At 38.0% G+C, this 144,179-nt stretch overlaps 5 protein-coding genes and 1 pseudogene across 6 annotated transcripts; 4 read left to right on the forward strand and 2 right to left on the reverse strand.

Annotated features, from left to right (window-relative positions):
- The first annotated feature begins 8,488 nt into the window (after positions 1 to 8,488).
- LOC121294118 (caspase recruitment domain-containing protein 11-like) lies at positions 8,489 to 38,039 on the forward strand. Of its 2 annotated transcripts, XM_041217697.1 has the most exons (24): positions 8,489 to 8,858; positions 22,795 to 23,022; positions 23,700 to 23,837; positions 24,076 to 24,401; positions 24,511 to 24,690; positions 25,096 to 25,248; positions 25,952 to 26,077; positions 26,517 to 26,714; positions 26,986 to 27,171; positions 27,290 to 27,341; positions 27,558 to 27,685; positions 27,970 to 28,070; positions 28,603 to 28,649; positions 29,527 to 29,662; positions 30,955 to 31,156; positions 31,363 to 31,489; positions 31,788 to 32,028; positions 32,983 to 33,079; positions 33,299 to 33,394; positions 34,095 to 34,209; positions 34,576 to 34,761; positions 35,400 to 35,524; positions 36,286 to 36,401; positions 36,814 to 38,039. In XM_041217697.1, the coding sequence occupies exons 2-24, from the start codon at positions 22,821 to 22,823 to the stop codon at positions 37,016 to 37,018; spliced, it is 3,483 nt and encodes a 1,160-aa protein (XP_041073631.1). In that variant the 5' UTR covers positions 8,489 to 8,858; positions 22,795 to 22,820; the 3' UTR covers positions 37,019 to 38,039. The 2 variants fall into 2 exon arrangements, with proteins under 2 accessions (XP_041073631.1, XP_041073632.1); XM_041217698.1 differs by lacking the exon at positions 36,814 to 38,039 and having other exon boundaries at positions 36,242 to 36,396.
- A 6,070-nt stretch (positions 38,040 to 44,109) lies between these two features.
- On the forward strand, positions 44,110 to 74,297 carry LOC121331272 (guanine nucleotide-binding protein subunit alpha-12-like). Its single transcript, XM_041278550.1, has 4 exons — positions 44,110 to 44,604; positions 53,960 to 54,175; positions 71,099 to 71,149; positions 72,303 to 74,297. The coding sequence occupies exons 1-4, from the start codon at positions 44,287 to 44,289 to the stop codon at positions 72,870 to 72,872; spliced, it is 1,155 nt and encodes a 384-aa protein (XP_041134484.1). The 5' UTR covers positions 44,110 to 44,286; the 3' UTR covers positions 72,873 to 74,297.
- A 9,091-nt stretch (positions 74,298 to 83,388) lies between these two features.
- LOC121331142 (probable cytosolic oligopeptidase A) lies at positions 83,389 to 98,027 on the forward strand. Its single transcript, XM_041278352.1, has 19 exons — positions 83,389 to 84,322; positions 88,453 to 88,515; positions 88,786 to 88,961; positions 89,109 to 89,245; positions 89,440 to 89,508; positions 90,018 to 90,175; positions 90,584 to 90,709; positions 91,065 to 91,241; positions 91,897 to 92,021; positions 92,205 to 92,322; positions 92,439 to 92,491; positions 93,153 to 93,293; positions 93,671 to 93,754; positions 93,892 to 94,010; positions 96,092 to 96,296; positions 96,476 to 96,551; positions 96,677 to 96,743; positions 97,029 to 97,192; positions 97,557 to 98,027. Exons 1-19 carry the CDS (start codon positions 84,222 to 84,224, stop codon positions 97,672 to 97,674), a joined length of 2,277 nt encoding a protein of 758 aa, XP_041134286.1. The 5' UTR covers positions 83,389 to 84,221; the 3' UTR covers positions 97,675 to 98,027.
- Positions 98,028 to 101,495: 3,468 nt separating this feature from the next.
- Positions 101,496 to 108,998, forward strand: LOC121331039 (eukaryotic translation initiation factor 3 subunit B). Its single transcript, XM_041278150.1, has 19 exons — positions 101,496 to 101,759; positions 102,662 to 102,854; positions 103,104 to 103,223; positions 103,356 to 103,413; positions 103,763 to 103,891; positions 104,113 to 104,270; positions 104,470 to 104,601; positions 104,705 to 104,771; positions 104,933 to 104,979; positions 105,103 to 105,313; positions 105,549 to 105,621; positions 105,728 to 105,850; positions 105,996 to 106,074; positions 106,351 to 106,489; positions 106,696 to 106,821; positions 106,923 to 107,000; positions 107,142 to 107,250; positions 107,602 to 107,720; positions 108,518 to 108,998. The coding sequence occupies exons 1-18, from the start codon at positions 101,657 to 101,659 to the stop codon at positions 107,703 to 107,705; spliced, it is 2,049 nt and encodes a 682-aa protein (XP_041134084.1). The 5' UTR covers positions 101,496 to 101,656; the 3' UTR covers positions 107,706 to 107,720; positions 108,518 to 108,998.
- A 10,664-nt stretch (positions 108,999 to 119,662) lies between these two features.
- LOC121331143 (QRFP-like peptide receptor) lies at positions 119,663 to 121,015 on the reverse strand. The gene has a single exon (XM_041278355.1). It carries the CDS (start codon positions 121,013 to 121,015, stop codon positions 119,663 to 119,665), a length of 1,353 nt encoding a protein of 450 aa, XP_041134289.1.
- Positions 121,016 to 126,838: 5,823 nt separating this feature from the next.
- On the reverse strand, positions 126,839 to 131,858 carry LOC121331144 (annotated as a pseudogene).
- Positions 131,859 to 144,179: the final 12,321 nt, after the last annotated feature.

The following is a 144,179-nucleotide window of genomic DNA, read 5'->3' on the forward strand; positions in this document are numbered from 1 at the left end:
AAACATCTCCAAAGTCCATCCCTACCTTTCCCTCCCAGATGCAGAGATACTCTGTCATGCATTTGTCTCCTCTCAGCTCAACTATTGGAACTATGTATATGGTGGTCTCCGCACCATAAACCGACTGCAGCTAGTTCATCATGCCGCTGTCAGGATCCTTACCAGATGCAAAAAACATGCTCACATCACCTCACGTCTTGTCCAGCTACACTGGCTACCTGTAAAGTTGAGGATTACCTTCAAAACTCTCCTGCTCACCTACAATGCCCTTCATCACATAGGTCCCGAGTACTTCCTCAACCTGCTGACCGGCTATGTCCCTGCTTCAAGCTGAGGTCCTCTGACTTTGGCCTTCTTGTTATCCCCAAGCAAAAGTGCATCACACTTGGAGAACACTCATTTAGCTTCATGGCTCCGGCTCTTTGGAACTCTCTCCCAGCTTTGGTGCGTGATGCTCCCACCGTCACTTGCTTTAAATCAGCTCTCAAGACCCATCTGTTCTCTCTTGCTTTCTAAGCTTGATAGCTGCTATTAGCTGCTGTGTTGTTGCTACTATTTCAGATATTATGCTATTTTTATGTATTATGCATTTTTCACTGTATTTAATGTATTATGCATTCTTTTTTTTTTACTGTATATCATGTATTATGCATTTCTCTGTATTTAAAGTATTATGGATTTTCTTGTTGCTACTGCATTATGTAAAGAGCTTTGTGTTGGTGGTCCACAATGAAAGGCGCTATATAAAATAAAGAATAAAGGCTCGCTGTCTAATGATGTGTTTGCATCATTAGCGTACAGTATGGGGGTCTATCTGATGTTCAACAACTGAAAGAAACCTGGGATAAAGGGCTAAAGACTCCAAGCAGCTAAGCACTGTCATTCATTGTAACCAAACCTAGTAAGAAATGCCCATTGCTATTTACTATTGACACAGATGTTTTTTTGATCGACTTGTATTAAACAGAGCAGGAGACAATGCTTATGATCCATCAAACCCTCCAAAGCGTTTCAGTGCACTGCTGCAAACACATTGATGATGAGTTTGGGATCTGTCTAACCTGAATGAAAAAATTCAATGCATTGCCTCTGAACTGACAGCAGTACCTACTTAGAATAGTTCTGACCTTCCACACCCCAGCAACCCTGGTTCAGCTCCCAGCCCTGCCAGTCAGGGAAGCGTCAGAACTCACTTTCGGAATTTTCAGATCACCCTTCTGGGGCGAGGTCATTTTTGTTTATGATGGACTGAGAAATTTGAAAAAAAAAATGTACCTGCATACACATCTGAGAAAAGAAAAGGTACCCATCTGTCTTAATTTCATTTTAATCAATTCCACTTCACTTTTAAGCTTGGAAGTTCTGGCTGTCAACTTTACCCTGATCCCCAACCACAAATGAAAACATACACACGGGTGTTGAGTGGAATTAAACAATATTTTCAGAGGCGACACTGAACAGCAGATAAAACCAACCCCCTGCTGGGTTAAACAGATCTTTGTGACAGATGTTCAAAAAGGACATGAATTTAGATATCCTCAAATGTATGTAAACGTACAGAATAACACTGTGCCCTTTTAATTAAAAAATGAAATTACATACCGAAATCTAAAAGAAAAATTTAGCATATCATTCTGAATTCTCGTGTATTCATGTTATCTGCTCTTATCTATAGGCTGGCTCATTCATAGGCTGGCTGTTCAAATTAGTGTGGGACTGTCATTTACAAAAAAAAAAAAAAAAAGAAAAGAAAACCCATACATTATACCAAATACCTTAATTCCATTCAGGCAGAAAATCAGACCTTTACTCCCTGAATACAATGCAGTATTTATTTTTGCATGGTCTTGATATATCCAAACATGACGGGAGTAACCTGCCATAGAATACACTGGCCAGTCCATGGTAGAATGGAGCTGGGTTGGTAATACACTGGAATTACATTGCAATAACACAAACCCATGCTTAAATACAATCCTCTTACAAAGAGGTTCATTTTGTAATTCAGTGTGGTGGTAGTTGCAGTGTACAGTAACTACACAATCATCAGTGCTATTACCGTGCTATTACAATTACATATACACAAACCAATGTTAGCAAGATTTCTTTTAATTATTATTTATTTGTAGAATACTGTTCATAACAACAAAGAAACAATTATTTGTTTTGCTTATATGAAAAAAAAATGTGTTAATTTAACAAAGTAGTAAATGCTTTGTGAATAAGGCCCAGGTGTTATATCCTTTAGTGTATGCTTTACTTAATAGTTACATGTACAACTGAAATACTGCAATATTAATGAAAATGACAGTTAGTAAACAAAAGCAATCACCAGAATATTGGAGAAAATTAAAGCAATTTAATGTGCATTTTAGCTATAGTAGACTTGTTTAAGTTAATGAGAAATTCATCATTTAGTTGGAATCCAAAATTAGAAAAATAATTTAAAACTTAAAAAACAAACCAACGTGCCTGATCAGTGATGTTAGGATCAATATTTAATGTATCTTCAGCATAATAATAAGTATAAAACTGAGATTACTGTACTGCTTGTTTCAATTCACTAGCTAAAATCAATTTCTCTGTGTGATTTAATAAATTCATGCATTTCCTCTGCTTTGCTTTGCACGCCAGAGCATTTGTTTAAGAGCCAAATGTATTGAGAGTTTCACTTACAAAACTAGCCTAGCCTTCAAAATTCATTAAACTGACTTTCTCCAATCAGTAATACACTTCGATTCATCTCGAGCACAATGTTCTGGGAACAATTTTAATTTAATCCTAATTGTAATAACCTTTAAACTTCACTAACAGATTGCAAATTTGCAATTTATTTCCCCAGAGGGATGAAAATGAAAAATTATGAAAAATGATTCTCTATATAACTATTCAAAGTGTGGATATTTCTAGACAATAGTGAAGCAATATACTGTGATAATAATGCAACAATGTGCAATAAAGAATAGACTATACAGTAGGCAAGCATGATGCAAAGATAATAGATCATGAGGAATACATATAAGCATTAGGGAAGCATGGCAAACTGTAAAAGCAAACATGGGAAAAAAAGGTATAAGGAATATATACTGAATTGAAATATATATATATATATATATATATATATATATATATATATATATATATATATATATATATATATATATATATATATATATACAGTGCCTTGCAAAAGTATTCAGACCCCTGACCAATTCTCTCATATTACCGAATTACAAATGGTACATTGAAATTTCGTTCTGTTTGATTGAAATATCTTGCTTGCCTAAGTATTCAACCCCTGTGCTGTGGAAGCTCCCAGTTTGCACTGATGAAAGAAATTGCCCTAACGAGGACACAATTACCTTACCATTGGCCTCCACCTGTGAACCATTACAGTTGCTGTCACATTTTCTGGATAAAACCCCCACTGTTGAAGGATCATTGGTAAGGTTTTGAATCTGAAGGAAAATGAAGACCAAAGAACATTCTACAGAAGTTAGAGATAAAGTAATACAAATGCATAGATTAGGGAAAGGGTACAAAATACTATCCAAGTGTTTGGATATCCCAGTGAGCACAGTTGGATCAATAATCAGGAAGTGGAAGCTGCATCACACCACCCATGCACTGTTAAGAAAAGGCCGTCCCTCAAAACTCAGCGCTCAAACAAGAAGGAGACTTGTGAGAGAAGCCACAGAGAGGCCAACAATCACTTTGAAGGAGCTACAGAGTTCAGTGGCTGGGAGTAGAGTAATGGTGCACCAGTCAACCATATCAAGAGCTCTGCATAACACTGGCCTGTATGGGAGGGTGTGATGAGTCAAAGGGTTTTCGGTCTGTGATTCAGCCTCCCGACAGTAGATGGCATCAAACCAACTCGGGACTTCCCTTACCAAGATCTCGTGACCATGGCAAAAGTCATCTTTTGAGGGGCGGCACCTTGGTGAGGGGCGGAAGTACGAGTATGTAAATTCCAGCCACTGGAGTCAAGTGAAGGATAAGGACACTTGTCAGTTGAGGATTGGTGTTCCACTGACTACAGAGGCGGGACATTACATACTAAAGGGAACGTACTACTGTGTTCGGGGTTGGTCCGAAAGTAAAATAGGAGGAGTAACGGGTGGAGGGAGAGATTGGTTTGGTGCAGCGGGATTTTTAAAACAAAAAACACTAACATTTCTTTTGTCTTTTTTTGTTTATGTATGGGTCGCCACGAAGACAATTAAAGACGAGTCATCACGGTTTGTTTTGGATTTCACCCCTGCACTCCTTCCCTCACACCATTTTGTTTTCTTTTGTTATTTAATCATTTTGTTGTGTATAGAGAATAAAAATAAATTATTTTATTTCTGTACACATAAATTACTGTCTGGACATTCCATTTAATACACTCTCGCCTCACAGAGGGTGACAAGAAAGAAGGCGTTACTCAAAAAGTACCATCTGAAAGCACGTCTGGAGTTTGCCAGAAACTGAAGGAAGAATGGATGGAGCAAAATACAGGAAAATACTGCAAGAGAATCTGCTTCAGTCCGCTAAAAAACTGAAGCTTGGGAGGAAATGATCCCAAGCACAAGGCCAAAGCAACATTGGAATGGCTCAAGAACAAAAAGGTGAATGTCCTACAGTGGCCCAGTCAAAGTCCTGATCTCAATCCCATTGAGAATCTGTGGCACTATTTGAAAATTGCGGTCCACAAGCAACCTGGAGCAAATCTGCCAAGAAGAATGGGCCAAAATCACTCCGACACTGTGTGCAAAGCTGGTACATACTTACCCCAAAAGACTTAAAGCTGTTATTGCAGTGAAAGGTGGCTCTACCAAATATTAATGTGTGGGGGTTGAATACTTATGCAAGCAAGATATTTCAGTTTTTTATTTTTCTTAAAAATATTTCCCAACATAAAACCAATGTCACCTTACAATAATTGATTTTGAGTTTAAGTGTTTAAAAAAAAAAAATCAAACAGAATGAAATTTCAGTGTACCATTTGTAATTTGGTAATATGAGAGAATTGGTCAGGGGTCTGAATACTTTTGCAAGGCACTGTATATATAATATATATATATATATATATATATATATATATATATATATATCACAACTATCCTTTGATAGGATAGGATCACGACACTAAAAATGTAAGGAAGTGCTGTCGATTTTTACATTGGTTATGTGTTACAGCCACGTAACCAATATTTACTGGTTTCAAACTCTAATGGAAAGACTAAATTACCTGCGTTTTAGCCCATCGCAATTTCATATAGGAAATTTACTGTGAGACTTTTTAAAATTCAATGTTACGACGTGGGTTAATATAATATATTTCGTAACACCCCCAAACCCCCCACCCCCCCCCCCCCCCCCCCCACACACACATACACACACACGCACACACACGCACACACATATCTCGTTAAAGAATTCTGCAACATCAAGCCAGTTTGCTGTACTATCTTTCCTTTTTGTAATTCCAAGACATTCACAGACTGATTGGTGCAATGCATTCCAGAATGATGCTTTTAGCTCTTTTGCGCAACACTCACTTTTATCAATGGTCAACAGTAATGTTTGCTGGAGAAGTGACAGTCTTAGTTTAGAGAGACCGAAAACCTTGCAACGCAGCTTAAGATAATTTTGCAGAACTTAACATGCAACGCACACCGTGTCTACAATCTGGGTTTCCATTGTTGCCATTCATTTTCAAATTAGCCTCCAAGATTGTTTATGCATGGTTTTACAGCACTGTTATCCTCCCACCTCCATACTCTTTCTCGACTCCAATTTATTAGCTGCTGAATGCTGCTAGCATTCTATTCATGAAATTCTTGCACAGGTTTTTGCATTTTAAAGTGAGCCGTGGTAGTGAGCCTTGCCTGTTTGTTCTGGAGGTTGTGTGTTTTTGTTTGTACCTGCACGGGTGTGCTTTAAATCACAGAATACACAACAACAACAGCAGTGAATGGTTTGAATAGGGCTTGAACAGCTTTATTGTCTATTGCTTCACTGTAGGATTTTTAGAATCCATGAAAGTGAAAAACAATTATATATTTTTGTAACCATTGCCATAGTATTATTATGTTACATGCACAATTTCACCACCGGGTGGCACTCTATGCAAGCAACTCTAAATTGGTTGTTCCCTGCTCTGTGTCATCTGAAATTAATCTTGAGATCATGTGGGCATTGTCATTAATTCTGTAATGTTTATTATGTGCATTTTATTAAATCTGAATACATTCCTCTGAATTATTTTTGAATGCTTTTAAAACGGTACATTTTGGAAGAAGTTTCATGAATATTAAATAATGATATCTGTGCACTGCCAGATAGGCAGTAATGTCAAAATAATAATAATAATAATAATAATAATAATAATAATAATAATAATAATAATAATAATAATAATAATAATAATTTGCATTTTTAAAACAAACTATAAACTATTCTAGACTAATCACAAGCCCCTAAATGAAATGTCTGATTTTTAAAAAAAAAATTATTTCAGGGTTGGTAACTTCACTGGGTGTGTTTGTACTATCTGAAAAAAAATAATTGTGCTAATGACATTGGTAATTGGATTTGAAAAGCTAGGCCTGCATGTATGGAGTGTTTTGAAAGAAAAACAAACCAGGGATTTGCACAGCTCCCCATCCTGTCAGTGGCAAACACGTTTTAACAATAAAGCTTTTTGCTCTGTGTTGGTGGGCGGACAATGCAAATAAAGTAAACAATTTTCATTTAATGGAAAAGGCTGGCCTGTAATAAAACCCTATGTTAATATTTAACTGCCAGGCATAACAGTATGCATCATATTATTCCAGATGCATTTTAACGGCCTTTTGATGATGCACTTTTTTTTTCCTATTTGTATTTTCCATTACCACTGTAATTGTTCATCACTTCTCATTCTTTGCCATCGTAGGTTTTTTTTTCTCTCTCTTGTTTTAATGCATGGGTCAACAAAACAAGTGATTTTATAAAAAAATGTTTTGGTCTTTTTTTTTCATTAAAGGTAAAGGTTACAACTACAGTCATAATTTGAGACTCTGAGCTTGGGGGTGGGGGTCCCCCACTTAGGGGTTTGTGAATTCATACAAACAATAAGTTCTAAAAGAGATGTCTACACAGACACACACACACACACACACACACACACACACACACACACACATACATACATATATATATATATATATATATATATATATATATATATATATATATATATATATATATATATATATATATACGCTATATATTCGAGTTTGAATCAAAACTTAGTAATTCTTTCAATTACGGATGTAAAATGGAAAAAAAAAAAGAGTTTAAACTCAAAATATCATGGCTCAAATCACTTTTAAAACACCACCTCTTCTTGTCTTACCATGTGCAGATTTCCGGCAAGCACATGTTCAAAGTGTGGCAAGCTGATGGTTGAAATTGAAGTCTCCTTGTAGAGAATTCTAGATCTACACAGAAGAATATGAATTGCATTCACTTTTCTATTCTTCTGCTCTTTGTTGACCCTGTTGAAATTCCAATAACTTCTGGTGATCTGGTCACCAGCTAAAAGTTTGAATTACTGCCCGCTAAGGTCCAGGGCTCCCAGCAGAGATGTAAAATGCAAGGCTTGCAGCGTACAGTTGACTTTAGAACTTTACAGTAAATGTAGTTTAATGGACATAAGCTTATAGTTCACCACAATACATGTGTACAATAATCTTGCAGTTTTGCTATGTGTTTCCATGGTTATGCATTGACTGAAGTTTACCATGGCTTACAAAATTTTCACTGTCCTTTATTACACGTTACCATGCTTTCACTCAGCTTTATTACACTTTGCCATGCTTTCACTGTGCTTAATTACACTTTGCTATGCTTTCACTGTGCTTTATTACACTGCTATGCTTTTACTATGGAAAACTTGTATAAGGGACATTTTATCTTGGGCCATCTCTTCAACAAACACCACCTCTCCTGATCCAGCACAACCAGCTGGGCGAACAATATATTCGGTGCTCGTTATTGTTATTGCAGATCATAACCACCTGTTTCTATTGTCCTCTGCTCAACCGTGCTGGATGTACAAAACTGCCAGGTTAGACAAATAAAATCAGATATTTTTTGTACAGCATACTGTATATAACATGGCCGTGTTACTCAAGATACAATCGGGACGTAACAGGTTAACGTAGCTGGTACCAATCTACACACCAGGAAGTTATACAGAATATGAATTATTAAACACAAATTCGAAAGGATTCAACCCATAATTCATAAGATTATAATTTGCTGTTAACTTGCTGGAGTGCTGTACCGAACAAAATGTCACCACAACAGCAAAACCGGGGCGATTTAACAATGTTAGTACTCATCCAACCGAGACAGAAAGTGAAGGCTGAAGTACCAGGGCGTTTGTGGTAACCCTATTGGGGACACGTTAGCAGAAACCAACGTAAGCAAATGAACACCCGCAAAACGTGCTCTCTCTAGAATCAGGTCAGTTTGTATCAATGCAAATTGAATGCTGATTTAATAAATGACAGTAGAAGTGACGGTATATGGTCCACAGCGCTCTGTGTGGAGAATATGCCAAATGAGAAAGATATTTTTTTTTTCCTCTGGGTGAGCAACCTATATCTCAATTTTTCTCCACCCAATGTATACGCGCTATGAGTGAGTTTGTCGCTGCGTCAAATGTCACCTAACACAGTACTTACCCGTGACTATAAACCTACCTATTAACATCAGCAGCATAACAACAACTTATATACTTTTTTTTTTTTTTTTAACAACCAATGGACTCGTTTGTGAACTGAATATCTAAACTTGGACAAAGTTACATCTCTCAACAGGTAAAAACAAACATTATTTGCTTGTTTGCTGCTTGTGTAGAAGCCACAGCAGCTTTTACTTTACTTGCACAACTAATGAATGCTTGGGCTTCTTTCAGTTTGCCTGTAATGCGCAACATACTTATTTCATTTCGGGGCTACACTAGGGCGCACTCGGTATCTCTTCGGAGACTTCTTTAACTTGTGGAAAGTTTTTAAAATGGCACCTATGTTGCAAACAAAAGAAAATGTCACAATACTATACCGTGTTATCTAACTTTACTAACTGTTCTAGTTTGTACATTAATGTATGCTATACGTTTTGTAGTTCCAGTATATTATTGTGCAATATACATCATACATGTTTATATTTACTAATGTATTTGACCATATGGTAATACTGTATAGCGATATAGTGATAGATAATGTGTTGCAATATACAGTATAAGTTAATCAATTGCACTATATATATATGCATAATAAAAGTTTTTCAGATTACAATTCGGTTTGGAGCTAAAAGTTTATTATTATTATTATTATTATTATTATTATTATTATTATTATTATTTTATTATTTAAACTTGCTTAATATAGTACATGTACTCAATGGTTCTTCATGTGACTAAGTTCAGATACTAATCAGATACTACATTTATGAAACTAATTGCATATACAACTGTCAATGAAACTACTACTTGCTTTCAAATACAGAACAAAGTCAAGACTGCATTAGGCTGATTATATACAGTACAGTGTGTATAAAGCTTGTAACATGACTGGCCTTCAGAGGTCAAAACTTGATTTCTGAGCAGTATGTATAAGGATCCATAGCAACCACACAGACCTACAAAAAAAAAAAAAAAAACATAACTTATCATTGTAGAAAAGTAAAAGACATTCAAAGTTCCATTTCTGCTGGCGGTTTTAAACTTATTAACTCGCACATTAAGAATATACAGTGCTTTTCTGCATATTGTCTATCTATCTTGTTATACTGTTTATATATATATATGTTTTGCTATTGTGGTTTCTGCTTGGATTAATAGATATTAGGAATTAACTTCTGAAGTAGTTATAAAGTCTGGTAAATAGTTTTTCCCAAATAGCTGTATTTCCAGATCCTCCCCTTTAACATGTTGTAACCGAAGCAATATAATTTAAAACGGAAAGGAATCTTAAACTGTGTACATTTCATGATGAAATTTCCTTCCTATTCCACTGTTTTCAATTGACGCAGTTTTTCAGTACAGTCAATGATCTTGAGAAAGCATCTTCTGTCAATCTGAATTAGATAACTACGCATTTTACGAAGGCTTATTTCTAGGCTGGAGTTTATTTTTTTGACTCAGCAACATAGAGACATGGATCAAGCTGTAATAAGATTTCAGATTCATATTCCATTTCTGATCAAATGAAATGTTGTCACTTCATTACTTTCAAAAGGAATACTATTTAACATTCCTTAATATAAGCACAAGCGGTAGCCTTTGTAAAATGCTCAGAAACATTTTCAGATTGTCAGAAGACGCTTTCTCATTAACATTGATTGGAAATGTCATCGTACAATGGACATACTTATAAAATACCTTCTATAGCTGTCACACTTATGCAACAGATAGCATTAACCTTAAATAGTATACTATTTAAGAGTATTCCATCGTCTCTTTTTATTCTTAAATTTAGCAGGATAAAATATACTACTTCTATAATACACAAAAATAAAAACAAGGGATCACCCAAGTAAATAGAGATTTATCCTGGCTCTGAGGCAGCTTACTGAGATATTTTGAAAGAAAGGTCAAATGAAATGAGGATTCTGTGTTTGATTGTTTAAAGCTATTAGTCTCTCATACAGGACTCAACTATCAATACAAGTACATTTATAAAGAAATCAAATGGGCTCATGGAGACCTGAAACTACTGTATTAAACTATTGCTAAAATCAGAAATACAAAATGCTCCAAAACTTTTAAAATATTTGAAACAAGAGTTTTTAAATATGAGTTTCACAAATGTGAACATTTCTTAGAGGGTACCTGTGGTGAAAGTGAATACAGACTTATTTCACTAGAAAATATGTTTCCAATTACTTTTGTCACATTTGACAGCACCTCCTATTGTTGTGATGGGCTATTCTGATGCACAAAGTGTTCAAACCAGGACAAGCTTCAGCCCACTGCATTGTATGCAAACATGGAAAGGTGAAGTGACATGATAGCGTTGATTTCTGCAATTGTCACCCACAGCTACACACGAAGTTGCTTGCACGCAGATATACAAATATCATGGATGAAGAGAATAATTTCAGCACAATACAGTGGTACCCATATGAACTGTTCATGTTAGATATCTAGCAAGTCAGTGGATAAACCCACCCCCAATTCTCTGTGATTGGTTGCAAATATGAATGTTGACTCCTCATTAATTGTCTATATTTGCATGCGCTGTACAGCCATGTTTTAAAGCTACTGATCGTTCAACCTTCCCTTTCGTCGTATCAAGTGCCATTGTACTGTAAAAAGTTATATATTGTACTAACACTGCACAAAAATACAACAAAATACAGTATTCTGTTATCGGTGCTGTGATGCTTGGGGAAAAAACGGGACAAAATGAGCGACCTAAGAAAAGTTCTGGGCACAATGGGACCAGTGTTCCAAAAGTGTGACTGTCCTGCCCATAACGGGACATCTGGTCCCTGTAGCCATGGTCGTTTCGAACCCTTTCTGTTTAACTGCTGTGGTGGTGTGAACTGAGCGGTGTCGCTGTAGTTTACAAGGATAGTAAAAGATTTCGAAGAGCACAGAGGCTATGCTAGCAGCAGGACTTGGGAATTAATGCATGCACACAACGATGGATGAAATGTGTTTTATTTTGTGACAAAGCAACATGTAAGAGAGCCTAAATAAATAATGATTAGTATTAAGTTAACTGAGGAATGTGAGCTGGCTACAGCCTTGATCGGATATATACAGTATATATATATATATATATATATATATATATATATATATATATATATATATATATATATAATATTATATATTCAGACGCCTTTATCCAGACGACTTTAGCAATTAGCTTTCATTTATTAATATTTCAATAGTTATATAAATATTTATAAGTAATATATAAAGTTTTATAAAGTATTTCTCTCTCTCTCTCTCTCTCTCTCTCTCTCTCTCTATATATATATATATATATATATATATATATATATATATATATATATATATGCAATGCATGTATTAATTCCACTTTAAATCCCAAAACATTTAATTCCAAGGCAAGGCCAGATGGATTTAAAGAGCTGAGGAGCGACTTTAATTTCTGCACTGCTTCAAAACCTTGAATTACCTTAAAGAGCTGCATCATTGCCTTACCTACAATTCTTGATACACCCTTGGAACTGACAAACTTACCGGGTTGGTAATACATACAAACTTATTGTATTGTATTGTATAGGTTACTATATGTCATCTTAAGCCTGATTCGCACTGGACAAAAAATGACCACATAAACAGGTGGTTTCGGAAATTGTACCCACATTGGTGTAATTTAGTCCTGTGCGAACCGTTCATTTGTTTTTATCCCCGATAATTTTGTCAAAGTTGCTCCGATTTTTCAAAATCAGGCTACTCAACCATGTCAGTGTTATGTTACAGTTTGTGCAGCATTTCTGGGGTATTTGCCTCAAAGCAACACCAGACTTTACAATAAAACATAATATAATATTAATATTGGTACAATCTCTCCCGAGATTCTACAGTTTAGTAAAACACAACGATTGGGCATAACCAAATTGGGGATCGGGGAAAACTACTAAACATAATTGGTGACTATTAAAAAGTGTATGCTTTGAACAGTGCATTGAAGATATGAATGGAAATACATATCGCTCAAGGGATGTAATGGCATGCACAAAAGGGTCTTCCCTGGCCACAAAATCGCAATTCATTTTGAATTTACTGACTCTGAGGCCACCTGATTTTGAGTCCCATGTGCATCGTGCTTTTGCCTTTAACCATTAAATGATGGATCTGCTGAGCATGCATTGGGCAGCACTGTAACAAAGGGGGTAATGACTAAGGATTGGATTCTTGTTCCCAAGGCTAGCATGCTGTGCTACAAGATGCCAGGCCCCATCTCAATGGAAAGTTCATTGCAGCTGGTTTGTCATGTGTTATACATGGAGTGCGTCCACTCAGATGCTGCTTGGTCTGTTTTATGTTAGCCGGGCTGAATAATCATTACTAAGCATTTACTGGTAAGTAATGTTTACAAAAAAAGTAAAGTTTTAAAGGTTCACGGAAACTGCCTGTCTTTAAAATGAAAAGGGAAGTGAAGGAGCACCCTCCCCCCTTCCTCTGTTAAAAATAGCAACTGCAGCTGTAAAGCACGCCCACCACTCTAAGAGGTGAGGTGATACAAGGCAACAGTCAGTTTTTCCCAGGTAATTTCTGGAAACCCACTCGCAGAAAAACACCTCTTTGTCGAGATCAAAGCCCGAAAGCGTTACAGGGAACAAGGGAACAAGGTGCATCACACAGCTTGCATGTGTTTGCTTCTTTAGGCTTTGCAATGAATTCCACTCCACAACGCACAAATCCCTTTTACAAGATGCACTGCAAGGGTTGAAAAGCCTGCAGGTTCCTTATAGAAAAACATGTTTTGCTTTTGTGAAAAGAAAAAAAGAATTTCCTGAATGAAAATAATACACTGAGGAAATGATTCAGACAACTCTGATAATGAAAATTGCAGTTGTCAGATAAATTAAGGGCCACATGTTACAAATAGCAATTGCGGCACATTCACTGATAGCAAGAGGAAATTAAATTTAAATATTTAAATTGTAATTTAAAGCATTACCACTGGTTTATTTCATTAAATGCATGCTGCAATATGTATTTATAAGAAGTCTATTGTACAAGAAACTTGAGCTTTACATTAGCATCTGTGGATTGTAATACCATTGCCAGTTAAAGTTCTGTGACTGCTGTAATGTTGCAGTATTAGTTTTGCCTGTCCAGGACGAAACCATAATTCTCTCAGGTTGACTATTTGTTCTTTGCGATGACCTTAAAATGAAAAAAAAAAACTCCCTAAGGAATATCACAGGTGTTGTTGATAACACATTTACCCATGTAGAGTGTACGGTCTCATGTGCGGTTCCAGTAAGACGCTTTGCATATATGCAGACTGAATCAATACTAACAGACTGTCCTATCCAAAATAGTGGTGTGTTAAGACTATTTTTAGTGGATAAAGACATTATTTTCCCCTGTTCCGTACAGTACTAACATAAGATGCAACAAAACAAGCAGTAACAAAAGCCTATTTGTTAACATGAAAATGATGCAATGTTAGTTTACCATTGATATGCCCTTGTGGGTTTTGATTGCTGATCCACTAACTTAAAACAAACGTTTCTTTGTGTAATTTTGTGCTATAAAGACATCTATATGGGAATGTTGTTGTTTTTTTCTCCAATTTAAGTTGATACTTTGGAACATTTGAATCCAGTGCAGTGGATGGATTTAGTTTATGAAACCAAAAAAAAAAAAAAAAAAAGAATCTTTGAGTTTTTTGCAAATATATAACTTCTATATAGGTTTTTTTCCTGGGAACGTTTTGAAATAAGATGATAAATAAATAAATAAATAAATAAAAAACACCTCTATACCCTAATGAAAGCACTAGTCTAAATGTGTGTCTATATTTGAAGTACTGAGCAGTCCAATCTGATCTGTTGAGAAGAGATGTTCAAAAGATATCACACCTGACTTGTGTGAAAAGGCTTGCATAACAAAGAAATATTGAATGGGTTTTAAATTTGAAATTGCAATGACATTTTGCACAATCATTTAAAAAAATGTCATTGCTGCTGGCCTACTGTGATGCAAGTATATTGGAAAAGGCTACGGCATTTCAGTTATACTTAACACAAGGTCATGTAGTTTTATAAACACTGAATGACACATTTAGTTCATTTTAATATTCCCTCTCCACAATTTGTTGAATTCCAGCTTATAAATTAAAAAAACATGCAAAAATAAATGTATAGTTGAAGACACAAGCCTCCATATACCTGTCTCAATGTTAACCATCTTTGCCAAGCATCCAGGCATGCAGATGTATCAGTTAGCATAGTGATAATGTGGTAAAAGATAGGCAAGCATGGTACAGCACAGAAAGTTATGTCAATAATATTAAAAATAATGGCAAACCAATGTAAGCTCCGGTAGATTCAATTTACTGTGCAAATTATGGTGAACTTTCGTTGGGGTTCTTCCTGTTTCTAAGTGCATATGGGGAGGGGCATTGTCTGAGATAAAATGAATCATTATTTTGACAGAATGTGCTTTCAATCGAAGCATGAAGCTGGGCAGCAGTGTGAAAAACTGGAGGCAGGCAACACATAGTCCAGATACGGTCTATATCTACGTACAGTACACTATATAGTCAAACCTATTAATTTGCTAATATATCAGTATTTTTAAAAGCACAGCTTAAAAAAACTGTTGACCGCCAATGTAAGTATCCCTCCCAAGTCATGCAAACAGTTTTTGGTGACATAGATAGGATGCATTTGGAACAACAAATGCCAAAAACAATAGATTTTAACACACTAATAAAAGTTGTTTGTATTGTCTTGTGCAGGATTATAGTGTCGTGAAAAGAGAGGACGCTGTGTGGCTTAATGTAAACATTTATTTTGCTACAAAAACAAGGTTCGTTCCTCTAAGGTAGACACAGTGGTGTCGGTAGCTGCCTGACTCGATTCGTTTTGGTGAGTTTGTGGTTTTTCTATAATCAGAGCAGGGTGACATCACGTGGCTGTTACTTCCTGACAATTGTTCTGCTTTGACTAGTGTTTGTATCAGCAGGTGAACATTACAGCAGCGAGGAGAGACTGAAACCTCCAGTCAACACACAGCCAGACTGGTTAAACAGTTCAGCTCTTGGGCGTAACGCTACTGTGCCAAGAAAAAGTTTGTGAACCCCTTAGGATTTTCACATATTTCACATATTTCAAACCTAAAATGTTATTAGATCTTAATCTAGGTCCTAATAATAGATAGCGATAAGCTGATTAAACAAATGACACAAAAACATGATACTTTTTTAACATTTATTTATCTGCAACATTCAATATCCATGTGTGAAAAAGTAGGTGAACCTTTAGATTTAGTAACTGGTGGCACCCCCTTGAGCAGCAATGACTTCAACTAAGTGTTTCCTGTAACTGTTGGTCAGTCTCTCACATTGGTTTTGAGGAACTGCTACAACTCAGTGACATCTGAGGGCTTCCTTGCATGGACAGTTGCTTCAGTTTCTTACTCTGGGGTTCTTTGTGACTTCCTTGATGATTTTCCGATTTGTTCTTAAGAGACTTTGGTAGACCGACCGCTCCTGGGCGGGGTGACTGTGTTCTTGAACTTTCTTCATTTGTAGACTATCTGCCTGACAATAGATCGGAGGAGACCCAAATCCTTAGAAATGGTTTTGCAACCCTTTCTAGACTGTTAAGCATCAATAACTGTTTTTCTGAATTCCTCAGAGATTTTTTTTTGATTGCTAAACACCTGTATGGTGAAGACCAAACTCACAAAGTTTCTGATCTTTATATAGGGTGGGGCCTTCCAAACTCACCCCTGAAGATCTACCTAATAATTGAAACACCTGATTCTAATTATCCCCTTAATTGAGCTGATAAAACCAGGGGTTCCCTTACTTTTTTACATACCCAGAATCTTAATTACTCATTGTTTGTCTAATTCATGCATTATTTTGTTTTAAAAGAAATGGAATTGGTTAATATAAACCCTATTGGATATTTAAGAAAAGATTCAAGAAGGCTATCATGGTAAAACTATGGACTTACCGTCATTATCATTGGGGTTCGCAAACTTTCTCGGCACTGTATATCACTTTTGTAGGTCTAAAACTATTGAATTAGTAATAGTAGTATTGTCTGACTTGCAAAGTTACTTAGTGCTCAAAGAGAGTTAAAAATGCCTGAATTTAGCTGCAGCGTTTACAGTTTAGTGTTCTGCTTGCTTCATACCACTCACGTTTTCAGTGTTTTGTATAATTCTCCATTGCTGTTTCTAGATTATATTATTTATCTAGAACAGGGGTGTCAGACTCAGTTCTTGGAGGGCCGCAGTATCTTCTGGCTTTTGTTCCACCCCGAGTTCTCAATTTCTTAATTGGTCTAATTATTTGATTAACTAGGACACATTTCACACTTCTCTTCAGACCTCAAAATGTTTCATAGTTAGTGTACCTTGAATCAAGTGCGTTTTTTAAACCATCAACTGAAAAGACCTTGAAAAATATGAAATATGTCAAATTGGACAAGATCAATTATGTCAATTGAGGGCTTAAGTTGGAATGAAAACCAGAAGACCCTGCAGCCCTTGAGGATTGGCGTTTGACATCCCTGATCTAGAAGGTGAATCTTTGGACTGAAGTGGCTTTATCAATGGACAGGAAAGGGTGTGCAGCTGTACTTCCTGTCCCCTCTGCAACTGTGACTGCTGCGAGTTGCAGAGGGGACAGATATTGCAGCTGCACAGCCCTTGAGTACATTTTTAAAACCACCTCTCTTTTCAGAAGCAGACCCAGTGGTTGAAACACTCAGTAAGCCAGGTAAATAATTCTGAAAGCAGAGCCCATACCAGAGTATTAACAGCTGAAAAATTAAACGTCAAGAAAACGTAGGTTCTAAAAATCTTTAACAATGAATGAACACAATTTGGCATAAACAGCTAGGAAATCATCAATTTGATTGGAGTTCACATTGTATTTCTATCCAAGACTGTTATATGTTTATTAAACCTGAGCATGTTTAAACTCCAGAATTAGCCTTTGAATTTATAGAATGTAAATGAATGTATCAGAGTAGTTGGGGTGGGGTGATTATAAATCAAACAGACTTGGAAGCAAAATGGGAAGAATCTTGTTCTCTGGAATTCTCTATGATAATCCAATATGCACTATAATACACAGTTCAGTTATAGTAAAAAAAAAAAAACTGGATTTGCTTTGCAAAGCACAACAGTTTTTTAAAGGGTGCGACAGGGTAGCGTCATGCCCCAAGCTGTTACCGGCAGGAAGAGAGACTCAGAAACAAGCAGTTACAGGTTAAGCCCTATTGCACGCGTTTATTCAACAATAGAACAGCAGACTAGACACATAAAAACACATTAACAAATAAACAGGCGCAGCGGGCAAAATACAACATGTGCAAAAAACTTAGACATTAACAGCATCGCAACACGCCTTCACCTTCAACTTCATCTTCACCAACACTGACATTTAACAAAACCTGTGATTACCTCTTTTCTACACCATCCATGAATAAATAATGTTTTCTGGCAGAGAGGAATTTAACCGTCTCCCTGACAATCCAATATTCCCCCCACACACTGTACCGGCAGGATTTAGGACTTCACCCACTATATGAAATGATATGAAGGTAGGAGCACATCTACTGTTCTAGACCCCATCAATTAAGTGTTTTTTACAGTAGCTATGCAATTGGCTCATCAAATGGAATAATAGCTATTCATAAGTACAGAGATTTCCGATTGTAGCGCCTCAATGTACAATAGACACCTCACTATTATTTAATAAACATAATTGCAAGGCAACAAAGAATTTGTATGAATAAGGTTTTTTTTTTTTTTGGATAAAGCTGAATATCTCAGTTGCATGTATTGCAGATGGTGGTAGGTTCATAGTTTCCACAACTGTGGACACCTCCCCCCCAGATTTCAGTTTGCTTGCAGTCAGGCTTGCTGTTGCTAGTGCTGGCCTAGCTTTACAGATAGGTGGATTTCAGTCTCCTCTGCTGCAAACCTGGCACCTTTAATTGCAATGCATTGCAGAAATACTGTTATCGTCTTTTACAAATTACAATAGAGTAACGTTACAAGACCTCTTAATAGTTTATATCCGTAGTTAGTAAGGCTGAGATAGACATTTGTGAAAAAAAAAAATGAGGACGTTCAAAGCCTTATTAGTCACTAATTTCAAAATAAGTGTAGAGAATCTTTTAGATTCAGTCAGGGCCAGGACGGCAGATTGTCTCTTATGATACTGCAAGTTTCAGACTCTCTCCAGGCATCCCTCAGGAGGGTGTGTGGTCCAGTGGTTAAGGAAATGGGCTTGTAACCAGAAGAAATCCCTAGTTCAAATCCCAGCCCAACCATCAACTCATTATGTGACCCTGAGCAAGTTGCTTAATATTCTTGTCTTTTAGATGAGATGTTGTTGTAAGTGACTCTGCAGCTAATGCATAGTCTTGTATCTTATAAAGTGCTTTGTGATGGTGGTCCACTTTGAAAGGCACTATATGAAGATTATTATTATTATCTGTAAGGTGATGTTTTTAGAGATGTCCGATGTAATTAAAGATTTAACTTTAAAAATGTGTATAGTTTTCAGACTCCTTCAAAATTGCTCATGAGAGGTGTCTGCGTATTATACACGTACTTTTACGTTTGCAAATGTTTTGTCATACAGTTTGTTTGGTCATTCAGTACAAAAGAAAAGCTTAATAAATCAGGTTCACAGGTTTGCCACAATTAAAAATAACTGCTTATGCATTTCAGTTTGTTAATTGATAGCTATCCTGGCGGTTTAAAGTAGTTTCTAGATATCTGAAAACATTGTTTTTGTGGAGCCTTATCCTGACTTCCAGGGTTATCTAGATAAAGAGAGGGAGATGTGATACCTTTTATTGGACTAACTGAACAATAATTAATCACAAGTTGGCCTTCTGGTCTTCAACCTGCAAAGCTGCTTCTGTTTGCAAATGTCTCTTCCACTCATTTAACTGCTCTGATCGTCACACAAACAAGTAGTACTATATAGTATATATATATATATATATATATATATATATATATATATATATATATATATATATATATATCTATATACTTGCTCAATTTCTTAAAGATCTTTTTTAAAATGTCTAGTGAAAATATTAATTTAATGAATAAATCCGTCACGCTTAAAATATATTTACGTTTAATTAAAAATATGAATAAATTAGTCCAGCTTCAAAAGGAGCACTTGTTTAGCATTGCAAGCAATGCAATCACTGATTAATATTGGGTATTTGTTGATGCGGTTTGTCATCTTGTGTTGTTTTTCCTCCAGGTTTGTTATTAGGACAATTGCAACAAGTTTTATTGACAATCATGCAAGATGATTTTGACAAAATAAGATCAAATCTATCGTGCTAAACTGGGAATACATTTGAGTCATGGGCTGATTGTCAAAATAGTTCTAAATAACAAATACCAAGAAGTGTATTTACAGTTATCCTAATAGTGCATACATTTATTTATTGTATTTTAGTTTTCAATTACTTTGTGACAGCAAATTTTAGCAACATTTTTATTAACTTGCTAAGTTCAGAGACAGTTAACATTCATATAGCTGGGCAGAAACCCTTCTTGATTTTGCAGGATGTGCTCACTAGCTGTGCTAAGCTTTTGCTTTGCAGGGGATTCTTACAAGGACATTACAAGGTCGCTATTTAAGCCCATATAAAGTAAAAGCAACATTTGTAAATTGACATCCTTTACCATGAAACCAACTGTACCCTCTCAATGTCAGAAGCCAATTTAACCCCTCAACCAGAATTCTCATGCAAACTAGCTGCCAGTAATCATGTACAGATGTTATATTAGGAACCAATGTAATATTGCATTTGGTTATCTGTGTTTGCAAAGTAAAAAAACACACAATGCTTCGATTGTACTGGAAAAGGCAAAGCTGCATGATCCATATATTTGAATTGTGACAAGAACTGCCTTTCATAGCACTGTGCTTTCTCTGTTTTTGCTTTGAGGTTGTATTCCTTGCATAAAGAATATTTAAAGGGTTTTTAGTTTTAGATTAGTCCATTTATGTTTGTGTCACAGGTTGGAGATAGGTTAGCTGAGAGAAGCAGAAAATAAAAACCACAAAACCATGTTGGAATAATGCGTTTATTATTCCAGCTTTCATTATGGGGTCAATCAAACACAGAAGCTATTACACTGACATTATGAAACTGCTGTCTTATGAGTGCCTATAAATGCCATACGATACACTTTTTATAATGTCAGTTCACTTGGCTGACAGTGGTCTCTGCAGTGATGAAAAAGCACATTCTTTTTAAAGAGAAATGTCAGTGAGATAGGAATGGTATGTGAACACTGAAGATGTTAAGCTGCATTGATAAAGTTGTCTTTGCTGGACTGCCCTTGGGTTAACTCAGCTGTCAGTTTCTTTCTGAGAGGCATCCAGGAGATCTGATTGGGTGTTTCTGATTGCTCATATAACTGTGTTACCTGGCCATATCTAGTGTCCCTCAGACCTCATTTTGTTCCAATCATGTCCTAAATCACTTGGTTGACCTTTATAAAAGATGTCCATAGTAAAAGCATAGCAAAGTGTAATAAAGCAGCATTAAAGCATAGGTAAGCATTGTAAAGCCCAGAGCAGTATGGTAAAGCATATTAAAAAAGCATAGCAAAACATGGCAAACTTTAGTAAATGCACAGTATAAAAATAAGGAAAAAAAAACTGGAAAATTACTTTGCTGAAGTACTGTGGTAAACTTTTATAAGGGTTGGCTGATCAATTAACTAATTTACCTGACTGGAAAAAATATCTGAACTGGAGTGAATCTCGTGGGCAAGATCTGGAGTCTTTCATATAAAAGTGAAAGAAAAGTTTGATAATGAGAAGAGTTCATCAAGGCGCATCCCTTCCCAGCATGCCACCTACCCCGACGAAGGGGATATGTATGTTCTTTTTCATGTTTGTCAAGCCAAGGCACTTTCAGTACTAGAAGCAGCCTTACAAGATGGCAACGATAATGCAAAATAAAATAATAACAAATAAAAGCTAAGATCAGACAGACATGAGGCATCCATTTTAAATGACTATACCGTGCCAACCACACTCTCCCCCGCACAGGCATTCATCGCCATTACAAAGAACAGGTATGCATGTACCACAAAAAATAATGACACCAGATTCTCACACAGCTAGTTGGATTGACACGCAGAGAGGTGTGGGAAATAATTGTCAGAGGCCCTGTCAACAAAGGACAGAAATCTTTTTTTAAGATCTACTGTAATCTGACAGTGCCTGTGTGCGCACATGCTTGTGGTTTACCTTTTAGAGATGTGTGGGGGTGTTGGAAGCTCTGGTGCTTCCTGTTTAGGTTGTAAAGGGCCCTATGCAATATTTAAAAAATAAAATTTAAAGTGCTGCATCAGTGTTTATGTTACAGTGCTGTTTGCTTTGCCTTCTTGTAAAAAAAAAAAAAAAAAGTATTTTCGAAAAGGAGATTATGGGTGCTTCCAGGCTCTCTGTCATTTGCTTTAATGCATGTGTCTAGTAACAGCATTTTCATCAACAATAGGGCAACATCATTGACAGATGAAATTACATTAGAAATAGTGTTTGTCATATTGTGCCCTATGAGTTATTAAAACATATTTTTCTGTTAAACTAATCAATATATTTTGAATGTTCTGAGTGGCTTTGTAAAACTGGACTGTAACAGTAGTACACTAGTTTGCTGTTTGTAGTATATAACCAGAATAACAAAATTAAGTTTGACATAATTTAACTTGAAACCATGTGTACCCCCAATGTGACAAGCCACCCCGCAACCCGATTTTATAAAAACTGTTATATTAGTAACATAGATCAATTGAAATATTCAGGTTGCTGGTGAGTTGCGTTAAACCAGCTTGGTATCCTATCTCCCTTCCCTTCCACCAGACCAGACTTCCTGGCCTTGTTTTTCAGTGCCCCCCCCCCCATAAAAGCACACGACTCAAACTTTGCTCATGTCAGCAGAACACGTCGGTGGAATGACATGTTACGTTCTAGGCATGCTTTTAACCTACGCCTTTACGTGTGTTTATATTCCCAGGAGGTTGGGAACTGCCAGAGCGCGAGATGGAGAACGAGTGCTCAGAGCTGGCGAAGGATGACGAGGAGTCGATGTGGGAGAACGTGGAGAGCAAACGGCATTTCCTGAGCCGAAGCATCAGCCCCAACAAGCTGACTCCGTACCTGCGGCAGTGCAAGGTGATCGATGAGCAGGACGAGGACGAGGTGCTCAACTCACACATGCTGGAGTCCAAAGTCAGCAGGACAGGTAATGCATTGGCAAACACTTGGATGATATGCACACCAGCAACAGCGCTTCACAGAGTTACTGTACACAGGCTCAATATAACATATATGAAATACTTCTGCTATTACATATTATGAGTAATCATTTTTAATTAAGATGCTAATTTAATACAGAGAGAGGGGTTTCACTACCGCAGAGATCAGAGGCTAGTTTTCAACTTGGAAGTTTTTATCAGTGACTGTGCTGCACTGATATTGGTATGCAATAGTAAACTGTATTATGGTATTATTTGTTTGGCACATTTTTTTTTTGGGGGGGGGGGGGGGGGGGGGGGGGGGGTATCTTGAGATAATGAGCCAATACCATTAACACTTTTCAATGCGAAAATATCAGGAATTATAAATTCATGTAATAGACTGTTTTGAAGGTCAGAAAATCATTACTGATGTCTAATTCAAACCAAAATCAGTTCATCTTCAGGATGTCAATCTGGGTTTTAAAATGTTCCAGGGACCAAGCTATACTTGTTAATTATTAATATTCTTCGTTAGACTTCAGAATAAGCACGCTTCAGTAAATGACATGAGCTTTTACGCAGTATTTACTTGTCTCTGCACATACATCTTTGTCTATTCTTTCTCCAGTCTCCAGTTGTTCTTTTTGAATAAAACGCTCAAAACCGTTGTTCTTTCCTCAAGGCCGGCTGTTGGATATCTTGCACACAAAGGGGCAGCGTGGCTATGTGGTTTTCTTGGAAAGCCTGGAGTTTTACTACCCTGAGCTCTACAAACTGGTAACGGGAAAGGAGCCCACTCGCAGATTCTCTTCAATTGTGGGTAAGAAAATAAATATCTTAATATACTAATAGCCTATATACAGTACAATCAAAAACAGATTTGTCCAAGTTCTTTTTTTTTTTTTTTTAAGCTTTTACGTAACACAACGCTTTTACGTTTTGTAGCACATTTCTAAAGCTCTTGTAAAATGTAATAAACACTGCGCTTAGCTTAGTTCAGAATGAAGAGATATTAAAGTAGGCTGCCTGACCCTGAGTGAGTGCGTGTCTGTGTTTAGTGGAGGAAGGTCATGAAGGCCTGACGCAGTTCCTGATGAACGAGGTGATCAAGCTGCAGAAGCAGACCAAGGCGAAGGACGTGCAGCGCGTCAAGCTTCTGAGCAAGCAACGCACCTTGTGGGACGAGCACAAGAAGCTACGGCTCATCAACCAGGAGCTCTTCACCTTCCAGGAGCGCTACAACAAGATGAAGGAGGAGAGGAACAACTACAATGACGAGCTCATGAAGGTCAAGGATGACAACTACAACCTGGCCATGCGCTACGCCCAGCTCAGCGAGGAGAAGAACATGGCAGTCATGAGGAGCAGGGATCTACAGCTGGAGGTAAGAGAGGAGAGCCACACAGAGCCGTGCTCAGCCACTCTTTACATTGACATTCTCGCCATGTAACAATGATCGTTGAAAGGGTCCTTTCTGTGATTTTTCATTGTAGATCGACCAGTTAAAGCACAGGCTGAACAAGATGGAAGAGGAGTGCAAGCTGGAGAGGAAACAGTCCCTGAAACTGAAGAACGACATCGAGAACCGTCCCCGAAAAGAGCAAGTGCTGGAGCTACAGAGGGAGAACGAGGGGCTGAAGCTGAAAATCCAGGAGCTGCAGTCCATCATACAGGTGCCTTACCAGCGACAATGCCAGCGAGTGTAGTAATGTTACCACTTGATGCAGAGTTTATAGAATGTTCTGTTATTCCAAAATCAGTTTGACAGCGTGTCCCTTCTACAATCCCCTTCAGAGGGAGGCCAATTTGTTCTAAACAATGCTAGACTGTGAAAACTGAGAGCAGTAGACCCTAATCCTGACCGTAAACCACACAGAGCTTGGCAAAACTGTAATGCTAAAAGCATAATCATTAATAATAATGTCTTCTAAACGCATCTTAAGCACATTTAATAACCTATTCTGGTTCTTATGATATGGCAAAGTCAAGCCTGCCTGCCTGTCTGTCTGTCTGTCTGGTACACATGTCTAGATTAAACCCTTCACACTTATTTCTCCCCTCCTTTGTCTGCACTGCAGCCCGGGAAGCACATTGTGCCCGACTCAGACAAAGCCATCTTTGATATCCTGGAACACGATCGTCAGGAGGCCCTGGACGATCGCCAGGACCTGGTGAACAGGCTGTATAATCTACACGAGGAGGTGCATCAAGCAGAGGAGCTCAGGGACAAGGTATATAGCCAGAGCAGTCAGCTTGCGGCAGTTAGGCACCCACTAGCAGGGTTATCATCCTGTGAGCAATAACATAAGAAGACATTAGCAGTGTCACATAGGGATGACTGCACTGTGGTGGTTAAACATCCTGAGCTTTTTCTCACTGTGTGAAGAAGTTGTTGCTGCTGGGGTCAACCCTGCAAAACGATAAGTTTCCGCTCACTTCTGCAGGAACGGTCACTAACATGCTGTGCACAATGGCTTCAACTTATTTTTGCTGGGCTTCTAGTCGCCTGTCTGGTAACAGTCTCGTTGATGAGGCAGAACTATACAGATCTGTGGGAAGTCTGTATTAAATGGCTTGCAAGCTACAGTGCTATACAGTCTTTTTGGTCACAAAAGACATTTATGGATTACATATCTTTCTTCACATAAAGGTATAATAATAAGATTAAGATCAATGGCTTGTTGGTTTGTTTTGTCAGGCATATAACATAATATACATAACTGTATATCGGGCAGAGCTGGGGTCACTGAAGTGCATGGATATAATATGAGAAAATGGGATCTCCAGGCCAGGGAACTGCCTGTGTAAAAGCGTTGTACAGTGTCCATAGGAAACATTCTCATTGCAACTCTAGTAGTCTCTACATTGTACAGAACTAACAACAAAAACTCAAGTGGATTTTATGTTTACAAAACAAAATGTTATTGTCCACAGTACTTGGAGGAGAAGGAAGATCTGGAGCTGAAATGCTCGACGCTGGTGAAAGACTGTGATATGTACAAAAACCGCATGAACACCATGATGATCCAGCTAGAGGAGGTGGAGCGGGAGCGTGACCAGGTAAAGAGTTCAGTTGTGTGTGTACAAAAGTGTATCAGGGTTGTTTAGATATTTTAATCACGTAATGCTAAAGCTGAATAAAGTATACTGTAGGTGTTTTTTTTAAAGAAATTAACTCTACCATGAAACTAAAACCATTAACTACGACTCTGTTTTGCGCAAGCTGTACCAGTCATAAATCAAAGGATTTGTTATTGGAGCAAAAACAATTCTATTTCAGTAGGAAAGTAGGAAAATGTGATGGGGGTGTTCAATTAAAAACTACTCAACCACTTATAACCTATGTTATCCCTGCTCTATGTCGACATTCAATTCATGAAACTGTTTTCAGAGCTAGATAAACGTTACAAAGAGAGCTTGATGAAGTCCCACAGAACAGGGAAATGACAAGGGTGGCTGCAGTTAGATTGAATCCACCATGCTACTGCTGCCTCTGCAGGCGTTCCGTTCCCGTGACGACGCCCAGACCCAGTTCTCACAGTGCCTCATCGACAAGGACAAATACCGCAAGCAGATCCGCGAGCTGGAGGAGAGGAGCGACGAGCTCCACATTGAGATTGTCAGGAAGGAGGCCAAGATCGTCAACTTAGAATCCAAAATGCGGCGCCTGTCCAAGGATGCTAACTGTCTGGACCAGGTATGACATACCTAAGATCTAAGGAAGCGCATTGAAAAGTGCTTGGGAACTTTAAAGTGTTCTCATAGAGACACATCCTCAAAGCTGTGTACTCCAGATCATCATTAGCAAAATGAAAAGCCCCTAAATGAAACATCCGAGATGTTTTTTTTTTTTTTTTTCTGGTTTGGTAACTTTGTTTTGGGTGCGTTATTCTTTTCTGAAAACGAAGGTTAAAATCAATTCAAATAAATGAAAAGATGAAAAGATGATCTCTTTTTCTGTTTCATAGAGTTTGCCCAGAAACATCCCCTTAACAATCATCTCCCAGACCTTCGGTCAGTCATGCCAAAAGACTATCGGTCAAGACATGGTTGAGCCAGACTCTGATGATGATTCACCTTTAGACAATGAGTTCTTCCAACCTCCACCACTCTCTCCTAGACTGAAACGCAAACCTAATTTAAAGGGAATTATGGTAAGGCTTCCAAACACTTGCATGGTGTTTTTAATTAACGTGAGACTTTATATGAGACTGAATATTCAAATACCTTTTGATCTGTCTTGGTTATGATTTTCTTTTCTTCTATTTTCAGCTTGCAAAAGCGAAATCCCCAATAAACTTAACCAAACCACCAGATTTTCAAGGTAATTTGTGGAATTAACCTACATACACATGCTTAACGTCATTTAAGACAGCGGTGTGGGCTTATTACCTGCATATGTTAAGCGTTTAAAAGTTTTCAGTCTTTCTTTTGTAGATGAAGATAAGATTCAACTGCAATAGCAGTGCACAGTTATTAAAATAAATAAATATGTAAATACTGATGATGACAAGAGACATACTCTTTTGTTCCCTTTAAGCTGCGATAGCTGCAAACGGGGATTTGTCTGATGCAGCCAGCACAGGGACAGACACGACCTCGACTCACACAAGCTCCCTCAATAATTCATCCAACTCCATCAATAGATGTGAAGTGATTAATAAACTGGTAAGCAGATATTGGGACACATTTTCTTAGCTTCTTGTCTGGGCTCAAAAGTGTGCTTCACATTCTTTTCAAAAAGAAAATACACCTGGGTAACAATTTACTAGGGCTGTGGTGACTCAAATGGCCTTTTCAGAAGTATTTGTCACCAATTTATTAATGTGTTGTTTTACAAACAAGAAAAGCTGTCCTTCCTTCACCTATACAATGGGCCATTAACTTCTGCATTGAGCCGATTGGAATCGATGTTTCCCCTCATCCTGGGCACTGACATCTTTTGTACACAGACACTGCGTTGTCGAAATGACAGTATAATCCCAGAGCCCCCGTGCAACGATTCCATAGTCCGCCGTCATAAAGAAAGAGAACACGGTGCCCAATGCAGAAGGTAAGAATTGCACTGCCTGTGCGTCCTGTAGCCTTTCATCAAAACACTGTATGCAATGCTAGTTCTTTGGAACCTACGGTCCTTTTTTTCAAAGCGTCTCCTCCATTCTTTAATTAACTCCTAGGTTTTGAAAAGAGAAAAAAAAATAGCGAAATGAAAAGCAAAACCCATTGAGAGTGCTTAAGATAACTGTATAACTTAGTTGTTTTGGTTTTAGGTTTATAAAAAAAAATAACAGTTTTGTCCTCTCTTTCAAAAAATAGCAGTTCATTACAAATTGGAGTACAGGCTTTGAAAATACAGCCCCACGCATTTCAGTGTTTTAAAGTGCAATGTAATAGGAATGTAAAAGTGCATTTGTTAATTGCAACAGGATTTTAAAACTACAGCATGGGAAGTACAAAAAAACATTTTGATTTCCCCTCGATGAAACTTTATGAAATGAAAAAAAAAAACCCTACTATTCATAGCGTTTGATAAAAAGGTAAAGTGCTCATTATTTTATTTGATATATTTTTTTTCTTTTCTTTAGCAATTTGGATCTTGATTCTGACAGTGGGGATAACATGGAGCTTTATGGTAAATTTTTACATTCATTTTTAAATTAAAGGAATTATATCAAATATCATCACAACAGCTTTGCATTAAAAAAAATAAAATAAAGGTGGAACAGCAGTTCTCAGAGGTTTTGTAGCAGGTAATCCCAATAAAGCTAACGTACATCTACAGCAGTGTGCAAATGTATTGGAACATCCCATTGCTTCTGTTTTGTTGTGCATATGAAATCAAACCTGGAACTGAACATCTTGGAAAAATGCAAAAATAGGCAAATTAGTGACTCTCTAATTGAATTGATGACTTAGGCTACACGTTTCATTTAAAATAGTAAGTTAAAAGGTACACCTAGCCACAGATGGTAAAATACACCAACAATCATTGCAGTAACCAGCCAAGAAGAAGAAAAAACAACAAAAAAACACCTTTTGGTACATTTTAGAGACAATTCATTTTCCCTGTAGATAGTCCCTTTTGACTGAGGCCTCAGTGTTAACCCTATATTTTTCAGAAGGCTTGACGTATTGTTTTAATTTACAGTGGTCAGTTAGAGCCACAGGCACACTCCCCACTCTCACCCAGACACAGAATTCAGCCCCTTTGTCCCATCTAGACAACCTGTTGGGATTCTCTAAAGAAACAGACCTCTTAATTAATCTTTATTTTTATATAGCGCCTTTCATAGTGGACCACCATCACAAAGCGCTTTGAAGAGTCTTTCTACAGTCTTGAACTGAGTCCATGTGCTTGTTATGTGGTTATTTCTAACACCTGTGGTGGAATATGAAAAAAACAAAAACATGGGTACAATATTTTTAGATTCACTTCCAACCTTGATGTACCTATCCTAATCTTTTTAGTCTAGCAAATTGTGACTTAACTTTTTTTTTTGCTATTGTAGATGAAGATCCTGATAGATTCTACTTGGGACCCCCCTCTCTTCACTCCTCTTCTTCCTCCCATCAGTCTGAGGGACTGGACTCCTACGACATGGAGCAACAAGTCAGCAACATTTTCAGGAAGTTTTCACTTGAGAGGTATGATAAACATTGATAGTCTTTGCTTTTTTTTTTTTACATAACCATGGCAAATACAACAACAGCAAAGATTTGGGTTCTATTTCTATTTCACACCCGGAAAGCTTTTTAATAAAATTCAATACAAAATAAGCCAAGGTTATCTTCTCTCTGAACAAAATGACTGCGGGTTAGTTCTGCACTGATCTGGACCTCAATTCCTGAAGTTACGTATTTCAGGAAAACAAACACGCAGGCCCTAGATACCAGATAGCATATCGTTTGTGTTGCAAGAAATGCAACTTCTCGCCATCCTACATGCTCCAATATTCTTGGGTAATTGGCGGATTATTCAAATTCGTGGAACGTAATAAAGCACTGAACATCTGCTGATCGTGGTTTTATGCGGTCTGTTCCACTGTAAATGGATTTCTAACAGACACTAATGTGATGATAGAATGATGGCTTCCTTTCAGGGTGTAATGCGGTTGATTTGTCCAAATTGTTTGACAAGTGGTTTCTTCATAGAGGGTGTTCACATTGAGCTAAACCCAGGAGTAGTTTTAATAACCATTAATAATAAATGACAGGCAGCAGTTGATACCCTTTAACAGATATTATTCCACTGAGTTGCAATTTGCCACAGGGATATATTTTATCTCCCATATCACTTATGTTCCTTGTGAGTGATATTCTCATCATTCGCCTAGGCAGTGCGTTGCAGAATGATTTTTATAGATAGTACAACTGGTTCAATTCCATTAAGCTCATGATTAATAGTGTAACAACTGCCTGTATATTATTTGAGTCTGGGAGTTAATTCAATGACTGGATATTTGTACTGCCACTGCTAGGCTGGTAACATCTGCAAAGAATTTTAAATATCCTGGAATGTGGTTTGCGCCTACATTTGGATTACCATATTGACATCATTATATCCAAGAGAGATCTCAGAGATAGATATGACGCCTGCCTTTAAAGGGAGCAGTAAGAGGTCCGCGCCGCTGTTTCATCCTCTGTTCTTGGTTATACTCCCATGTGTCTACACTGTAAACTCAGCTGCATGATAAGCATTTTCCCATTTTTTCTAAATAGTCAACCGATTGCTGCTATACATTTACAAAGAACTGACCCAAAACTAGTAATAAGAAATCAATATTTAACAACACGTCTGCATTCAATTAGGGTCCGAAGCTGTTTAATAACTAAATTCAAAGGGTGGTTATGAGTGACAGTTGTATTTCAGTAGTATTCTCAGACCTGTATCACAATATGACTCAGCAGATTGGATTTCAATTTTCCTGTTCCTCCAGACCCTTCCGCCCCTCCGTGACCTCCTTAAGCCAAATCAGCAGCACTCTGAGGCCTGTGCAGGACGTCACGCTGCCTGGGGACAGCCTGCTGTCAGAGATCACGCTGGTGGGCGGGAACGACAGTGGGATTTTCATCTCCTCCGTTCAGCAGGGATCCAATGCAGAGATGGCGGGGCTCATAGAGGGACAACACCTCCTGCTGGTGAGAGCGATGCTGCAGTCCAGGCGACGCTCTTTGAACTACTGAACTGCACCGCTGTGTGACAAAATGCATTGGCTTAAAACTGATGCTAATGCTTGTTTGATAAAATTGATGCAAGCAGTGAATCTCCCAGCCTTTTCAGTCTATCCCTTATAAATAAAAAAATACCCCCAGAGTCCTTGACCTGTTTGATGTGTCCCATATAGCTTGAAGGCTGCATAAGGGGAGAGAATCAGAAGGTGCCCTTGGACACCTGCACTAGAGAGGAAGCACACTGGACACTGCAAAGGTGCAATGGGCCTGTTACACTGCACTTCAGACCCAACTGTGATGGTAAAGAGCAAAGCCTACAAATACCCATATATAACACGTGTACAGTACCTCATTGTTAATAGGGGCTTTTTAAATGGTCAAAAGAAAACTCAAACAGATGTGTAGCCGCATTGTGTATGAATTTAAAGCTATTCAAATGCCCTAATGTTTTGACCTCTGGGATGACTTGGCTAATGAGATGTTACGCTACGTGTGGAATGCCCCTTCTTGTTAACAAATTCAATAACAGCGTAAATATATTTCACAATGTTCTGAAGTCAAGCTTAATCTTCTCATTCTACCGTTTTCCCCTCATCAGGTTACAAAAAACTGCGGAAGGAATTAGATGATGGTTCGGTCACATCTGGGGACTCCTTCTACGTGCGCTTGAATTTGAATATCTCGGGGCAAGCGGACAGCTGCTCTCTGAGTGTGAAGTGCGACGAGATCGTGCATGTCCTGGACACCATGTACCAGGGGAAGAACGAGTGGCTGTGCGCCCGGGTCGATACCTGCAACGACAAAGACATGGAAAAGGGAACGCTACCCAGTTACAGCAGGTGCGCTTGGGGAGCTGTCGCTGCGTTTGCAGAGAATGATACAATGAAAAAGATGGTCATGCTTTTAGATCGTATTTCCTTTGTGATTTTTGTTATCGTTATTTATTTATTTATTTTTAACTGTACCATTTTGGTTTTACACTCAAACCTTTGGGTAGAGTTTGTCAAAAAAATACATTTTGATTGAGCAGTGCTATAGAACACGGATATAAGGCAAGTAATAAAGAGACAATGAATGATTTGATAGAATCCACCCCTTTAGAGGGTTTAGGATCACAACAGAGCAGACTCATTTTATTTTGATTATTTGTGAATTTTATGTAAATTTGTATTAAGTTGATTATAATCAGAGCAAGCAAGAATAGGCCGAGCAGGAGATGGAAATAGAGAGTTGTTGCTGACTAATCAAGCAGTAGTCGTTTGCATATCAGATGTGGCAGTGCTGGAAACCAACATGCAGTGAACCCAACAAGGACAAGTTTATCACGCGGGATTGGCATTCTTGAGTACCATATCTCTAGTTTTTGTGTGTGGTCTTGGAAATGTGGTAATTTGGGAAATGTTTAATCAAATCAAGAAGGAAAAGGTGACATTATTTATTAAACTAGAGCACTAAAGGAAAAACTTGAACCAAAGACATGGAACAGCAAACCCAGAAGCCGTGACGCTATTGGGATATTTGGAAACTCTTGGGAGGTGATAGGTTATCACGGTACACAAATGAAAATCTGTTCACTCCATTGAGTATAGTTACCCTTTGTGTAACTATACCATTGAATACCAAACTTAAAGCAAGCCTTGGCATGAACAGAGATGTGAAACTGGAGCCCCTGTCCAAAACTGTAACATTAAATATCCTTCATCCTTGAATATAGCATTGTGGTCTATCTAAAGGTTATGCAATACATTCTATATTCTTTATTGTGAGTTCTGACCCATTTCTGTTGCATTCAGGGCCCAACAGTTGCTTCTTGTGAAAATCCAGAGGTTGATGTACAGAGGCAGCAGAGATGAGACTGACAGTCAGTACAGTACACTCCGAGGACTCAAGGTGGGTGTTTATGACATTGTTTAACAGAGCTTCTTCCTGCCGTGTGACTGAATGGAATGTATAACATTGACATGGGACCAGTGAATACACTAGGCCGACTGGAGCTGGACTAGATATTGAACCTTGGAGCTAATAGAGTGCTGAACTGCAGACCTATTCTTATGAAAAGAAGAACAGTTTTCTGAATTACCTCTCTCTTTTTCTTTTGTTTTGTTCAAGAACACACTGCAGCCCGAGGAGACGCCCCCTCAGCCAGATCCGAAATCCAGCCCTCGTCTCTCCAGAGCTAGCCTGTTTCTTGGACAAATCTTACAGGTAAATGCACCAATGGGATCCATACATCCAGAGCAGAAACTCTTAGCTGCTGTGACCAATAATCTGTAATGCGTACTCAGTGCGTAATAAAACCTAAAATATATATGATGTGTATGTATACAGTCACAGACAAAAGTATTTATGCAGTTTAAAAAAACAGAAAGAAAGTGACTGCTAATAAAACAACAAATTATTACATTACATAAAATGAAAATTAACATGCAAAAACTAATTTCATACTTTGACAAAAGTATGTGGGCAATCAGCAGAAGATTTGACACAAGAACTGAGAGAAGATGGTCAAGCAATTTACGAGCGAACAGTTCAACAATACCTTAAAAGATCAATGTCCATGGGCGAAAACCAAGATGCAAACCTTTGTTAAAAACAATACACAAAAGAAAAAGATTGGAGTTTTCCTTTGAATACTTGAATGATGATTTCTTCAAACAAATTTCAACAGTTTAAAGTTGTGGTGGTAGTCAGTATATATATAGTATATATAATCTATAATATATTATATATATATATATATATATATATATATATATATATATAATTATATCTAGTAGATCTTTATGTCTCAGATTACGCGGGACTCTTTTGTCAATCTGGTTACAGAACACTTGTTGGGCCTCATGTTGCATGTACAAAAAATTCTTTAAACTGAATGGACAGCTAACAGTCTTCCATTTCTTAGTTCATCAGCAGGAATGAAAAGTACAAGAGGATGAACAGCAGTGAGCGTGTGCGCATCGTCAGTGCAGGCACCTCCACACCCACCCGGCACACATTGGAAGCTGTCAGACAAGATGGTAACTGCTGTGTACTTGCTGTAGTTACATTACAGAAGCAGAACTATTACTTGCAATACTGCAGAACTATGTACTGGTCTAGGAATACTGTTTTCAGTGTAGGAAGACAATTTCATTTAGTTATCTGTGGGTTTCTATTTCTGTAAAGTTACTTTACGCCTGAATTAAATAAAATGTGTGCCGTCAGCATAGCTAGTTTACCAAAGCCAGGGTATAATGGCTGTGGCACTGCCGTGATTTGGGGTTATGGAGATGCCATTTCTGGTAAAAACGTAACTTGGGTAATGAAAGGGTAAAACATTTTAATTTAAATGCATGACTCTTCTGTGCATCGCTGTTAATCTGGTGGGTTTTCTTTCACTCCAGTGCTAGATTTAGATCCGGAGAACAACCTGAACAAGAGTCTGAACCTGATTCCCTACAGCCACGTCACAGCCAAACACTGCCAGCGCAAGCGGCCTGTGCTGTTCTGGCCCACCACGCTCGCTAAAACCATCGTCCACAAGCTGCTCAATGCAGGTGGAGCTATGGAGTTCAACATGTGCAAACCAGGTACAGAGGAGAAATGTGCTCCAGCTGTCTTTGATATGAAGGCTACATCATATCTGAGTTTCCATTTTGTGGTCGTTTTTGAATTACGTTCTGCAGTTCAGGGGCTAAGGGCTAGATTCTCAAAGCTCTTCGATAAAAATCATTTGCTCAGCTTTCCGTAAAGGAAACATGTCCAGTAAAGATACCAACATACAAATAAACTACTCATTTCATTTAGGTAAAATGTGTTAAATGATTTGAACAAAACACAGTAGCTTTGAGAATAAGGACCAACATAAAAAAGTAGAAAAGAAGGAATAAGATCAGAATATTATTTATGAAGGAATAAGATCAGAATATTATTTATGAAGGCTGTTTTAAAAACTGGACTCCTGGTTTGGAATCATTTCAACAAAAAGTTGTTGTTTTTTTTAGATGTTTAATCAAAGCATATTTCTATGAAGTTGGAATTTTTAGTGAATTACTAGATAGAATTGTGACCTTCATTTTTTCTTTGAAACTTTGGACACGGATACAATTATGATAATGCACGACATAATACAATGCCCTAACCCAGATTCATAACTAAGCTAGTATTCCCTGCAGATATAGGGGTGGACACATTATTAATAACCTGTTACTCTTTTATTCTCTTTTAGACATTTTGACAAAGGATGAGTTTCTGCAGAAACAAAAGATCGAGCCCATTATTTTCTCCCGGGAGAAGAATGCCAATACTTTCGAATGTATCACAACGGAAAATATTGAGGCCATCGCTGCAAAGGTAAAAACAGCCATTTCCAACTTGGCAGTTTATCATCATTCAGCAGAATTGCACTTGGGAGCTGTAACCCTCAATCACAACACCAGTTTACATTGTTTGTAAGTGTGCTTTTTTGTTGAAATGTGACACAACAGTTAGATAACTAATGAATAAACATATACAGGGGCTATTCAAGCGCTGGCAGATCTAATCACCACCTGCCTTCAAAACACTAAAACCTTCGCTGGCATTTTACATATTTTTATAGAACAGAAATGCATTGAAGAGACTCACAGGTTGGTAGGTTTCTCATATCCTTGGTGCACAAATTCCAATTATCACAGTAGTGGTATTCAGATTTAATTGAATAGACCACATAAAACTCTAAGAGGAAAGTGAGCAATACTGTTTCAATTCTGTGTTGTGAATGAGCACCCCCCCCTCTTTTGAGTCCTGTTTCACTTTCTAGTGACTTTAACTATGAAAACTGTGCAATATGTTGTTTGCCTACCCGTATTTCTTTAACATGATCATTTAAACTAAAAGGGTTTGATTCTCAAAGCTGTTATTTCCTGAAGAAATTACCAGTTACAGTTCTGAAAGGAATACGAAGCTAGACTATTTACAAGCCATCACATTTCTGAAAAAAAAAAAAAACACAACAAAAAACACACATTTATCTAATGCCAATTTGGAGTAATTACTTTGAGAATGTAGCCCAATGTGTGTTTTTTTCAGAAGAGAGGTTTTCCACTGCAGATACTTTTCATTCCCTTTTGCAGAACAAGCATTGCTTGTTGGAAGCTGGATTGAGCTGCACCAAAGATTTGATCAGAAGAGAAATGTATCCTATTATTATCTTCATCAGGGTCTCTGAAAAAAACATCAAGAAATTCAGGTAACATTTGGGGAAACAAAGGCTTTGATGAACTAAGTAATACAGATAATTACACAAGAACACTTTCAATGCATTACGATTCACATAATGAAGCAGCAGTACGAGGACTTTATTGTAAAAAACATTCTCTATCAGTTGAAGCACAAGCCTCTGAACTCACATCAATCTGGAACAACTTTGCATAGCTTGGGGGGGAAAAAAGAGATAAAAGAAGCAATTTTTGAGTTTGATCAAAGATCTTTGAGAGGATCGAAAAAAGGAATAATGAAACATGTAAAAAATAAATAAAAGCTGAGGCATTAATTAAAGGTCACAGTGAATTCACACTGTAGGTTTGATTTGGATACATCCCACACAATCTTAATGCAGATCAAAAATCGAAAAAAACACAGCTGTTTTCCATCTTTCTCAGGAAGTTGCCACTCAAGATGGACTCAGAAGATGAGTTTCTGAAAAGCTGTCGAGCAAAGGAGAAAGAGCTAGAGGCCGTGCCCTGTCTCTATTTCACAGTGGAGGCCGATGCTTGGAGTGGGATTGAGGACCTCTTGAAGGTCATCAAGGAGAAAATCCTAGAAGAGCAGAAGAAGACTGTCTGGATTGAGCAGGACCAGCTCTAGTTACAACTTGGTGCTGCCAACAGGATACATTTAGATGAGGGCTATGCTGACAGGTTCCCTTTAGTGGCAATGCGTTATTTCAAAGTAGGAACCCAGACAGCGTTGTTCACAATTTGATGGGAACCCACCATGGTTCTACAGTTATGATCTGGTGTTGATTTTTAATGTTAATAACATGTTTATCAGCAGCCACAAGAAGCACAGTGCAGAATACTAAAGGGTTTCTTCACACTCTGTGTCTCACTGTCTCACAGGTGAACTAGGTGACATACAAGGATGGTGGGAAGTTTCATGCAGTAGAACCGATGATGACACTGTTAGGTACGCACCTGGTTCTTGTTGGTTGTTGAAGAAATCCATTAAAGGGGAGCAGGTCATGACCATCTCTTGCAATTATGATGACACTGGCTGTGGAAGGCTAAAGATAGCGGAATACATGACTACATTTTATATTTTATTTTGGTGTATTAAAATGACTGCAATCTGGTCAAAACGCAAAATGCCAAGCATTACTCTAGCAAGACAAATAATATTATGGAGAGATGTCTTCAGGAATGTGAAAACATTCCTAAACTGTACTGTTAAAGGAAAGCTGGGCTACTGCATGCAGCACAGCTTGACCTGTCACTGTTAACAACGGGAATGCTGAAGCACCAAGGCAAAAGCATGTCAGATTCTTACTGCCACAATGCAGCTATCCCAGGACTTTTACAAAAACACTCAAGGACTGCACTGTAATCTGTGTCTTCTGTAACTATTGCTGCTTGTAGTGATCCTTAGATTCAGTGTGATGGGTTACTAGAAGTGTTGTTAAGGTACACTCAATAAAGGTTGAAAGATAAAGCTTTTTAGATCACCCTTATTGGTAGCCCTTATAAGTGAGTCTGTGTGGTCCAGTGGTTAAAGATCCGGGCTTTTACCCAGTAAGTCCCTGGTTCAAAGCCGAGCTAACTCATTGTGTGACCCTGAGCAAGTCACTTAACCTCCTTGTGCTCTGTCTTTCAGGTGAGATGTTGTTGTAAGTGACTCTGCAGCCGATGCATAGTTCACACACCCTAGTCTTGTATCTTGTGTTCCACTATGAAAGGCGCTATATAAAAATAAAGATTATTATAAAAGTTGACTACAGTTAAAGCATAGGAAGGTGTAATAAATCATAGGCATTTGTGACGGAAAGATGAGTTCTGGTGATGAATCTTCCTCCCGACCTGTGAGGGCGCTAAAGAACGAGAGGAGAAGTATCTGGAAGGGCTGGCCTGACAGTTCGTTTCCGGGTCAGGGAAGTGGGTCAGCCTGGAAAGAAGCGCGACTCTATTGTAAGACCATATTGATTTGAAAGGTAAACGAGAGGCAGCTGCAAGTAATAAGGCAGCTGCAAACGTTTACCTAGATATCATGCGGGATTACATATAGGGGCCAGGGTAACGCTGATCTTCTCCTTCGTTTGGGTTAAACAGTGGGAGAGAGAAGGATTGAGAGAGGAGCTCTCAGTGGAAAGGATTTATGCACAACCACACAAAGGTTCTTTTTGTCACTAATAGAGACAGTTAACGCACACCTCTGGAGCTGTCGAAAGAAAAGCACTATCCAGAGCACCACTGCACAAACCTGTGTACACCGAGCACCTGAATTAATCCGATATATTTTCAACATATATTCTACAGGCAAAGCAAAACCTATGGGCTCAATATACTGGTTATTCTTAGAAGATGCAAAGAAAGCAAGACATTATTTTAACTGTTTATCCCAAAGTTTGAATTGTTCAGACATATTCAAGAACACTGGTTTGGAAGCCTTGTTTCATGATACTAACAGTGTGTTGTTTGAATGTATCATGCTGATGCTATAAATGTGAGTTTGTGTGTTGTAGAAAGGAAGTGAATGGAGCAGAGTTTAGACGTTCACTTTTATTTATTTTTTATATATAAAGACAGTGGGCTGTTTTTGTTAATAAGTTATGTAACAGTTCAACTAAATTTCAAAATAATTTTTCATTATTGTTCTAAATGCAAGTTCTCCAATGTTTTTTTTTTTTTGTTGTTGTTGTTTTTTTTTTTTTACCTCATTGGTAGAAACCAACTTCTGTGTTATTAAAAGCAGACCAGCATTGTTTTACAGTGTTGTAGAAAGGGGGCTTTTTGATTTTATACCAGGAGAAAAGGCTGGTCCTTTTAGCAAATTCAGCCTACAATTCACAGATTGTACTTTGTTACACGCACTGTAAATTTTTATTATCTTTTGAGTATTTTTATAAACACACACACACATATAAAAAGAATACATTGTATTGCCTTATTTTTCAATTAAGGAGATCTTTTTTATTCCAAATGTCGTGTCCATTGAATATGCTAAGAAATATCAATGAATGCTTCCCATTCTGTGAACATGTGGCATTTTATAGCAGCATAAATGTGTCCAAACATGACAATTCATATATGCTCATATAAGGTTTAACTATGAAAATGGTGGATTACTGTGTAAGGCTATGTTATAAATACAGTACAGACTAATTGGGATGTATGCAATCTAGTAAACTGATTTTCTGAAAAATCAAGCTCTGAAAACACCAAGATTGAAAAATGTACTGCAACATCCTACCCTTTATGGGTTTCCATATAAAAACATGGTGAACCATGCTACCATTGTAAAACCGTAGAACAGCGTGGCAAAGTTACAGTACAAATGAAAACTTTTTTATAAGGGGAGTTTGCCTGTTTTAAAAGGCAATAAACCATTATTGCCATCTCCACCTCACCAAAACAAATGGAAGAATACATAGGAGGGAAACCACTAAGAGATTAACCTTTTAACTCATGCAGTTTAGTGTGTGAGACTGAAAACAAAAGACACTTTTGAAGCACTTTTGTTAAATCAATGTGATTTCTCCTTTCCTGTTTTTTTTTTTTTTTTTTTTTTTTTTTTTTTTTTTTTTTTTTACAACTTTTTGTTGTTAACATGAATGAAATCTGAGTCTTTCCACCCACCAGCCCTCCTACTCTTGCACAAGCAAACTCCTACCCACCCAATGGTAGTCTCAATACCTATAGTGGTATTTGAGGTAGCTGAATTACTGTCATTGTAAAAAAAAACCTGGATCATGTGTGTCATCATCATCAAAACAGCGGAAAAAATCAGTTATCAAAAATAATGAACATGCATGACAAAAATATGAAACGGTGTGCAAAGTGCAAAGTTGCAATAAACAATCTTGAATGCCACTGAGGTGACGTTTCAATTTCATTTGAAACAACAGTTTTAGTAAACACACAAGACAGTAGAAAACAAAGACGAAGCAATACATAAATACTTGAATCCCATTCTGCTTAGAAAGGCAAAATCCTGTAAGTTAATACCCTTAGGTGGTAGTTGTAGATGTCTCTTCTGAAATTGTAGGCTAGGCTAGCCTTTCTTTTAAAAAAAATGTGATAAAGTGGATAATTCAGACCAGTAATCTACAGATTCACGCAGTCCCTTACTGTATTATTATTATTGTTATTATTATTATTATTATTATTTTACATTTAGACGCAGCCACAAACACTCGTGCTTGTTGCACGGAATGATATGACAGCCGAAATATACATTTTACACATTCAAAAGTGGGTCGGCGCTGGAACAATTTTTTAAGTGGGGTGTTCTAAAAGCCATTGAACAAAATTGTAACCCCTGTGTATGATAGAAGCCATGATGCCGCATCCCCAGCACCTCCAGTTTCAGCGCAGCTGAAGTGGGTTTACACATTTAAAAATTAAAACTGTTTTAACTATTAAGAGATTCCTTAAAGTACCGGATCACACCATTCCTTTCAAAAATGTTGAGAGCTCCCCCGGAACCAAACCAAAAGCAACAGCAATGTCTTATCAAATGCTTCGTTCTGCTAAAGAGGAAGCGAGTGCAACAAACAAGACTCAAAGATTCATTGTCGGTGCGACACTTCAGAGTTGAGGGGGTAAACAGAGAGTCTAATAGACGACATATTCTGCAAAAGGAGAACAATTCTAAGCAGAAGCAGCAGGTTTTGCATTTTCTGAACGATTCCTTTTAACTGTTTGAAACTGTTACAGGAACCTTTTCAAGAACAATTGTAACGGCCGTCCTCGCATCTATGCCCACACACGGTTTTAAATGCCGTTTTAACTTTCGGGTCCTTACCATCCAAACTTCATCAAAAACATGTGCCTCTCATACCTATTTATAATAGTGGCAGAATAAACAACAGCCTGTTATTTTGTTTTCACAGAGCAGTGATGAGCGCATCCATTCACAAGGGGGTGTGAATTATACTTTCGCAAGTATATTGTTACTGTTTAATGTTCAGCTGAATACAAATATAAGTGCATCTGGAAAAAAAAAAAAAAAAAAAACCGAAAACACACACACTTTCACTTTACACAAGTCATCTCTGCACATCTGTGTGCATTTTTCATTTTATACATCTTGCCAAAAACTACAGAAATGAGATCCAAAGGCTTTAGCTTCTCTGCTGCATTCAAAGACCAGGTGGGATTGATAAAGTGGTCAGGTCCCAATGGGTTGTAGCAGATGGTTTGTCAATCTGCTTCCCAGCTCACTGCACATAATATCTATAAAGTCTTAGGGAATCAAAGCACCAGCTCAACACTAAATTAAGCCTTTTTAAAAAATAATTTGCAATGTGTATTTGACAGACATCAGGTTGTTTTTATATGGGTAACAGAATGATGGGCATAAAAATAATTATTTTAAACACATTAAGTATCTTATACGCTACAGTGCATTGGTTCACAGCAACACTTCCAACTATATAGTAGATAGGTTTATAATACCCATATACTGTGCAAATAGAGCAATATGGGTCTGAACTTTGTAAATTTAAGCTGTAGTAAGAAGAACCATTTTGAATGCATTTATTCATGTTTAATGGTTTTTGAAAAAGGTTAAAAGTTTACTTTTAGTAATGTTATTTTGGTCATTATTGCGCCGTATTTTAATGCAATGAAATATTTCCCTAATTTGGTAGACAGTAATCATGTTCTGATCATTATTTTCACAAGAAGTTGCTGCAAATATGAAAAGGGATTAAATAGAGATAAACAGATAGCCAACAGGCTCTAGTATATATTTTTTCTCTTTACAAGGCATTTTCTTTAAAAAGATATATATATCTATAATATATCAATATATATATATATATATATATATATATATATATATATATATATATATATAATATATATATAAACTTTATAAAGTTATTTGAAATATAAATAAAAAATAAAAAATATTTGAAATAAAATATAAAATATATAAATATAGTTTATATATATAAACTATTAAGCAAAGTAAGAGAGCTAATCATTTTCCATTGAGAATTGCTGGTTTGTTTCTTTTTTTAATCACAGTTTACAGTCCATGACGAAGAGAAGTACGTCAATGCAGTATTAAAGTCGTAGATGTTTTACCACAACACCACCACAAGTGAGATCTGAAGAAAAATAAGATCGTAGTGTTCTGGTGCCCCCTATTGTTTAAAAACGGTTGGTACATCGTGTAGTCAAGAGTAGTTTAAATAAAAAGAGTCTGTTGTCTGTTTGTGTTATTTGCTATTACAGAGTTGGTCTTTAATGAACATTTCTCATGGTGGACTTTATGGAAATGAAATATATACAGACTAGATATATTCTCAATATATTGCAATATATTTTATTTCCATAAGGGGAACCTGTCTGAAGCCGGACAAAAAAGCACGTTTGTTCTGCTTGGTTTTGCACGCAGCTAGTCGCACAGACTCCAATTAGCACCAATCTTGCACTATGAAGTGTTACTTAGGTAAAGTAGCTCCAGGCGAGTGCTAATCGTGACCAGTGAAACCAGCCGATGAAGTACAACTCCGCAGTGTCTATTGTTACATTCTTCCGTAGTGACAAAAAGCCACGACCTTCTCGGCTCCCTGTAATCTAAACGGACGTGTTCGTGCCTAATAACGTCCAGTCCAGCTACAGGAGGTGTTTAAGTACTGCTGAAGCACAATATGAAACAGATTTGATATAGCGATAACATATATAGAGAACCCGTCAAAAGCTGTTCTTGTCAACAATCTTAATAAGGATTTGTGTATGTGTGTGTGCGTGTGTACACTGAACCACTACACCTGCAATGCTTCATAGCGTATTTACATATATTGTAATAGAATTAGTTATTTTTCCTTGTAAGTAAAAAGACTTATGTAAAAAATTCAGAACAATATCAGATCATTGAACAGCAAACGGTATGTACTGCGCTACAGAACTACTCGTCTGTAGAGGGCAGTCTTCTCTATTACTGTATTTAAAAGCAGCCCAAGGATCGTACCAGGGCAACTGCGGTCTTGTATGACCTGATGACATAAACGTCGCTTTTGTATTGATGGGAGCAATCGATTACCATGAGCTGCTAGACAAACAGACTTAAACTGATATAGTCAATTGATAACACAGACTATATCGTTACAATCTCTCTCTCTCTCTCTCTCTCAATTAGATGTCGTTTAACTGACAGTAACTCCCCTGTAAGGATACACCGCTGGCTCCACTGAGTGGTTGACACGCCTCCTCCAACACCAATATGAATCCTTTCTTAAAGCCGGCTGCTCCGCTTCGTGGCTCCCCCTGGCGGTGTTGCATGGATGTGTGGATGGAGAGGTGGAGCTCGGATCACTCAGACACAGAGAGACAGACAGGAGACAGGAGACAGGAGACAGGAGACACTGCGAAACATCCCACCGGGTTCTGTGTTCGAAACCTTATTGAATTCGTCTCGCTGTAAGCCCGGCTGTAACGCGCTTTATGCCCGGGAGATTTTAAGTTCCTATCGCCCGTTTTATAACACCAGCGTCTATTCGTAGTAGATTGTTGTTTGTTAACTGTTTAAAGCTTTGGTTTCTGATGCTTGAAATCTTTTTTTTTCCCCCCGTGGATCTACAACAGCTGAAAAACTGCCGAATAAAACTGCGCTGACAGATTCAGAGTAAGGTCCTTGTATAGAGGATGCATGCAATCCCATAGCCACTATTGCATGACCCTAGCCTTTTTTTTTTTTTTTTTGCCTTGCTCGTTTTGAGTTAATATTATTCTATTTACAAATATTGCTCACGGAAGAGGTTAGCTGATTTCATTGAGGTCCAGGCGCTTCTTTGAAAAGACTGTTGTGATTTAAAACTATTTAAGCACTTTTTTTCCCCCCACCAGCAAATGCTAACGGATCGCTTACAAAGTGAAGACTAGTTTGTATTTTTTTGTTCTCGCCACACCATGTCTGGCGTGGTGCGCACCCTTAGCCGGTGCTTGATCCCAGCTGAAGCCAGCCGGGAGCGCAGCAACAGCAAAGAACGGAGCAGGGGTCGGGATGTGAACCTGGAGCGAGAGGCGAGACGCCGCAGTCGGGAAATCGATTTAATGCTTGCCCGGGAGAGACAATCCATTCGCCGCTTGGTTAAAATTCTTCTGCTTGGAGCCGGCGAAAGTGGCAAATCCACATTCTTAAAACAAATGAGGATTATCCATGGGAGGGAGTTTGACAAGAAAGCATTGCTTGAGTTTCGAGACACCATATTCGAAAATATAATTAAGGTAATAAGTTACTTGTGAAAGTAACCAGGAGGTGGGGGGTGAGCTAATTACCGAAGTACAGTAAGCCAACATCGCCTGGGTTAGTGGCGATTCTTGATTATTGGGGGATGCAGTTTCACCGCTATAGAACTATATATCAAATATATATATATATATAATATAATATATATATATATATATATATATATAATATATATATATATATATAGTAATCGTACCAGCAATTAGATTCTCTATTAAACATTTTGACCCATGTAAGTGAATGTTGAAGATGTATTACAGAACAAAACCCACAACAACTGGGAGAGCAATGCAGTCTCTTAATACTGATCCATGTCTGTTAGTAACGAGTGCTTGTCTCAGTGTGGATTGCTGCGGGGTAGAAGTAAAGACTTGGTTTGTTTTGATAACATTCCAGATAGGAACTGTATGATGGCAGAGTAACAGACTTAAACTGATATAGTCAATTGATAACACAGACTAAGTGAGCTGTCGAAGATCAGCATGCAGATAAATTCTAATTTTGAAAAACAATTAAAGTATTAATAAAAAAAAGTGTAGAAATTGAGAACAGTCAAATTTGGCATATATAAAACAGATGGTTAAGGAGGCATTTTGATTATGTAGATGAGATTAATCCAAGTTACAAGTTGCTGTTGTAGTTATTAAAACGTTAGTGGCTGGTTTCACAGCCCACGAGTATCGCTATTCTTGGACCAACTAATGTCATTTTATGCAAAGAAGCCCAAGACCTGCTAATCGGGGGTCTGTGAAACTAGAAATTGGATCATTTAAAAACCTAACGCTGACTAGGGGTGTGGCAAAAGCTGTGAAGAACAGAATGCTCACATCGCTTCCCAATGTTTATGATAAATAATATTATTCTCAACGTGTTTGTGCACAAACATGTCTAGATTGCTCCAGCTATAGCCATGACATGGGTATTAATTTATAATAACAGTCTGCATAGGAAACAAAAGAGGTGCCTGTCAAATTGCATCACAGCACCTGCGTGTTTTATATTTACATCGGTTATTTCCTTGTTAAACCCAATTTAAAACAAAGATGAAGGGAGCACCGGCCTTGTGTGGGTATGCAGCTTTCTGAGTTCCTCTGTGCAAAGGAGAAAAATGTTTTAGGAAGTCAAAATTGACATCTGCAAATCTTGGGGATAAAAATAAACCCATAATTACAGGATTTGGAGAAGAGATCAGCCCGATTTAGTCTTGTTGAGTCTGACTTATCAGTGTTTTTTTGCTTGACTAAAGTTTGCTTGAAATCCTAGACTTATTTTTCACACTAAAGTTTCTTTATCAAGCTGCGTCAGTAACTAGTGACATTCAAGAGTCTGTTGACATATGTCTGGTTTAGAAGCTGTTTCTCTAGAAAAGAAAGTTTCACTTATGCATATATGTAATTTCGTTCCTTTATGTAAAGAGCAGATCCTGTAAAAGTAATAATCTTCTTGTACATCTCGGCTTCCACTTTGGAAATCTCTCTTTTTTACTCTGCATTTAGAATTGTATGCACCAGTACAAGGCTAAAGTTGAAAGTTTGAATGATCTCTTTCAATAGGCTGCCATTCACCACACTGACAGCAGTGGCCCTATCATCAGAGGATAATGTATGGCTGCTGCACCTTGTAATAAGCTTGCAATTAAGTCACACAGTTATTTTATGTCACATTTATAGCTCTTTCTCTGTAGTTATCAGTAATGTTTGCTTTTTTATGAATGATATGGCTTGAAAATTAAATTAGGAATACAGCGCAGAGTTGCAAACGAAATGGTGTGGCAGCTTCTAGTGTTTTTTTGGCAGGCTTTGGCCCTTCACTCACAATTTTAATGAATTGCAAGCCTCACTAGGCTGTTGTCCCAAATTGTCGAACAGGGTATGAAATGTCTGAACCGAAACTGAAATATCGTTTGGTGTTTAAAACGCAGTCTTGTTGGTGTAGCCTTTGCCTTTTCTATATATACAAATCCATAACTTATTAATGGTTTAATATGCATGATTTTATGTATTTTAATGTGGTTATACTAATAGAGGAAATTATATATGCTCTAGGCATATCCGTTGAGAATAAGCAGTACTGTGTGTTATGTTGTGGGTTGTGTTTATGCAGTTCAGTTCCGCCTAGCTGAAGGATTCACAGAGGCCCTGCCTGTTGCATGTTTTTTTTTTTTTATTGTTATTTCAGTAGGATGGGTTCTCCATTGTAAACCTGAAGAGGCCCAAGGCCCTCTATTAGATGCAGGAAGATTTCTATAGTAACATGAGATTAATTTTCCTAGCACGCAAACATGTTTTGAAAAACTGAGCTTTTATTGAAGGCCCCCTTTTAAAATGATCCGGGGGGGGGACGGGGACGGGGGGGGACGGGACTGTCTTCACTCTTCTATTCACACATGCAGTTTGAAAGCATTCCATTCCTTAGTATGTAGGATGATAGTTTTAAGACTCCCATTGCACAGCAGTTTGAGCCACTCCAGCTTTTACTGTGAGTAGTATTACACACCCCACACCTTTTGTACAGGTAACTTGCAATGAAGGCTCTCAAGAAAACCTGGAATGACTTGGAATGGGACTTATTATTGCCTCTGTAAGCCAAATATAAATAGGCCATAGGGATATACTGTACACTATACCTTGACTTGCAATTATATTAAAAGTCAGTGTCTTTTCCTTCTGCTGGCATAATTGTCTGTGAAAAGACCCAAAATGCCTCAGCTGCTGGTGTACAGTTGAATTCTTTCAACTCCTTTCGACAGCCGTAAGAGGAAGGGAGTTTGTGTGTCCATCATTTAGTTGTGTTTCCCTTTTATTCTTTAAAAAAAATAAAAAATCCTTATTGATAATAAGATTTTCTTTGGAAGAGTTTGAAAAGAGATTTACTGTGTAAATATAGCTGTGCCTTCCATATTTCCTTGCATCTTTGCCCTGCGGTAAATGGTTTAAATGTAATGCATCTGCCCAGACAAGTGTCCTTTTTGCGTTCATATTTGTGAAACCCCCAAAATAACCCTTTTAAAAGCAGTATGAGTGAGCAAACCTGTGTAGTTTTGGTTGCCAGTCTAGTTGCATTTATCGCATGTTCTTTGCCGGCCTTTGCTTCACTGGCACCAAGACAGTGATCACATGACCGGCCTGTTTCTGCCTAACAAACCTTCTGGAGCTAAAGTCATTGTTCATAGTCATTGAGGCAGATAAAGGTAAACCCTAGATGAAACACAAAGAGGATTTTGGGCTTGGGCTGTGGCTTAGGAGACATATCTTTCAAAGCATAAAGATAGTAAATATTTAATGAAATAATTTAGGGGGAAAGTGTTTTGGTGTAGGAATGGAGATGAAAATTTAATCAAGGTGTTGTAAAAAAGTTCAAGAGAGATGGTTCTTCTATACAGTAATAAAACAGATGTACAAAGATATATATATATATATATATATATATATATATATATATATATATATATATATATATATATATATATATATATATATGTAGTATATTTTGAATGTTTGTCATACATAAATTAACTGAATTGAACTGTATTCACAAAATTATAGGTGCATGGTTTATAATAAAATGTATATTTACTGAAATTTCACAAAACCAAATGGTGCTTTACAATGCAAGCATTTTGCTAGATGATGTAGTATTGGCCCTTTCAATAGATTTAGTTATTTACTGTTCTGTCATGTTTACTTTGAGAGAACTATTTAATTTTTTTTTTTCTTGGGAAGCAAGTTTACACAGTCTTGCTTACAAGCAGTATCAGTTTGACTCCAAGGCTCCAGCCCTGCCTGTAAATAATATCCCAGCGGAGGAGTTCATGTTTCTAAGCAACAGACCACATGGCGCTTGGGTCAAAGGTGGGAGTTCACAGAGTCCACAGTTGGTTGCCATATCTGTATTTACACAGCATGGCCTGAATTTGGGCAGGTGGGTGTTAGACTAGGTGTTCCATCAAGCATTTCTTGAATAAAATCATTAGCAGGTCTGAGATCATGATCTCGTTTCTGCTCTGTTGAAATGTGTCTGGCAGCACAGGCCAAAACAGCATACATCTGCGTTTGTTTTCATTACCAAAGTTGTGCGTGTGTTGCACTTTTTGTATTCCAAGGGATCTGAACTTGATTGAGTGAATACAGCTTCAACACGAACTTACAAGGACAAGTTGATTTCCAAACATTGTGGTAGGGCGGTGCTGAATAAGGGTGTAGATGTTTTAATGCGCTCAACAGATGCCAGTGCCTCCCCTGTAGCAGTAAAGGCTGTAAACACTGCAAAAAGATTTGGTTTCGGGTTCCAGAGCAATTGAGTCCATGTGCATGGAATCAGATAATTATTCAGTCCAGTAAAAGGCAGAGGAGTGAGGAAACATTGCCTGTGATTAGGGATTTGATGCCTTGCAGAACACATTTTATTTAAATTACAATAGTTTTGATCATGTAGTGCTATTGGATAGAAAGCCATTCTTAGTTCAGTTACAGCTAAGCTGTCGAATGTTTTTAAATCGTGGTTCTTGTAGTTGGGTTGTATGGCTGTAAGTATCTGATTTCAGGCATCTACATGTTTAATGCATCACTGAAGCCCATAATTTATAATTTTGATGACATGACCAGAATTAGTTGGACTGGATAGGACTTCCAACATTTTAATTTAATTTATTCAAATGGAAATCCATTTATGAAGGCAATTTTCTGTGTCAAACCATTAAATATTTTTGAAATGGGTTGTTTGATTGACTTAAACATTTGATTGCATTTGGCACAGTTGCTGCTTGTGTAAGGAAACCAATTTTCTTTTCGGTACAACAGCTGTGCCACATTTATTCGAAATGCAAGTCAGTCCGACAACCAGCTTCAGAAATATTCAGAGATTTACTGCAGAATAGAATTGTTATTAGTGCTATCAGGTAGATTTATTATTTAGAAGACTTTTTTTTTTATTATTTTTTATTTATTTATTTAAAATACACAACTAACTAACCAATAAAATAACATAACACAGAAAGGTAATAGGATGTAAAAGAGGCTTTGAAGATTGTAAAACACCTGAGGAAGTACGTTAACTCATCCATTAAGAGGCATTCTATATTATTGTAATGACATTAGGCCTGTTCTTGGATGAGTCGTTAAAATGAGGACCTGTCTAATTTCCTCTTAAGTCCTTCGATTATTTATTTATTTTAAAGTTATTTTTATTCTTGTGACACGCTGTTCTTTGGGTGACGTCAGACCTGGAAATAGCAGCACATACAGACAGCACTGATGTATGAAGGTTTAAACAAAACAAAAAAACAAAAAAAAAAACAGCGACTTGAGGTTTGCTTTGACCGTGCCACCGGTTTTTACATGTACAGATACGAAACGAAACAAACAAGTATCGTGCTGGTGTATAATCTGCACGCGTAGCAGTTGTTGTGTTTCAGCTTTTAGTTTCTCTTTCAGTTGTTTCTCGTTCCAATTCTGAACACACTCAGCCTTCAGTCAAAGCTGCAGGTTTTTATATTGTGGCAGAGGGATTAACTGGCTGTTAATTACCTAGTTTATCCCTCTGCCCCATTTGGCACAGCGTTTTTCATACGCGTGGTGAACAGACAGTTTGTCAATAATCACTCTCTGTTGACATTGCATTCTCATGATTTTATCTGGAAGGGGCATTTTAACCCCATCCAGGCTGTAAACAGTAATAACAAAACCGTCTGTTTTTACACAATTTAAATTTCAATATTTTTAAATAATACACATAGGGGCAGAGTGTACCCCTTCACAACCCCACACTAAAAAAAGGCACATCTTAGTATTGTTTGAAGATGACTAATCATTCATGTGCAGTGGGAGTCATATGAGGGGTTCTTTGGGTTTCCATTGCTAACACAGGAGTTGATGTGAATCAGGTATTTGAATCATAATCCTGATATTTATTGAGACCTTGTTAATCTAAACATTTTATTGCTCAAGTATGATTCATTAAATATTTTCTGCTATGTTTTATGATAAGGAGATTGCTCAGATTTATTTAAGTGCTTGTACCAATTTATGAGTTGGTGTATTGAGCTCCCTCTTTTAAATCAACAAAAAAATAGTAGGTTTACAATTGTTTTTGTAGTTTGTAGTTATGGCAGAGTAAACCTCAAGCACAATGAATTATAATATGTACAACCCTATGCATCGGGGAAGGAAAGGAGACAGCTTTTGTTTGTCACTTGCCCATTGTTTTTTTTTTTATTTAGGATTTAGGCACTGTAGTTCTTGATATAAACTCGGGAAAGTCTGTAATAAAAAGACTCCAGGCAACTTCAGAGCATACAGCTGCTTCTCTGCACGGAAATGACAGTCTTTGCTGCTTTCTAAAGACCTGTCAGAAGTCACAATGGCAGGCTGCCTGTTTGTTTGTGTACTCATTTCAGATTTCTGCCAGTGTTGGAAGTCTTGGATACAGGAGAGGAAAGGGTTAAGCTTAACTGTAGACCAAGTCGCAGTCCTCTTCCCATACAGTAAATATGAAGGAGCGCAACTTGAGCTGTGGTCTAATAAGTAGCCTGTGCTGCGCTGTTGTTCATAGAGTAGAGTTTGATCAGGGTTAACCCTTTGCCAGCTGTATAGCTTTATTTTAGATGATGGAAACCTTGTGGCCATAGCTGTAGTTGCATGGTGAGTGCAGCTGCTGTGTGAATGCCCTCTGGCTGGAATGGTTCTTCAGTACACTGTAATGACTTGAGCAGATTCCCTGGGAGGATTCTGTGCTGGCCTGTTTTCATTTCCTTTCAAACACGCAAGCAGGGAAAACTAAATCTCTCATAAGTCTTTAGGAGTCCTACTACAAACACTGTTAGCACATTTTATTCGAGCCTGGATGGTGCAGAGTGTCTCTGTCTCTGAAGACTAGTTGGGGAAATTGAGTGGTCAGAGTAAGACATGGGTAAAAGCAACATTGGTATTTCTGTTTTCATATTTGAGGAAAAACAGTGCTTGGAGGGGAGGGAATGTGTGAAGCCTCTTCTTTCATAATTCCTTCTTTGAAACTTTGTTGGTAAAATCAAGCTGGTAAACACAACATATTTTACAAAACCACATTTTCCTTTTTGAGTCCTCGAGCAGCATGAGACTGCTCCTAACCTCTTAGCCTTACACTGTAGTTGCCTAAATGTATTCTACCCCAAGGCATTAAAATAGTTTGTATTATTCCGTAATGGAAAAGTGCTGTTTTATAGGAGAAATAATCAAAAGGGACATAACCCACTCCATTTGACCTTTTTATTTGACGGAAGGTAAAGTCTTTCCATCAATACAGCTGATGTAGATACTGTAAAACACACGAGTGCAGTTGTCTGCGATATGGCCCTACTGCAATTGACAAAGAAGACCTGCTTTCAGAGATTGAAAACTGCTGCTGACCTCCAGATGTGACTGAGCACTCAGTGATCAGAGAGCCCTTGGTTGGAAATCGCCTGTGTGAAGCTTTGACGGAAGAGCCAGTCCGTTCCCAGAGCTGCACTGAGGAAACGGGTGAAAGGTCACTGCTGGCCTGCGTGGGCTGCAAATAGATGGACACAATTCTGAGAGCCTCTGGTAAAGGAAGAGGAGGAATCTGCAGTGACATCAGGCAGAGGACCCCTTTGTGCCTGCTTTTGAACGCTGCCTGGATTGAGCCATCCTAGTGATTTTAATTGCTGGTGGCTGGGGGAGGAGGGAAGAAGGGGAGCTATCGGCCAGGTGTCATTAACAACGTGCGGATGTCTGATGCAACAAGGAAATGAGTGAAATGTTTAGTTTAAGCGTGATGAGTCACCTATTGGCCAGTCTACATTCTTGCCCAAGTAGGCTAATGTTGTTTCTGTAGGATCATTGTTTACGTAGAAGTTGTTTTGTATGCAGGAAGTTTGAGAGGAGTTTGGAAAGGTTTTTGAAATGATGTGTAGTAAGTGTTCTTTACTGCAAGTCATTTGTAGCTGTAATTCGAAAGATTGCCTCGTTCCACTCGATTGTCTGTCTAGTTTTTTCCACTTCTGTGTGTTTAAATCACCTCTTCTTATTATAGTGGTGCGGAGACCAAATATAATTAAATAGTTTAATTTTCCAAGAATTAGGGAAAAAAAAAAAAAAAGCCCAGCATGTTTTAAAATCAACCTTGTGACGTAATTGAGGTTGCTCAAGTTATTTATTGCCTTGAACTTCTTTCACTTAAACAAACTATATGGGCAAGACTGCACTTTTCCAGTCAGTCTTGTAGTATGGGATTTTTGTTGCAATCAACAACATAGCAAAACAGGTGAGCGAAAAGAAACTATATTAATTCACTGCTGTTATAATTTTTTTTTTTAACTGAACCTCTTATTTTAAGGGAGCACTGTGATATTCAGGGGGACTTGAGGAAATCCTATTTTTTTCAGTCAAGATGTCTATAAAAAGCAATCAAATAAGGAAATAAGGGCTGAAATAGATCTTTTTTTAGCCTTTGTGCATGTGATTAACATAGGCTGGGTCCCAGTGTACTGTACAGCGACGGCAGGCATTGAGAAAGGAGTCCTCTCTACTCTGCCTGCTTCTCAGCAATGCCACATACTTGTAGGGTCTCTTGGGACTTCTGGGAAGGAATGTCCATTTGCATTGAATAGATGCTGAGCAGACAAAGCAAATAGGCTCTAGGTTTAGGATTAGCAGGAGATCAGCTAGTTTGTAATGTTAGACTGTATCAAGATGTAGGTTAATAAAACTACAGTGTTTAATAATGTTAATTCCTGATCTGCGGGTACTTCAAATAGAGTACTATCCTTAGGAGGCAGTGTGGTCATGTGGTTAAAGTCCAGGGCTTGTAACCAGAAGGTCACCGTTTCAAATCCCACCTTGGATGAGATGTTAAAGTTGCATATAATGCACAGTTCACAGCCTACCTCTGTAAAGCGCTTTGTTATGGTGGTCTACTATGAAAGACGCTATATAAACAATAAAGATATTAATAATAATAATATTATTGCATACTGTTTCCTGGTAGCTGATTGCACAAAGACCAATGCAGCAAGTTTGAACTACAGCACATCAGCCACTTTTCATCTATAGCATTGTCTTTGATGTACTTGCATAATTATAAGCGAACCACCAAAAGGGCTGAAGACTGAAGAAAAGAGGCTATTGATATTATTCGAAGTAAGAAAACTGAGTTTAAAACCATGGTTCCCACTCCTTTTTTTGAAAGTTTTTCATGTGTGCCATTGGGGCTTCTGGGCAGCTTGCTCTGGCTGTAACTGCTTCACATTTGTTGTTCTAGTTCTGAATGGTTCAGTTTTACTGATGGGAGTTTTTCAAAGGCGGTGTGGTGTTGACGGCTACCTCTGGTTGTGCTCTGCAGGGTATGAGAGTCCTGGTGGACGCCCGTGACAAGCTGGGTATCCCCTGGCAGAACACTGGGAATGAGAAGCACGGCATGTTTGTGATGGCCTTCGAGAACAAGGCCGGGGTGCCTGTGGAGCCCTGCACCTTCCAGCTGTACGTCCCCGCCCTGCGTGGGCTGTGGCAGGACACTGGTATCCGCCAGGCATACGGACGACGCAGTGAATTCCAACTGGTGAGTCCCTCATCCCTTCTCTATCTTGACATTTTCTATTGATCGACTAAACATCCCCTCTATGATCAATTTAATAACACCTGCTTGCTAGAAATTGTATGGAAAGACCATTGCAAGTAATACGAAGTATTATTAACGTAATGCGGTTTACTGCAAACCTTTCATAATGCCACCTAATATTTAATATACATGTATTGGGTATCAAAGCCCACAGGTGTGATTAATCGATGAAAACCAACAATATATCCCCAGAATATACAGTAAACTCTCACCCATGGTGACAAACGTACCATTAAGACCACTCCAAAGATTAATTTAGAGACTATTCTCATTAAGATGAGATGTCTGAAACAGCAAACTATAGGAAGTAACAACACAATTGTTAAGGTAATTTGGCATCCCATCCGCACCTAGTTGCTCTATAATGGTGGCAACATATTTATTTGTTTGACATAAGGAAACCTTATAATATTGACTTTAAAAGGGTTAGACATGTAGAAAGTGATAGCCAACCATACAATGAGTCTAAGTGAAACAGCCTTTCCTCTAAATATGATTTAAATAATGATGAAATGGTTAGAACCATGGTGGTGCATGCTGGCTCTGTGAAACGAACCGAGAGACGGTGACCACAGGGCTCTGTGAAACGATCCGAGAGACGGTGACCACAGGGCTCTGTGAAACGATCCGAGAGATGGTGACCACAGGGCTCTGTGAAACGAACCGAGAGACGGTGACTACAGGGCTCTGTGAAACGAACCGAGAGACGGTGACCACAGGGCTCTGTGAAACGATCCGAGAGACGGTGACCACAGGGCTCTGTGAAACGAACCGAGAGACGGTGACCACAGGGCTCTGTGAAACGAACCGAGAGACGGTGACCACAGGGCTCTGTGAAACGAACCGAGAGACGGTGACCACAGGGCTCTGTGAAATGAACCGAGAGATGGTGACCAAGTGTCTGTTGTTGGGCAGCCTGCTTAATGTTTAATTAGTCTGTCTGGTGGGAGGAGGAAATCCAATAAGATACAAATCTTTGTGGTATAAAATCAAGATAATCCTTCTGAAATATGAATGTACAGAGAATAGAAAACCACAGCATAGGAACTGGGAGCGACAAGTCTGGGTTACTGGCACAGATGTGTTATAAGTGTAATACCTCACTGGACTTATGTTGATAGGGGCTGGCCAGTAGGTAGCTAGACTCGCCTGTAATCACCAGTGTATGGTGCTCTCAGGTTCTTGTGCACAGTCCTGAAGCTAGCTTCATTCCACCTTCTTGTTTGTGTCAGAATAATTACAGGTCTAAACAGGTGATGCCTCCACCTAGGATAAGGCTGCAAGCATATAGTGCCACACCCTAGGAACTAATGAACTGCATTCACTCAGAGAAAAGATAACCATGCAGGATAAAGACGTTGACTTGCAGCCAACAAGAATATATTGGGTAATAGACTGCACTGTGAAACAGGGTAAACTGGTAGGAGGGCAAAAAAAAAAAAAGATTTACAGAACAAAGCTTATTTACTGCTGGCTCTACAACAAACGTTTGCGTTTAAACCTGGGATAGTCAAGACAAAGCAAAAAAAAAAAAAAAAAACTTGTCTATCCGTGCACTGAATGGTATCTGTGTTAAGTTACTGTTGTAGGCCTGGATCGTGGCTGGCGTACGGTGTGGCTAGAAGGCGTCCCTTCAGCTGAATCCCTCTGCCAGCCTTTATTACAAATGCGATTAAAAAACCCTATCTGTCTAATTAGCCATATACTAGATTTGAAGATTTTCTTTTTAACACAGTACTCACACCTCTGCTGTGGTCTGTAACCCTATGTGAAATTGAGCCTCCTTCTGAAATGGCCTCTCCCTCAGTGAACTGGGGTCTCCTTCATGTCGGTCTTGAATTAAAAGTGTTTTTTCTGACAGGAAAGTACAGCACATTCTCTGTGGCTGCTACTCTCTCCCTGCCACTGCACGCCCCTTGATATAAACTTTGACTTATTGCCACGCGATGGACATTTTGTTTTGTCACCTATGTACATGCGTCTGACTGAATATATCTTATATTTGGAGTTTTTTATTCAGCCTATACCCAGTTAATTGTAACAAATACAGTTTAACTAGCTATCCCCTTGTACTCCTGGGTTATTTGTTTTACTCATTTTTTTTTTTTTTCCCTTCGTGAATCCCCACACAGCTAGCCATGCTGCACTGCCACCTCGCAGGTTGACCGCTTCACGGCAGAATATAATCCTTAGAAACATACAGTGTTTAGACTGGGTTACATAAGAATGAAATAGTTTATGTTTAGTATTATAATAATTACATGTACTGACCCCAGTATAAATAGTTTCTTGTTTTAACTGCCTTTTAAATTAATTGAAAACCTATAGTCCTGCACTAGCCGGTCATTCTAATTGAAGTGCTTACCAGGTGCTTTCAACACTGTATTGCATTGTGAGCTTCCTAGTGGCAAGTACCTGGCTTGGATTTACTTCATCAGCATATCAAAGTAGAGCATAACTCCTAAAGCAATCAAATTTATCTTCAGAGCTCTGAAATTGGGGTTTTCAACAACAGAATGCATTGCTTGAAATGTTTGGCTGCCTGTGAGTTGCAGAGTCAAAATTTGTGTTCTGCATGAAAGAAAACTTCTGTCCTTTTTTATATAGCACAGCAGTTATTCAGTATGTGTATCTATTGGTCTTTTTGTTGGTCTTTCTGTCCCGTAAAGGGGGTATATGTCCAAGTTTTTCTTTTCTCTATTTGTCATTTTTTATTGTTAAAGTAGGCTTGTATCTGTGCTCATTCAGTGCTCTGTGAGTGGGCAGAATGCACAATGACTGCATTAGCTGTGTATAGTTCTGTCTGTCTGAATCCTTCTCAGATCTGTTTAACTAGTAGTGAGGGCCAGTATTCCATGCAGAGTCGGAATCTGTTCGACACAATGCTCTTTTCTAAATAAGGAGTCTATTGTGTGGATGTTTTTTTTTTTTTTTTTTTTTGCATTGTTGGATCTTGGTGATGTCATTAACTGCCAGTCAATAACACTGACTGTTGATTTACGTTTAGATTTGGTGAAGCTACTGGATGTGTGGTTTATGACAATATAGGTAACACTTTGACATAACTTAAAACGGCTGCCAAAGGGTTTGTCCCCATGGTGTTTTGTTACAAAGGCTTTTTAAGCTTTGAATTTCAGAAAATGCTTTTCACACCCCTCATTACTGCTACGCCTCCTTAGTCATTTACCGTAATCCCTGACACAAACATCTGGTACCACATGCTTATTCCCTTCATACAGCCAGTATAATTGCAGACGACCTGTGCTGTACGATGTCACTGAACATAACTTCAAAATCCTTCCCCAAGCACCTCTCGACACACGCTGCATGCGCGTCCGGTTTGAAACAAAACCATGGCCAGTACTAAATAGCTGCTGATATTCTTTTATCAAGTAACGTGATACCAACTGCACCCTTGATAGCATGGTTTCTTAGCCAGACCCAGTTTTAGCTGAACACCCAATTCTGGCTGAGGCCAATGCAGAACTAGAAAAGGAAATGTAAAGCGCTGATTTCTGTTGGGTTGGCCCCCTCTGTTCTTGTCTGGTTGTGCCCAGTGTTTTCTGGGCTTGAAACAATTACATAATCTAGAGATAACATAGGTGTGTGCATGTGTGTGTGTGTGTGTGGGGGGGGGGGGGGGGGGGGGTCTGTGTGGCATATGGAAATGTTAAAATACTGGGGATGCTGAAATGCTGTTCCAGAGTTTTAAGAAAGCAACAGAAAAAGATTCAGTAGGTGCATCAGGTTAACAGGTACAGAGGAAACCAGTTGTTTGGAGGCTGAGAATATGAAATTGCAGGAGATATTTCAACATATTAATCCTAATAATATTGAACTACACCCTACCCTGTTGCCTTGATTTTGTATTATAACTTTGAGTAAGTCGTACATATTTGTATAACAAAAAACTCTAATCCGAAAACACGGGACAATGCACTGCCAGGGTCTTATTTGACGGAGAAAAAACATTTTCCTGGTTGCAGCCAAAACATCTTTGAGCCAAGTGATTGAGCCTGCAGCGTGTGGGACAAGCCCCAGCTCAAAGGGAAGACAAGCCCAACCTCATCCTGCTGGAGCCGGTGAGGGATTATCCCAGTCCTTTAGTCAGAGGAGGGCTGCAGTAAGCACTAACACATTTCTGTTTATTGTAGTGGCTGAGCACATGCAGTACAGATGACTGGTCTCTGGCATTGACATTGAAGAATCTGTTTTAGCTTGAAGTATTGCTTGAGAGGCTTTTCCTGTGTCTTTTTAAATCTTTAAATGCATGAGGAAAACAAAACTAAGTCTCTAGAGGAGGTCTACCCCTAAAACTGCTGCCAGCTAAAAGATTTTAGTGTCTCCAATCATGCTGGTTGGCAGTTTAATACAATAAATGTCTGCTCTCACCAGTGGTATTTTCTTGAAGAGAAGTTTTGAAATTTTATTCAAATAAAATGTACGTTTTTGTGTGTGTGTGCGTGCAATAACAATTGATTTGAATTAATATATATTGGCGGATGGTTTCCCTCGTTCTGTGGGACGTACAGGAATCAGTTGCCAGGGCATATTTACACTCATCCAATACGTAAAATTGATAATATGACTATTCTAGTACTGGTATATTGTGTGTCTATTGCAGTAATATTGTATCCTGATACATCTAACTTGTGTTGCTGTACTAGTCTACATGGATGCGGAAGCATAGGAATAAAAATTGGATAATGTTACAACCCAGGATCTTTTAGTGTCCAGGAATGGAATATTGAAGTCCCGGGACACCTTCCTCAAAACCAGGATGATCCAGGGAAAAGAGGGACAAGTGGCAGCCCTACTTTTTAAAATGTTTGTCAAGCAGTAAGCACATATTTTACATAGATCTTGAAAACGTAGGGAGGCGTTAGTTATAACTTGTTCCTTAATCCTTTCCAGTCATCTAACTCTTGTCGAGAAATTGACAACTTAATGGGAATTAAAGGGGTTGGAATTTTTTGGTTGGAACTCTGTGGAGGAAATGTGTTTTTGTTTTTTTGTAGAGGAAGGTGGATTACAATCGCAAATTTTGTTTTTGTTTTTGTTTTTTTTAATTTGTTCAGCAACTCATGCTGCAAGAACTTGCACAAAACAATGTAGCTGCGTCGCTGTATCAAAAGCCTTTTTTAAATTTTTTTTTATAAATAGCTCCAACTGCTACTGTAATCCTCCTGAGTATGTTCTTGAATAAAAGCTTTTTGGCGGAGGCTGAGCACAGCTGTAATTAATCTGTACATTCCCATCAGGAAATGCTGGCGCAGATCATGAGAAACTCATCTAGTCTGAACACAGCCGTCTTCCACCCATGGCTGTTATATCCCAACACCATGACTTTTTTTTTTTATATTTACAGTAGAACCTCAGACTTGCGAACACCAAACTTACGAATTGACCAGTCTACCGAACATTTCCCCACTTTCACCTGGAAGTATGCAATCACTCACCCATGTGTGCAATGCAACCAGGTAGACACTCCTATAGGAGGCGCGCTGGTCACAGAATACAAAATTACTGTACCAACAAATGTATCCAGAAAGGTGAGGCAGAATTCAAAGCAAGTGCGGACAATTCTACCATAAGCATTTAGTTTTAAATGCTGTTTTACAAGAAGGCTCATTGTCAGAGCAAGCAGCAGGAATGCATTGTGTTTTAAAATAAGATAAAAACAAGAACTATGCTAACACATGTTTTTGTGGATGTTTAAATCTGGGTTTTTGCTACAGTTCCAATTTAATTAAATGTAGCCTTTGTATTATTCTCCAGATTAAGGGTGTAGATAGCAGGTGTACACATTTATTAAACATTTGAAAACTCATTGGCAAATGACAGGCGTTTCAGATTTATAACCAACCTCTATTCCCAAGGGGTTGGTACAAGTTACAGATTATGGTGAAACAGCTGCATCAAAAAAAAAAAAAGAAGTACAGAACACAGCTGCAAAGATAAATATTTCTGTTTTAGTTGTCGCCTGTTTCACTGCTCCCTGAAATTAAATGAGGGCTGTATAGCTACTGTGGTTTTGCTGGTTGGTGCACCATGTGTGTTGCCTGGCCCTGCCCAGGATGAAGACACAGACTGGGCTAGCCAGTGTGACAGTCGCTGGCTGCTCACCAGGGGTTTTGTATCGGCTCTGGGGGTCTCATTAGTGCTTAACTGTTACTTCAGTAAACAACATACACCCCTAAATCCTTGACTCCGCAGCAGAGTTCTTAAGGGACAGGAAAAAAAAAAACACAAAGAGAATTGTATTCACAGAGGAAGTGGGACCCTTTTAAAGCTAGCCAGCTTCCTCTGCTGTACGTGTACCTCCCTCAGTGTTATCCGAGTATGTCTTTTCAAAGCCTCTTAACCAGCATACAAAGTCTGTGCTCGAGTGCAGAGTTGAATGGTTTATTGTTATTCACAGCATTGGTTTTTGGAAAGGCTGTTTTCAGTTTTAACAGGTCTCCTTTGACTCTGTTTCCACCACCTTGTCCTTTTGTATCTCCGAGTCCCTGCACTGCATAGCAGCTGCACTGACGTGGGTGCACTTTTTTGCATCCAGTTGCTGAGCGAAATGTAGACTTTGTGCAACATGTGTATGATGTGAACGCTGTGCTTTTTGTTTTGTTTCGTTTTTCTGTTCTGCATGAAAATGTATGTATTTTGTTGCAAGTAACTTATTGCCAGGGATGTTTAATTTCAGCCCTGGCAAAATGTATGACATGCTTTCCAAACATGACCCCTGCCTCCTCCCCTCCTCCTTAACAGCGCTGTTCTGCCTCAACTGGGGTTCCGGACTCCCCAGTTGGGAACTGCTGTTCTAGAACTCCTAAATAGTCCACTTCAAGAAGTTTTAAGATTGATGGGTAAAGTAATGTATTAGTTAAAAACAGTAAACACTATCTCCATGTTTCCATCAAAGACTCTTAATTGTATAGAAATGGGTAGCTGAAGAAAACAAATAGGATGCTAATGAGAGGGTTATGTTTCTAACACCAGACAAAGGATGGCATACGCCAAAGGTTTATGCTATCTAATGTCTTGTTTAACACTGTGGTAAAGCTGAAGTGCTTTATTATGATCTTCAGTTGATGCCTATAAACCTGTCATGCGATCCAAGCTTACTGATTTTTTTTATTTTATTTTATTTTTTAAATTTGCGTTGGTCAGGCTTTCGTAAATACAATAGCCATTTGGAGTAGTTGTGCTACGTACATGCCTGATGCTGTCGGGATGATTTCACTTGTATGCTGATATTTTTAGTACAAGTATGCACAGGTCCAACACTGTTTCACAATTCTATTTGTATTTCCAAAACACTGTCAAGGACATTCTTTTCTGAATTCCAAACCACTTTGGAAGAAGATGCACTGCTGAAAGAGGGAATTGAGTTTTTATTGCAAGTATAAATTGGAATTCAGCATTAACATTTCCCAGCAAATAAAGGCAGCTGCTGCTTTTACTGACTCTAGTCCGTATTGCGCCTGAAAAAGAGCACACTGTGACATTCTCTACTGGAGTGTGCATGATTTATAAAGCTTTCCCAAGCACTTGCAGATTCTAAACCAGAACTTATTGAGGAAGGGAGGAGGTTTACCTGTAGTCAGTGATTCGGATCAGCAGTCTTGATCGGCCACAAGCATGTGACAATGGCAAAGGCACTCTTGTCATGGTGCTTGTAGCAGTAGATCAGCTAGACCCCCAATGGCTGATGTATCTTGGGCTATCTTGAGGACACCATCAACACATTCGTACAGGAAGTAATGTACTGCTATCTGCCCTGGGCCAGGCCAAAACTTGCCTTTTGTTCGTGGTCCGATGTTTGTGCAATTTTAAAATAAACCCACCGATAAGAGCTAATGAGATGTACCAGAGCGACTAGCGCACAGTTCCTTAAGTGATGGCCTCTGCTTCTTTCTGTTTTGGATCTTTCTTGTAGGTTGGGGGTTGGGGCCTGAGGGGGGGCTAATGGGCACTGCTAAAACAAGTCACGGTGAAGACTAGGTCATGGGTCTTTTTGTTTCCTGTCTTGGTATTGAATTTGAGGCCAGTGAATGGATGGTTTTCCCTTCTATCTGGCACTTAATTGAACTTTGACCTGGAAAGACTTCACATGCTAATTTTAGATTCCATTTATATTCAGGCAAAACATTTTCTTTTACAGTAGAAACTGAACTATAGGGTTTTGGGATAAGGGGAACAAACTTTTTACAGCAAAACCTGAATATTTACCATTCTGAATCATTATTATTTTTTAAAGAACAACTATACAGCTCCTTCTTAAAATATGAATGACCCATTCTGATTCCCTGAAGACAGATAATCATGTACAACTCTGCATTTCCTTGAGGCGAATATATTTTGCAAACTTGATTTAAAAAAAAAAAAATAAATAAAACGTGTGCATTGCACTTTGTGGAGAAAAATAAACTGGATTAACATGGGCTGTTTTGGATACCAGTAAGTGGTGTTTTACAGAGAGTTGAGGGAAGACGTGGAAGAAGTTTCCATTTTTCCCACTTGTCATCAAATAAAAACGTTCTTTCCATGTTTTGAAATGATACTGTTTCAGCTCTCTTGGGAAAGGCAGTAATACCAGCAAGATCAAGCTTGGGTGATTGTGCCTCCTGTTATTTAAATGAAAGGGATGAAAGTTGATGCCGTTGGCACTGACAGTGCCATGTTGCCTTGAAGGACCTGGGGGATTACAAAGAATATTCAAGGCCGCAGTTTTGGACCCAGCCAGCCATTCAGTTACAATGTAGTGGGTGTGCTTATGCACATTGTGATTACTGACATTTGTTTATTGAATTTTATTGTATTTTTAACTTTGTTTTTAGATAATTTTTTTTTCTCCTAGTAAAGTAATACCATGAGTAATGATCTTGAGCTTAATTAGCTGCCCTGTTTTATAGCCTGGCAGCTGCAGTGTAGTTCCAGATGTGTTCATTCCCAGAGGAACTTCTACAGTAAAATATCCCTTTTTGTTTTTGCAGCTTGTAAAACCTTTTTATATTTTCTTCTTAGACACCTAACAGTAAACCCGGTATATAAAGCGGATTAATGCACTCAAAATTCATAGCCAGGGCTGGAGCCTAACCTTTGTTTTGTTGTTATTATTACATCATTTTATTGCCTTCATGATGAAACTTTCCCGGTCCCACAATCCTCCAGTGCTGCCAGTCCTGGCAAGCATGTGAATGTTTGGTTTAGCTGGCTGAGTCACACATCATGAATTATCCTCTTCATTTCATTAAGTCATTACCCACTCAGGCATACTCGATCCTTATGGGACGCTGGGAACAGATCAACAGCAGCAAGGCTTTCACAAATGTACTTTCTGTGTATGACAGTGATTTGGATTACCGGTAATAGGTGTTCTCAAGAGACTGAATACTAGGCTACTGTTCACACTTTTTAACCACTAGTTATAATGCAGCTCTTTCTAGCATACGATCCATGCTGATGTTTGACAAAAAAGCAATGGGACACTCATCTTAAGAGACCAGAAACGCATTTTACTTGTGGGGATGGCTGTCTACTGTCAGATCCAAGGCAAATGGTGCAGCAGTTGACCTCCATAATGCGCTTTGATTCCCCATTAGTCCTGCTTAGGCGCTAGGTGTGTACAGGTGGTGTATAATAAAGCCGAGATGAACCCAGTTTTGAAATCGCTTGCTTTTGTAGTTTATATATAAGCGCATATCATTTCTAGTGTAATCAGGGACCCTTTAATGTACTCTTGGAGCTTTTTTTTTTTTTTTTTTTTTTTTTTTTTTTTTAGCAGCTCCCAGCAGAGGGATTTAATGAACCCCTCCTAATGGAAATACAGGCACATTACAATGGGGAAGAACTGCAATCAGCAGATTCCCAGCTTCTGATTTTCACCAATTACAGTATTTCAGCCCTTGTTTTGCTCAATGTGAGAGGGCAGAGATGTCGGTGTGTCTCTCTCACCGCAGCTGCCCTTCCGAATAACGGAAACTCCGAAGAGGTGTTCCTGCACAGGGAGGCTGATGGAACATACTGCTGCTGCTGCTGCTTCAGAAGTACCCCCAGGTTCATTTCCATCTTCGCTTCTGTCATTAATTATTTACATCCATAGACGGACTTTGTCATGAATAATAAACCTTTAATGGCACGAAATAAAAATTCAGGGTAAATGGCTCTTTGTTCGTTCATGCTTGTTTGGTCCTTGCTGAGATGAAAAGGATAATAGAGTTGTGGGACTGTTGGTACTGAGGCAGTATCGGTTCAAGACGATACCACACAGTCCTAATGAGGAGAAACAGTGCAGCATTTACATTTTAAAAATGAATTCAAAACAAAATAAACTGGTTGAATTATTTCCGTGTGTGACCTCCCACCCCACCTAGTTTGTTTGTTTGTTTGTTTATGTATCCTCTATTCTCCAATAGAATTGTCATGTCACCTGTCAATTTCTTGCGGATTTGTATCTCTCTGGTTAGAGCAATGGAGCCTGCCGTCTGTCGAGCGCCATTTTAGGAATGGCCCTGCTAAATAATTCCAGATTCTTCAAGCATCGATTTACATCTATCTCCCTGACTGCATTAAAAAATAAATAAAAATACAAGCCCTGTTTTTAATATTTCAAATGACCTTGTGGAGCTGTCTGAAAATGTACTGATTTGACAGTTCCTGCTGACTGCGCCAACTGTGAGTGTCTGTCTTCATGCAGGTTGGTGTACCTGCTGTGTCCAAAATCTCCCTATAGTAACGGGCACCTTGCTCTCTGTGGTGTTGTGCTTATTGTCAGCTAAGATTACTCCAGGCAGTGCTCACTTCTTGTAGTGACACAGCCCCTGATGCTCCAAGATATTCAGCTGTTTAACTAGCTTAAACCAGAACTCTAGTTTTATGCCGACAACATGATTGCTTATTTACATGATCTGCCTCAGGAAATGTACCCTTGACATCCTTTTTTGTTTCAAAGATAAGCGGTTTACTGGGAATATACAGTTATGGACAAAAGTTTTGCATTACCCTATAGACTTGAATAATGTTACCTTAACACATTTAATTACATACCACTTTACAGTTTTCCATGTACTTAACGAAAAACTGACAAATTGAAAAATGTGACATTTCAAAACTTTAAAAAATTCTTACTATTATGGCTTCCGGTAGACTTTTTTTTTTTTTGCAAAATCATTTAGTAGTGTCTTTGATTACATGATGCTAAATAAAAGATCTTAATTATGTTCATTTACTTTTTAAATTGTCACAATCCTAAAATTCTAGATGATTCAAAACTTTTGGCCATAACTGTATGTGTATCGTTTTGTGTTGCTATATATATATATATATATATATATATATATATATATATATATATATATATATATATATATATATATATATATATATATATATATATAATATATATATGAAAGAAAATTTAGACTGTCAAAAAAAAAAAAAGAAGAAGAAAAAAAAACAAAAGAAAAAAAAGAAGAAAGAGAAGAAAAAAAACAAAAAAAAAAATAAAAGAAAATGCCTTAATTACGAGAATAATATATATAAATAATTGTGTTTCAAGCTATTATACTACCCATTGTGTTTCAAGTTAGATAAAACGCCTTATGACACACATGACAAGTACAGTGTTTTCTGGATTTCAAACCCCCGGGGAGTGGAATAAAAGGGGAAAAATGCTAATTTACGAGCAACTTTTCAGTTTTACAGCACTGTGTGGTCTCAGTCTGTTTTCCCTGGGGTGTCCAGCACTTTTTCGGGGTAGAGATTAGATAAGGGGCAGATGGAAAGGAATGGCGGGTTTGAAACACAGCTTGAGAAAGTGAAAGGACGTGAATGTGTCGGATTATAGCCTGGCAGCGGCAGGCAGGGTTTTGTTCAGTGCTCACTCGCGTCTGATATAAACAGAACTGTCAGGCCTGTCGCTGGAGCCAACACCAGAGAGAGGCTGGGACCCAGAGGGGAGAAACAGCCTTCGAGACTGTGGACTTTGGCCAGAGAGCAGCTCGCTCTTAAGGTGGAGAGCTCTCCCAGCTTCCATTTCCTCTGCACAACACGCAGCTACCCTGCTGTTCTGCTCTGGTGAAGCAGCCTGCCAGTCTACCAATGGAATCCATGATCTGCATGGAGGCATGAGTCAATGCTGTGTCACTGACCTGGTGTCTTATATGCCTGCCTGGTTAAGTCAGGGCTGATACCTGGTATGTGTGTGTGTTTATCTGAAGCCAACCATCCATCGTGGAACAACCTCTTGCATGATGAATGATCCTCGACCAACTGCTCAAGAGAAACCTGTGGTAGAGCCTAATAGTGGGGTTTGTGTTAATATTTCTTTAACAGAGGACTTGCTCTACAAGAAAAAAAAAAGTGGTATCTGTGCGGTCATTTTAAATATAATGTTTTTTCAATTGTGGTAAACAGAGATCTGATTGCTATCTGGTTAAGTTTGTTTGGCTTGTTAACAACATTCATAACAGCATCTGAAGATAGTCAAGCTCTTGGAGTTTATAAAATACATAATTTAAGTGCACCCCCACCCCCCCCAGTGCAATTTCCCTTAGTTTACTTTCAATTTTTTACAGTGAGTTCTAAGATAAGAAACCAGAATTCAAGCCTTATATGGCACTAGCTTAAAACACACAGAACTGACTCTGAAAACATTGTTCTTTTTATGTACAGTATTAAAACTACGGTCTCTTATTTTATGCCAGATTTGAGTGATGCCTGTTCACTTGCCGAAACCTGCCATTCCCAATTAAGAGCCCCACCTTAAAGTGACTTAATTCTGTTGCCAGGAAACTCAACAGTGATTTAGCAGGGTGGAATAAATCTTCCCAAAAAGATACAAAAGAGAGAGCTCTGCAAGAGGCAGGACAGACACCAAAAATACTGCACGGATAACTAGAGCTGTCCTTTTTAAAGGAGAAGTGTCATTCCCTCAAGCTTTATTAATGTAAAAAGGTGCGTTTTTATGGGGAAATGAAACAGCCCCCCTTTACTTGAGAGATTCAATTTCATGGTGTGTCGCAGGGGGTTGACTCTGAGGCCCTGTCCAAATTACACTAATCTGTTTAACGGCTTACTTTCTGTATGGGACTAAAGCAAAATAAATACAAAGATTATTTTGAAAAGATCTAAACTACATATAAATAGGATACACATTAATGTTCATATTAGCGTACAGTGTCTTGCCAGGTTTGCAGGCTTAAAAGACCTGAACCCAATAGGTTTGATCCTCTGAATTCATTTACAGTTTATTTGTGTTGCCTTTGCAACTCGGTCTGTGCGTCTGTTTCATTGTTTTAATTTTTCAACATGCCTCGGGAGAAGCTTTTTAAAGTCCTTGAGAATCAGTTTAAAAGTCATTCAGACATCTTCCCAACACACAAGACCAACAGCGTTGCTGCAGCACTGGACTTGCGTCTACTGTAAATATGCTGAAAGGTTTGAGAAATAGGTCTTAAGTCAATATATAAATGCCTGGACAACAGGCACTAAGTGAATGGGTGTGAAGCCAGGCTGTGTGGTCTTTTGCTACCCTCTGTTAACTCTTGTCTCACAGTCCCAAACAGCTACTTTAGAATCTAGAGCATAGAACTTCTTAAATGATTCCCTTTTTAAAAAGACCATATGATATTTCTCTTTTAACATCACAAACAAAATCATTGCAGAGTTCCTTCAGGTACCTGTTAAGTGGCGTTTCTGTGTGTCTGCTTGGAAACGGAACAGTCATTATAGCATGAGATCGTGTTCTTTTGTCTTGTTGGAATAGTTTGCATTATTTTCTCATATCCCTGGCACAATCAGAACTGGAGTCTTGAGTCTTTTAGTTCTGTAGTTTTTATTTCCAGTGATGGCCATGCCTGGAATGCAAACTTGTGACTCTCGCATGAAGAAAAAAAGCATCTAAGAAACAGCCTGCAAAACCTGAGGAAAAAATGGGCACGGATTGTAAAATGCTTTATTCTTCAGTAAATGAAAAGACCTTAAACAGATTTCTATTCTGTAGGCGGTACTAATCGGAACCAAGAAGCATCGCCTCCTCTCCAGTGAGTTTAGAAAATTGCACAGCCTCTTCCAGGAAGGAACTGCTGCCCCCGTTCTAAAATAGAGCCACCAAGATCTCATCAGATGTGACCTCAATTGCCAGGCAGCATTGAAAACGACCTTGACCTCGACAGTACAGTCTTGAAGTTTTCAGTTTGACTAGTGAGGGGATTTTAATTAATGCAGTCAACTCCTTTTCTTGAGACCTGCCCACTCTCTACCTGTCTCTTTTCAATTTTAAATATTCTGAAGTCCTATTAAGAGGAATTTACTCCTTGTCCTTTGGTAGACCTAGATGGTTGGTAACTTCTCTTCCAAATACAACAAGCCAGACTTGCATATCTCTGTGAAATGTATTTTTGTTTGTTTTAGACATGGGACCTTTGACACCTATTGCTGTTCTTACCTCTGTTCTCTAATATCCCCTGACTGGGCATTCTCCAGCAGCTGTCAGGTTGTGAGCAATTGATTGTGTGCTGTGGAGTTTAAATGCACTTCTTTCCCCACACTGTCTGATCACTGCAGGGAGGACAAGTGAGGGGGGAGGAGGACGCCGAGTTAGCATAAAATGGTGCAAAATAATCTTGGGCTGCAGAGTTGGGACCAAACCCAGTTAATCTGCAGTTACTGAAGTTCCATGCCTGCCCATGCAAGTAGAGAGAGCCCATAACTTGTGATGATTTCATCATAGAGGGTGAGGTGTAGTGGATCTCTAAATAGCTCACTTTGAAGACCAACCTGCCATTGTTTTTGTATTATATAAACTTTTTTTCTTGTTTTGTGTTATTTATTTTGAGTTTTGCTTATAAAAAGAGTAACCTGAGTTACCTTAAGCTTTAGTCTAGGTAACTGCGCTACAAATCACATGCAAACTCGTTTTAATGGAATTTGCAAAAGATATGCATCATATCCTGGTAGTTGCAACATAGTTCCTTTATTTCATATGCTTATTATACACTGGTACAGTCAATATAAGAAGCCTTACATCAACAGACTGTACTTTAATAAAAAAAAAACTCTCTCTCTCTCTCTCTCTCTCTCTCTCTCTCTCTCTCTCTCTCTCTCTCTCTCTCTATATATATATATATATATATATATATATATATATATTTTTTATAAAAAAAAAATAAATATATTTCTGCTAGATTGTGGCAGAGTTTGAACACGCAGAGTTGAAGCCGTGCATATGTAAATAGTGGGTTTTTGTATTTGTTTCTTAGTATTGTAAATAAAGTTTGTATGCATTAAAGTTTGTGTTAAATCTGACTGGGCTGGAAGTTAGAATGACCTCCCTGCCATATCGAACACAAACTTACATTTGCATTAGCATGGGTTTTTTTTCAATAATATCTATTTTTTTAACACCGATAAATTCCCAGGACATTTTTTATAGACAATGAAAACTGTCTATAAAAAAAAATGTCCTGGGAATTCTAAATAAACAGAAGACGGGGCTGATGAATCAGGAGTGACTCTGGCCTGTAAATCCCTGTGTTTTTTGCACACAGCTGCTTCCCGCTCTGAGCGTGAGTGGACTTGTGATGTGTGGACACATCACTGCAGACAGGAACTTTATAAGCGAGCCACGGTCAAACAGGCTTTCTGAGACAATACTTCAACACTGTTCAGTGGCGTGCCATTGAAAACCAAGGTCTGAGCGATGGGCTCAGGGAGGGGTGTGTGGGAGGAGAGAGCTGGAAGAAGTAGTTCTTTCCATGGCATTGATTAATTTACATGTAAATAATGCAGAATTTCTTGCTAGTCTCTTTTACCAGAATTTTCCAGTCTAAAAAGTACACAGAACATTGCCCTTAAGTCAAAGACCTTGGCACAATTGCCTCCAGTAGCATTCACCGAAATTAAGCACTCAGTTATATAATTAAAATAAGACTCTTATTGTGCATTTCACTTATCATTGTTTATTTATTTTAAATCTAATCTATATACTTTTAAATGTGCAATTTTGGTTCTAGCACAAAAGCATAAATCTTAATAGTTTTTGTGTGTATGTGTGCTCCAGTTTGTTTATAGTAATCTGAAAAGCTAAACTGAGAGGCTGATTTATGTTGCATGTGAAGCTGTCTTAAATGCAAATTTGTACACAGTAATGTGCATTTGAGGCAGACACCAGCGGTTCCAAGTCAGGCTGTAAAATAGGTGCCCTGTGCAGAGCCAGGACTTGTAATTGATGCCTTTTTTCAGATGGCACCAGAAATCTGCACTGTCCGAAGAGAGCTTGTACTGTCCTGTTATTGTCTCTGCGTGAATAACATATGGGACTTGGATTGCCAGCGTGTTTCATCCTGGCAGCTGTAGGGTTTGTTTCATTTGTTTCCCAAATGGTTTAAGTCGAGTGCTTTGCTTTGCTATGATCTGATTTATTGGTAAAACAGCCAGGCTCTGTTGTCAGGAGAGGTTCTAGAGATTGTAGTATCCCATGATACTGCCCATTACATAGAGACAGGTCCAGTAACCTGAAACCACTTGAAATGGCCTGCTAGTTCTGTTCTGTGTGGTTTTGTTTTATAGAAATGCTAGGTGTTTTAGCTTCCCTGTCTCTTTAATTTAAAAATATCTACGTTTGTAATTAATGAACTCAACTTTACGTGATGGGTCAACATGGTACGTGATGACCTTCATTGTGCTACACATACCCTACTACAATTTGATTGCTCATATGTAGTATTATTGGCATCAAGTTTTGTTGTCTTTCTCAAACTTGCATTGGCCTATAATTTCTCAAAGTACTAAACAAGCAATCAGTTTTCATTTAAAAAAATTACGTTTTTATTACATTTTTTTTTTTTCTTTTTTGCCATACAGGGTGAATCTGTGAAGTATTTCTTGGATAACTTGGACCGGATTGGGCAGGTGGTGAGTCTGAACAACCTTTATTACACAATGGATACTGCTCTGAAATTAACCATTTTGTTTCCTGTATCTCTTGTCGAGGTGCTCAGTAAACATATATTATCTCGCATCAAAGAGCAGTCACGCGATCAAGGTAAAAAATAAAAATGAACTCTTCGAATTGGGATCAAGAAAAGGTATCTGCCATTCGAGGATTTTTTATTCTATTTTTTTGTAATGCCCCGGTCTGTTTACCATCTAAAGCTCTGAGAAGGGGACGCTTGTGCTGTTTTTGTTCTAGTCGAGTATTTCCTATCTGGATGGGTTCCAGTCTGCCCAGAGCTCCTTTTAAGGAGTCAGTCTGGGGCTGGTGCAGCGCTTTCCAGAGATGGGACCCATCACACCAATACAAGAACACTGATGGGCAAGCCCCTGTGCCATTCAGTTACTTTCAATGCTTTCTTCCTATTTTTAAGAGGCATATTTTGGCACCCTGATTTATAAAATCTGTACTGGCAGTGTATGTGGAGAAGGTGGGGAGGTTGGGGGATTGATGGTTGGGCAACAAATGGCAGTTTGTTGCTATTATTATTTATTTATTTATTTACTAGAAATATAACTTTTTTGTACTACTTTGGATTTCCCATTTATCTAATTAATGATTTACTTAATATTATCTCCCCCACCCTTTAATTAGCTCCTTATACTTTATAAATATATTGGTGTTTTAGCGCACACCAAAATTACTTTGAACTGATTGCATTAACAGTTTATCTTGTGCAATGTGCTGTACGCCAAAAACTATTGAACTGATGCCATCGAATGGTGTTTACTGAAAAAAAAAAAACTTAAAAACTTAAAAAAAAAAACATGGATTAAGAGGTTTCACACCATTTAATTCTGAATTCTAATTCTGAACCATAAGCATAGGACTTTGCTTATTCAGCTGTAAATTGTAACCTTCTAAATCACTATCTTTTCCTTGTTGCAGAAATTATAATGCAGAACTGCAAAAAAAAAAAAAAAAAAAAAAGTTGCCTTTCTGTATTAACCGTTTTGATTGTCAACCTTTTAATGCATGTACAATAAATAGTTTTAGGGACCCTAACCCTTCAGTGCCTAGTTAAAGTACTGGCATGTGCGTGTGAAATGTAATTTATTTTAATGTTATTTTCAGAATTATCTCCCGAGCAGGCAAGATATTCTGCTGGCCAGGAAAGCCACGAAGGGGATAGTGGAGCATGACTTTGTCATCAAGAAGATCCCTTTCAAGATGGTGGACGTGGGCGGCCAGCGCTCGCAGCGGCAGAAGTGGTTCCAGTGCTTCGATGGGATCACCTCCATCCTCTTCATGGTGTCCTCCAGCGAGTACGACCAGCTGCTCATGGAGGACCGGCGCACCAACCGTCTCGTGGAGTCCATGAACATCTTCGAGACGATCGTCAACAACAAGCTCTTCTCCAACGTCTCCATCATCCTCTTCCTCAACAAGATGGACCTCTTGGTGGAGAAGGTAAAGAGTGTGAGCATCAGCAAGCACTTTGCTGATTTCCATGGCGACCCAAACCAGCTGGAGGACGTGCAGAGCTACCTGGTTCAGTGCTTCAACAAGAAGAGGAGGAACCGCAGCAAGCCCCTCTTCCACCACTTCACCACGGCCATAGACACGGAGAACATCCGCTTTGTCTTCCATGCTGTCAAAGACACCATCCTGCAGGAAAACCTGAAGGACATCATGCTGCAGTGATTGCCGGCACCACTACACGTCTTTCTTTTTTCTTTTTTTTTTTTTTTTGTATTTATGTAGGTTGCTTTTCTGTGTGCCTTAAAAAAACAAACAAAAAAACTAAATTGACCTTTTTCTTTCAATTTTTCAGGATTGTGTATTTAAAATAAATATATTGTACACCTGTTTCTGGAGAAACGTCTTTAGCGTGTATAAGCAGTTTTAGCAACGAATGCACTGAGCTGTACTGTACCTGCAGACACAAGCTCCACAGTGGGGGGCGGGGGGAAATCCACCTGCGCGTGACAGACTGTCCTGTCCTGACTAGCAGGGGCGTATTGATATAACTTAGTAGAACAGTGGTGCCTACAGTTGTGTACCAACAAAGAATGAAACTTCGGTTACATCCACAGGGTGATTTTTAAACAATGCATGACAGGTAGTTTTACCGACTTACAGGACATTAGGCCAGACTTTACAACTATTACTCCTGATGTTCTGGACAACGTCCTAGCTAATCAAAAAACAACCATACCAGGCCAATGGCTGAGTTCATCTGAAACATGTTCCGTAATTGTTGTCTTTCATCACATGGTGCATTGCTTATAAATGACTCTGTATAAGGAGGTTAGATCTTGGTGATGGGACTGCACTATTAATACTTTCTATGTATTTCTAAAATGCGTTAAATTATGGGGAAGCAATTTGCGATTTTGACAGGGTTACGGTGATTGCTCAAAAAACTGTTAAATTAATTGAGTGCCACGTGGTGTTTTTATAACCATGCCTTTCCAAAGAAAGTTGTGTGAGGAGTGCAGAGACACCCTGGAAAAGTGTATTTGCACTACTGTTGATCAGTTGCTATCAACCATGTTGTTTAAAAGTAGAAAGTTATGCTGTACAGTGACCAAAAGGAACACAAGTAATGCTGTGTGATTCGCCAATGTTCAAGGAAACATGCAGTTAGTTTGCTTGGAGCACAGAAGGCTTTTTAACATCATACTCTGCAATAACATTTTAGACTTCAGTCCTGGCACGCTGCTCTGCGGGAAACCATTTTTATGGGAATGAAAAAAGTAATAACTGTTCTTTTTATTTATTTTTTTATTTTATGAAGTGCCTATTCATTTTCACTCTGATTTTAAAAGTCTAGCCACGTGCACTTGTAGACCAAATAAAAAGACTTCAAACTGAAACTATGCGAGCATAATAATAATGTAGTGCAAGTAGTTAGAATTACAGTAACAGATGAAGCAGGGCACTGCTGACTCCTAATTATTTCACCACGTGCCTTGTACTGAATGCTTAACTGAAATTCAGTTCCAGTCTAGTCTAATCAGATAGGATGACTATTCTGACAAAAGAACATTGAAATTAGTAACCCAAGTATTTAGTAAGAGATTAAGTGGCTCTGTAACTTTTTTTTTTTTTTTTTTTGTGGTGGTTTGTTTTGTGAGCAATTACATGTAAAAATGTATGCTTCAGGAAAATCTATTCATAAATCTTGCAATAATAATACATTTCAAATTGACTTGGGGCGACAAAAAACGTCACTGGTGACCAGTTTAGTGCCATTTCACTGGTTATCAGTTTATTGGTAAGCTGGGAATCTTTTGTCTATGTACAAATGGAACAAAAGATTCCAAATGGGTATTGGTGCTGTTGCCTCTTTCACAATGCAGTTGCGCAGGAACTATAGAACGGCACATTTTTTAGTGACACTTGATGAGGAACAGAAGTTATGAGTTGGTTTTAGTCTCTGTGACACATCGTGGTGTTGTAAGAGTTCTCCAGTCACTGACTTTGGTTTTATATCCAGTGAGTTTGCTTCTCTTCCAGTCGCATTTTTTTAAAAATCAAGACTATTTAGGTCATCATTGTTGTTATTGGCCAACTTTCTGATAGTCAGCTGTGACTAAGTGCTCTCTTAACCCTAACCTTAAATTAACTGCTTGAGACCCATCCAGAGTGGTGCATTGTTAGAGGGAGCGCTTCCCAACATGCACCTTTTATTTCTATCTCAGCTCGCACAATCCACTGTCCCCACTTTCCCCCTAAACAGTCTGTGATCAGAAAGGTAAATGTGAATCATTTCACACATGCAAGCTGGACTTTTTAATGTGGCATTCGCCTGTAATTGTGTTACTGACCGAGCATTTAGCAGATTTTTAATTGCAGCTTGCTTCAGAAGTCGCTCTTTGAACAATTCTTCAGCAAATCATAAACGCTTTATTTTACTTTGCTGATATGCTCTCAAAAGAGTATGTGTAAGCATTTTAGAAGTCATCCTTTCTTTACTGTATATACTCCATGCCCCATAAATGTGGAGAAACTGAAACTGCTTATTCATTTCACTGAACAACGTGAAAGAACAAACATGTTGCAAATATGAATATGTAAAGTGTTTTTTTTTTTTTTTTTCAGTGTGTCATCCTTTTGTCTTCACTGTCTCTTGGCAATATCCTGTAAATGGAAGTTCCAAAGATGACACTGTTCCCTGGTGTTTGAGCAGATCTGGCAAGTTCAGGGCTTGTTTGTATTCAATGTCTACATATTTTTGGGGAATGGTGCACTTTTTGCTTTGGAGGTGCCTGCTTTTTTTTTGTCTCATTTTGTATTCTAAAAGCAAGAGGAAAACTCGCTCGGCATTTTAAATACAGTGGGATATTTCTCCTTAGAAAATGAATGGGAAACTATGCTTAGCTACTTAGCAGAATGGAAATGTGGATTCAGTTATAGCCTTTAGTCTATTTATCAGTGGTGTTTTGAAATGTACCACTTTTTTTTTGAGCAGTGTAACTTCAGAATGCAATTGATGAGGTTCTCGAAAGATCAATTTCAAATACTGGCTGTCAAAACCGCTCCAGATCAGTCGAGTTTCTGTTGTATGCACTGGTATAGAGGTCAGGCTGTGGGCTCTGTTCTCTGTGTTTGTATTTAAGCACTCAGCAGCCCCTATATGCTTAGAATTCAACGTCACTGTGTAGTGGCCGGTCAGGACACGTACGTGTGATCATGTGGTCACTCCTTTCCTACAGTAAACCGCTGAGGTGTTAGAAATGACAGCAGAGAGGCAGGCATTGGGGTCACAGGCTTGTCTTGCAACTAAGCTGGGTTTAAAAACCTGCATCTTCCAGAACCCCCCAGTCCCCACCAAGCACTGTTACCACACTGCTTTCGGCTTACATGTGCAAGCATATATTAACCTCCCCACGCAGATATTCCAAACATCCCAGGGAAGGGGAAGGTCTCTCCCCGGCAGAAAATAAACGACAAACACTGAACTGTGTGAGAGTGCCTGCTCACTATGCTAATTGTCAATGCAATAGAAGATCTGGAGCAAACTGGTGGTAAATGTTTGTTTAGTTTTGTAGCGAGAGACGGTTGTGGTCAGGTTTTTTTTTTTTTTTTCTCCACATCAAAAAGAAAGGGAGTCTGGGGGTTCATAACTTCTCGTATGTTTGTGCTTCCTTTTATGCTGACAAAAATAGTTTGAGGTAAATCAGCAAAAAAAAGTGTATTTTTAACCTTAACCAGATATCTGAGAGTACTTGCAAGTGATCTGTATCTACCCGTACACAGTCAAATGTGTTTATGAATCTCAATATTAGGGAGTAGTTTTTATGTCCTTGTGTAGGTTGAGAGGAACCTTTTAATTGGCATTGACTCAGATTTCACTGTTGGATGAAGTAAGTCTTCTTGGTTTGAAACACTCTGGTATTTTAATTAGACATTCTAAATTGTGTTTCGAGACTCTTGAAATGCTTGGTTAGACTAGTAATAAAATTTTAAACCTGCACCTCACCTTTTTGTTAAATTTCAATTCAACAGCAAGGTTTACTTGAGGCACCAAGAGTCTGATAATTTAAAAAAAGTAAATTAATAAAACAGAAATTTGAAAACCTGATTTGATTCATGAAAGCTGGAGAGTGAACAGAGATTTCCATCATTTTAACTTCTAGCCCAGTTTTATGTATTTCCAATGTCTGATATGTTGTGATTCATAACTACCTAAATAACTAATACTGACCTGTGTCCTTGTTTCCCTGTAGCATAGTGATTCTACGAAAAAATGAATAAAAACTGATTGACTGTGTAAAAAATGGTTTAAAACTCTGAATCAATGAACTGTATTATTTGTTTTGTATATATGAATTGTATAAATACATTAAATGTACTTTATGTTGAATGAATGTATCTTTTGAGGGTTTGTTTTTACCACTTCTTCAAGCCAGTATTTTGGCAGCGTGTAACTTTGCTTTGCAGAGTATCTATTTAGAAACAAATGTTACAGGACACAGAGGGAGAACTTGATAATCGCATGTATTATTATTATTTCTTTCTTTCTTTATTTCTTTCTTGGCAGATGCCCTTATGCACATTTCAATAAACAGTACAATAAGAGCAAGTACAATATATAGTAACTTCAGCACATAAGAGCCAGTTTGACGAAGAGCAAGCACAATATACAATAAGTTCAAGTACATAGTAAGAGCCAGTTTAACTGTTAGCAAGTACAAGAATGGGGCAGATTAGAGCATCACAAGAAACACATTTTAAGATGTGTATTAGCAGAAACACTACATCATTCTATTAAATATCTGCATCTGTGTATGTAATGATTGTATAAGGTGTGCATGAGTGGCACAACACAGAATAGACTTTATTTTTTTTTCCCCCAAAGGAGCAAGCTTGTGGCAAGAAGAGCACAGTACAGAATTACAAGGAAAATGATAACCATGCAAGATCTGTTAACGAAAGTAGTCACACAAACGCTCCCCAATTTCAGGTTCTGATAAGGTTTAGGGTTAGGAATTATTCTATTGTGACGCACAGATGTATTGAATTTGGTGCCATACCCCTGGGTTGTTTTTGAGACAGTATTTCTGAATGGTGTTTGTGCAATACAGAGGGACAACAGGGCTCTGGTTTTGAGGCTACACTCACAGGAAACCACCATGTACTTTAAATGTACAACGATTTTGTTTTAGTTTAGTCTTTTCAAGTCCAGATCAGTTTTGAGACAGTCTCATTTTAAGACGCCACCTGAAATATATTTCTTGTTTTCATTTATTTATTTATTTTATTTTTAACCTTTTTCTGGAGAACAAGCTGGAGCCATTAAAGGACACATCCAATAACAGCCATCTCAGTATTCTGGATGGTTACAAGATCTCATGACTCCTGTTATCACAACTCTTCCTTCAGGCTGAATTTAATTAGACTTGAAACTGAACTCTGATATTTAATAATCAGCTATCAGCACAGAGGGAACAGGCAAAGAACAGCTGTGACCCACAAAATAAATAAATAAATAAATAAGTAAACCATGTTTGACGTTCCACTCTTAGCGAACAGTAAGAAAGTGTCTCAAGGTAATGAGCTAACAATCAATTGCTGGACAGAAAGCTTTAAATATGATATTAAACATGGCCTTTCATTCTACAGTAACTCAAATATATCAGGTTTTGTAAAAATAAATCTGAACATGGTGTCTAACAATCTTCCTGTTTACAAATATTGTTGTATAATAGTTATGCAACTTGCTTTTTACAGTACTGTAATTGTGCTGTAGTTTATTTTTTTTCTTCTATTGTCCTAGTCGTTTACTTCTTAGGTACAGCATTAAAACACGGATACAGATTTCAGGGATGTAACATATTTTATTTATCTCATTTTTTTGATACCGACATCAATGCTCTTTGCCTAAATTTACAAATGCCAGAGTTGCTCTCCCCGCTTTGTGTAAAGGCCTTATTCTGCGACAGAGTAAGATGCCAGCCACACCCTTTTCACAGTAGGTTGCTGCTCTGTGCCCAATTGTACAGCATCGGGGGCTAAACACTGTACAAGAGGGTGAAAGGACTTGTCCTGGGGGTCCAAGCTCAGGAAACAAGGGGCAGGAGAGCACTGCTGACTTCTGGATTCCTGCATGAGTTCATAGTGTGTATCTGCATTTCAAGCACGGCGACGGCTGGATTAAACACTTTAAGGGGTACAGAAGTGAGACTGAGCAAACAGCAAAATGAGGAGCCCCAGGCAACCAGTTAGTTAGTCAGTCTTCAGCACTTTCATCTAGAGAGTAGGAGTTTTTTTTTTTTTTTTTTTTTAACAGGTTCCTGGTGCTCAGCTTCTGACGTAGAGAGGAACATTTTTCCCCGATAAACTTTTTCAGCCACCTCTCATCTTTAGGAGCCTTGTAAACACTCTTGACAACAGTGGTCCTCTCTGTAAAACTTGTAATTTAGTGCTGTTATTAGTGTTCTGTGTTATTCTCTTGTGCTTGAAGTGAGGAAAAAATAAACTAAGATAGGGATGCTTCATTTCACAACTGGAGCTCCCTCTGCTGGTGAAGACAGCACATAATGAATACAATCAGGGTGTAGTCTTGTCTTTGTTTGCTTGCTTTAATCCACAGCTTTACGTGTTTTGAAGTTTGATAATTTGTATAGTTTTTCAATCTACTGTCAATTCCCTACTGTGTTGGTGGGGTTCTTTATAGAAATATTGGCATAATACTTTAATGATATTTACAGTTAAAACAGAAAAATTACAGGAGTGCATTTTATTATGTTTGTTTTTTTATTATTAGCACGCTTTGGCAGGAACTGTCTTGGTCCTGTTTTACAAACCACAGAGATAAAATAAACAGCGGGGTAATTGTCATATAGCTTAGCTTTGTTTTTTTTCATGGGTGTTGTGAGAGAGGGAGAGGGAAATAATTAGATTTTGCAGTCTGGCACGAGTAAAGCATATGCAGAAAATAAAATTAGCTGAATCCACACCTTCTAGCTCTCTACTAGAGTGAATCCAAGGGCTTACTGAAGCTTGTTCAGACGAACTGGGCAGAGGACCGTGGGCTGCAGAAATACTTGGTCCTGGCTTGTACCTCTTTGCATGGCACACCGCAGCAACATACAGTTCCTCATGCCAGCCAGGTAGCCGACATCACTCAGGACCTTGGATCAGATACAAAGAAAGACACTCTGCTGCTTCAGCATACAGTTACTGTACATGAACTACCTATCAAGGGACTTGTGGTGTTGAGACTGCAAACAGTAGTTCTTTAAACCTGGTGAGAATCAGCAGTGGACTCTCTCGCTGCACCCTTTTCAAAGGGGACATCAGTGTCAAACCAAAGGGATTTAGATTAGTCTTGCTAAGACTTTGCTGCAGTGAAAAGCATGCACCAATGTTTTGTAAACGCGAGGGGAGGGAGGAGGAACTAGCAAGAATTATCAGGTGCACACAAAATAACTTGCAGGACCCTACTAGAAACACATGGCTAAGCGAAGTCTGCTGAGCTTGGCCATTCTTATATCCTGTGAAATAAGATACAAAATACTGTCGCTCTAGAACTATCTCCACAAACGAGAGATGCCTGATAATGCATACCTGTAATTCAGTGGCAGAGAAACAAGTTAGTTACACTGGGCAATCCGAGCGAGTGGGGGATAGATCCTCTATCTCCCTGAAACACATGATGCATTTTGTTTATGCAACAGTCTGCTTTAAATGGTTTTCAAAGGCAGCTTAAATGGGATTCTGTGTCCTCACAGCTCATCAAGAACGGTTCCAAAGAACAGTACAGTATCAACAGACTGTTTGACAATGAAATACAGATATTCCCGCACTGTCAGCTGATTGACATCTGCAGTGCTGTACGGTATATATATATATATATATATATATATATATATATATATATATATATATATATATATATACTATATATATACTTATATATAAAATATTCGTATAATATATACACTATACCACATACGAAATTGGGGTTGCTTTTCTACAGCAGGACCCCACCTTGGTTTTGGTGACACCATAAATCCTATAAATAGAGTCCTATAATCATAATGCAATAACTCTTCTCGTTATAGCACATATCTTGTAGAACACAAAGTCTCTAAACTATTTCTCCCAAATACAGCGTTATATGGGGAAGCACAGTATATTCAATTTTTTTTGGCCGGAGCATTCGATCAATGCTTTCAAATTATTGGTGGCTGTCTCCTTTCTGAATTCTAGGTAGGCATGCAGACAGGGTTGGTGGTGGTTGGTTCTTTCTATTTTGAGCTGCGTTGCTCTGCTCTCTGTACGGTATTTCTCTGAATGTCTTCTAAAAAATTCCTAAAAGTCTTCAATTCCCATTCCTGTACCAGGGATGATGAAACCTGAGGCATGCAGCCCCCAACAGAGAAGCCCACCCTACAGGGATACTTTTAAAAAGTAATGCAAAGTTTGCTAACCTATTCAAGGTGACACCTTAAAATTATGATCAATATCCAATCATTGAAGTTTGTATAATCAAGCTACATCTGTGGCTCTTAGCTGAGCCCAGGTTGCACACCCCTGGCCTGTCAAGTAAAAAACTAATATTTAAATAAATAATGCTGTTGGGCAGGCATAAAGTATATGACCATAATCGTCTCCCTTTGAAATGATCTGTCTTGACCTTAAAAATAGAGAGCCATCTGGCGGCTGAATGTTGTAACTGCACTATTAGTTTAAATGTGGTGGGGGGCTTATTTCTCCTTTGGATTTCTCTTTTTGATCACTTGTGGCCACGCCTTGTTAAAAAAAAAAAAACATGTTTTATGATCATAATAGGATTTGTTTTGAGTTGACGTACCTGTATGAAGCTGGAGGATGTGTAAATCGAGCTTGAAATGGCAGCTAATGGTAGATGAAGGTGTTGATGGAAGCAGCTTCACTTCAAACCCAGGGAAACGTCTCAGCATAGGGTTTCAGGGTATCTAGAAACAGTGCCAGCACTGCCCCCGAACCTTCATCGTTCAAATCTAAAAAAGGGAAAGCTGCTTTATTTTATGTGCAGTACAGAAAACACCTGCCACAATAAGGTCCACATACTGCAGATAATACTTTCTCATTTTTGTATTATGATTTTGCAGTTTTGTCCTGGGATAATAGATATTTACCTTACAACAAATAAATATACGTCAATTATTCATTAAAGCTCATGTACACAAACACATTGATTTCTCATTGGTTCTACTCTGTCCAGCTGCCCACCTATGGGCTGCAGGTAGACAGTTTTCTTGTAAGAGCTGCACGGCCTCAAGCAAATGGAGCTATAGGATATCTCAAAGTCCTTTAGTGCTTTAGGGCAAGTTATAAACCAGTCAAAAGCGGTCCTTATCAGCAGAGTCTGGAAGAGCGCTGGGATCACAACCCTCTGATAGGAAGCGTTTCTCAGCAATGCAGAAATTGCTGTCATACAGCTCCTTCAGGCAGGGCTTTGTCAAGACAAGAGCCTCTTTCAGAGCCTGGGGGCCAAGCTAGAACTCCTCAACACGGCTGAGCTGCAGCATTTGTGTCTTCTGATGCCACCTGAAAGAAAGCAAACAAATGAAGCTACAAGGCAGTGTGTGTCTCATGAAGCAGACCTGGTGCCATTCATTGAGCTTTGATCATTCCATGCATTAATCATTCCATGCACTGAGCTTTCCATACATGAGCATTCCATGCATTAATCATTCCATGCATTGAGCTTTCCATACATGAGCATTCCATGCATTAATCATTCCATGCACTGAGCTTTCACTGTTGTTTTTATTCAATGGCTTAAACAGTGACAGTCTCATACACTGTAAGAGTGTTAATGAAAAAATATTGCAGATAATCTCATAATCTCAGGTAATCCCATTATATAACCTTCAACAACTCCAATCAGATGTCAGTACCCCTAGCTTTTACAGCAAGTGCAAAGTGTCATCTGAATGCAACTGTTTTTTCATAACTCGGAGTGCAGCTGTGACCTCGGACAGATGATAAAACCCTTGTTTTCAAAACAGCTAAAACTGGTTCCAAACCACAAACTTCTGCTAAAAGTGAGGTACTATACTTTTGGTATCGAGTCACGGAACGCCTACTAAGACACATACAGTAAAGGCGGGCCAACTCTGTTCATTGGTGGAAGTAGGAGATTGCCACTCCTTCTAAGTGGAGTTTCACTCCCAGTGAGATGGCAAGTGTATGAATGATGATAACAGCTATGGTGCTGCTCAGATGCCTTTGCTCAGTATTATATTTGAGTAAGTCAGTAATGGCCAGACTCCTTTCCTATCTAACTACGTAGTAAATACCTTGCTGTTCTGAGGTAAAATTAATACAATATAAACCGGTTTAAATACAATTCACGGTTTAAACTTTTCAACATAACCAAATAAACAACGTTAATAAGACGTATGTATTGAGGAAAACAATTAGGAGGTTTCAGATTGACGTCACTGATTTAATAGAACAGAAAGATGCTGCTGCATGGGAAGAACTGTGTTAGTGCTACAGTGGCGCAATGAAAGACAAACAATAAGGGAATCATTATAGCAGCTGCCTGTGTTACAGCATTGACTTTAGCTGCCCGTCACCGTAGTCACAGTATTGCAAATAAATGCGGTTCATTCTAAAAGGAGCCGCGGATCAATTCTCCGGCACTTTCGGAATAGGCCTATTATTAGCACTGTTGTAAGCACATACTTATAAACACATACACATACTTACAAAACAGTGGTGTAAGGCGTGGTTCGCACGGTACTGAAAATAAGGTGTCCTCAGAGTCGGTCAAATGCGGAGGCAGTATTTAACCACCCAAACGTGGACTTGTGTCCGTCTAAAAAAGTCGGTAATGCAAAATTAAATGCGATGTTGTGGCCAGAGAAGACGCTTTTGTGCATTCTTTGTGAATTAAACCGGGTGTAAATACCTAATTTCGTTGTATCTTCTTTTCCAAAGGCTAGAATAGCCATTACGTCCCTTGAGCGATATGCTTTTTCCATTAATATCTTCAAATGCACTGTTAAAAGCATACATCTTTTAACAGTCGACAATTACGTTTTGTATTTTCGACCGATCCCCAGTTCGTTTATAGTACTAACTGTTGCGTTTTACTGAACTGTAGAAACTCAGGACATTTTATTGTACCAATTGTAATTTTATATTATGGTTTTTTGTCAAGGCTGGTGTTGCTTTGCTGAGTAAATACCCCGGAAATACTGTATCAGATTCAACATAACTCTGACATGGTCGATTCGCACTGGAGTAAAACAACACAGGTCCCGATGTCCTGTAAAGAAATCAGAGGACCGCTGAGAAAGTTATCTGGGATTAAAAGACGTGGACGGTTTGCACGGGACTAAATGTCATCGATGTCGGTAAAATAAATCAGACACCACCTGTTTATGTGGTGATTTTTAGTCCCGGGCGAATCGGGCTTTAGAGACTATGCCACGAATCAGTGACTGTCTTCCCCATTCTGCACACAATGCAAACTGGTACTCGCCGTTGTTTCGGTTCTAGTTTCGCTTACTATACGAGTATTTGTGTGGGGAGAGAAAAAGGATGAGATCGCGGGTCACTTTGCTGCTAATAGCGATTCTTCACCAAATCTCCACAGTATGTCACAAGTGTAGGGCAACTTTATGGCGGAGACTCTTCGGGGCGTAAGTATCACCATCCCACTGCTGTGTATGAGGAATTAATTCCGCCATTATTGACAGGCTTTTCAATGTCGTACATGCAACATTTTAGAATTATATATATATATATATATATATATATATATATATATATATATATATATATATATATATATATATATATATTTCTTCAATCATGGTTTAGTTTGTTCAAATTCACAAGTCTCATGGTGGAGTCAAATAATTACAAACACTGTTTAAAATGAAACATACTGAGGAGGTTGTAAAGTTTCGCGGGGTTATTTGCCATGTCTGGCGATTTCACACAAATAATTTTATGGTTTGCGGACTTCTCAAACGCCAAGAGTTTATTTTTTTTTTATGCCCAGGGACGAAAAGCTGACAAATGATATCAGGACAGCATAGCCCTGGGCAGGTGTACAAACAATGATGTCACTGCACCATGCTGATAACAATAGTACAACTGTATTAATGAAGTGGTGCGCAACTGAAGTGAATGAAAGGGCCGCATGTGTGGCCCCAAAGAGCCGTGAGGGCCACCAGACCCAACAATAGACAGACATTTCCATCAGTCTGTTGCTAAATGTTCTCTTATTTATCATTGCCCTCACATCTTTTTGAAGCAGCTGATGTGTTTGATTCCCCGAAAACCCTTCCCACCCACTGTTGTCGCAGATGCATCTATTTTAAACTACTTGCTATCGCTAAACTTCTTTTCCCAATTCACTGCAATAAAATACTGTATCGCTCAAATTACTTGCGAATAACAACCATCTCCTAGCAACAGACCTCGCAGCAACCGGTCACGCGGCAGTAGTTCTCACAGGGAGACCTGACTATAAAAACGCTTGGAGTGGCATGAAGTATGAAGTATTGCCCATCATGCTATTAAACGATATCACCGTGCAATGATTATGTAAAATCAGCTACGGGAATCTGTATCTTGTATTCCACTAGTCTGATGCATATACAATGGTAGCCACGGTCATGGCATCACTTATCGTGATAGTAACTCAGTGACATAACGCAAGCCAATTTTAAGCCAGACTACGGACAGCAATGTGTCATTTTTTGTTGTCTTTTCATATTTACACTTAAAAAATCGAGATCTAGTAATACAATATCAATGAGGCATAATAGATTGTATTGGGTTCACTACCCAACAAACAACCAACAGGAAACTCTAATTATTATTATTATTATTATTATTATTATTATTATTATTATTATTATGTTATAAATACATCCTGCAATGTGAAAATATCGTAATACGTGTGGTTTACTTAATTTAGAATAGATATAGGCCTACTGCTTATCATATAGTAGGATATTGCTGCACTGCTACTGTGTGACTAGCGCTTTACACGGTATAGTACAGGAGCTAATGCAGTATAATTTGATTAGCCGATTCACACTGGGGCGGTGTGATGTACACTTGATGTAAAGAACTTTGTTGTTTAGTGGCGGTGGGGTAAAAGGTGAGGTACAATCTGTGATAGATTTTTCTTGTCCCCTTTTTATACTGGAGTATAAGGATTATTTTGCATATTGAAAACACACATCTGAAAGCATGTACTGTGAATACAAATATTTATTTTGGGGGAAGAAAAAAAAAACACATACACTAAAGGATGGTTTAAATTTTTACACAACAAACAACACGGCGTTTAACAACGGCACAAAGTGTAGTCATAGGGTCAGCTGCATCGAACTAAAAGGAACGTACTAACGGGTGATTACGTGTTAGTATGGAGGACCCTAGGTAAGCCAATACCAATTGCAACGAAATAAGGAGCTCAAGATAGTCCCCAGCTTCGTATTAAAAATATTCTCAATTACAACAAACACAGAATAACTGCTCTTGCCCACTGCAATGGTTCCCAACACTGGTCCTGGGACCCCAGTGTCTGCTGGGTTCCATTTCAGCTCAGTTCTCAATTACTTAACTACTTCATTGAACTGCGAATTTGCTTAATAAGACCATTTTATGTTTTCAGCACTTTTGCTGCATGTTGCAAGTTAGCTATAACATTTTCAAAGTTTTTTTTTTTTTTTAATTATTATTATCTGTACTAAACAGCTCAGCGTGTTCACATTAATTTCATGAATGACATGCATCTGTAACCAGCTGTAGCTTAAGTGAAAATAAATAACGAGCGTGTATTTACAACGACTCTAGATTGAATTAATACACACTCAAAATGAAACGAAATACAAGAGCGGGGTATTTTTTTTTATTTATTCACATCAGATTAATTTTGGCCTGGTAAGAGCAACAACAGAGACAGTACATAAAGTAAATGCGCAGGCAACTTTTCACAACAGTGTAAACAAATTAAACATTTCCAGTAAATCACTGGTCTTTGAAAATTAGCTTACAGTTACTTTAAAGAACTTAATTGCCGACTTGTCTGTACTAGGGTTGCCAACAGGCCAGGTCAGTTTTTTTTTTTAAACTCGCATCTAAACCACACCTAAATCGTTTTAAATCAACAAGTAAGGTTGTTGTGAATTGTGTGAAAGGCTTCAGTAGATGTGTTTCATTGCGGTGGCGATTCTACTGCGACAGCATCCTATTACAACCGTGTTGCTTGATATTTTATATAGTAAATATTATCTGTCAAAATAGTGCAATTCCGTCGCTCTAGACACGTTTGCAGTCATCCGCGCTCTTTCTCGTTTAACCTCGTGGTCAAGTTTCTATTTATTTAATAATTCTTGCTTCACACAGTCGGTTATATCTGCAAAAACACGCAATTCACACTCTCTTTACATGTTCAACAAAATCAATTCATTTGCGGTTTGAGAAGTGCGTTGAAAAAACTGACCTTTCAAGTGCCCCGGGATTATACGACCAATTGGAAATCCTAGTCCTTAATACCATAGGCACGCATACTGTTACTCACAGAGACAAACAGAGGGTCAAAAGAAACCCGATTGCTTGCGTCCCGGTGCAGCCAGTTATCACAGTCCGCCTTCTGTTCATCGTGTGACACCTGCTGGTGAAAGGTTGTATTTCAGCAGTAACCTGTGAGAAACCAATCTTCAACCAGATAGCGCGCTACAGAGGATGCAGGACAGCTAATCTAAACTGCATATCACATCGACCTCAACTTTACCCATAGCACGTTGTGTCCCTATGACAATATCATTTTAAATGATGGCAAAAAAAGTTTTCTTGTGCAAACCTTTACCCTCGCCTACTTATTAATTTGCATGTAGAATTGTACCCTGTGATACAGTCCAGTGCTATAGTGTGGTGTGTAATAGAAGACACTTGACTCACCAATGAAAAGTGACAGCTTGCGAACAGTTCAGCATTTATAATGTAAGTTCTGCATTAAGGAACTGTTGCGGGTACTGTAGTATGTTTTGTAAATATTAATAATAATAATAATAATAATAATAATAATAATTATTGTTGGGGATTGGATTCAGTTTTAAATAAGAGTTGCAATGTTACAGGATAAAAAGAGCATATAGTAGCTTTAAGAGTTTTTTGTATTATTATAGTGAGTTTTACAAATAGTTTCAACATAAAGACACACTAAAACAATAGGCAACTTTACTTTTATTGTTTTGCTGTTTTGAGAAATGTGTTTATTAATATAATTTAATATATTGACACTGTACATTGTTTCAAAAATGCATTGTGCAAACTATTTGGTAATCTGGAATGCATTGATTATATATCAAATATATTAAAATTAAATATGCTGCAATACTTTTGTTCTGTAAGGAGAAAACCTTTAAAATGTACACTACAATACATTTAAACCAGTTACACTAGAACAGTAGGGGTGCTGAAAGCCACTGAAAAAAACTGTAACCCCTGTATATGACAGAAGCCATGCAAAGCCAGGGGGTGCTACTGCACCCCCAGCACCCCTAGTTCCAGCACCCTTAACTTAAGCCGTTGTGATTTTTTGCCATAATTGCCATCTAAATTGTTGAAAGCAATGAAGCTGTTGATTCTGACCAGAGGAGGGAAACTAAGGAAGTTCAAACATAACATCTGCAGAGAGAGAGAAAAAAAGTAATAACTGTTAACATTAAAAAAAGTATCTGTAAATAGATACATCACAGGCAAACCATAGGCATCCCAGCAATGATATATATGTTTTTGTTGACAGGTGGTGCATTCAAACATTCATTCTTGTCCTCATTTGGAAATGGATGCTTGCTTCTTTTGAAAGGTATGGTATATTTAAACACCTTGAAGCCTTTTATTAAAAATTGTTGGATCAATTGATGTGGTTACACCATCCAGAGGTAATTCATAATGCATGACAGCACACTATTGGTTCAATATGCAACACTGTGTATATATGGATTCACAGTATATATCAATACGTTGTTTATGAAAATCAGCAAAATAGGATTTGCAATGCTGGTCCATATTTGAGAAGTACAACAAGGACCAGCTAAATATGTAAATAAATAAAATATGCTAGTTTTTCCTCCAGATCGGACTTGGTCCCAACCCCTCTGCTGGGACAGAGGGAGAACCCTCTGCTTGACACCTCTGGGCTGCCCCGCTTTGCTCACATCTCAGCTGCGGATGTTCTGCCCGGGATCACCAAGGCGGCCGCAGAGCTTGAGAGGAGTCTGCAACTCTTTGAACACACTCTGGAGACGACCAGTAAGTTGACGCTTGCCTACATCCTGAGCAATGTGAGGCGATGCATCGAATCGGGTAATCATTTAGTTAAATGCAATTCGTATGCTTTATTGCTTGTTCAACGAGACCCAGCCCGCACTCTTCAATTGCTTTTGCCCGTCGTTCTAGAGAACACACCGAGAACGTGGGCCTCTGTGGAAGAACCCCTGGAAATCCTGAGGAGACCCATTGACTACAGCTGGAGGGTGGCGTCCCATCTACAGAGTGTGAAGAGCTCCCCAGAACTGAGGGCAGCTGTACAGCAGGTAGGGGAGGGGCCTTAGTGGGGGGGTACGGAGGCTTGTGAGTAGTAGAGGTTGACCTTTCAGTCTGCAAATACACCTGCTGTAAAAACCGGGCCTTGCAAAGTATAATTGTAATCTCAGTTTGCTGGGCATACCCTGAGGGTGTGAAACTGCAGAATAACTTGAATGTTTGCTTTTTTTAAAAATCTTTACAGGCACAACCTATTCTCCTTGACATTTCCTCAATGTTGGAGCAAAGTGTTTCCATTTATAACGCTTTTAAGGTGAGCCAAGAATGTAAATTTAATAACTGTAAGAATGTCCCTTAGGCAGTTTAAAAAGAGAGTTTTATTGGCTTGTTAAGTCAGGAATGGAATGTTGTTTTAGAGATCAAGTTGTGGTGCATGTTTACAAAATAAAAGTTTATTCATCATCAGATTATATTATCAAGTTCACAGCATGCATGTTTGCTAAGTAGACTAGACTAGATTTTATAATTGTACACTGAAGCATTGAGCTCTTATATGATTACTGAAACTGTAATGTTTAAGAAAACTGAAGTAACCTGATGTGGAATATATGATGCGCCTTTAGAGAAAGAGCTACTAATTTGTCATCATTAGCACATCTGTACTCTCCCTTTTTATTTTCAAAGTGTATTTTTAATATATTTCTATTCTGTTTTGTTTGGGCTTTATTTTGTTTGCTTAACATGAAACTTGAGTAGACAGAGTAAAGCATATCTAATCCATGTGTGCCAAGTTTGTATATAAACTTACTCTTAAACCCTTAGGATCTTAGTTTGAATAAGAAGCTGGATGGAACTCAGCACAGGATCATTGAATCCAATCTCTACAGCATGAAAAATAGCGGTGTGGATCTAGAGGCAGAGAAGAGACATCGCTTTAATGAGATCAATCAACTGCTTGCAAACCTAACCATGAGGTTCAGGTTAGTAACTGTGCCTTGAAACAAGAAGGCATCGCCAAACCACCTACTCATCCCTATAGAAGGCTTGGTGATCCAGTGGTTAAAGAAACCAGGAGATTCCAGGTTCAATTCCAGCTTTGCCACTTTCTCACTTTGTGTGACCCTGAGCAAGTTACTTCACCTCATTGTGCGCCATCCTTCAAATGAGATGGAAAATCGAGGTTCTGCTGTAAGTGACACTGCATCAACAGTTGTGATGCATAGTTCACCCCCTCGTCTCTGTAGGTCGCTTTGAATAAAAGCGTCTGCAAATAACTAAATAACGTTAATAATAATACTGAGTAACGTATGCACAATGGTTAACCCTGCTTTTATACCCGTCGCCCTGAAGCTAAATCAGAAACGCTCTTCTCCTAACCTATCTGTTAGGAACAATGTGCTAGATGCCACCTCGGGCTTCTCCATCTTGCTGACAGACAAGAGCAGCGTGGAAGGGCTGCCAGAAACGTCCCGCAAGCTGCTGGCGAGTGCTGCTGTGGCCGGCACTGGTAAAAGGTAGGAATGAGTAATGTACTTCACAGGGGCTAGGTGGCACAGTAGGTTCATTTCACAAGTTAGAGCCTCTGTAAACAATACTTCACAATGTAAGAAAGGCTGTGGCAGATAAAAGATATACAATTTATTTATGTATATTGAATAGGTTATATGGATTTTACCAAACCTAAATCTGATATTCTGGAAATAGTATCTTCTAGCTGGGGGGAAGTCTGCAAGCCTGCTTTCAAGACAGACTGGCATCTCTTCCAAAACAAAAAAAACCCTGCTGTGGTCTTAGCTTCAAAGAGACTTCCAGGTGTGAGCGAGCTTTGTTTTATTGTTTTGAATAAACAAAAATGGTCTACTTAACCAGCCCTGACCCCGAGAACGGCCCCTGGAAGGTGGGTCTGGACCTGCCCAGCTATGAACCTGTGATGGTGTACAGCAGCAACAGGAAACTCCGTGAGCAGCTCTACAGAGCGAGGGCTGGCAGGGCATGCTCCGGACAGCATGACAACATCGCTGTCATTGAGGAGATCAGGAAACTCAGGTAGAACACCTGTAGTGACTGGGTATGAGTTGGGGTGGGGGTGGGAGTGGGGGGGAGGGAGATTCCCTACCATAATACCAGTGTGCGTGATTTTACTTGATTTTACACTCCCACACCCTTACTGGTCAATTGCACTGTATTTGCATTGCTGTTTTACTTTACTTAAATATATTCAAACCTGCACTTATCTGCAGCTATCTCCATGGTAAAAGCATTGTACAGTGTTGAATAGTATCTTGTCAAAGGTTGTAGAATTTGGTTAAAAAATGACTACGTTATGGTAAATGGATAGCTTAGGGTAGGAGTGGCCAACCCTGGTCCTGGAGAGCCACAGTCCAGCAGGTTTTATAGGTAACACTTAATCATCAATTTTAAAGACTTGGAACAATTTAATTTTAACAAGTTAAGTAGTCATTTTGTCAATGTAAGAAGTAATTTGGAACAGAAACCTGAACACCCTGCAGCTTTCATGGACCAGAGATGACCACTCCTGATATAATTGAACAAATTAACTTGCGAAATTGCATTCTTCAGAAATTGCTGATTTAAGGCTTACGGGCTTGTACTCTTACAGTATAACTTGTGTATGTTTCTTTTCATTGGTAAATGACATGGAAATGCAGGTGTGGTTGCATGCATGCTCTTATATCTCCAGACAGGAGAAAGCTAGGATGTTGGGCTATAAGAACTATGCAGAGTTCTCCCTGAATGCAAAAATGGCAAAGACTGTGTATGCAGTGTGGGGCATGCTTGATTCCCTACATAACAAGACCTATCCAGGTGAGAAGAGGTTGACCGGACTTTTTTATATTTGGCATTCATTAACTTGGCCTTGCATGTACTTGTAGCATAATTCATGCCACCCACAGCAGTTAGTAAGGGGGCTGGTGTTACCTGAGCAGGTAATGTTTCTGGTGCTTCCCCCTCTCCAGGTGGTCATGTGAGTTTGTTTCTGTTTTAAAGTGGCTTTGAAGGAGGTTGAGTTGTTGACAGATTTTGCTAGTCACAGTGGTCATCAAGGGAAACTAGAAAAGTGGGACACCGCCTACTGGACAGAGAAACACATGAAGATGCTGTTCAGGTATGGAGACAACATTGTTTTTAACATCTGTCAATACAAATTGATCCCGAGATCCTCATCTGTGTGTGTGTGTTTGTATATATTCACCTTTAATAAGAGTCTGTGTCTTTTTTCAGTATTTCAGATGAAGAATTTAGACCTTACTTTCCTCTGGGACGGTATGTTTTTTGTTTTTTTAATGTCTGGTGTTTCAGTGCAGTCTCAGTGCTGGCAATGTAGCACAGCTTAAAATAGCTTACATTAAAGATTACCTCCATTTGTATCCATATAGGAATGGCAAAGAGATTACTTCGACATTCAGAACACATAAGCAAAAACAAAAAACAAAATATGCAAATTACTTTGTGTAAATGTACCAACATATTTAAAAAGTGTATTTATCATACAAACTAATTCAACTTTAAGAACTCACAAAGACTGGAGTCTTTTCTTTTCCTCAGTAATATTGATGTAGCTTAGCATTTAACACTCCAGTTGATGAATGTATTGATGCTTTTGCCATTTTAGAATCAACAGAATGATTTCTTTGTTAAACGTCAAAGTGAAGCTTTACTCAAACCCCTTCTTTTAAGAGTTTAAACTTTCCTGTCATATAATATATTGGACATGTTTTAAAATAAGTGTTCACGATGAACTGAGAGATTTAAGGGTCTGATGTGAACTATAGATGTGTTATGAGTAGTCGTTTATATAATATCAATAATTCAAAAGGAAAGCATGTATTGGTTGATTATTCCTAAGAAACAGAATTATTTATTACTGTTTTAAAAGTATTACCAAATGTTTACATTCCAAAGTACACCATTCATAAGTTCAATTTTAATTCTCAGTTATCATGTTTCAATGCAGTGTTCTTGCTGGCCTGTTTAATTTAAGTTGGGACCTGTTTGGGGTAAAAATTCGTCCGGCGGACGGTGCAGCAGAGGTTTGGGACCAATCAGTGCGCTTCTTTAATGTCTACAATGAGAAAGGTGAGAGCTGTAAACTTTGTACCGCCCTAATGTTTATAATTCTCCAGTAATTTCAGCTGAATGCGTGCTGGGCCTGGGAGTGTCAAGTTTAAACATGCACGTTCTGAAATGCTTAAACCCAATAAATTCATGTTGCTCAATTCCATCGTTACGTGATCAGTTGATTGAAGTACATTCTGTATTACTTGCCAAATAAGGATCACTGTTTTTATCATTGTAAAGCTTTATCACAGTTTTTAGCTGAATTTTAGCTTTACTTTTTCATTGAGTTGGATTGCTAGATTGTGCTTCTTGGTTCCGATTTGGCACAGTCAATAAAGTGTTAATCGTACAGTTTAGTGCTGTCCGGTGTAATATGTCTTGCAATTTTCCTTCAGAGATCCACATTGCCTCCTTTTTCTTGGACCCTTATTCCCGTCCGAATGAGAAGCAGGCTGGTGCATGGATGGATAATTTCCTTTGTATGTTTACTGCAGTCTTGTTTATAAATCTGTTGATTTGCTTTGGGGTTACAAAAAGTAATTTTGAATCCATTTGGAAATACCTACTTGTAAAACTGTGCTTGTGTTATATCTGTGTATAATCTGCTTTTCTCTAGCCAGGAGTTCTCTGCTCCATCAACTCCCTGTTGCGTTTGTTATTTTGAACCAAATCCCACCTATTGGCTCCACCCCTTCTCTGATGTCATTTTATGAGGTCAGGACGCTGTTCCATGAGGTAAGAAAGCTTAAACTGATCATTAAAGAATACAGACCTGTATCAAAATCAACCACAATGATTTGCTTTGTCATACTTTTGTATGCTTTAGCTACTTTACTTAATAACATAAGTGAATAACATGAACGCTTATACAGTGCCTACAGGAGGTATTCACCCCCCTTGAACGTTTTCACAATTTGTTGTGTTACAACCTGAAATCTTGATGCATTTAAATGGGATTTTTTTCCTTTCATTTACACAACCTACTCAACACTTTCAATGTTTGAAAAAATGTGTGTGTGAAAAAAACAAATCAATTAAAAAACCTGAAAAGTCTTCATTAGATAAGTATTCGCCCCCTTTGCTGTGACACTCCTAAATAAGCTCGGGTGCAACCAATTGCCTTCAGAATTCACACAATAAGTTCAGTGGAGTCCATCTGTGTGCAATAAAAGTGGTTCACATGATTTCAGATTAAATAGACCTGTCTCTGTAAGGTCCCACAGTTGGGTAATTTATTCAAAGCAAAGATATTACCATGAAGACCAAGGAGCTTTCAAAACAACTTTGGGATAAAGTTCTGGAACGGCACAGATCAGGGGAGGGTTATAAAAAGATTTCAAAGGCATTGAATGTCCCTTGGAGCACAGTCAAGTCGATCATTAAGAAGTGGAAGGTATATGGTACCACCCAGAATCTGCTAAGAGCAGGCCATCTTCCCAAACTGAGCAGCCGGGTAAGAAGGGCATTGGTCAGAGAAGCCACCAAGAGGCCAATGACAATTCTGAAAGACAGCATTCCATGGCTGAGATGGGAGAAACTGTCCATGTGTCAACAGTAGCTGAGGTACTCCGCAAATCTGGCCTGTATGGAACAGTGGCAAGAAGGAAACCAATTCTGAAAAAGCCCATTTAAAATCCTGCATGGAATTTGCAAAAAGGCATATGTGAGACTGAATAGATGTGGCAAAAGATTCTATGGTCCGATGAAACAAAAATTGAACTATTTGGCTTAAGTGCAAAGCGTTATGTCTGGTACAAACCCAACACAGCACATCACTCAGGTAACCCATCCCTACTGTGAAGCAAGGTGGTGACAGCATCATGCTATGGGGATGCTTTTCATCAGCAGGGATTGGGAAGCTTGTCAAGGTAGAGGGCAAAATGGATGGAGCTAAATATAGGCAAATCCTTGAGGAAAACCTGCTTCAGTCTGCAAAAGACCTAAGACTGGAGCGGAGATTCACCTTTCAGTGGGACAACGACCCCAAGCACACAGCCAAAGCGACACTGGACTGGCTTAAAAACAAGAAGGTGAATGTCCTAGAGTGGCCCAGGCAAAGCCCAGAATTGAATCCGATTCAGAATCTGTGGTAAGACTTGGAAGATTGCTGTCCACCAACGATCCCCATCCAACTTGACAGCTTGACAAATTTTGCCAAGAAGAATGGGCGAATATTGCACGATCCAGATGTGCAAACCTGGTAGAGGCTTACCTCAAAAGTTACAGCTGTAATTGCTGCCAAAGGTGGTTCTACCAAGTATTGACCCAGGGGGGTGAATATTTATCTAACCAAGACATTTCAAATTTTTATTATTTTTTTTTTTCATTAACTGTTGTTTCACAATAAAAATTCTCTTGCCTCTTCAAAGTAGGTTGTGTAAATCAAAGGAAAACAAATCCCATTTAAATGCATTAAGATTTCAGGTTGTAACAAAACAAACTGTGAAAACGTCCAAGGGGGGTGAATACTTACTATAGGCACTGTATATAAACCGAGTACTGACTGCTAAACGGTTCAATTATTACTATGGTTAATACAGCATCTAATGAGGCGATCACAGCGAGCATATTTGAAATAAAATAGTAAATAAAATGAAAGGTAAATATCAATGTCTCTAGCCTGAAAGCTAAAATACCCCTCAAGCTTTGCGTACACTTTTTAAATCGCAGTTAAAGATGTAATAATACAGCCAAATAACCCACTTATAGATTGAAGCATAAACTGTATGTAGACGCATGAAAAAAGTCAGAAAGATGACCAGGCGAATGCAGTTTGTATGTTTTCACCCTCTGTAACAAAGTTCCTTTCTTTCCAGTTTGGCCATACTTTGCAACACATGCTGTCTACCGTGCCTTACGAAGGAGCCTCTGGCATCAATAACATTGAGTGGGATGCCGTGGAGTTTTCCTCCCAGTTTATGTCGAACTGGGTCTATGACAGACGCACCATTGATGCAATCAGTGGGCACTACCAAACAGGCGAGCCACTGCCACAAGCCATGTTTGAAAAGAAAATGAAAGGTACGGACAAACCTGCATTGTGTTCGATTAGTACTCTCTGAAGAGAGCTGCTTCAGCCATGTTCTGAAGCATTTTCTGGGAGGTAGTCTGGGAATCAAAATAAAGATCAGACTTTGTATGCAAAGCATATGCATAGTGTGTAGCTCTGTGTTGAATTGTGATCATTCCTTTGCTTTTAGCTCGCTATTACATGAAAGGTATTGACATGCTGACTCAGCTGCACCTGGCTGCTTTGGACCTGACACTGCACAGCAGGTACATCTGTGTTTTGGCTCATTTCAGTGTTCTACTGTGCAAAGCAGAGTTTTGTGTTGTTTTGGTTGCAGTACATATGTGTGTGTGTGCAAGAGAATTAATGTAGTGTATTTTCTTTGTTACAGCACAGATCCCTTGGAAATCCTTAAGAAAAAAGTATCTGATAAGTTTACTGTAACAAAACCAATAAAGGTATGCACCTGCAAATGACCCCCATGTTTTATTACACCATTGCTTCTGGATTTATTGCGCAGTATTGATAGAACCTTATTAGGTCTTATTTTATCTGAAACTGTTTAATGCTTTAAAAGTACAGTATCTGAGAATATTTTGTATTTTTATTTATTTATGTTAATATTGAACATATTTACTTCAATCATGTAAGGCATCTGTCTTTTATCATTAACATATTATATTTTATCATTAACATGTTATATTAGGAAGTTCGTTTTGCTTGATCTTCCCTTTCCTGTTCAGGGGGACTGTTTTCCATCGACATTTCTTCACATATTTGGTGGAGACAGCTATGCAGCCAGCTATTACTCTTATAAGTGGGCTGAAGTCCTCGCTCAGGATGCATTTGCAGCCTTCGAGGAAGTTGGATTGCAGAACAAAGAGAAGATCAGAAAGGTTGGACGCAGGTAAAGGATGCGCAGTTCTTCTAAATGAAATTATAAAGTGTTAGGAGAGCCAATGACATTTTAAAAGTATAATATTTCTGCTAATCATTTTGACAAGAAGCTCATTTCTCCTGCCACACATTCAAATTCACTTCCAGTACTGTAGATAAAAGGACCCCACTGGATCCTCACACTCATGAAATGAACCATGTGCAGTAACATGAGGGACATAGCAAGTGACTGGTGAGGGTACTACCATCAATGTTGTAGCAGGACAAGCTCAACTTAATGGTCTTAATGACAACTGTTGTTTAATGTAAGCGTGATGTTGCTGCACGTGATTGAACAGCAAGCTTTGAATGAACTGTGCTTTGTTGTGTTGCAGGTTCAGAGACACAGTGCTGAGTCTCGGAGGTGGAACTCCACCTCTGCAAGTGTTCCGGATGTTCCGGGGACGGAGCCCCTCCTACACGGCACTTCTCAAGGGTTACGGTCTGGCATAATGGAAATCATTGCAAAAAGATGAAAACCAAAAGAATGACAAAACATGACGTTTCTACCTACACATGTTACATAGCTGTAAAATTGCTGCTTACTTTATGATAATACCGTTAAATCAATTAAACCCTAAAATTACCCCTGGAGAAGAATGTGTTCCTATAGACCTTAGGTTTTCATGCAGGTACTGATAACTAAAAATACAGCGTAAGATGCATTTATTTTTTGTTTTATAAATGACTATGCCCAGTTACTAAAAGGGATTTTTTACATTTACATGTTTGATTTTCATTTTAACAACATATATATTGCAAAACAGTTTTTCATAGTTACATTTAATCAGTCTACAGCATTGTCCTCTGTGGTCCTCAAAGTGGTTTAGTTGTGTATATAAATATATATATATATATATATATATATATATATATATATATATATATATATATATAGCCCTAGATATTCGAAAGCGATATGCAATCCCCTTTCAAAATTCATAGTTGCACAAAAATTAATATTTTCCAACACGGCACAAAACAGTTGTGCGAAGTTGGAAAATAGCAGTTTTTTATAGCCTCTATATATAACTTGCTTGACAAACCTGGGGGGCAATTAATTCAACTTAAATAAAATAAAATGGAGTGAACTGGCAGTGGAATAAGAAAGGAGTACCTCTCATACATGAACTTTACATTCAAAACGTTGACAAAATTTACCAATACATTATACAGTAGCCTACTACTGTATAAGCAATGTCTTTGATATTGAAATCTGTGTGAATGCAAGGTAAGGAGGTGCAAACTGTTGCTGGATTGATCTAGGGTTAATATACTGCTGTGTGTGTCTATTAAAGTAAAGCTACAGGTAGTTGTTTAGTATCTGCTGGCTCGGTCTATGTTATGTACCGACAGTATGTACTATGATACTGCGCTGTACTCTTGATTCTGTTTTGGGAGTTATTCTTTCAGCACCAAGAAATTGTGCTTGGGGAAAGTGGTTAGTTTTCTTTTGTTCCGAAAGAACGATCATGATTGCAGCTTCCCTGTTTATTTTTTAAACATGTATTAACACTAGTGATGCTCCTATCAAAATCGTTCTTTTGAATGCAATCATTATATAGATGTGGCTGGAACCTTGTATGATCGCTGTCCATTGCTGTAGTACCTCGGAAGGCATCTGCATTTCACTTCAGTGATTGGGTGATTGAGTGATGTGCGCAGAGTTAAGGCTTGCTTTTTAAAAGCGTTATTTTGTGCCTCGCAAAACTGGTTTTGTGCTTGTGTATAGTTTCAAACATGGCGGGATCTCTCAAATTGCGCTATGCATACATTATAAATTGCACTTATGCATACATTATAAGTTTTGAATATGGCACATTTTGCGCATTCGCCATTTGCAGTGCGCATAACCCTCTGCGCGGTGCGAAAACCGTTACAATATCTGGGCCATAGTGTATGTGTTTAGTTCTAAATTCTAAATATACCAATTGCAAGTGCAAATACGTGAAAATTAATCTAACTTATAAAGTGATTTTTTTCACCTCATACAGAATACAGCAATGCAATTGTACAGTTTTTTTTATTTAATTATTTATTATTCTATAATAGTGCTGTGTGCATGGTCTCTCCTGTTGTAAATTTCCTCGGTTTCTTTTCTCAAGGCCCAAGTTGCACAAGATGATATCTGTTATACAATCAGAGACATCTTACACACAATGTATTATCTTATATACATTCTTGAGAGAAGGCTATGTGGTACATGGGATGGTAGTGGCATTTCACCACAGTCTTGTGACTGTTTCCTGAAAGCTGATTATAAAACCAACACCCTGTTTTCAACCCGTTTCTGAAGCAGTATGCTTGGTGCATTTTCCCTTTGGGGCAGGATCATAAAAATGACACTGTTGGAACAAAATCTGACACAAAGTTCAGCCTCTCATGAAAACAAAAAAATGAGCTCATCTCTACCAAGCACATCTTGTAATGTGTGCAAAAAAAAAAAAACTTACAGAAGAGTCTGTGTCTGGATTTATGATGTATAAGTTTTAATTTGAATAAACATGGTTGAGTGCTAAAATGCATTACTTGTGTGTCACTAAATGACGAGAAGCATACTTATCATACTTACCACGTGTGCTAGCTCTCCTGCATGTGAAAGTGAGAGACGAGATAAATACAGGATGCTTTTCTGGATAGCTGATCTTCAGTAAATGACTTATTTTAAACAAATTCATCCAGCAAGCCTAGGAACAAAAAATAAAACAAGATAGAAATGGAACACAACATATATCCAGCGCAATATATTAACCAAACCCTTTACAGTTAACGGTTACATATACATAGATGTAGGATTGTCTCATGCAATGAACACACTTAGAAACAGTTCAATTAAACTTAGCTTTACTGGAACACCACTTGCCAGTTCTCAAGTTTTAGAATCCCAGAAGCCAATGGAATAGCAAGTGTTGGTCAAGGAACCTAGCACGGGGCACATCACAGTAACTATCTTGGAGTCTGCACTGTGTGAAACCCTTAACATGTTTCAAGATGAAATGCATGGCAGGCCAGTGCTGAAGCATACTCCATAGCCCATGGATTCAACCACACTGCACTGCTGCATCCAGCCAGGAGTCCGTTCTTAACATACTCTGCATATGCAAAGCGATCAAACAATTAGAACCTGTTATAGGGTGTACAAACAATCATCACTATCACTATGTCTATATATATATATATATATATATATATATATATATATATATATATATATATATATATATATATATACATATACACACACACACATACCACTTGTTATAATGTATTAGGACAGCAGTTTATTGTTAATGAATGCACAGTGTGTCGATTAATGTTCTGATAAGTTTGATAGCAATATTGTTTTCTTTACAAAATGAATGCTGAGTAGAAATTCAAAAACGTAAATTATTCATAAATGATATATTTCTGCAATTATATTCAAGTTATTTAAACTAGAAGAAACAGGTGCACGCTCACGTGTTGACAAAGTAACACGTGTACCCTTTAACGTCCAAATTCTGTAATATTTTGTTTTACCAGTTAAGAACCGACTTCGTGATGCACAAAACATGCTCCATTGCTTTTCCACTTTGGGGACTTGCCCTTAATGTCACACACAAAAAAAAGCGCATTTCTTTTTACGTTACCAGCACTAGTTATTGATTTATTTATTAGATCAAACCATTCTAAAGAACGGGTGGAAATGTAGAAAAAATCAAAACTCTTACAGGCAGTCCTTACCCTTTGACATTTTTTTTATTTTTTATTGTGGACTGTTTAAGTGTAAGGATTATTTGGCGGATTTATAGATAACATATAATTATCGTATCTATTTATCAGTCTGTATATTATTCATCCCTTATTTTCTTTAGTTTGCCAAGGGACTTTAAAAAAATGCACCAATAAAGTAAAGCATGTACAATTTAAATTACCATGAACATTTTACCAAAGTGTTTGTTTATTTGATTGGCCGCTGTATTACAGTATTTAAGCCTGCTAGATTTACAAATTGCTCCCCCCTTCTTTCTGTTTTATTGGCCTTCCTTTGGGCAACAGGCGGAAACGGGGCGAGTCCTTCTGTAGACTGAACCAAATTATTTATGGGGGGGGGGGATATGTGTTGTTCACCTAAGATAAATAACACAATTTTGACATTATACAGGGAAAATGCGTTGGACTGTATATTAGACCTTCATTTAATAAATAAAAATATATGCTTTATTTTTTTAAATTAGATTTTGAACTTTATTACATAATTCACATTTGAATAATACCCCAGTCCATTCAAAACGCTTGGGGCCCTTTTTCTAGTGCTGAGTCGCTGGCGCCGGGTGTAGAGCACATGGGCTGTTAGCAAAAAAAAAAAAGAAAAAAAAAATCGCTTTTTTTTTTTTACCACCAGAACCGACCAGATCCATTGCGTGAAGTGACACCGACGAGTGGGGCAGGTTAAATGCGGGATATAGATAATATGCCGGCAGAAGCCGAATTTGATGAGGACGAAGAACCCTCTTTCAGCGATCCCGAGGATTTCGTGGATGACATTACTGATGAGGGTAGGAAAGAAAGCGGCCTTCAGTAAAGATGTATTTAATTAACCAAGTCAGATACCACTGACGCGTACATATACATTATCTGCATGGAAATATAACATCAAAATTGTACGGGATCCTTTAAAGTTGTCACGCCGGCCTATCTTTCCAGGCCTGTCTTTGTGCAACCCTTGCGATGCTGCCGTGTTAGAGCTGTGTGGTTTCGGCCTGTGGACTGTAAGTTATTGAACGAGAGACCAGGCGGGGGAAGCACATTTTGTAATGTGACAATAAACAAGAACGTTTGTGAATAATCGATAATATAACGTGTGCCTTTTAAACGTGCCAAGAATATATAGCCAGAATATCTACCGCCGTTAAGAGATTTAATCTTCTTGTCAGAAAGTGACTGTCGAAGGCCGCGGTTTTATATTAAAAAGTAGTTTGTAATATAGGGGATTAATTCGTGCAATAGCGCTATACAGACGTACTAGCAGTGCTAGCACCCGGTGATTGAAATAGCAATCGACACACTTCTTATTGTTACATGAGTGTTTTTTAAGTTATTCAATATTTTACCATTGGCTTTGTGATATGAGTCATAGGACCTTTCATTTACCTTTTTGTTTAACAAAATACGAAGTATTTTATCAAGTAGCAGAAGCGCTTAAACACCGGGATCTGCTTAGAACAGGCCGGAAATGCAATGCCACAGTGTTACGTGCGGCTTATTTATTTGCCATGCTGGCAGACTGTCCCATCAGTAATTGTTTGTGAAGAGACTCATCAAGCTGTTTTAATCTCAAGCACAATCAACAAAGGATAATTAAACAGATTACACAAGGTTTTAAACGGGCGCTATTTGGTAAAATGTAGATCAATTTTAAACACCCTTATAACTGCATTAATGTCCTCTTTCTTTCCAGAGCTGCTGGGTGATCTGCTGAAGGAGAAACCCCAGGAGGCCGATGGGATTGACTCTGTTGTTGTTGTTGACAACGTTCCTCAGGTCGGAGCCGAACGTCTTGAGAAACTAAAAAATGTTATCCACAAGATCTTCTCAAAGTTTGGCAAAATCACAAACGAATTTTATCCAGAGGGAGAAGGGAAGACAAAAGGGTTAGTATTTAATACACACACACACACACACACACACACACAGTGTGTGTATATTGCACCAGTTCAAGGAACGCCTGTTGACTTTTTACCTCTGCAAGCATACATACTCATTAACATCAGTATTCTTTGCTAATTCAATTTTTTTTAACAAGTTTACATTGTAGAATTTACACTTGCCATAGTTGAAAAGTATAATGAAAAGCTCCTTTGTCCACTCAAAAGGCAGACCGTCTCATTTTCTGTTCCCAGGTACATCTTCCTGGAGTACTCCTGTCCTGCGCATGCCCTTGAGGCTGTGAAGAATGCAGATGGTTACAAACTGGACAAGCAGCACACCTTCAGGGTTAACATCTTCACAGACTTTGACAAGTGAGTCTTTAGAATAAAACTTGCATAGAAACAGGGACATTTTGTGGTTCAACTTGACTCCTATAGCAGAGGAGTAAGCAAGCAGTGTGCTATGCATATATTTTATTAAAGCACTTTTTTTTTGTAATCTAGGTATATGAATATCAGTGATGAATGGGAAACACCAGAGAAGCAGCCATTCAAAGACTTTGTAAGTACACCTACGCCTGTTATGTATTTTTAAGGCTCTTAATTGTAACCCCAAACTGCTTTAGTGTAAAGAGAACACATTTTTTGATCAAATGTTCTTGCATGTTTAAATATTTTGCATTATTGCAAATAGTATTGGTAGGACAGTTAAGTATATTCCAAGTGTGGCATGGCCAATGGCCAAACAAATATGTCTTCAAGTATATAGTTTTAATCAAGAACATTTACATTAACAGAGTGGCACAGCTGTGTTCAGCGCTAGTGTGTTAAATAGCTATATGATTTTGTCACCAAAATGGGTATTTTTTTTGTTTGCGGAATTGACAGACAATTACATTTTATTGTTGCAGGGGAACCTGCGTCACTGGCTGGAAGATGCAGATTGCAGAGACCAATACAGTGTGATTTTTGAATCGGGGGAACGCACAGGCATCTTTGCCAATGATGCTAAGGAACCAATTGTTGTAGAAGAGAGAGCAGTATGTATTTTGTGAAACTATGTGGCCAGCAGCCTTATTGCTACTTTATTTAAAATAAATAATTGTATTTTTTCTGCAGTAAACTCTCCCTTATAGACCTTTTTTTTAAATATGAGATTTACATAAAGATATCACCAGCTGTCAGGACTATTTGTGTGGTGGTTAGAAGAGGATGCTTCAGATGCCTGAAGACAATCTCATGTCATGTTTTGTTTTTCTAGCGCTGGACAGAGACGTATGTCCGCTGGTCTCCTAGAGGTACCTATCTGGCCACATTCCATCAGAGGGGCATTGCTCTGTGGGGAGGAGAGAAGTTTAAACAGATCCAGAGGTTCAGTCACCAGGGGGTGCAGCTCATTGACTTCTCTCCATGTGAAAGGTAAGTAAATTCAGGGTGGATTTTACAAAAAGATGACATAAGATTTACTAAAATAAACACAAAGCACAATCTCCTCTGTATTTAATGTCAGAGAGGTCCAGCTATACTTGGTGTGTTAGTTAGGGGTCATTTATGAAAGTCAATTAGGAAGTGTGCTTGCATAGTTATTTTATTTCTTTATTTTCTCTTGATTTACTAGGTACCTGGTTACATTCAGCCCACTGATGGATACAAAGGATGACCCCCAGGCCATCATCATCTGGGATGTCCTGACTGGACAGAAAAAGAGAGGTTTCCATTGTGAGAGCTCTGCTCATTGGCCAATCTTCAAGTACGTTCGGCTGATGAAGTCCTGAAGTCTTGTTTTTTTTTTTTTAGCGGTTCCAATCAAGGCCTCTATTCCAGATTTCTAATACATTTACATTTTTTTTTAGGTGGAGTCATGATGGAAAATTCTTTGCCAGAATGACACAAGACACACTCAGCATCTATGAGACCCCAGTAAGTTCACCTGCAGTGTGTTTGCACGTGCACTGGTTTATTTGTAGTTTGCATGTTTCACTGTACAGGATGTTTCATATGTTAATTTATTTTTTGTAATATGCAAAATTATTTGAGTTATCTTTTGAACATTCGTTGTTTTTTTTTTTTTTTCTCTCCAGTCTATGGGATTATTGGACAAGAAAAGTTTAAAAATCAGTGGGATAAAGTAAGTACAGACAAATTCATATTTGAGGTTTTTTTTTTGTGACCTTAAGATTTCTTTTAGTAATTGAGATTTTGATTTGCATCCTTATTTATTTTTATTACTTTTTTTTTTTCATTTCCCAAGGGATTTTTCTTGGTCTCCGGGTGACAATATCATTGCTTTCTGGGTACCTGAGGATAAAGATATCCCAGCAAGGGTGACGCTGATGCAGCTTCCGTCTCGGCAAGAGATCAGAGTCCGAAACCTGTTCAACGTGGTGGACTGTAAGCTTCACTGGCAGAAGAATGGGGATTACCTTTGTGTGAAGGTAGACCGGACCCCCAAGGGGACACAGGTATGCTAATTTGATTTGTTTTATTATGTGTTCAGATATGATGTAACTGGGCACAGGTACCTGGTTGAGGGAGCCCAGGTGTTGATGTGCCTGGTGCAACGTATCCAGTAGTTAATCCAGCACATGGATGTTTCGTTGGACACATTTACAATGCAGTTAACTTCTTAGTTGAGTGACCCATAATGTCTATGTTTTACTTGAATGTTGTCATCCTATACTATGTTTCTTTTTGTAGGGTATGGTGACCAACTTTGAAATCTTCCGAATGCGGGAAAAGCAGGTGCCAGTTGATGTTGTAGAAATGAAAGGCAAGTTGTTATAAAGTACTGAAAGAAAAACAAACTATTTTATAGACATTTTCTGTCTTGGAGTTAATCCAAAGCCCATTTTGTGTATAATTTTTATTTTTTACAGAGGGTATCATAGCCTTTGCTTGGGAGCCAAATGGCAGTAAATTCGCTGTGCTGCATGGAGAGTCTCCGAGAATAAATTCCTCATTCTACCATGTTAAAAACAACGGCAAAATTGAGCTTATTAGTAAGTAACTAGTTCTGTTTTTGGAGAATGTCTGGATGTGTCTTTGAACTGTATCCCAATTTGTCACATGAAAAGATTTTCTGTTAAATTCTGTGAGGTCATTTTATTTGTGTGTGTAATGTAATATAATATATATTTTTTTCAGAAACGTTTGATAAGCAGCAAGCAAACAGTATTTTCTGGAGTCCTCAGGGTCAGTTTTTGGTGTTGGCTGGTCTGAGAAGGTTAGTTTTTGGAAGGGTAAATTGGGCTTTTTAAAATAAGTTAGTAGTCCCCAAGTATAATTTGACTCTTGGGCCATTTTAAAGCCTTGTGTAATTTCCTCTTTTTTGTATACCAGTAATGTCTAATTAGCAGCGTCCATATTCAACATTTAAACAATATATATATATTGACAATGGGTTAGTTATATTTAAAATAAATACATATAGGCCCTTGGCCATAGAGGAGTGAGTGATATTTTTGAAATGTTCCCGATGTATTGCTATTTCTGTTTTCAGCATGAATGGTGCTTTGGCATTTGTTGACACATCGGACTGCACCATGATGAATATTGCAGAACATTACATGGCATCAGATGTAGAGTGGGACCCAACTGGACGATATGTTGTTACATCAGTGTCTTGGTGGAGCCATAAGGTATGCAACTGTAACAGTAAAATATTATACTCCTCGGAGTGCTACAACTAGACAAGCACCCAAACAAAGGAGCCTTGAACTTGGCAGTATGTACTGTAATATTAAATGCTGTGCATGTGTCTCCTTTTTTTTCAAATGTTAATGAATAGATGTATTAATGTATAGTCCTGTATTTAACCTGACCACTTTAAAACCGTACACTTCAGGTGGACAATGCATTCTGGCTGTGGACTTTCCAGGGTCGTCTCCTTCAGAAAAACAACAAGGATCGTTTTTGCCAGCTTTTGTGGAGACCCCGACCACCAACACTGCTTGATGTGGAGCAGATAAAAGTAAATGCTTCAGTCTGGTTTTTTAATGTTGCCCTTATTCTAAGAACATTGCTGCTATATTGATACTTAAATGAGATGTGCATATTTTTTTTACCCTATAGCTCATTAAGAAGGATCTGAAGAAGTACTCCAAGATCTTTGAGCAGAAGGATCGTCTGAGTCAGTCCAAGGCCTCCAAGGTAATTTTCTAAATTGATCTCCTTCATGTACTGGTGTATTCTATTCATCCTTGCATGTTTTTAACTGTATGAAATGTAGTGTGTCCTACAAACGATACATTCCACAATTAACATGTATATTATTGTCTTGTTAAAAAATAGGAACTGGTTGACAGAAGACGAACAATGATCGAAGAGTATCATGCATACCGTGAGAATGCCCAGAAGATATACCAGGAGCAAAGAGTGCTTCGCCTGGATCTCCGAGGAGGTAACGTGGTTTTGAGGCAACAGCCTTTGGGTTAAGCCCTGTGTCTGCTGACAAAATAAGTTTAATCAGCAGACGAGGGCAGATCTCAGAACAATGTGTTTACAGTCAAAGTGGCAGCTGTGTTAATTTTATGGGCATTAGTTGATAGATTCATCCGTGCACAATAATCTTATAGTGCCTTCTCAATATGTTGGAAATGGAACTCTGTTCTAACAGGATTCATTAAGTGGAGTGCACCTCTGTGTGTATATGAGGAAACAAGACACATAAATGACTCCCTTTTGCCACTTCTAACATTATGCCAGATACTGATCCACTGAAAGCCTACATCTGTATCTCTTTCCTCCTCAGGTGTGGACACAGATGAGCTTGACAGCAATGTTGAAGACTGGGAGGAGGAGACCATTGAATTTTTTGTCAATGAAGAAATTATTCCCCTTGGAGAGCAGGCGTAATCGCATAACTGACGGGTAAATGCCTAAAACTATTTGATCACAATTTGAAGCCATCTCTAAAGTGTGTGGTGTGTTTTTTTTTTTTTTTTTTTTAAGCATTAAATAGCAGCATTGATCATATGAATGTAATTAACCAGGGTCCGACATTACAATTTTTTCCCTTTCCGGTCCGACTGAAATCTTCAAAAGGACGTCAAGCACAGGTCTCTAGTCGTTTTTTCTCCAGAAAAAGCAGAGAACCTTTCAACGGCTGAATGAGACTGATTAGGAGCCGAGTGAAGCCCCCCACCCCAAAAAAAAGAGGGGGCGGATCTGAGGCCCAGCACCACCGACCTAGCACAGACATAAAAAAAAACAAGATAGCTGCTTCCGCCTCCAGCGCTCAAAGAATATCACGGACATTATCAGAGCTTTTTGAGATGTAGTAATAAAATAATGATTTGGATCGCATTATTGATGAGTTTGGTGATAAAACGAGTGATCAGGAGAGAATTTGTAGTATGCACGTTTGTAAAGAGGTATGTGGGTAAAAAGGGGTGGGGCTTGGCTGGCAGTACTGAGTGTCCAGTTCATATGGCTTTTAAACCTGTTTTACTGTGGTGGGGGGGGGGGGGTGGAACAACTTTTTAAAACGGCGCGTGTAAAATAAAAGGCACGTGTGAAAATAAATTGTACTTGACGTGCCTCACAGGCGCTGAATAAATGGTTAAATTAAAGTATTCCAATTACTATACTAAAAGTTGCTTTGTGCCATTTTTACAGTTAAGTAATGTGTTCAAGTTTCTTTTTTCTTCTCTTCATTCTTTCAACAGCACCGTTTTCCATCTCTGAGGAGCTTGATCACATCTAAGAAACATCTGGATTTATTATATTTTGGAAATTCAATGCACCAACTGTCTTTTTTTCTGAAATCATTGTAGTGCCTTTTAATCTTGGTCACTTCAGTTTGTATTTTATAAGCCACTGTATTTGCTGCAGTTAGTACAGTTTAAGAAGCCTGTATCAAATTATAGTATACAGAGTGGTGCAGCTGATCATCCTACTGGTCATTGTTACTGGTCGTCCTACAGATTTGTGCTTCAACAATCGGGCACTATTTCTGTCTCCTAAGGACTGTTTTTGCATATGATAAATGGACAGAGCTGTTTCGTACAGAATAATATCTGAAACAGATTGGTTTGATATGTATTTTAGTGTGCTGAAACAGCACTACAGTGGGCTTTATCCTCATCCATTCAGATTACTTGATAAAATGTGCTTCAAGGCAATAATAAAGTATACTTCCAAAATATATTCTTGTTTCATTTGTCTACTTCTTCAATTGGCGGCCTGCAGGACCAAGCTGGCCCGCGAGAGCCTTCCGTTTAGCCTGTCAAGCGTCAGCTGATCGTTACAAAAGCTGAAATTGCAGATAGGCAAGATTGAAAGGTAGCTTTATTTTTTTTTTTTTTGGCAACACTCCTTGTTTACAGCTCGCTCAGTATGCAAGCGACCCTCAAATCAATACTTTTATATTCACACTCTGCACATTTATTCCTATTTGTATCAGTATATTCCATAATCCAACGATTACAGTTTACTATTTAAGTTCTCAAAATACCTAGAGAACCACGATTATGCCTTTTAAACATGTGCATTTGTGAGGTAGAGTGATTAAAGTACAAATAAATTAACTGAAAAAACAATCTTGTCAAATCTTTTATTTGGGCTTGAAAAAGCTGTTTGGCAACAGTAAGATGTCACGTTAGCACTTGTGTTTATTTTCCTTCTGTTTACTGTCATCATGCCGTATATTTTAAGCTAGAAACATTTATATTTTAAACACATTGGAGTTGAACGCGCTGATCCATGTTGAGACACTTATTTTTTTTAAATCAGGCGTTGGCTTGAATGCTTGCTGCACAGTCATTTTCTAAAAATACGTGGTGCATGGGAGTGTCAGTTCCATGCAGTAAGAGTTAAATTATTAGTCCATTAATTTCTCATGAATTTAACTTGTAATTTTAATTTCTTAGTTTAGGTGACTAAGAAATTAATAGCATTACAGTGGGCTTTGTGTAATTTTTTGCTAGATGTCCTTTGAATCTAACCCTATATTTGCTCTCTATTAAATGGCGCTCAGGCGTTGCGGTGTTCAAAGTTATTTCTGAGATGTATCAGTTGATTGGTGCAAGTGTAGTGTTACAACAATCTGTTATGTAAAGTGTGATTGGATAGTCCAGAATAAAGATACCTCTGTTTGCTGTGGGGTGTTCACAGCCTGTGCATTCTCAACAATGTATTCTGTTAATTCTCGTTTGTGTGGCTGACTTAACAAAGGAAAAAGTATTACACCGGCCAGGATCACCAACAGTCACTGACGAGCAGGAGAGAAGAGAGCGAGTCTTGGTAGTTTAAAATTTTCATTAGAGCAGCAGAGAAATTGATCTGGATTATTGCTGTCTGTAGCAAAAACAATGTGGTCTTCAGTAGCACCAGAATCAAGTAAACCTGAAATACAAGTTAGGGGGAGAAATATAATTGTCCCACATTAGACGGTGATAATACAGGCTCTTTGTAAAATAATATAATGCATTAATCCATACATTTGCAATACTGACCACAAGATGGTGGCAAAGTACTGAAACAAATAAGAACATATTTGTGATACTGCATTAAATTGGTTCTGTTATTCCAGTGTTATTGATTATTGAGTCTCGGGTGCTTTTATACTGCACGGGTGAGGTCTCTGTTCCTGTCCGCGGCATTGACATCAATGGAAAAGTATGGATATTGAAACTTCAGATAATTTGAATCATTTTAGTAGCAACCCCTTCAAATCCCGAAGCATTTCCAGATGGGTTGCATAATGCTTCAGTGCTGTCAGACAGTAATTATCTGTTAAGAAATACATTAGGTGTAAGTAATTTGTCTCATATTTAATGGCCCGCTCAGTACAAGACCGTTCACTGAATTATTACTTGTAAGCAACAATGCTTTCTATTAATTACGTACATTTATCAATGATAAACAAAGCTAATGGATTATACTATCATTACAATTGCTTTGTTTTAATGACAGCATAGTTATTGGGTCTGACGGTAATCATTCACCTGGACCAGTTATGTCAATTTAAAGCTTGTTGAGCTATTCATATAGTGATACAACTCACAATGTCAACTATTATATATATTATATATATATATATATATATTATAATTATATATATATATTTATACGGGCAATGCTAATGTGATTATTACACTTCAACTACTGGCATGTTAAACCACCAGCAGAGTGACATTCCTCTACTTGAAAGGAAAGGAAAAAGGCATTATAAAATCACTACTTGGAAAATTATTCCATAGCATTATCTGAATGGTGGCAATATCGGTGGTGCTTCCATCCATGGGAAAGCATAATCTAAAGGTGGCAATGGAATAACCTGTCTGCTTTCAGCTACTGATTGAGAGCAGGGGTGTCACAGCTGAGCCACTGTTTCAATTCAGCGCAGAGAGTTAGTCAGTGCAGCTCAGGGCTTATCTGAACCATGGCTAAGGACGAAAAAAGGAGAGTGCATGCCAGCAAGCCATTTCATCCACGCTGTGGCTGTGAGACAGAGCTCTGTCTTCTCCATAAATGTAAACACAAGGAAAGATAAGCAAGACTTTTGACTATTAGAATTTTCAGCAAAGTACAGTAGGTTGTGAAATGGAACACAGCACTTTCAAATCTTAACATGTTCCTGATTCAAATATATACTAGGAGAACCCTTTTTGTGACCGTGTAAGGTAAGATGATGGGCTGGGAAATTATTTAATTAATGCCCGTTATTATAAATGTAAACATCAGTAACATTTATAAAATGTGTGCCCTGCATTAATAACCCTTCCACACACACCTCCTGAGGAAATCAGAGTGTGTGAGCTGTGATGTACAATACAGAGTACAGAGGCTGATTCCTTAATTGATTCTTGCTTTCCTGCAATAGAATTTAACAAGTCCTTAATGAAACGGCTGGCTTGGAAAAACACCAACAAAGAAATCATATTTAACTGGTTCATAGAGCTTCTGATTCATTGCATTTAACTCGTAAAGATATATTTACAATGGGATTGATTTGCATGGGAAGGACTAAACAGCATTAACAATTACTAGACCCGCTTTCAACACCCTCAGTTATTATTGTATCAGTCTAGATACAGAATTTCAATGAATTACTAAGGTGCTAATATCAAAACTGTTGCTTATTCAAACCCTTAACCCATCTCAAGCAAGTATTCCACAATTTGATAATGTTTTAATTTTTTTTTTGTCAAGGATGAGTCTGTCAGCACTTAAGACCAAAGAAAACAAACTTTCACCTTTTAAAAAAACAATGACGTTATATTTATAAACATGGTATTCATATGAATATACAGTAGATTTTCAGGGAAGCACCATGAAATTGATTTGAGTGGTTTCCCTGGGCACATCCAAGAGCTGGTCTTATCTTCCAGGCAGAGGCTCTGGCTGGAAGGTGCTATCTGTTCTCATAGCTGGGAGTTTTATTTAGCTTTGACAAGGTCAGCTCTCTCGGGCTTGAAATTTGATGGCGACCTCTTAGAAAAGTTTACTCTGGTATAATATATGGATAACCCTTATAATTGAGTCCTAGCCTTAAGAAAAATAAAAAAAAGTCAACAGTACTTATAAATCCTCGGTTTTCTTACATGTCTGTAGAAATTCCAATACTAAAGTCAGCTAGGAAAAAAGTATTCATACATTTTTTATTTATTTTTCATGCAAATTATAATAAATTATGAATAACTAAAAAACAAGCATAAGCATTTTTATTGGAATATGATGAACAATTTGCATACTGTATCTACTGTAGAACGGTGATCAAAACTACACATAATTATAGAATTTCCAATTATCCTGATTCAACTGCCTAAGAGAGAAATGTACTAACAGCAAACTGCATCTAACTCCATGCCCTTGTGCTGCAGTAGGTTGGCAGAGCAGGTGTGAAAAACTCAGATTGGCCCAGTACATCTGGTAGGGAGGAGTCCACAAGTCAGCTCCTTCTGTGTAGCTACTGCTACAAATATGGTTAAGGAAGTGTAAAATACAGAAGCAACTGGGTCTGACTGCCTCTCTGAAATTTCAGGTTTAGCTTATAAAATTGACAAAGGTAAACATGTTCCAGCTTCTCTGGCTAAAACATCTGGATACATTTCGGCACCTTATGGTAATGGCACAACATCCTTCGCATGTGCAGAGCAAAGACAAAAAAAGAATTTAAGCAAATTTGACAAGGATCTGGAACAGTCTGCATTTCCTATGCAGTTTGGCTTTCAGATGGCTTGCCCACTGGGAGACATGTTTTAAACCCTCAACTCAGCTAGGAGAAACACATCCCTCCAGGCTTTCTATTGAGTTAAAAAATATTCTGGATCGAATACAGTCTGAGACATATTAAGAAGCCAGCTTATCAAAAGCACTTTTCATCAAAGCAGCTATTGTTACTGAAATCCTTTCTGTAGTTCTTTATTTTCCACAGTGGTGTAGTTGAGGGTATATACAGGTAAACTGCATTTACCCACTTTTAATTTGGGCAATATAGACTTTACCCACTTCTCATATAAGGGATACTGTCCTGTGATATGCAAATCCTGGGTTTAGATATTTTAACAGTGAGCTCTGTTAAAACCTTTTACCACCATGGAAATGGAGGGATGTGGAGAGTCCTAGATTTTGATAGATTAATGGGGTAATCATGCCTGAGCTACAAACTTCACTGGAGAGTGAATGCAGAGCTGTAGTGAAAGTTACTAAGCACAGAAAGAGTGAAAATATAAAGAATTATGAAATGGTGGAACTAAACTACTGTAATTTTTTTTTTTAAATTGACATTCACAAACTTTTCCTTTAAATGTGAACTCTTACAACATGAGACAGCATGACAGATGCAGTGCAGTGCCAATGGGGAGTTGGAAGAGATTAAAGATCAACAGCCCGGGCTCATTAGTTCACTTTACAAGCACACTTCACTAGTGGAGATCCAAGAACCAGGGCCACTTAGCAATCGGACAACAATGAGTTACATTCACTTTATCTTCCTACTACACTTGACAGACTGGAAACAGAATGTGAATGGGGACCAGGTGTTATATATATATATATATATATATATATATATATATATATATATATATATATATATATATATATATACACACACACACAAAAAGAGCAGCAAATGGCACAAGAAAGAGGCAAGAAAAGACAGCAGACTGTTGAATTGCGAGAAGCTGTATTGAGTTCTTCATGACATATGGCTACAGGAGTTAGTTTGGACTGAATTGAACTCCACTGACACGGTAAAGAATAGCATGAAGTTCTCCTCCAGTGTCAGTTGTGTTTATAATTGGGAAAAAAATAAAATAAAAAACTTGTTAGACTTGGAAAAAAAGGAGAAGCTTGTCTTTATCTGCTAGCAGCAGTATTTTCCTTGTTACTTCATAAGAGAACATATTTTCAAATGTGAAAGGTGATTTGCTTAAAGTACAAAGAAAGTGTTAAAAAAATAAAAAATAAAAAAACAAACAATACTTTTTGGAAGCGAACAGATAATCTGTAATTGCATCTGTCCCTGGTTGAATGTTCAATGATGTGTTGAGAATAGGTCTATCAGAGCAATGCTCTGAGTGTATGATATTATTTCATACGTATTGCAACATGCAACAATTTTAACTGGGAAGAAAAAAGACCATTCTTTTTTTAATAGGAGTGATTAAACTTTTTTTCTTTACAAAAAAAAAAAAAAATGCTGCTGTGTATTCTGCAAAGCCCAAGTTCGCTACTGCGTGCGCAGATAGTGTAATTTAAAAGCATGGAGCTGTAATGTGACAGGTGTCCAGTTCGTTTTTAAATAGGAGCACGTTATCAGGAAGAGTACTCATCTTGCCATTAAAATGTTATGGAAAACCATTGAACTGACACAAGAAGAACTCTGCAAAAAAAACACTTTTAAGGATCAGTTTGAGAAACTTTTTTTTTTTTTTTTTTACTAACACTGCAGCTTTTCTGTTGACAGGTTATTTTCACAGGTCATGCACGGTCCTTTTCATGCTGCTGACAGCTTATTATTTTCTGCCGTATTAATTTCCTCTGACTGGCTCCCAACAACTGCATTCTGTTATCAGTGACAGTCACCTCCAAACAGTGTTCCCTTAAGCTAGCTATCCTAACCAATCTATTTTAATTGATTCTGTCATTTTATCGTCTGTGCTGACTAACGGGTGTTATCCACTGTGTTGCAACTAGAAAGCCCATTCATGTGCATAGTCACTTTAGAAAGAATAATATGAAATTAAACACAGTGGTGAATGTTTCGTTTATAGCGTAAGGATGGATAGAAGTTGAAAGGCAGTGTAAAATGTCTAAATACCACTACAATCACTACAATCAAAAAAGGTTAATCTGAAATGCATATTTAGGGACAGTAAATGATTTAAGATTAAAAGCAAACGACATTTAGAAGTCACTGTGAAATGCAGATATATATATATATATATATATAATCTCTATTGTAATCATCTGCAATTTGTGCTTATTGTTAACAAACTCGACTGCATGAGTTTAAAATATTCGAATTTAAGAATTCATATTTTGAAAACATGTGCAAATACTGGAGAGACAGTAATACCAATACAGGTAACACATGCTGAATTATTTCTAATTTAGAAACAGCTCTGAACGGGTTTTCTTTTACTTCTAAGTCTCCTTTAAAAGCCGAAGCTAATGCACTGCCAACTAATTATGGTTTGTGATAATTGTCTTTAATTACGGGACTGCAAAATGAACCCACTGGCTTTTTATCAACAGTGCTGTTTGGCCATGAGGATATAAAACACTTATCTTAGCTGGGAGTCAGTTGTACCACTTGTACCATATTATTTATTTATTTATTTATTTATTTATTTATTTATTTTTTACTGGGTTTAATTCAGCAGTTTTCTGAAAATGAACAAGACATCTGAAGGCTGCTAAAAGTAACTCTTAGGTCATGTGTTCTAAGTACGGGTTACAGCTATTGATTTATCAATAATAACTTGGGAATTAGACTCAAGCAAGTGAGCTTAAGCACCAGCAGTACAAAAAGGGACATATGTATTCCATAAATAAAATGATGAAAACTTTCTTGTTTTTGCAGTGAGATGCATGAAGCAGGGTTCAGATTTCCTTTTGTACCTTAAAGGGTAAAGGCCTTTGGATATCCATAAAGCTAAATGAAGTACATTTGCAGTGGTCAAGATGTTTGCTTTGCATGTTTTCCATTTAATTCTATTTATATTTGTGCATAAAATTAAAATGCCTGCACCTGCTTCCTGAAGGAACAAGAGCTTTATTTATGGGTGATATGACATCAATAGAAGGTGCAGCTGGCTGAAGCAGTTTCTGCATTCTGGATGCCCAGCTTCAAACCAAATTTAGGTCACCTATATCTCAACTTAGCCCCCAGTGGATAGTACTGTCAGATTCAGAGAGGCCAGGGGTTAGCTAGGGTGGATCTGTTCGCTCCTCCCCAAGAGTGGATGGTCTCTCCAGGGCAGGCATGGCACGTTCACAGGGCTCAGGGGTGGAGCTGGCATTGACACTGCTTGTGCTCCACCTGCTATACGGATGTTGGCCTCCAGTGCTGTCCATTCAGAGCATGTCATGAACAAAATGTATGCATCCAGTTATACCTAACAGACAAATGCTAAACATCTTTACTGCAACATTTTGTGCACTGGGAGTTCCTTGTTTTATTCTGAGCTATTCCAAGTTTTTTTTTTTTTTTTTTTTTTTTTTACCCTTTACACTGTGTTACTACAGTGGTAAAATCATCAAAAACTGTATAGATTTCTTTCCCTTTTCAGCACAGTAACACAGCAATATTTATTTGTATAGTGCAGTGTGTCAGGAACACCAACAGACTCCTCAACTCCGGATGGGTAAAACAGATTTGACATGTATCAGTGAACTGCTCTTTCTGGGCACGGCTTCCAAGAAGACTAAGTTAATGGAATTAACACAAAGCCATGCAACAGGGAGAATTAAACTAGACACTGAAGATTCAGAGCTAACGAAAACACATTTCATGGGTACAGGAACACAGAAAACCTGGAAATTCAGACTGTACACATTAATTAAATACAGCGAAAGAAGGACGTGTGAAAGGATAGAACTGTTCATATTATGACATTATATTACTGAAAAGTTTTGTCATATTACCATCCCCAGAAACTCTTGTTGTATTTTTCTTTCAAGAGAAAAAGATGCAGTTCTCAGTTTTGCATAAAGACCTTGAAATTCAGTCTGAAGCTTGGGTTCCTAACAGCCCTGGAGTGCAAAGTATGTGATGATTAATGATCACTAGTAAACGTACTAATGTTCTCGGGAGGACAATACATTCTACAATGTTGACATGCATATCATTGCCACAGAAAATCATTCATGATTTAAAAAAAAAATAAGTCAGGTGAAAGAAGGTACAGATCATAGAGGAGACTAAAGCAATGTGAATTAAGAGCTGACCGCCGCACACTATAAAATACATTATGATTTCACAGATTTTAAAATGAACGGGCTTTAGTGTTCATGACACGTTCTACTGTTTCTACAAATGATAAGATGTTCTTTCTTACGTTTCAATCCAACCTCTAAAAAAAACCCCAAAAAACATACTTTACATAAAACTAGCACCCAGCAAAAAGTATAAAATGTTTTTTAAATTTTTTTTTTTTTTTTTATCAGCAATACACAACATTTCTTGTGATCAAATGGTTCCACCCTACAGTAGTCTCATGACTCTTTACACTAGAAATATAGAGTTTGTAGTTTTCCGTTTATTGTAAATATACAGAACATTATGGTTTAGCTGGATCAATCCCCCACCCCCCCCAAAAAAACAAGAAAAAAACACAGTACAAACATTTTCAAGAATTTATTTCAAATTAATAACAGCATGTACTTTGAATCTTTGTCATATTGCATATTGTATTTGAAAACTGATTTTTCCAATTTCTTTTTTTCTCTGTCACCCACCTCATTAGCAACAATCATATAATCATGGTATAATCAAAGCCTTTGTTCACAATTTACACTTTTCACTAAAAGGTGCTCTGAAGCTGCCTGTTGGCTAATGCAATCAGGGGAGGTCATTTTGCAACTATGATTAAGAGGTACACCCAACTGTATTATGTGTTTTTTTTTAATTATTGTTCTGAAATGCTGGTATGAAATGTTGAAAGGCGTCACATGCAATGAACCTTATCACAAACAGCAACAGTCAGGAACAGATGTTTCTAGGAATTCCTCATGTACTGTTAAGCTCTGTTAGAAAACCTCCAATTGAACAGAATTGCTGGTAGACTGATTCGTGGGGAATCACAAAAAATGGTTTGCTCCCAGTATTATTCTCAAGTGAAAACGTATATCCTATGAAAGCTTTGTAGCCAAAGGCTTTATGCAATTACATTTATTAAAACCAGTGAATATCCAGTGAAAAGGTCTTATTATTTGCATTAATCGAGAAACCTGTGAGCTGCTGTTTCATTCAATCGTAATCAATATCAATCGCTCTTAACTGACATTCAAGTGTTTTAACAACAATTCTTTCAGCCAGCAACATTGTTTAGAAACTTAATTAATATGCTTGTATCTCGCTCTTTGCAGCTCTCCAACATACTGCAATGCTGATGTTTTTTTTTTTTTTCCCGTCACAAGCAGTTTATATAATAGTCAGATACAGGCACACATTATTTAACTTGCATCTTATCTTCTAAAACATAACGAACGTACAAGGAACATCAACCCTTTCAGCAGTGAAGGTCTCACAAATCTACGTGAAATATATCCTTAACTTTGTGATTCAGAACAGCATATTTTCATTTGATTGCTGAATTCTCACTTTACATACTCCCAAACGTATTGTAAAATCTGAAAAAGATAACAATTTCACATGCGACCGCTGAAAAGATCTAAAAACCGACACGCTAAGTAGAATATGTCATGTATGTTGACTTTTGTTCCGTTTTTTAAAAGGATATATATTTTAAGTAGAAGTATATTTTAGAGAAAGCAGCTGCAGACAGTTATATTTTACTAATGAGATATTTAAGGTCTTGCACTTTAAGGTTATTATTTATTATTTGTATTGGCCATGTGAAGCATTGAATCTGTTTTTATTTTGCTCATGCTCTTTTTATGGTGCTAAAAGATTTGGGAGGATGGAAATTTAGCCCTTGTTATTCTGACTTTATTTTTTTACTTTAAATGCACTTTTCATGCACTTCAAAGAGCGTTATAAAATCGTTTAAAACACAAAGCATAGTTTTCTTTTAAGAGTGCCTCACATCAATTGTCATAATGATTTGTGGTGCAGAGTGGACACAAGACATTTGCCATTTGGCAAGTTGAGCAAAGTAGGATAGATGTGAGCATCCTTTTAAAAACAAACAAACCAACCCCATTAGATTACACATCTGTCTTGTAGCTAACACTGCCCAACAATATATACCAAACAAAAAGCTAATATTGAGAAAATACAGCCAACGCTTGCAATAACAGTAAAGTTTACAATGCAAATGTTTTTTTTTTTAAATGTATGCCCATTTAAAAACATATACTGTATATTGTCACTTTGAAAAACAATTCTGCATATTACACGTTGGTTATGAATAGTCTGGTAAACAACTGAAAGGGACCTCATTTAATACAATTCCACTAAAGCTCCTTTGTACACATGCATATGTTTACACCAAAATGTGCATCGTTTGAAGCTTCTGTAGACAAATTTCACATTATGTAAATAAACGGTCAGTTACATAGATTGCACTGAAATGAAATGGGTTGTGACTGAAACTACACTTGTTGAAACTGGCGGAACTGAAACCATGCATTAAAAAGCAGTCTTGTTACATGCAAGTTCATTACAGAGTTGAGGCCTATAATGTAGTTTGATCAGACTGCACCAAGGAATGTCTTCTTGCAGAGAATGTATGAAGAGTCACTGGATGGCAGGAGTCCAGTGCTGTCTCACACATGGTTGTCCGTGAGATATGAACATCAACCAAAGTGTTACAGGTGGAGTCTTTGCACATGTCACGGGCAGGTCTTTCAAAGGACAGCGGCTTGGGGATGGTGGAGGCTGGGAATTCTTCAGATAAAAAGAAGCTAAAGAAGGAAATGATTCTACCCTGGTACCTGCTTTTCATTTCCTTGGCCGATCTGTACAGGTCTCCAACAAAACAATAGCAAATTGGGTTAAGGCTAGAGTTGGTCAGACCAAGCCACTGTGCAAAAGGTCTTACTTGCAGGATCCATGGCGGAGGAGTTTCTTCTCTGTGAGAGTCCGGGGTACTAAAATCTATCCAAATGTCCACCATATAAAGAGGGAGCCAAGAAATGGCAAACAGGAGAACCAAGGCCACCACCATTTTGGCAATGTTCTTCCGGTTGTTTAGCCTGGAGGCTGGCAGGGATTGGTTTCTGGAGTCAAATTTCTTAAACTGTGTGGAAGTGCTCCAAAGCTTACGGCCAGTCAAGAAGCTGATTATTAAGTTGAATGTGACCGGGAGACAGTAGAGGGCGCAAAACAACAGACAGTTATAAGCTTGCTTCAGCTTCACGTGAGGCCAGATTTCTCTACAAATGGGAAAAACGAACTGTAGGTTTTCTATGAGGTGTATCTCGTCTCTTTTGTTCATAAATATCAGAGGCATGCATATACCAGAAGACAAGACCCACACAATGACAATTGTCCAGAAGATCTTCTTTCGGGTGAAAAAAGATCTAGCATTTAAAGGGTTGTGGACACTGTAGTATCTGTTAATGCTTATGACAGTCAAACTAAGGACACTAGCAGCAACTGAAACTGCTTGAGTGAAAGGCACCGCTCTGCAGAGAAAGTCTCCATACACCCAAGCCGTATAAATCTTGTGACCCAAAGTAATGGGCATGCAAATGCACACAACCATCAAGTCACATATGGCTAAGTTTATCAGTAAGGCTCTGGTTGCACTAACACCTGACATTCTTTTGCTTCCTTTGTTAGTGAGCACTTTAATGGACATGATGTTGCCAGTGAACCCGACTACAAAGGACACCAGGTACATCACTGTAAGGGCAATGGTAGTGGGCTCTTTAATTGTCAGTAATAATATCTTTTCAAGTTCCGCACCTTCATAGAGCAACAGATTGTGGCTCAAATTGCCTAAAGCTCCAAGTGAAAAGTTTCCATCAGGCAACAGCTTAAGAAGCTTCAGGTTGGTACCATGAAAATCCAAAGAGTAATTCATTTTTCTTCAGCAATAAAGACGTAACCACAGTCTGCTTGAATCACTGATCCCACAATCTTATGAGCCCAACAGTCCCTCCATCGCTAGAATGAGTAAACAAATACAATTTTTTATTTTGCTAACAGGGTGAAATGCAGTTTAAAATCCATTATACACGCATGCAGTAAGTACCAAATACACACACCATACTCAACAGAAGAACATTGCTTGATATTAATATAATATAATAAAATAGTATAATATACTTTTATTATTTCAAATTAAATTAGATGGAAGCCATAAGCATTTCCACATATAGACAGCCAAAAAAAGCCAAGCAGTTTAAACATGCTTTATAATTACGAAAAGGGCAATGCAATCATGTTCATTTATGATGAAGGTTGAACTTATCTTAAGGCTTTTTTTAACATTTAAAATCTCCATTAATATTCATCAGTAACCTAAAATAGCACATTGCCTAAAATAACCATTTGAAAAACAGATCAATAGAATACAGGTAGCTTATTTTACAACAGTCTCAAATGCAATACTCCACAAGCTCCCATCACTATAAATACCATAACTTAAATCTGAATTTAAAATGTGCTGTTATATGATTCATCTGTGGTTTCAGCCTAGGGTAACCATCAACCGATATAAATTGAATTACATATTTTCCAAACGCAGCGTAAAATCACAGCGCAGTTTTGTAATGTCACGATTGTCTAGCCTGGAATGGAATATCGAGTTGCATTTGGCTATTAATGTATAGCTTACAGGTAAACACGAGCAGGTACTTATATTCGATTAATCTGGAGCTGTGTCTACGTTGTTGGGTTCGGCAACAGTACCTGTATTGTTTAAAGCAGTAAAGTAATCTTTTCAGTGATTCGAAACCCACCGAAAAACATACAGCGCAAACAAATAAGAGTTTGAACATTTACACGACTTACCCTGAAACCAGGCTTTTTAAAGTTATATGAAAAATGCGTTTATTTAAAAAAACAAACAAACAACAAGAAAAAAAAAAAAAAACAATACAAAAAAATCAATACAAACTAACTATATTTTGGGGATACAGTTTACCTGGAAAATACAAATCTAATAAGTTGGTGGTAATAATAACAAAGTGGGAAGCTTTTATTATTATTATTATTATTATTATTATTATTATTATTATTATTATTATTATTATTATTATTATTATTATTATTATTATTAATAATAATAACAGATCAAAAATAATTTCATAAAAAAAAAATAAAATAACTGGCATTAGGACCTCAAGATATGGTCCAATTACAGAAACGTCAAAGAAAAAAAAATGCCATCACACCAAGATTTGCAATATTACCTTATGTTACACTAATGTGATCATAACAAGCCATCTGTTCTGTGTAGTTTAAAAAGACAGATTCTAAATTCGAACGATTAAAACATCAATATTGCATTTGTACCTTGACTTTGAGTTTGAAGACAGCCGCTGGAATCCTGCTCCCAGGTTTTGGAACTAAAACTCGGTATGTGAGATGCACTTTGAGGAGACAGTTACTTGCACCTCCTTGCCTGCGAGACCTTCTGCAGAAGCAGTGCACACTCTTTCCAGTGCGTGTTGCGTTGTTGCTGCGTGTTCATGCACAAGTTGGCATTTCTTTCCTACTCACCCTGTTGTGTGGTGCTGAAAGGACAGCGACATGCAGGCGATCTCTCCCAATCGTCCTACTTCTAGTGTCTCTCTCTCTCTGTCAAGTCGTACTCGTCACATCAGCGTATCAGCACTAGCTTTTAGTTCTACTCAGTAACGGTTTTAAGCACACGCAGGACACTGGCAGCGAGGTGGCCATGCTGCCGTGGCTCCAGTTACCATTAAGAAAAGTCTCAACTCTGCACCAGAATGAATGACGTATTAGCCATTTTAACGTTGTTTTTATCTATATACCACAAGCCATACACAGAAAAAAAAAAAAAAAACCCATTGGGTTTTAAAGCCATGCGCAAGTTTATGACAGTATGCATGTATAGGTGTCTCACACACGTATGGCTGCGTGTTTGAATGAACCTGGAAACTAATTAAAATAAATGCGTTTCTAGCCAATGGGACATTGGCTGGACCTATAGTTTACTTCAGAAGTCCGACAGTGCACAAAAATGACAAGACTTGACTTGTTACTAGTATCTTGGAACATAAATAGGAAACAAACAAAAAAAAAGTATTTTTTCGTTTTCAGAATTTCATTGTCAGAGTTGCTAGAACAAAAAACACCAGAATGAAACATGTTTTCTTTCTAGTAGAAAATGTCAAGTGCAGAAAGTCTGGAGCCTGTCTTCATCAGAGTCCATATTACTGTATTTTACCAACGGGTATGTTTAACCTTTAGTTTTCATAGTAAAGTCATCTGACAGGAGTGAATCCTGCTGCTGGGATGTGCTGAATCTCATCACTGGAATGTAAATAGAAGAGATGTGTAGTGTACATTACATTGAAATAAAAAATGACTAGCGTCATTCAGTTTCATCACCCTTGCACGCTTTTTTGAATTCCAATATGATAGCCAGCAACTGTTTTTGCATTGCAGCACAACCTTTAAAAATAGCAGAATGGCAGTTATCATATGTCTTACTGTATGAATTGAATAAAGGTTCTGGTTTCCCTGGCATCATGTTACATTAGAACGATGCCAGCTAAGTGTTTGCTCTTTTAGTACAATGGATGAGTATATGTATGTGTGCTACTTACTGTAGCCATTGATACCATGCATGTGCTGGCTGAGCTGTGTCAAATCTCTTTATGTTTGTTACAATTATGTTGACTGTGGTAAGCATTTAGCACATCAGAGCAAAAATGCTGCACTTTAATGGTCCATCAATACTTAATATGAAACCTGCTCAGCCAACAGTGAACTTGTGGTACCACATGTAAAAACCCAGAAGCAGAAAAAAAATGTTTTCCTTTTAACTAATTAAATACTTTTACGTTCTCCTGAACCTTTTCATCTAAGCTTACTTCAGAAATATAGCTATGCTCATTCGTTTTTTATTGCCTGCGGCAGACGGACCCCGAGTGAATCCTTGAATCACAATTTAATATGCTGTAGATTCTAGCCACAGTGTCTAAAAGAGGCAAGGGACTTCATCATGAGCCACTTTCAGCCAGTGTCTGCACCTGTTAAATTAAATCTACAAAGTGCCATCTGTCTGCCCAGGTGTGTTTGAAATTCCCCAGAAAAACTAAAGAATTTCATCCTTTGCCCAAATCAACCATTTTATTTAAAGGACTTTCATTTTTCTTTTTAGATTGCTTCAAAGTCTCCACTATTGCAGAGACTGCTGTTACCCTTAGCCTCTTTTTGGAAAGCAGCCCAGTCTCTTGAATCAATAACCACTTTTTGCAAAGTACCCTCAATTTTTGGAATCAATAGGCCCTTTTTGTTTTTACATGAACCTTGTTTTTGGAAATTAGCCCCCTTTTTTAATCAATAGCCTCTTTTTTTGTGGTGAGCATATCTGGGCTTGGAAGTGGAAACCCATCGTTGAGTTCTCATTCTTACAATCCAGAGATAAGACTAATCCTGATTGATTTGAGTACGAAAAGGGCAAGAGGTGCAGACCAAGTTTTCAGCTTGAGAACAGCCGGAAAGAATAAAAGCTGTATACTCGAGCAGGCAGTGACACGGAACAAACCATGATAACCGACAGTCAAAGCACCATTTCTTCAGTGGATGTGGATGTGTGCACAAGGCAAGGCAAGGGGGCCAATAGGAATATCCATTGCTAGACTGCAAAAACAAACCCAAAACCTGCAATGAATTCCTGGACTCTTTTGCAGGTTGGGGTTTAGCTGTCTGCTGACCTTGGTTGTCAAACTTTTTGCAGACCTGTAACTCTGCATTAGGGATAAAAATGAAGTAATGCCCAAGCAAAAGCAAAAGCAAAAGCAACGAATAAAAAGCCATTGTGCTTGTGCACTCTACTTGTCACATCATCTTTATATCTCTTTCCTCACAAACCTACAGCTTTAAGGTATTTTGGATATATATATAATATATATATTATATCCTATATAATATAAAATATTATATATATATATATATATATATATATATATATATATATATATATATATATATATATGCATTTTTTAACACAATTCAAAGTGGTAATAAAGGCATGCTTTAATTGTATAGTGTTGATGAGTTTATAGTGAGCAAAAAAAAATAAAAATCAATATGGCATTCTATATATAAAACAATGATATAGTATTTGGTGCTATAATCACAGTGCTGTAGTTTAAAGCATTTGTCACTGCAGATGTATACAGATTTGTATTAGTTGGCCTTACAATGACAAAATAAAATGGTATCCAGTGTCCAGTGCATGTAAACCAGCTAGCAAATGCTTTGTCTATAAACATTCAAGCTCATTAAACTGTAATTAATATATACAGTACATTTAACCAAAAATAAAGAAACATGTGTTTTCCATGATATTGCTAACTATGATGTCTGATTTCAAACCCATTGTTTATAACCTGTCTATATGTTATTCTGTGATGTATTAGAATTTACAATTCAAGGGGAAACCATCTAAAATGTATTCTGCTGCCATATGGTGGGGCTGATCAAAGAATATCTCACTGCAGCCGACAAAGAGTTTTTTTTTTTTTTTGAAGAGCACTCAAAACATCCCACTTTGTTCCAGTAATGTGCATTAAAACAATTGATTTGGACAGTGCAATCAAAAAGAATAGTTCAGAAGCTGACCTTGTATTTTCAAGTGGCATAGCTTCCGTCAATAATGTCGCCTGTGGATGTTTTTCTCAACTATCTAAACAGTTTTTGTTGTGTTAGCCCTTAGTCAAACTCTACATTATTATGCAAAACTGTTGTGCTTCCAATTAAACAGAATCTAAAATCAAACTCTTTTTTTTTTTACCTTATTGACAGTTTCAAGTGATTGCTAATTGCAGACATAGCATTACAGGCTACCCTTCTGGGAAACAAGATGCCAACCCACATCAATATATGATAGCAGGAGTCTGCAACTTGCCGTTGAAGCTTTTACAGTGTTGAAGTAAATTGTTAATATTGTGTCCAAGAACTGGAGGGGGGGGGGGGGGGGGGGGGGTGCTGTCTTTGAAAAAACAAAAACAAACAAAAAAACTGTCTCTAGATTTACTGGGTTTCTTTTTCTTAACCCTATTAAATGCCACTTTGGCAAGGTGTTGTAGTAATCCATTGAACTGGAAGCTGCTTAAGAGTTGAATTTGATGCTCTTTCGAGACAGCTGAAGATGCTGTAATATGGTAAACACTCCTTGGGGAGTATAAAAATGAAGTAATTGCAACTGGCTCGTATGCATAGCCTGAATATTTCATGTGGTATGCTATTGTAATGCCAGGTCATTGCATAGAGAAACACACTATATGCAATTATGCACATTTATAATGGTAGACAGTGGGTAAATTAAACAGTGCCACAGTTTAAGACTAGCTGACCAACTGCAAGTACACCAACAAAGAAAAACAGTACAATACCCAAGTTCTTATTATAAAGCAAAAATATATTATTTGTCCATAACTGATGGAGAAACAAATGTGATACATTTGTAGCAGTTTATTTAACGAGCATCCATAAACTTTCACGTTTGGCTTCAGATTAAGTACTTCAGCAACACAGCAGTTTGTTGAAAGGTTGATGATTCCAATATAAATGAACTACTAGAGCATACTTCAAGATAAAATCAATCAGGACTGATTGCCATAATGATAATTATAAAAACGAATCTATTAAGACACAAAATACCCCATACCGTTAACAGATAATGGCATTTATGAGATGCTCCCTGTTAATAGAAATGCTTCTTGGTGACTTCCACGGAGGAGATGTTTATGTCTTCTGTCACCTGTACTTTGGTGATAGCCTTCAGGTCATCAACGCGATTCTTGTATTGCATTATCTTGGATTCATCGATCAAGACATGGAAGTTCTCATTATCAGAATACATTTCAACCTGAAACAGGAAACGTGATGTTCAGTATAGTGTGCTTGTATACATTTATTTCTGATATCTATCTATCTATCTATCTATCTATCTATCTATATATATATATATATATATATATATATATATATATATATATATATATATATACAGTTTGCTATACATATATATAATATAATATTTCATAGTTTATCAAATTTCATTTTGACTATATATGAAATTAACCTCTCAATGGCTAACCCACCATGCTTCATGCTTATGGTGAATATATATAATATAATATTTCATATATATTTTTTGCACCTACTTGGCCAAGTTATGAAATTAACCCTCAATGGCTAACCCACCATGCTTCATGCTTATGGCTGAATAAATAACCAATCAAAGTTTAAGTAACCACTGATAGAACTGAATATGATGTACTGTAGTCTATTTTTTGCCACTTGACTGAGATGAGTTGACCCTTATGGTAAAATAAGATTTTTGTAAGTTTCGTATGCTCTGGTTGCCAAGAAAGATTTCATGATTTGTGGTCCATGTGCACCACTGATTTTACACCTCAGAAAACTCAATATCTGACAGACTAATCAACAGCTTGACCACACTGTGTTTTATTGTTTTACCATAAATGGTTCCTCTGGCTCAAAGGGAAAGTTGGTACAGCGTTCCTCCTGGCCCCAGCGATTTGAAACTTATTACAGATGATATCCGACTCAGGAAAGCAAGGGTTAAAGTGAAACGCTACCCGGTTATTCCGGTCACAGAGGAAATTAATCCCAAATCTGGTAAGTGCAGAGTCACTTACAAGAACGTCTCACCCAAAAGGCTGAGCTCAAGGAGGTTAAGTGACTTGCTCAATGTCAAACAGGGAATCAACTGAGATTTGAACCTGGGACCTCCTGGTTATAAACCCAGTTCTTTAACCACTGGACCACACAACACCCCACTGGAAGGAGTTACTTCATACAGAGGTTTTTTCATCCACAAATTAGGTCAAACTTAGTCCTTAAAATATATGACACTTGTAATCTGAACTCATTTAATTTAAACCTCATAGTCATTCTGGCTATCTTTTAATAGTATATTTAAATACAGAATGTATAGAAAGCAAAATGCATTGAATAATGAGTTGGATGTTGCCCTAACTACCACATTAGGTTTCTGCCTTTTTACATTGTGATTGCAACGGAAGCTATTAGCGCTTGCATAAATATGATTTATGAAAACTGGTAACTTGATTGCCACTGTAAGCCAACAAAGTCATTGTGGATATATGTGGAATGTCTACCAGTTAATTGCTTCACAAAATTGCTTCATTAGCTTCTCTTTTCCTTTTTTGAACATTCAAAAAAAATACTTACCAGTAATTATTAAACCGTACTGTGCATATGTTCGTAATTATGAAGTCTAGTTGGTGGTGGCACAGTGGTAGACTGACCTCAATTTGGACCTCATTCTTCACAAAATCATGAAACATATTTGACACAAAAGTCTAATCATCAGTATTGAATTTATTCTGACAAAAATGTTCTGATGCTCTAAGTGCAAAATACCATTCACGTGAAATAACCCTGATATAGCAAAACAAGAGACAGATCTTCAACGACTGTTGCACAACCTTACTGTATATTGGTCAGTATAAAATAGTGGGCACAATAAAGCAGGGGCGAGAAACATTAATGAGAATTTTAAAGGGAGGAGTGAATGATTCAATAAGTGGTTCCTACACACTCAATTAACAGCAAGACTGCAGGCCAAGCTGTTTGCTTGCTTCAATAGACAGCCAGAAGGCTAGAAACAGTATGTATACATGCATAATAAACTCATGTTTTGAATATTTAAGCAATGTAAAAGGGAATTAAAAAAAAACAACTTGCTAATATATGTTCTATGTTTTACAGAAATGAGTGGTCCACAAAAACAACAAACAACTCACCAGTTGACTATTAGAAAATGTAAAGACATATTTTAGTTTCAGTATGTAAGACAGAAGACTGATTAGTGATGGCTTGATTGGCAGACCACTTCAGTTCATTACCACATCACTCTTCAGCGAGTGAAAACAGGGAAGTGGTTAAGGGCCTAAATCAGAGCACTTCAAGCCACGCTTTTTTAAAAACATTTTTATACACATTCTCTAATGTAAATAAACACCAGGAAACGCTATAAATTCCCATTAAAAGCAATCATCTTGTTAGGCCTTCTTATTATAGGGAGCCGAAGGCACAGACAGCTTCCAATTAAACTATTGTACACTATGATTTTAGCAGCATGATGACGATGATGATGACGATGACGATGATGAATACGATGATGATGGCAATGACGATAATGATGATGATGACAGTGATGATGATGATGACAGTGATGATGACGATGATGATGATGACAATGACGATGATGACAATGATGATGACAATGACGACGACGATGATGACGATGATGATGATAACAATGACGATGATGATGATGACAGTGACGATAATGACGATAATGACAATGATGATGATGACAGTGATGATGATGATGATGACAGTGATGATGATGATGACAGTGATGATGATGATGACGATGACGATGATGATGATGATGATGATGATGACAGTGATGATGATGATGATGATGACGATGATGATGATCACAGTGACGATGATGATGATGACAGTGACGATGATGACAATGATGATGATGATGATGATGACAATGACGATGATGATGATGATGATGATGATGATGATGATGATGACAGTGATGATGATGATGAAAATGATGATGATGATGACGATGAATACGATGATGATGATGACAATGATGATGATGATGATAAATACTAGTAGATTTCACCCAGGAGCAATATATGTGAAATGTGTAAGCATCCTCCGTACAGATGTGATATTAGTCTGAACTGAAATGATCTCAGCTAAGAACTTCCATAAAAACATTTCAATAAAAAAAAAAAATATATTAACTGTGAGTTAGGATATTTATCTGAAAATAAGCAGGGCTATGAATAGTAACCACAGCTAAGGATTTGCTTCTGTGCAAAGTTTGCATATTTTATTTTCTGAAACAAATCCATATTAGTTGTTACTTAAAACAATAATAGAGAACTGATAAATGATAAATTTAACTCTTTCAAACCCTTTATTCAAATCCCTTAATAGGTTCTTGCTCGTTCTGTTATATTAAGCAACCCCATTACTGTGCCAGTAACTACATTCAGTTCCTGCACATTTACTAGTTCTGCTGGGCTAATGCTTTACATATACCTTACCATACGCTTTACACTTGACCTCCTCTGGACGGAGTATGTTTGAAAGTAAACCGATGGGTCAGGTAGTAGATTGAACGAAATGACCTTTGCTACTGTGTCAGTGAAATGTTTATGCCTGGAACTTGAATTCCACCTGCTATAAATGCGCAATAACAAGAGACACCCATGCGTCATGTTATTGTTCTGCGTGCTGCATGCTGCTGTGTGTGATGAACTATTATTTCATTGTAATTATCATTGGGCTCCGCCAGGTTGTGCCAGTGTCTGATTAGGGTTTTCACTTCACAAATCCTGAATTTCCAGGATCGATTGCATTAGAATGTTTCTTTATCTGCTGCCCTTTGTAAATTCCCTGAATTTGGACTGGACTGGAAACAAACTCACAAGCCTGTCCTAGATCTTCCCTACTGTACAAAAGAGCTTGGTTTGCTGGATGAGCATTTACAGACCTGATGTGTTACTCTTTTTATTCATTTTTTTTTACTCTGCTCTATAACAACATTACTGTCATACTTACACTGCATTCCCATTGAATATCATTTAGAAAAGGGTACATTTCTCCACTACAAGCTTTGAGCCACTGGCCTTCACCATATTGGCTTGAATCTGGCTTAGGTAGTTCATGAGATCTCAGTCTGGCTAATGTGAATGTAGGTCACAACTAGCACTAAAATAGATTAAACATACATAAGATTTCTCGTGAAAATAAGCTGAATTGTACAACAATGGGCATCTGAAATCAGAAATATTCGCCAAAGGGAGTGTTTCTTGTTCTTTTTTTTAAGAATATCTAATTGGTGGCTGCAGTAAAACTTGTGAACACTGATTTGTGACTGTGCTTTGGGTCTGCCATATTGTTGATGTGGGCAACATGTTATCTTTTTCAGTTCATTTTAACTAACAAGCCATAATAAGCAAGCAGCAGTAATACAAGGTCCCTGCCACAGTGCAACTGCAGTTATCATGAAATGACAATTAGCTACCATGCAGCAGATGCAAAAGGAAGGACTCCGAGGGAAAGAGTTTTCATCTGAGGGATCAAATTAGAGCAGAGAAGCTGGAGCATGATTGAAAACTCCAGAGTCCCAGTGTAAGATTAAAAGTTCTGCCTGGCAGGCAGATAGACACAAACAGCCCATCAGTCTGAATACTCTCAGAAAACTTTTTGTGAGAAGCTGCTGGGGTTGTACAGGAGCAGACTGAGTCACGTATGTGTCTTTTTAAAATTCCTACATGACATTAAGGACGTTAAAGTAAAATTCCACTCTCCACTATGGATTATTATAAAATCATATAAAGTGATCCCTTTTATATACTGCATGCACTTGTAAAAAATGCCATTTTATATGAAACATACTCTAGATTTCAATGCATGTACCTTATATATATAGCAGAAGGCTGAAATTCTAATGATGAACTTCAGCCTCTTTGCTAAATCCTGTCTGAAAGTTCTGAAAGTTTTTCTCCCGCACCTCCCCACCTGTACCTGCATTCCGATCTTGACTGATCTCTGACCCGTGGCCCCATCTCAATTGACGACGAAGTCTGTCGGACCAGAAGGCGAGCTAATGTTCCAAAGAGTTCAATCATTCCGCAATCATTCTATTCCATTAATCAAGCTTTGCCTTGTATTAAACATACATATTACACTACTGTACCTCATCACACCTCATTGTCTGTTTCACTGCGGTAACTGCTACAGTGATTCCCATTTAAACTCTCCTAGCTGTTCTGCAGAAGGACTAAAGCCAGTGCACACGCTTGACCCTCGTAGATGGCCTGAAGGCTACAACATGCTGGATTACCTCTTGTATCTGGAGAAAGACTCTTTCCGCACGGCAGCAACGATGCCCCAGTTTAAATGGGAATGCACGTTATGTAAAGGAACAGCACTTTCTCTTTTTCGAAAATATGCTTGTGCTTATTATGTTGTTTATGAAAATGATTGGAAATGTATTCACGCGTGTCAGCGGCGAACTGCAATTTAATCGATCAGTTGTCAGACTTTTCCAGTTGAAGGTAATTCAGATATATTGTTTGAAATGAAGCTCAACTTGTTTCTAGAAACCATGTGGAGTAGGCATGTACGTGTTTGGGAGCAGTTTGTGACCCTATACCAACTAATGAATAACAGTGTTAACTTTTGTTAACTCTTTTTAAGGCATCACATGAATGCTAATAGCTTTATATTGCCATGGAATAGCAATGTGTTAGATCATAAATCTGCTCATGTATAATTGAAAAGTCTAAAAAAAGATTAAGTCTATTCATGTTATTTTTCTGTAATTTTATAAAACAATCACATATGACACAGGTGGATGACAGATGGGCTGCACATTCCGATGGGAAATCCTCTGAGAAACTGAGTCCTTCTCTGTGACTCGGAAACGGCAGCAATCTTATGGTTGTCTGTCACTAAATATTGCCATAGTAACATGAGCATGACCCACGCAGTCCCACCCCCAGGACATGAAACAAACCTTCTTATTTATGTCCACAAAAAAGGATTGAGAAAATTATATTAGACAGGAGGGAAGACAGAGCAGAAAAAGAGCAGTGAGTTTAAATCGTACCCCTTCCATATTATATGCTGTGCCCTTTTTCATAGTCAATGGCATTGACCACATAAGAGTCACACAGGCATTGATAAGTAGGATCTATAATGTAACAGGGTGAGATGGTAAAAGTTCGCCCAGGGGCTAAAAGCTGTCAGAAGTACCTGCAGCATCACAACAGTTGCTGACAGCACTAATGTTTTCAGGGTTGCTACCCAGCCATTAAGAGCTATACCTTCTTACTTAGAGGTATCTCAGGACACCTGGTATCTCAGTATCTCAGGATACTTCTTTAGTTTTACACACACGCATTTGGTCCATGTGAAATGTGTCCAGTTCCCTAGGCTTCCCTTTGCAACGTGTCTCACTTAATCTAAATGCACGCTCCTCCACTCTCACACTCACTCTCCTGCACACAGCTTATCCCATTTCCAGGTCTTCTTCCTCAGGCTGCACTTTATCTCTCCTGTAAAAGTAATTCCTTTTGACACTTTTGCACACCCACCAGGGGAAGCCATCCTTCTACGGTGCCCCACGACAACCCATTACAGTACCTGAAGTAAAATATATAACAAAAAACAAATAAATAAATTAGGATCTATCCCAGATGCAAACATGACAACAAAACTGAGACGTTCTTTGTAAGGGCTGGAAGTAAAAGCCTTAAAGAGAAAGTGCTTGTTGACGGTAATTACTTCAGGATGGGAGAATATAAACGTTTCAATCAAAATATCAGACAGGAGTATCTTGAGATCTGATATTTCTGAATGAACAACTAAATCGTGGGAGATCTGGGGCTCAGGTAATACTGCAGTGTCACAGACAACAGAGTCCGCCATGACAGGAAAAGTAGACCATTATCACTTTCCGAGATTCTGCTTCAAAAGTTAGGCTTGTTATGAGGCAGATCTTCACAACCAGAAGAGGAAGAAGATTGAACTAAATATATGACTGAAATAAAAACCTTATGGTGGCGTTTCAGAGCTTAACATATGATGTATTCCTCAGCAGCTGATTGCTGTACAGCAGCGAACTAATTATGAATGAGAACGGCAGAGAAGCATGTGACAGTACCTGAGACATCCATAGTGTGGTGCTCTAGGACATTAAGAGCCATTTCCAAAGGTACAGTATAGCTGCAATAGCTTCTGTGGAAATGTGTGCTGCTTTGAGTTTTTTTTTTTTATGACACATTTTGTTAGAAGGAATATGCAAGGTAGAACAATATAAGTTTTAATCCATTTCACAGATTACAGTAACTGTCATGTTTTCTGGTTAAAAAGCTGAGATTTGACCCCGTCAGAATCTGCAGCATACCATACACATTTTCATGCAAAAGATACTGCTTTCAGAACAGCTGAACAGTAGAAAGAGACATACATACTGAATACTGGTTGAAATAACAACAGAATCGTAAATGCAGTAATCAAAACTGTGATTTGAGGTGTTGTTTTGGAAAGGATTGGCTCCATCTTGTGGTGAGACTCAAATATTAAAAGGAACAAGCATAAGTTGCACATCTGTCATGTGTAATGAGCCAGCAAGGTCAGCAGGTATGAGCAGCCTGTACACTAGATGGTGCTTATGAGCTATAGTGGAAGCTCCACAGCTCATTGCAAAGTTGCCATCGATGTGACAAACCTTCAGAGAGGTGCCACACATCATACACTGACCTGATGGCTCAGAAGTACTGCCATTCCATTTTAATTAACCTTTATCAATGCATGTAAACGATGCACTAATGCTAGCAACAGCTGTTGTGTTAGACCTCTGAAACATCACGTCTTTGTACCAGTGGACCACTAGCTCAAATTCTTGGGAACCCCAGCTCTACTATACTGATTGACATTTCATTGTAAAAAGAACTGTAAAATAAAAAAAGCTTCTTTTTACATCTCGTCTGTTAAACTCATTTAGAAATGAATGTGCATGCATTATCAGATGGCAGTCCTCATCATACTCAATACCCATTGCACATGCATATTATATTTAGACTGAAAGCCTAACTAAGGTCTTAACTTCCCTAAAGCATTCAAGAACAGAAACAGTCCAACAGCAGCGACCACACCAGTAAAGCTAGACTGGCTCGGTACTTGCAAACCTCATTTAATTAGTATGTTACCAGATAAATTAGTTCAGCAAGGATAGCAATCACCCAGTTTGAATATAAAAATTACATTTCAGATACTAATCAGGTTCTGATCATGCAGTTATAAACTTTAGGAACTATAGTGACTGTGCAGTAATATAAATGATTCAATTTATATAAAGACTCTCATAACAAGGTATAATGTAGCAGTAGTGGAAAGCTAAGAATTGCATTTCAGATGTATGTTATGCATCAGTCCTTGGCCCCTCTTGCCCACTGTGCTGCGCTGAACTTTTTTTTTTTTTTTACTGTACTCAGCCCCACCAACTTCCCTGTCTCTGGGATAATGTTTCTTCTTTGCCCTCATTGTTCTGGGGTTGTTATCAGGCCAGTAGCTTTAGGGTCTGATTGTGTTGTGTCAGGACTCTTCTGGAGGTTGACAGTATAATTAATTGTGATTAGTGGGAGACTTTGCTGCAGGTGGGAGCAGGGTTTTGCAAGAAATCTGTCTCTCCCCAGGTGATTAAGGTGACTTGTGACATGCTGTCTAGGAGATAAGGGAGGCCCAGGTTGTCAGCCGCAGCGAGCGAACACTCCTATCACAGCAAGGTCATTTAGCAAGGAACAGCAGGTGAAGCCTGCTGGCCATTGTGAGCATGTAGTCTGGGCAACCCATGACCCTCAGTCTGTGTATATTACATGTTCTCAGCACATCCCTCAAGGTACAAAGCTATGGAGCATGCTGACCGGCAGTTGCTATTAAAATCCCTTAATGCTCTCTGAGAGGTCCCTTCTGTGTTATTCTGTGTCATTCACCTGCCCAACAGTTTCAATAAAGCGTTATAGTGTGTGTGAAGTAAAATTCTAACAGCAAATAAGGACTAATTAACTGTGGCCCAACATGGAAAAGAAAACTGCTCTATGATAGTGAACCATCAGAGACTTGTTAAGTTACGTTAAGAGGAGCTGGGTCAATGGTCCACAAATGCCAACAAAGGGTAAAAGGTGGGCCAAGAGTCTGCTTAGATTGAAACCAAGGTGGATTAACAAAGCTGTTTGCGTAGGCTTTTTGTATCCTGCAGCTATATCGCTGTGCAGGGCCCTGGGACATATGTGAAAGCCAGATTGTTACGTTGGTTTCTGTATAACTATGGCAGGGTGGAAATATTGAAATATTGCTCAAATTAATAAAAAAAAAAAAAATGTGGTTAAAAAAAATAAAAATAGAAAATTGTTGTAGGTTTTATTGGAGAACTTGGTTTCCTGCACAACAAATATAATGAATAATGCACTGTTCGCGGTGACAAAACGTCATGATCTGGACCAAAAGCAAGTCGATGAAGACACTCAGCAGGCTAAAAGCTGGCACTACATGTCATAGGCTTCCCAGATAATAAAAGTCAGCTATTAAATGGAATAATAAATCAAGGAGAAACTACATTGGGATTTCAAGAATATTAGCCACTCCTGCGCCTTGTAAACTAATATTAAAAACACGTTTTAATGAAACACACATGGTGCTATGGCTGCGTGGTACAGGCAATTTTGAGTTTTTAGTTGGGTGACTTATTTAGTTAGTGCTTAGGCTTTCACCACACAGTTTAGAATGCATAGCGTACAGTGCATACAGTACATGGGGGGGGTCTAAACTGGGTTCAGGACAGCAATCAATGTGTTTTTATTCCCTGATCGCATCTGCCTAAAAAAGAGGAAACAAAAAGATGTGACTCACTAACTCCAATAATCATATGCACATTGCTTTAATAATATTGCTGTACAGTCACACACGCAGCTTTGTTAAATACAAAACAAGCTTTAATTATTCCGACTATTAAATCTTACCAATAATTGAACTGCCTGATGATCAGAAAAGGGTCTGCTATGAAGGTACAGTATATACTGTATATTAACAAGCACATAAACTTGGTCAGGAAGATACATGCCATGAAGAGTCATCTGGCTTTTCTTCTAGGCAGGAGATCAATGCCATGGACAGTACATGCCTATAGAAACAACGCCACCAGTGGTAATGGGCCAGAGAGAGGAACATCACTATTCATAGTAACGCATAATGAAACGCTGTTTGGCAGCGCTAATGCCAGCGTGATCACTGACACATACTTTACCCTGGCTGATGAATCCTGGTAACTCTGGAAATATGTTGCAGCACATGAACAGACCTTTTACTGTTCTGCACTAGACACAGGTGCTCATTATCCCTTAATTGGCAGACTTGCGCACTAAAGCTGTTAACCCTATTTCTCCTTATCAGGTTCAGAGGCTCATTATTTGTATTCACAGCAACCCCACAAAAAAAAAAAAACATTCAGGAAATCGCTTTGATATCTTTTATCAGTCCCTGTAAAAAAAAAAAAAAAAAAAAAAAAACACACACACACACACACACACACACACACACACACACACACACACACACACACACACACACACACACAAGCAGCTGTTCAAGCCCCAAATCACAGCAATGCAGTCCATAAAGATAAAACACCAAGGAACTGGCCACAGAAGCAGGCTGTAAGACAACGATAAGCAGCACCTGCTGGGTTTCCAAACGTTGCTTGCTGATAACCATAAATCCACCACAGGCAGTCGGCTGATGCCTCTGTGTTTTAGGATGATTTGTCTAGCAGTGTATATGATGGTTTTAGATTAAAATCACATATGTGGCAATGGCCAAAAGCTTCACATTATCTAGAATTTTAGGATTGACGCATAATTTATCGCAAAAGCCTAATGGAAGACATAATAGTAGTACAGTATTTCATGTTAGATTAAGCATTTTTCCGAAAAAAAAAAAAAAAATCCTGTTTTTTGTTAAGTATATGGAAAACTGCAAAGCGGTATGTAATTCAGTAAGTGACACATTATTCAACAGGTTTCATTCGACTTTATGAAGCTTAATTCTATAGAGTGATAAAAAACATTTGACCAGAACTGTAGATTCCTGCAGATGTAATACTAGCAGCTTTAGATTTCACTTAAAAGATTTTACTAATAAACAACTATATAAAAAAGTATTGTATGCAGGTTATTAATTTATAACCATATGTTACTAGAGGCACGCATTTCACTCTTGTTACAGTCTGTTTTGATTACTCTGGGTCACACTGCATTTACTTTACAGGTTCTTCTGAAAATGCTCCATGCGTAAAACATCAAGGTACTGCTAATTGAAAACTTCTATCAGAAACTTTAAAGCTTGCATGTCAAGTTAATTATTTTGCCTTACAGTATGTTGGGCCCTTAAAACTCACTTTATACACTGAGGGGGTTAAACCACACCTAATAATATGTTGGATGCTATTTTTTTTATCTTTGTTGATTATCTTGAAGTTCATTCATTTGGAAGGATAAACAGTATTCTCTAACTTCAAGACTCTAAACACATTGTCATTTAACAGAAACAGCCTGGGCTTCAAGTTGGTCACAGAATGAGGACCCTGCCTCTGTTCGGCTAGACACATGCAAACATAACAGCCATGCTTACTTATGATATTTAAGCAGCACTGAAAATGAATATTATAGCATATAATAGAATTTATTGTGTGTTGTTATTAAAAAACTTTGAAGACCAACTGTATTTTGTTATGTTATGCATTTATTAATAAAAAAAAAGAAAGAAAAAATGAAACATGAAAAACAATGTGTTTATTTTACCTTGTGACTGATCTCATGCTAATAAATTAGCATACAACAATAATGGATTTTAAATGGGAGACCTTTACCTAATGAGTAATGGCCAGGTCATGACACACCACTGCAAAAAGTGAAATTTTCATCATAATTCACTGAAACAGCATGGTACTGCAAGAAATAACTAGATTATTTGTTCAAGTTTATTGTGCTCTGGTATCCTTTGAGTTGAAGGGGTTAAAACCGCTGCTGAAAAGGAGACCTCCACTGGGACCATGCTGGCTGACAGCTCCTGTCATGCTGAGCTCAGCTGGTATCCTAATGCAGTGACACCCAGGGGAGGAGAGAGTGCTGCTCCCCCAGCAATGGACACCTGAGCTGGGAGAGTGTGCTTTCAACCACTGTTTGTTTTACAGAAAGAGCTCCCAATTCCAGCCCAGTGAAACTGGAGTAAGAGACAGATCTTTCGTCTGTTTGTTTAGTTTTCGGATTCAGTCCACATGTATTTTTTTAAAACATTTTTTAAGGAATATAAAATGTAAGAATTCAAAGATTTGCCATGTATAGAATACCCTCTGTAATTCATGATTTGATAAATCACAAGTATAGAAAATTTACATTAAAAGCTGATTTGGATCTTTCTGTACTTCAGTGTACAAGGACCCTCATTATTGCCTTGCCCTTAATATTCCACTTGAAGATGGAGAAGAAATAAGGAGTGCAGTTATAATAGCCTCCTTTAAGAAATAAAAGGACTTTAACTGTTGATTCTTCTTCTTATTGGTTGTAGTAGCAGCAGCTGCAATACTGTACCATAATCATATTCCTTACAAGCCAGGATTTCCAGCTGTGATAAACTGAGTGGGCTTTTCTAATTGAATTGCTGTCTGCTAGGTAACCTCACATACCAGCTAAGTTATATTTAGTTAAAGGCTAAACCCAAGATAAACAGCAATCAGTAACTATAGCACAAACCTGAAGAAAGATAAAACACCGCTAATCCATGAAAACAGCTATTAACATCAAATAAATCTGCATTAAAATATGTTCAAAACAATTAAAGGTCATTACAGCACTGCATGATGCTATGGTTTAAGAAGCTCTGTTGTTTCATATTAAAAAGGGTAGTTTGACAATAGAGAAGGTAAAAAATTAGATTGAGCCAGACCTTCATGCGTTCCTCTCTCTTTTCAGTTAAAACCTTTTTATCTGTCAATGTCAGTCTCTTCAGCTGGGTTGTTTCTCTTAACATGCTTTGTAAGTACATGTCTTTATTTATATTTTTATCAGGCCAGCTAAAAACAGCAAGGGGAGGGTATCTATCAGAAGCTTAAAGGTGATTCTAAAACAAAGGCCTGTTGAATTAGTTTGCACTTGTGGGGGAACCTCTTCTGGCAGGACGAGCGTCACTTGATGAAATGATGGCAAAGCCATGCACCTGCCAGTTTTAAAATCTTCTTCCAGCTGCCACTCTTATCAACTGGGGCAGTAACAGGATACCCAGGCAGCCCAATAAGCCTGCTAAAGCTTTGTCAGTTTATAACTGTCACCAGAGATGAAAGTTACACTTAATCCATGAGAGATGTACTGCATGTAAATGTATGAGCAATCCCATTCTCATTAAATAGGGTTCCAGTCAGTACGCTATTGTAAGCATACAACATATACATAAACAAGTATTTTGTTATTGTGTAATAAATGACAAGTGGAATTCTGCGAATTATTTTTTTATTAGGATTCCTGCAATTCACAGGACGCTGTGCACTTTTCATAAACAGGACAGGGACACCAAGTCTCTCAATTAACAGCATAGCATAACAACCTGTTGCTGAATGGCTGACTCAGTTGCAGTCAAACTGGAAAAAGGAGGACATCAAGTGTCCTTTGAGACAACCGTTACCCACGCTGGTATTCTTTCTCAAATGTTATCCATTCTGAAGACAGTTCTCCGTATATACTTGATGCACCCTGTTGTTATTAATTAAATATCCCAAATGGGTATTCATTGTAGTTACAAAATAATAATAATAATAATAATAATAATAATAATAAATATGCTGCATTGCATGTGTATGCAAATCAAAGTGCATATGTTACAACATAGCTAAGCAACGGTTTGTGAGAAAATATCATCTTGGCTTCCCAGAAATGCTTGTCAATGGGAATGTGGGTGAAAATAGGTCAGAAAAAGTAAAAGAAGTGATGCAATTCAGCAACATCTGTGTAAGTGGGAGTGCTGCAGAGAGGACACATCCATCTGAGACGCAACCCAGCTGTTTATTATGTTTGCATTAATTCTGCGTGGTTCCAATTGCAAATACTGAAAGCCCTGTATTATTATTCCCACCAAATGGACTGAGTGATTACGAAGAAGCGGGTGGTGGGTCACTGCGTTTGGAAGCAGTTTGAGTTTCTACTGGAAGTGGGAATCCAGTCTTTTAACTTGGACAACAGCGAAGGCGTCACAATTGTAGTTTAACTCGGACTCCCTTGTTGACTTTTAACACTGCCTACAGGCAGGACATCACAGTATTGAGTTTTTAAAAGCTAAGAGCTTAGCTGCAATTTTGTGTTCTAATTGATACACATTTTCACTGTGTCACATTAGCCCATTTTGAACTGTCATTTCTGCCTGTCCAAATGACCTACCTCATTGTTCAATTGAGGTAGCCCATTTGGCGGGGAGGCGCTATTTTTCAGATTAGTCTATTAATCTGTGCTATTGGTAGCCCATTTTGAGCAGTGCATTTACACATTTAAATGTGGCATTTTACTCTGTGCCTTATTAATATTGGGCCAGTTAATACATTCTGGATGTGGTCAAATTTGTGCCCTGGCAGAGCGCTCCTCTACACTCCACCATTTTAGCGCTGCGTCGTTCATTCCGGACACATGTCTGCAATGGCACACATGTAACAATTACAGTGAGTTTTCCAAAATTGCAAGCTCCTAATCTTATTGTGAATAATAACACAGGATATGTGTTTACTGAATTGCCAGCATGCTTATTAGGATGTTATTACCAAATGCAAATATTTTCATAATTTTATCAAGTGTGTCAACCAGCTTACACCACATCCTGATTGTATGTATTATTAGCAGATAAGGAATCTCATGCCGGAAACTAGCAAATAAAAATAATGGCAGTTAATTGCAGCTCAACGAAGTTCACAGACGTGTGTGTTTATCTTAAATTCAGCAATTATACAACCACAGTATACCATTGGCGATGGCACAATACAGTTTGTAAATGCCCAGTGCTTGATAAGGATATTTATTAAATGAAACTGCTGCACCGTTTGTGATAATGCAATGACATCAGTGCAATGGTTTGTATAGGCAGCACAAACTTTAAAAGGCATAAATCACTAGAATCTATACCATTTATCAATATTAAAAAAAAAATAATAAAATAAAAAATCCCATGTTGCATTACAATGCTATAGACGTTTGCCCGAGTGCTGAAATTTACAATGCCTCAGTAAGAAGCAAATCAAATAATTTAGTAAATCTGTAAATGCACAGCATTTGTGCCTCAAAAGTATCATCTACTTTCCCACGAAAGTGAAGCCAAAGTTCTTTCTTAATTGTTAAGATTGTGAAGTCCCTCTTCTCATAAAGCTACAGAAGCGCATAAGTATTTTATTATCTCTCTGTTGTTTCTGGAAAGTCACACACAATGGGCAAACTTCCTACACAAAAGCAATCTCCAGTACCTTGTCTCTATAACAGCATACATGTTTTTGGATTTCTCATAACAAAACCAATTAAAAAGACAACAAATTTGAAGTCCATTTACATAAGAAAGTTTACAAACGAGAGGAGGCCATTCGACCCATCTTGCTCGTTTGGTTGTTAGTAGCTTATTGATCCCAGAATCTCATCAAGCAGCTTCTTGAAGGATCCCAGGGTGTCAGCTTCAACAACATTGGAATGCTGTGTTTGTCTTGTGTAGATGTACAGGTTCCTAAGTACAGTACTTGCATAATTGAGAAACACTTTACATAATCAGAGCCTGTATATATATTGCACAGCTACTTTTTGTGTGATTGCAAAGCTATTGGGGCTATTGCTAAATACACCCCTCCTTCTCATTACAGAAACATGTTCATTACATGTTCTCATACACAATAAAGAAATAAACATTTTAATAACATTTTATCTTTTTAATAAACGTTTTAGATACATATTATAAATCAGTAGTTTTAAAACAAAAAACAAACCAAAGAAAAAAAAATAAATAAAAAAATAAAACCCCCGACATCACAGATTCATAAATCATTCCTTTCTGTGGCTGAATTTATACATTTCAACATCATCAGGGTTCGGTCTTTAAACCATTTATAAGCGATGTTAAAACCTGTCATTTTACGGTTGATTTTCTACTTGGATCCCAAGGGTCAAAAGTCACTATTAAGCCCTACAGGGGCAAGCTATGTTCTGGATTCTATGTATAGTCCATCTTACTTGTATGTTAGCATTATAATTCAGCTTGCTTTTTCACAGCAATTTCAAATGTAATATTAGGAAGGCTAAAATCCCTATCATTGAATTGAATATTGTAAACTTGCTTTATAAAGAAGCACTGCATTATTTAAGGGTCAGGCACGGTTGTCTTTCATTTCACTTGACTTCGCTTGCAAGGTTTCAAAAACTAATGATATCAAAACAATACAATAAACAGTACATTAAATGCATTTCAATGAACAATCGTTAAACACCTCACAGGCATGCTTAGCAATAAAAGTGCAAAGGGAAAGGGATTGAAATGACATGAAAGAAGATTCTTTTAACAAAATAACAAAAAAAAAAAAAAAATATTGAAAAATCAAACCTGTTACCTTGTGAGCCGTATATGTGTCCAGGCTGTGTGATCTATCTATCATGGCAGAGAATCTCGTGGCTGTTTGGCCAAGTGTCTGCCACTGTTTATCCAGGTTCATTTATTAGCTTTCCTTACGCTTGCCATCTGCCGTTAGGGTGTGTGCACAATCCACACCAAAAGCGAGAGGGTGCACCTATTATTTTGAATGGAATGCTGTGTTTGCTTTTTAGCACGAGTTAACTTGACAACGGGTGTATACTTTTTCAAGCGGTTGTAATGATACTCATGCTTTTGGCATGCCCACAGTTGGCAACGGTTTTCAATTCTAGTTTTAGGGAGATCCCGGCAGGAATAGAGAAAGAAACCCTTTGGCTATTTTCTGATGTTCCTGATAAAACGATCTGATTCATACAATTGTTTTTAATTGCTACAAAATCTACTGGGGTGTTGCCTCCATTTGATACTTGTTGTAGCACCAATATGTGCTTCTCTTTACACACACCGGAAGTTTTTTTTCAACATCTACCCCATGTCTTCCATACCATTTAAAGAGGATCCACCTGTTCTGAGGTGGAGAATCCCATTATTGATTGTGGTTAGCAGCTAAGTGTTGGGATGAAAACTCCTTGACGTGCCACATTGGAAGGCTCTGTATGGTAATAAATCTTCGGAACAGGATGAAGGCTCTGGCATGCATATCAAGAAACCTACTCTAAACTCCAGTCTAAAGTTACCAGGGAGAGGATATATCTGTCATGGTGATCACATGCTGTCCCCTGGCAGCCACT

This window comes from Polyodon spathula, chromosome 18, assembly GCF_017654505.1.
Source record: "Polyodon spathula isolate WHYD16114869_AA chromosome 18, ASM1765450v1, whole genome shotgun sequence".
NCBI lineage: Eukaryota > Metazoa > Chordata > Actinopteri > Acipenseriformes > Polyodontidae > Polyodon > Polyodon spathula.

What these genes read in the sequence shown, in the direction of transcription:
- LOC121331039 (XM_041278150.1), top strand. Translation starts at nt 101,657, where the DNA reads ATGCGGGATATAGATAATATGCCGGCAGAAGCCGAATTTGATGAGGAC. An exon ending in GCTCATTGGCCAATCTTCAA is followed by an intron (nt 104,602 to 104,704) that starts GTACGTTCGGCT and finishes ATTTTTTTTTAG; the next exon opens with GTGGAGTCATGATGGAAAAT. An exon ending in GTGTTGGCTGGTCTGAGAAG is followed by an intron (nt 106,075 to 106,350) that starts GTTAGTTTTTGG and finishes TTCTGTTTTCAG; the next exon opens with CATGAATGGTGCTTTGGCAT.
- LOC121331272 (XM_041278550.1), top strand. Translation starts at nt 44,287, where the DNA reads ATGTCTGGCGTGGTGCGCACCCTTAGCCGGTGCTTGATCCCAGCTGAA. An exon ending in GACGCAGTGAATTCCAACTG is followed by an intron (nt 54,176 to 71,098) that starts GTGAGTCCCTCA and finishes TTTGCCATACAG; the next exon opens with GGTGAATCTGTGAAGTATTT. An exon ending in TGGACCGGATTGGGCAGGTG is followed by an intron (nt 71,150 to 72,302) that starts GTGAGTCTGAAC and finishes TGTTATTTTCAG; the next exon opens with AATTATCTCCCGAGCAGGCA.
- LOC121294118 (XM_041217697.1), top strand. Translation starts at nt 22,821, where the DNA reads ATGGAGAACGAGTGCTCAGAGCTGGCGAAGGATGACGAGGAGTCGATG. An exon ending in GTCCAAAGTCAGCAGGACAG is followed by an intron (nt 23,023 to 23,699) that starts GTAATGCATTGG and finishes TCTTTCCTCAAG; the next exon opens with GCCGGCTGTTGGATATCTTG. An exon ending in CAGAGGAGCTCAGGGACAAG is followed by an intron (nt 25,249 to 25,951) that starts GTATATAGCCAG and finishes TATTGTCCACAG; the next exon opens with TACTTGGAGGAGAAGGAAGA.
- LOC121331142 (XM_041278352.1), top strand. Translation starts at nt 84,222, where the DNA reads ATGAGATCGCGGGTCACTTTGCTGCTAATAGCGATTCTTCACCAAATC. An exon ending in ACATAACAAGACCTATCCAG is followed by an intron (nt 92,022 to 92,204) that starts GTGAGAAGAGGT and finishes TCTGTTTTAAAG; the next exon opens with TGGCTTTGAAGGAGGTTGAG. An exon ending in ATCAGAAAGGTTGGACGCAG is followed by an intron (nt 97,193 to 97,556) that starts GTAAAGGATGCG and finishes GTTGTGTTGCAG; the next exon opens with GTTCAGAGACACAGTGCTGA.
- LOC121331143 (XM_041278355.1), bottom strand. Translation starts at nt 121,015, where the DNA reads ATGAATTACTCTTTGGATTTTCATGGTACCAACCTGAAGCTTCTTAAG.